The sequence below is a fragment of the Manihot esculenta genome, chromosome 12 (assembly GCF_001659605.2).
Source record: "Manihot esculenta cultivar AM560-2 chromosome 12, M.esculenta_v8, whole genome shotgun sequence".
Lineage (NCBI taxonomy): Eukaryota > Viridiplantae > Streptophyta > Magnoliopsida > Malpighiales > Euphorbiaceae > Manihot > Manihot esculenta.
The window spans coordinates 34766110-34905519 of record NC_035172.2 but is presented as its reverse complement, the minus strand read 5'-3'; the positions used below and the strand labels follow the sequence as shown (position 1 = coordinate 34905519).

Below are 139410 nucleotides of genomic sequence, written 5' to 3'. Positions count from 1 at the left end.
AATCCATAACTACAAGGTTCAGGTGGTGGAAGATCATCCTGTGTCTCCAAATATCTCCATTATTCTTCAGATGAAACATGGATTGAAGGTCAGGATTAGCAGGAGATGGATTTGAATTATTGTTTATTAATTTTATTTTATGTTTTTACTACTGAGTTTTTGATATTGAATGATTCATGTCAAAAACATATTACTCCAACAAGCAAGTAATAATTTTTATAATTAAAAAAATAGCAAATTTAATTTTAAAGCTTATTTTGAGGAGGCACTTATTAAAAATCCTCATGAAAACAGATGAACAACAATGAATATATGAATATAATAAGGGGATTTAGTTGCATTTTGCAACTAAATTCAAACTAAACTCTAATCTTACCGTTGTATATTTTCTTTTTCTCACGTTATTTAGAAGGTGTTGATTTGGTTTATAAGTTGATGAAACTTACTTATCAGTAAAATATTATAATTAATTTGCTATTTGATTTGATTTGATTTATAAGTTAAACAACAACTTTAAAAAAAAGTAAAAACTGATAATTAAAATATTTATAAATTATCTACTTAATTTAAAATTACTCTATGACCAAGTAAAAAAAACTTTCTAATATATTTTGAAAATATTGATATTTTCCTATTTTAGTTAGTGGTATATCTTTTTAGCCCTTTTAATAGGTTAAATTACTTTTTTTTTTTTTAAATCTCCACTAAAACACTTAAACTATTTTCTTTTTTCAACAAGCATACTTGAACTACTTTTAAGTGTTTTTTTTTTTTTTTTTGAACTAAAGATAGAGATATAAGACCTTTCTCAGATTTCTTGCTTTTTCCAAGTGGCCACCGAATCGAGCTTAAAAAAGCTTTACAATAAAAAGAACCAGATCAGAGGGCACACAAAACTCCACGCTAAGAAAGGAGGAAGAACATATCTAAAGCCAACCTCCCATAAACTCCATTAGCAAGCATGAAACAACACGAAGAAATTAAAATAGAGGGTTTTGATGGGGTATGTCATGAGTCGGTTACAAAATGCAGAGAAAAAAAGAAAAACCTTCAAATGCAGTAGATAAAGGTCTTAAAGATACCCATTAAAAGATTCTAAAGGAACTCTTTACAACTCTCAGAGAGAGACTCGAAGGAGCGCTTGGAGATTTGATCATCAGAATAAGTAGATGTTGAAATCTTCAACTCAAAACCGGTGAAAAGTCCCTGGATGCAAGGATAAAAGAAGAACTAGCAACCCAACAAGATAGATCTACTGAGAGAGCTTTCCAACAAGCACAAATCTACCACAAAAAATTAGAAAAATTAAATTTTATTTATACATAACCCACAAAGAAGTGGAAAGGGCAAATTCACTCCCGGAACAGGGTAGCAAAACTCCCTCTGCCTTAAAGGGACAGAGAGTCAAGAAAACCAGCAGCAAACAGAAGACTGAGCCTTGGGAAAGAAGAATCAAAGAAAGGGAGAGCTTCTCTTACTTACAAGTAATTTAATCAACGATTTACTTACGTTTAAATTTAATTTATATATATATATATAGAAATTTTAATCCAACTTAATCCAGCTGTATAGATCGAAAATCTTAGACCAGAGAAATTGTAATTGATCTTTTTTTTTAACCAAAACCGATCGATTCAAATTGACAATTAAATTTGATTTTTTATTTTTTAAATAAATTATTTTAAAAAATCATATCATCTAAAATTAATGTATGACAAGTTAAATTGTCAAATAATTAAATTTAAATTTATTTTTAACTAATAAAAATATTATTTACATTGAAATGTAATATTATTTTATTTTTATATTATAAATATATTATTATTTTTTTATATTTTATAATTTAATTATTTAATAAATATATATAAATAATATTTAAGATTTTATATTTATTTTTTTTATTTAAAATTTATTTTTAAATTAAATCAAATTAATCATTTATAATTTAAATTTAATTGAAATCAAAATAAAAAACTATGAAAAATTAAAATCATAACTATTTTAAAATTTAATTGAAATTAAAATCATAACTATTTTAAAATCAAATCAAAATCATTAAAAAACTAAATATTTTAAACCATTTTAAATTAAATCGATTTTCATTGAGATTGAAAAATAAATCAAACGGCCAATTTTAAACTAAAACCAAACCAAAATCAAACCGCCAATTTTAAACTAAAACCAAACCAAAACCAGCCAATAGCCACATCTAAATCGAAACAATTATCTTATTTAGAATATAAGAATTTAATTTTTTTAACTTAAAAAAACATAAATAATTTTTTAAATAATTATTTAAATTATTTTTTTACAAAATCATTCCTACGAAACTTTAAAAAACATGGGATAAAGACGGGAAAGAAAGAGAGAAAACCTGAAAAAGACACACAACTTTCTATTTTTCATTAGCTTTTAAATAAGAAATTAAGCTGAAATTTGTCTTTACTTGCTTCCCAAAAATTAAGGAAGTTTGTCTTCAACTTTTGAGCTGAAATTAAGCTCCTCCACAAACTCCATTTACACTTTAAAGTTTCAGAATTGTTACAACAAAAAGAAACTAAATATCAAAGACAAAAATATTAATATAACAGCACTAAGTATCACAGCCATCACAAGCAAAACAACCGGCTGTCTTCATCAAATCAGCATTGAATATAGACTAGAAACCGTACGAGTTTTGCTGAGCTTCTGAGACCAAGTGCTTCTTTTTTTTTTTTTTAACCCTTGTCTAACAACCCAGAAAAATATGTATATTTAAAAAAAATAGCCAACAATAACTCACCAAATAATCAATGGTCATGAATGTTCTTGAAATACATCTCTGATTTCATTCTGGGAAGAAATGTTCCAGATCATGAGAAAAAACCAAGCTGAACCGACTCGTCCAGTGGTTTCTCAAATTGGACAACAACAGCCTCCTCTGCCACAATCCAGCAACCAGTTTTGGATTTTTCTTCAGCAGATGGGTTGGAACAGCTCTGAAATTAAAGTTTTAACATGAAAATCATGATCATGTAATAACTTGAGCATGGAAGTCATGAATATAAGAGGTGAGGTAATCTCAGAAATGCATTCTAATATCAATCAACTAAAGCATGGAAAATAGAAGAAGTTTCTACGAGTTCATTAAAAAACCAATTTTTTCATTCACGTTTATCTTTTAAGGGTTTTTATCATTATGCTTTTGAGAATAAGAACAGAACACTAGTTAACTCCTGCAGGCAATGGTCTTGACCACGAGACCCACCACCACCACCACCTGCAACTGCTCCTTGGCCAAAAGAAAGAATCCCCATTGGTTCTCTGTTTCCAGCAGCTTCTTTAACCAATATGGATAAGACCATTCGAGATGCAATGGTTAATAAACTTATCACTAAATTTCAGTGTGATAACCTTATTTCCATTTATCACATAAAAAATCACTTGGTTTGTGCTTTGATAAGATCATTACTATCAAATTCTAGAGAAATTTTTGCTAGAACTTTTACTCTTTGTTATGGTAGGCAAATATATGTGCACATGCATGCGCACACACACACACAAGATTGAAGTGGAGAGTAGGACTTTGCTGCTACATCAGAAAATCCAATCAAATAACAATTGAAACTCAATAAATGTGATCTCAGTGAAATACAAACTAAATGAGACAAATAAAATTATGTGACAACCCTGAAATTAGTGATAATGGGTTAATTACCCCAGATTCATCAGTGGCAGCTCATAGTCTAGCCATTCTAACTACAACAAAGCTTATATATCTATGTGACAAACAGTTATCAAAGCAAAAATGACTTGAAAACTGACCTTGGAGCAAGTGAAAACAACGAGTGTCATCCAGTCCCAATTCTCTAATGCAGTTTTTTGACAATCATCAGCAGCATCTTGTAGAAAATATATTAATGGGGGCATCAGCTGCATCTCATAATGCCTCGAAGCACCACAAAGCTTGCATGACCCAGGGTCTCCCACATCTGGTGTTGCAAGAAGAGGCTTCCCGCCATACAAGTACCTGAGTACATGGGACTGTTAAAGGAGCATTTATTTGAGCAATAGTAGTTTCCATATAATGGAGTAGGATAGAACAACTCATTTAGCTGGCACAGAGATGGTAAAGCAGTGGGCTTAATAAACCTCTGACTGCCCAAGACAAACAGCAATTGCAACATCTAAATGTTTCTGGAACAGAATACATGTGGACATACATAACATGAGTAGTTGGTCTGAAATTGCATTTGAATGGACAACAGATGAGCTCAGAACATAAACACTGTATGACTTCAAACTGGAAGCCGAATTCACAAATCTAAACCAGATTAACTATTTAGTTAGTTAGTTAGTTAGTGGTTGGAGAAGTCTCAAAAGATTCTCGGAAAATATATGAATGTCGTTAAGAAATCGGCCATAACTGTGAGTTAGACTTGCGCACCAGTATCTGATGTTTGTACATGGCTACATGCGCAACCAAAATCTATCTCCACAAAAATTTTTCCATTATTTTTGGCATTCATACTTATGTAGAAGCATTGGACACATAAAATTCAAGGTATGGTGAAGGCTAATCAGAATTATTGGGGAACCTTCCAACATCTAGTCTATCCCACCACAAAAAGTTTCTCAAGATAGAACTAGAAAAGCAAGTTCAAGATAAAATCTATGCAAGGTTTCTTAAGATAGAGCTCTTGCTGAGTTCTATAGCTTCTAATTTTTGCACCTTGTCCCAGTCACAGACAAGGTATCTCAACCATCCACTGAGTTTTGTTTGTTGAAGGAGCCCTCAAGTGGCACCAAAGCCACAATGTGAAACCATAATCTGTCCATGACTACGATTGTAAGCAAACAACATCATCAAATTTCTGCAACTCAATACCTTTTTCCAGGGACTCAACTCAATACCTGAAGCATTGCTCCGGGTCAGCATCCAACTTTTTCTTGAACTTGAGGTATGCCCTGTCGACATTTAAAGCTTTATCGTATTCATAACTTTCATCTCCCCAAGCTTCTTGTTGTTCTTGATCATTATTACTTTGTTTCTCCTTAATGGAAAGGGTGGAATAATAGTTCGAGCACATAGAAGAAACATCCTTTGAGAATGATTCTTCCTGAGTATAAACGTAAAAACAAGGAACCACTGCAATTACCAGATAATATGAAGCAAATAATCAATTACCAACATAATAACAATTAATGAATCATTTGACAAAAACATAAGGAAATTCAGAAATATCAAAAGGTTCAAAACAATTTTGGAAGAATTCAAAAATTTCAGAAATATCAAAAAGTTCAATACATGAAAAGCACTTATCTACAACACATTCTTACAATAAATTAGTAGAATTAACAGGAAAATTTTACCTGGTAACTCCATGTCCACAATTCTCATCCTGGGAACTGAAGGGGAAGCATTGACAACACTCTCAGATAGCTCGTTCTTATGTAGTTTCTTGGAATGAGAAGCCAAACTTCCAGCTTCAGAAAGTGCTTTACCCAAAGCCTCAAGATCGATATCCTCATCACTTTCATCACCCAAATCCTCCAGCCAGTTGGTTTTTGGAACTGAATCAGGAGGAGGAGTAACAGGAACCACATCATCAGAATTTGTACATGGGAATCTCCCATCATCCAGTTTCTGCAGGCGAAGTGCACGCCAGCTGCAAGTCCCCAGAAATTTATTTCCTTTTCAAAAAACAATCAATCAAAAGAAGAAACTTTAAACAGAAATTGAAGACCTAAGAGAAGTACTCCCACATTCTGCCGTCACACAACCAAAGACCATAACAAGACGATCTCCAATTTTCAACCTTCCACTAGAGACTGGAGCATAAACCTTTGAAAAAACAAAAATGAACACCCAAATCATATTCACCAAAACAAAATATCCAAGAATGAGAATCAGCGAAAACCTGTGCAACAAGACAGAGCTTTTTTCCACAGGCACCACAATTGAGCAAATTGTGAGGCACTGCCTCTAGAGGAAAAGGCAAGTCCTGTAAAAGAGAGCTTTAAAAAACTGAGATAAAGAAAATTTTAGCAAGGAATGAAATCAACAGGTAGTTAATACTCACAGGAAGTCCGCCAATTTTTGTAGTGTAATGGTCAGATGGCTCACGATTATCATCGGCCCATGGTCCAGGCATACCAAGTAGAGCTCGAGCCATCATCGTTTACTCGACCGTGACAACAGAGAAACACCAAAAAAGAGTATCTGCGACCTGAGAAAATAATCAAACAGTGGAGAGAGACCACAGAGTACACTACTGTTTCGGTGAGAGTTCCAGAACAAGTTTTGGTTCCAGAGGAGGGCGGAGACGGGATACTTGAACCCCCAGTGCCAGTGGCAATGGACAGGGGTAATCCGGTGGGAGTGCGTGTGCTTGTGCGCACCGTTTTATGTAAATCCTACGGAACCGATTGAATGAATGGAATGGAATTAAAATTTTCAAAAAAAAAAAGAATGGAACTAAAATTTGTTTTCTTATTCAAAAAAATTGTTTTTTTTTTTAATGCAGAAAGATCAAATAAATAGGGGCTTTTTTTTTAATTTGAGAAATTAAATTTAATCGTTTAACTTAGCTTTTTACATTACTTTTTCAATAATTGAATTGAATTGATATTTAATTTTTTTATAGCGGTCCAGCAATTTCGACTCGGGCGGTGAGTGTCGCTGAGATAGTTTCCTTGTATAATTTTGTTTAGATCTTGGATGCCCTTTGTGAGGTAAATTTGCATATCTAGTGTTTGTTGTTTTAGGTATTTATCTTCGTCTCCTAATGGTAGCTGATGACTCGCTAGAATAGAAGTTTCGCTTAATTCTTACTAGTTTGAGATGAGATTTTTGAATGTGTGTATAGTGGGCCGCATTATTTTACATCCGTCGAAGATAGCACCATTACGTATAATGAATAATACTGCTGTAATAGTTCTGCCACATCCTTTCTTTGATGGATTTATCTCGATTTTTTACTGTGTTATTGGTATTTGCTTATAATATTTGTTGCATATTTATTTTATTTTTTAATATTTTTATTATTTTCTCTATTTACCATAAATGTACTATTTTAGTGATTTTTGTGAACGATACTAATTTTCTACTTGAATCGGGCTTTGATTATAATTCTACTATACTTTAATTCTATTATTATTATTGCTTTTTCGTATTTGCATGTTTGTGTCTTTTTATTGTTTTTTATGGTTGCTTGTTATTGTTGTTGCCGGTTGACTCTGCTTGCTCTTGGAGGTGTTGAAAAATCGATGCTGAGGTAGATGGATGTTTGGTTTGAATTTTTCTATGTTGAATTTTAGTCTGTTTCGTAATTGGTTTGATTTGATTTTTTTTTTTCCTTTTTAGTAGTTTAATTCGGGTTTGTGTGCTTTTTTTTTTTTTTTCTCTTTGTTGGACCTTAGTTTTTTTTTTTTCTAATAAAGAAAAACTTTATTTATCTTGTAGAATAATAATCTAAGAGTCAATTAGGAATGTCAATCCAAATTTTGAATCTACCATAATGAATAGACTCTCTAGCTAATAAATGGGCGGCTCTATTTTCTGAACGCTGTACCCAACTAATATGAATGTTACCATGAGACAGCATAGCATCCTTACAATCAGTTCTCTTTTTTTTTTTTGAAATAGGGGGATGCACTTTCCACTAGGCTAAGCCATGGAGTGCCAATCAGTTCTCTTTATTCTTACCTTTATTGGATTTTGAAAATACAATATCATATTTGCATGGTAAAAAAACGGTATTTAATTTTATCAAAATAATAATAATATTGCTGACTCCTTTTACCAGATGACATCAAAACGTATAAACACATAATAATTTAATAAATAGTAAGTGTTCATATATTTTTATAAGTGAAATTTATAGTTTTAAATACATAACATGTTTTGATTAGTTAAATGTATACATTCAATCCTTGAATCATAACTGAGCTCAACTAATTCTTTCAATTCTTATTCAAAAAAAACATATATTTCTTTCAATTCTACAAATTTAATGAATCCGCTTAGACTTTTAACAAACATCACAATGCTTGGTGTATTCAATGAAAACTTTTAAAAAACACCATGTCGACAATCACATAACCGCCCTCCAAAAACAACATATACAATCCAATCTGCAATGGCTTCATGCAACCTTTTCTCTTTGTGAAATTCGCCTCCTCCCCTTTCTTGGTTGCTTGGAGATAAATTTGAGAAAACAATAAGATAATTGTAATAACAGTTGGCGTAAACCGTAGGCAAATGGGTGAAAATAGCAGGAATGTTAAAAGCCACTTGGCTAAGCAACACCTGCCCCCAGATAGATTGTAACATAAATTAAAAACAAAAGCTCAAACGTCATAGCAATATTCATATGGCACCTTTTTAAATGAGACCTGCATTTCTATCAAATATTATTTACAATGGTGGAGTACCTTGGTGAAAATGGACTATATCACCTCCTACCCTCTTTACATGGCAAAATTAGTTCAACCAAGTATGAAATTGAATCAATTTTGTGTACCCCTCTTCAGTTCCATCTTTTGGAGTTCTTCAGTCCTTTAGATTTTTGTTTTGCAGCCTGAAAGGCCTGCATTTTTTGTTTCTTCCGAGCTTCCTTCTCAGCCTGTTAAAGAATAAAATGATGAGCTTCTTTAAATTAAAAGAAAAAAGGGAAGAAAGCAAATCAAAAGATGAGACTACTCCAAGAACAATTTGCCTATTTATTGCTTAACTTATGATGCTAGCAATAAAATAGATACCATTTACCTTTGACATCTTTGATTTGGCCTTCACTTTGGGAGCCCTTTCCTCAAGCTCTGCCTCGCGTTCAAGTTCTCTAGCCCTTGCATCCAGGTTTTTCTCCAGATAATACTATGAATCAAGAAATCTCGTGTCAAAAACCTAAAGCTGCCTAAGACTAGAAACTCACACCACCACTCATGCCATCCATGCAGGACGAATAAGAATGTTTCATTTATCATTTCTTGATACATCACTAAAGTTATCGCTGCAGATAGAAATGTGATCTCATACCTCCAAAGACATACCCTTCTACTATGGATATGAAAACTTTACTTTGAATGCTCAAGATGAATAAATGAGGCAGAGGATGCATCATATCAAAAAACAGGTACAGAATAAATAAAATAAAATGAAAGAAGGGCAAGCTTACATTGTAATCGCCTGCATAATCTTGTAGCTGGCCATCTTTAACTTCAATTACTCGATTAACTATTTGCTTTATGAAGTATCGATCATGAGAAACTGTGATGACTGTACCCTGGTATTCTGTTATTGCCTCCTGATGTGACAATTGGACACAGAATTTAAAAACAAATAAAATGTAAAACAAGTAAAAGCAAATACCCAAAAGAAACTATCCAAACCTCAAGCATCTCTTTTGAAGGTATATCCAAATGATTAGTAGGTTCATCCAGAACTAGCAAAGTTGAAGGTTTCACCATGAATTTGCAAAATGCTAGTCGCGCCTGAATAAAACAGGAAGACAAAACATTCAAAGTCCATGCCTTATTATAAGGGGAAAATAATAATAGAAAAAAAAAATCATAGACAGCAATATAGGCCAAGATTTTATTTAAAGGAAGAAGACATGGCAGGTATTATTCCTGAGGTATTGTATAATGAATTGAACCTATGCAATCAAAAGCGACAAGGTAGCCATTAATCTATTCAGTCACATAATCAAGAATCTCATGCTTTGAGCCTCGATTAAAGATACATCAGTAAGAGCAACTATAACCAAACTCCACCTTGTAGTAGTGCGAGTAATAGCAGATAACATTAAGATATTCAATATTCCAGCTGATAGACAAGGATTCAAGAAAAAATAAAACTAAATAGCAATTGAAGGTAATATTTCAGTTTTATATGTGATTTTCAGCAGTAAATGACTGCAAAATCATCACAATCTGGTCCTTAAGTTTCAAAAGTTTATCCCCTAGATAATGCAAGTTTTACTAGTCTACTTTTACATAAGCTACAAACAGATCCAAAAGTGTATAGATAAAAGAAAGCTTCAACAACCGATTCAAAAAGGAAACAAATTCATTTATTTTAAAACCAGAATTTCTAAGAGTATGCAACTGAACATAGAGATATGAAATTGAGGGGCCAGTTGATTTTACCTTCTCACCACCACTCAAAAGGGAAACCTTTCTATCAAGCATATCAGCTTTGAAATTACAACGGCCTAGCAGTCCCTTTATATCATCAATTCTCCAGTCCTCTGCAACTTCTTCCACAGTTTGAATCACTGTTTTGTCTAAATCAAGTGCCTCCGCCTTACAGAGGAAGATCAAACTCAGTTGTCAAAAACAATTTATATGCATAACAACGGAATTGACAACAAAAAGTGAATGAAGTATAAGTTTTAATTAAATGAAAGTACCACACCTGGTTCTGCTCAAAATAGTTGGGCAGTACATTATGCTCCCCAAGTATAATATCGCCAGCTTTCGGCTTCTCTAAGCCCATGATCAGCTTCAGTAAAGTACTCTTCCCACATCCATTTGGGCCAATAATGGCAATTTTCTCACCTCTTTCTATTGTAAGATTCGTCCTATTAAACAGCACCTGGTAAGAAAAAGCACAACAAAATTGTCAATGTTGTGTATAAGATCATTAGAGAACTCATTATTCAAATTTCAAAGCAGCCTCTCCCGTGATGCGCCTCACCTTATCCTCATAACTGAATTCCAAATTCTTAATGGATACAACATTTCTTCCACTTCTTCCACGCTCCGGGAACCTGATCTTCATTTGTTTGCGTTGAAATGGCTTCTCTACTTGATCCTCTTCTTGAAGTCTCTCCAATTTCTGTTAATTGTGAAACAAAGAGAGTTTAAGAATTGAAGCAGCTAGGAAAAAAATTGCAACTTCCACATCATAGAGATTAAAGAATCATTCTCAATTGTAAACACAAAGCCCCATGAATACAGTTGATAAGGGATAAAAGAGAAATAGAGAAAGCATTATGTTCTATTCACTGACTAGCAACTCATTAATATTCTGTCAAATGATTTTCCCTAGAAAAAGTAATAATATGACCTATTTAGGGGATGGTCACAAAGACAGAAGAATTTCATTTGAAAAATCGACGCTAAGCTGACCTGCTAGAAGGCTAAAAATAGGGTGGGGAGGGAGAAGGAAGAGCCAAAAGCACCTATAGAATCACCTTTTGTATGTTATGCAAGAGCATTTATAAGCAAAACCTATATTTGTTCAGAAAAAAATTCTACAAGTACAAAATCAGTAGCCACAACTGAAACCTCATCCCTCATCATATTTGATTTTCTGGACTATTTTTTGCTATCCTGAAGGGTGCGGTGCAAATTCAGAAGTATATCACATGAAGAATTTCCAGATTCAGCAAAGAACCTATCACAAATTTCATTAAGTGTAATGATGCAAGATATGTAGAAGCTACCATTTCACAAATACATTCCAATATTAATTCAAGAAAGTTCAAAAAAAAAATCCATCAGATTCAGTGTATCAAAGTAGGAAACAGTCCAAAACAGCGAAGAGTAAACTGATCCTTCTATATACTAGTTACGTTTGAATAATATCCAAGAAAGAAATATTTCCTGTTCTTTGACAAAATGAAACCAAATAGTTCCACACATCTATCTGTTACCTTCTCAGCAGAAGAAGCGCGGCCAGAATTTGCTCCTGCACCCAACCGGCTTATTAAGTCCTTGGTGTGCTCAATTTCTTTCTGCTGCTTCTCCCAGGCAGCATGCTGAGCTTCAATCCATGCTGCCTTGGACAAAAGGAACTGAGAATAATTCCCCTCGTACGTCCTAGCAACGCCCATTTCAGTCTCAACAATTTTGGTACAAAGTTGATCAAGAAATGCTCTGTCATGAGATATGATGACCATAGGCACATCTTGCTTCTGGAGATAACCTTCGAGCCACTCAATTGTGTCAAGGTCAAGGTGATTTGTGGGTTCATCCAAAAGCAATAAATCTGGGTCCTGCAAATGAATAGTTGCACATTTAAGTCAAACATCAATAATCAACCAAGAGCTATCCTTTCTTCAGCCAATCAGTCATAACTGCTTCATCCATAAAGCTAACAATTCCTCCAAAATGAAAGGACTTAAAAAATTTCCCAAAATAACAATGTCAGCATATCATCTAAAGTTACCATAAAAAGGCATCAAGGTTACAATATACCTGCAGCAAAATCTTCCCAAGCGACATCCTCATCTGCCACCCACTGCTGAAGGAGGCCACCAACCTATCCGAATCCTCAGGGGCAAACCCAAGTTCGGGCATCAACTTACTGATCTTGGCATCAACTTCATCCAAGTCCACAGCCTGTGCTCTCCTCTGCAACAAATCAAACTCATCCAATAATCTCCCCATCAGCTCTAAGTCGTCCACAGACCCCTCTATCGCCTTTTGTACCTTCTCCAATCTCCCAGAAATCTCCATTTCTTCTTCAAACGCACTCATGAACTCCTCTTTAACAGTCCTACTCAAAGAAACCTCGAATTCTTGACTCAAAAACGCGATTTTCATATTGGGCTTCGCTTTGATTACGTTCCCAGAATCAGGTTCCTCCTGTCCAGTAATAATTCTCAACTGGGTCGTTTTCCCTGCCCCATTCACACCTACAAGTCCTACTTTCTCACCTTTTTTCACTTCCCAAGTCACGTCTTTCAACACTGTGACTCCTTTGTAACTCTTGCTTATGTTTTCTAGCTTGATACCCGATGAAATTCCCGAAGCCCCTGAATTCGATTGCTTATGTGCACCTTTCCTGCCGAATTCATCAGAGGAATTGCTTGAAAACAAGGACTCAATATCTGTCTCGGGTTCAGCAACCGATGTCTCGACAGTGGCGGTGGATAACTGAGCAGTGATTTTAGAAGTCCCTCTTCTGGAGACAGAAGAAGCAACAACTTTAATCGAACTGGGATTGTTTTTAATGGGTTTTGAGCTATGCTTAAAACGGGGAAGCCTAAGAGGAGATTTACGGGTCCCAAACAGAGGCGAACTAGTGAAGAAAGAAGAGTGGAGGTCTAGGCGGTGGAACTTGGTGGATAAATCCATGTTTGGCAAATGGGAAATTGCGCAAAGGGGTTGAGATTCTCTCAAGCGAAGTGAACAAAGTGAGCACAGAGAGGAACCTCAGCCCATCGACGAGATAATTGTTGAAGCTCTGAGCTTTTGATGCATTGACAAAACGACATCAATAGCGACCCTCAATTTTTATTTTTTTTTCCTTTTTTTAACATGTTTTTGGAGCTAAATATTTTTCACGTTTCTTTCAACTTGTGACCTCGAAATTATCAGTATTATCATTCTTGCCATTATTGAGATCTTAAGTTTGAGCCTGTGATTTACATTATAATGGCATTTTTGTTATTTAGATTACGTTAAAGCCTTATAATGTAAGATTTTATTATTTTGTGGAAAAATTCTGTGGCCAGGAAAACAGATAACGCCCGTGGGAAAATTCAACCTGGTGTGTGGTGCAGATTCTGGTGATCGAATTTCTGTAACTCCACTCTACCCTGTTATCTCCTGCCACGTGTTATCAAAAGCATGACTGTGGGTCGACCACGTTTCCAAAAATAATAATTAATAAAATATACAAAATTTGTCCAACCAAGAAAAAAAATTAAAAAGTTTAAACCATTTTGGTTATTAGTATCAATTTAATTTAAAAAATAAATTAAGCTTTTTTGAATTTTAAGCTAAATTCTTGTGAAATTTTAAGGTTTGAACTTTTACTTTTTGAGATAATTAAAAAAATTAAGAAAAAAATATCTGAAATATTTTAATCTTTTGGTTAAATTTTGGTATTTATAAATTAATTTAAATAAAAAATATAATAAATTCAACATTTCAAAATAAATATAAGGAACAAGGACTTGTTGAAATCTTGAGAGATAAAAAGGCAATAACTACTAATGGGCTGTCGTTTTGACATATTGCAAGAAGCCCAAACTGCAAAGTCCACTGTAGGACAACGGTTGTGAAAGAGCAGCCTCTGTAAGCCACTAGGCCCATTAATCATTGAGACTTTGAATTTCCTTTTTAAAAAGTATCATTTTAATACTATTAACAATAATATAAGCCTTTTTATTACTTTAAATTTTATAATTAAAAAACACATTAATTTTGATTGTAAATTAATATATAATATCATTTAATTAAACTAACTTTTTATTAAAAATAAAATATATGTTATTTATACAATTTTTCATATATAATTTTATTTAAGATAAATAGTTAAATATATATAAAAAAATTTTAGAAAATCCTTGAGACATCCATGATGTTAGCTTTTTTCTAATTTATCTGTTTTTTTTACAAAATTTCCTCTAAGATTATTATTAGACTTATTATTATGTGATACAAGCTACTCGTAACATTTGATATTTCAGCAATATTTTCATTCATATTTCACACCATCAATGCAATATAAACTTTCTTAGATTGATAGTTTGAAAATTTTCCGATATGACATTCATCACACTCGCATGATAATCGCTGACTATTGGCATTCGGACTGCAATCGAATCCTTACAGAAGAACTCTAAATTTGACCCGTTAGCACACAACCCAATTTACGGTTGAAGCAGATCGGACTGATCGAGACCCGAACCCATCCGAAAGGAGCCCAACTTTTTTGACGTGATGGGAAATAGGAGAGCAAGCCCAATTATATCATAATTCTATCAGCACGAGTACCGAAAAGGAATTAAATGGTCGTCTAATGAGGGTGGACAGACAAATACGACCTTAAGTACGGTTATGTGTGATAGCGACAAGTGCATTATAGCAAAGTGATGGTTATGCGTCACTAAAAATTAAGTAAAAAAGAATAAAAGAGAAAGGCGTGAACAATTCCAACCAAACTTATTCACATATACTTAAATCCTACGTTTTTCTGAATCTCACGTTCCATATTTAAAATTATATTAAAACTTGAAATATTTCTAAAAGATCCAATATCACATTAAAAATTAGATTAAAGAGAAATAGTATATAAAACTTTTATAAGTACGTATTATTTCTCATCCAAATCGATAAAAAATTCAATAGTATTAGTCCCGAAATGATTTTTTTGGATGAAAAATTCAATAGTATTAGTCCTGAAATGATAATAACAAATGAATTCACAGCTTGTATTACTAGTTATGAATAAACTCAAATCATGATTGTTAGATGAGATAAAATCATGATAACACTTGAATAAATGAATATAATAATATATGTAACATATAATAATAATAATATAAATTTAATTATTAATTTAAAGATTAGTTATTGATAAAATTTAATATAAAAACTGTCATTGGTTGTGTATAGATAGAGAATTCCAGCTGGATTAGCTATTGATTAGTACTTTTTTTCTTTTTCAATAATAAGTTGTTATAGACTAGTTGTTAATTTAGTTGGATGTGGATGGAATGAGTAATGGTCAAATTTGTAGTTTTCTCAAATGACAGCCACCAAGTTAGCCACTTAACATATAAATTATTGATTCTTTAGCCTCTTTTTATATCTTATTTTGGTATTTTCTTCTGATTTTTTAAAATTAAATTGGATGAAAATAATGTCAACAGCTTACCAGTTAAAATAATAATTATAATAATAATAATTTTACTAAAGGAAGCTGAATAATATAATATTTTAAAAAATTAAAAAATTATTATTAATTTTTTTTATTAAAAGAGACGTCGTATGAGATCCAACTCTCATAATCAATTTTTATGAGATCATACAACCATAAAAATTTAGCTCTTAGTTATACCATTGATTGGCCTCCTACAATGAGAAAGTGCCTTATTATTTAGGCTATTAGTATAGCGACAAGTCAGTATTATTTAATTTAAATTAAAAAAAATTAATCGAACTAAATTAATTTAAAATTTTAGTTTTTTTTTATTTATTTTAATTCGATTTAAATTTTAATTTTAAAAATTTTAATTATTTTGATTTGATTTAATTTTAATAAAAAAATTAAATTAAATCGATTAGTGATAATAGTATATTATTTTCAATAATATAGAGAGATTATAATATATTAAAGTTAAAATATTCTAATTAAATTTTAAAATTAAAAGTGTAAAAAATAAAAAATTTATTAAAAATTTAAACTAATTAAATCAAATTGAATTGAATCAAATCAAATTTGATTTGATTTTTAATTAAAACTAATTTAATTTAATTTTTATAAAAATTAAATTTTTAATTTCTGATTTACTCAATTCAGTTTAATTTTAAATCGAATCAACTAAATAATAATTCTGAAATCATTAAACTGGCCACTTTATTTATTCACCAAACTTATGCCACCGGAGATTTAGCTGGACTATGCGGTTAGACTATGAGGAAGTTGCTTTTTTGTTTGGTCGAGCTTTTTAGCTATTGAAAAAACAGTAACGCGATGCTTGGATGCCTAATGTCCTCGATTGAATCTTTTCCCTCCTAGCCTACTTGGTTGCTAGGATTAGTGCGGAAAAATAAATCGAATCGAATTAATTTAAAATTTTAGTTCGATTTTTTATATATTTTAGTTCGATTCGGTTTTTAATTTTAGAAATTTCAGTTATTTCGGTTCAGTTCGATTTTAATTAGAAAAAAACTAAAAAAACCGAACCGAATCGATTAGTGATAATAATATATTTTTTCAATAATATAGAAAAATTAAATTATATTAAGATTAAAATATTTTAATTAAATTTTAAAATATTAAAAATAAAGTGTAAAAAATAAAAAAATTATTAAAAATCAAAACCGATCAAACCGAATCGAACCGAATCAAACCGGTTCGGTTCGATTCGGTTTCTGATCAAAATCAGTTCGATTCGGTTTTTATAAATACTAAAAATTTTAATTTTTAATTTATTCGATTCGGTTCAATTTTAAACCGAACCGACCGAATGCTCGCCCCTATGTGCAATGGAGTCTTATGCAAAGCTGTGTTTTCTCAATAATCTATAATCCATTTTTATTAATGGCCTCATTGTTCCTGTTCCTCAATCAATCAAATCCATACATAAATTTATGTAAAATTTAAAAATAAATTTAAAAAAAAAGTGAAGAATGATGTGACCAATTGAGGGAAATAATAGGCCTTGAAACAAACAAGTGGTTATAAATCAAAAACCATTAGGGTGTTGATATTTTGTAAAATTTTGCAATAAATCAAATGAAAAAGGACAGCAAAAGAATGGTCTACCACATGTAATTGGGACCCTTATAATATCAATAAATCAACTTTAATTTTTTTTATATTTTTTGAATTATTTCTCAAACTTTGACAATATCGCCTTAATTATATTAGACTAGAGCTGCCAGGACTGTCTTCAAAAATATATTTTCATAACTTATCTGTGATCAGATGCATACGCAAACTATAATAATAATAATAATAAAAAATAAATAATAATAATAAGTTCACCTACTAAATTAAAATAATAATTATTGGCTAGAAACGTAATTAATTAGTTAGTTAATTAATTATATATATAATTAAATAAATAAATATTATATTGTCTAAATAATTATAGTCACACCATACAAAAATTAGTAAGACAATGGAAAATATTAAAATTATGCCTATAATCAATTCTTCTTTTTTTTTTTTACCAATTCTCATTATATTAAATTTAAAAACATTATCTAAAAATTAACAAATCCCTTCTCTTCTTTCTGGAATATGAAAAAAAATGTACCTATGTTCAGAGAGAAAAATATTTCTTAAATACACTAAATAAATAGGATTGTAATTGATTTAAAACTTTAATTTAAATATATTTTAACAATAAAAAAATAATAATTTTTTTTCTAAAATATTTTTAAGAGATATTTTTATTTATAAAAGTAAAAATAAGGGGCAGGCAAAAGAGCATAAACAAAAACAAAGAATACAACCGCGGCCAGTAAATAATGATGCATTCAATAAACAAACAGCAAGAAGCATGACTTAAAACCCTAAATTTTATTAGAAAAAAGTATAAAAAAATATGTCATGATTTTATCGATTTTTCATTCAAATTTTGTAATTTAATTTAAGATATATAATTTAATTTTGTGTCTAAATAGTAACTTATGGTATTGTACCATTTACAAATGTAGTTACTTTGATACCACTCGTAGTTACTTGAGATTTAAACTCTAATTTCTAGTAAGCAACATAACAGAAACAAAATAAAATAAAATAAAAAGAAATAACGATAGAAAGAACATAAAAGAAGAAGATACAGAGAGATTTATGAGTTTTGATTGATTTTTGATGATCATCCTATATTTCAGAAGAAAAAATCATTTATTCACGATAAGTTACAGAGAGAGAATAACTATACGAGCACAAGTTCGATTACAAATCAACATAATAGTAGAAAAACAATCTTCACGTTTTGTTACTTCGCACTCTTTTCACACACCTCTAAAACAGAGGAATGTCTATTTTTTAAATAACATACTTGATGACCTTAGCTCCATGAAAAAGGTTGAAAAACTCCTCAGTTATTTTAATGAGACCATGATAAAAAAAAACATCATCGTTCATTTCCTCCTAATCCTCTCAGACATTCCGAGCACTTTAAAGAATCTGTGCATTTTAAGCTTTCGAGCACTCCAGCCCTTCTTTCATCAAACCTGCCTTACTCGGCCCTATTTCCATCAGGCAAGTCAGCTCTTCCTTCTAGCAGGTTGGCCCTTCAGCAAATCACTCCATCAATAGGTCGTCTAGACTAATCGTCTAATCTCTCTCTTTTTTTCAGAAGTTTCGAGCACTTTTGAATAACTCGAGCATCAGTCCTTCAATTCTCCATCTTGCTTGAACTTCTTCAACACATGTGAATCCTCGCTCCTTCTTCAACACATACCCTTCCTTCTTCGACCTGACCCTCGTCATTCTTTGGTCAGCCTCAACAAGCTCAGTGTCCTTTTAAACTTATTGACATGTAAAGTCATAGTAAATGCATTAGCAGGGTTTTCTTCTATGTGGATTTTCAAAACCTTGGCAACGCTTTAAGAATCACAAAATACCTCTACTGTTTCTTGTTTGAATCCAAGCTCCTCCATAAGACCCTTTAATCATATTCTCTCTGTAATGGCTTCTGTTAATGCCATATATTCTGTCTATGTAGTCGAAAGAGCTGCGACATGCTACAGACCGGACTTCCAGCTTACAACATTTCTATCAATAGTGAATACATACCTTTACATCGACCTCTTTTTATCCAAATCAACTGCATAATCAGAATCACAAACATCTGACTTTCAGACTTGATTCCCTAACATAATTGAGTTTCAGATTGTGTTCCTCTAATATATCTGAGTACCATTTTACAGCATTCCAGTGATCTCTTTTTGGTTTGCTCATGAACTTACTGATGACTCCAACTGGATAAGCCAAATCAGACCTTATTCCAATCACTCCAAAATATCTTAGATCACTGCCTCTGTGAGTGATGCTTTAGGAAGTCTCTAGAAAAAAAGAATCCATCTAGAATCTTCACGGAGAAACAGAACACTATACGAATCCACCCCATGTTGCAGAGTGATCTTCGCGCTAGGCGCGCTTTAGGGCTTCCGAGCTTCACTAGACTTGTGCAAGTCTTCAGCCTTCTGGGCAACTCTCGCCCTCCAGCCTCCAGGCTCCGAGCTCTCAAGCCTTAGCAAGTCTTCGAGCCTCCGGGCTTTCCTTCTTGCCTTACAAACTTTCGAGCATCCGAGCTCTCCTTCCTGCCTTGATGAGCATTCAGGCTCTACCAGCCCTACGAGCATCCTGGGCACTTCAATCCTTTTGAGCTTCTAGGCACTCTCTGACCCTCCAATAACTCTTACCTGCTTCGCAACTCATGCTGCTTGGCTTGGCAGGTCATCCCAGCCAGTCCGACTTCAGGAGTCTCGCCTGCTCTCTTCACTAGCTCATTCGCCAGACTCCAAAACCTTGCCCCACCTACAATTTGGCCATGACTTCCTGATTTGACTTTGGTTCTTCAATTTAATCTCTTATGCAGATGTGAAGGCAAAAGCCACAGTCTTAGCCTCATTATATCTTGAAGGGAGTTTGATTTCTCTTCTTCCTCTATCCCTTACAAGCATATAATCACTAAGATCTTCTTGCTTGGACTTAACCTCTTTCTTCCATCTTTGTCCTGATTCTGCATCTTTAATGTGCTCAGATTCATCATCTGAAGAGATGTCCTTCTCTTTAGATCCTGATGAGCACCCAATTATTCTCTGAGGAACTCTACCTTAATCTTTAGTCCTTTCGCTGTTCTTGTTCTGCAGTGTAGAAACCTGAAAAGTAACTGTCTCATTTCTTGATATTTGCTCCGTAACATCTTCCACTTTCTCTTCCTGCAGATCTTCGAACAATTATTCTTCATTGAACTTGACATCTCTGCTAATGACACACTTCTCCTCCTCCAACAACCAGATCCTATAACCTTTGACTCCTTGAAGATATCCAATAAATATCCCATTTCTTGCTCTTGGCAATAGTTTACCGTGATCTGTATGAATGTAAGCCACACAACCAAACCTGCTCAAGTGTGAATAAGAAGGCTCAGTCCCTAACCACATTTATTCTAGAACATTCAACTCTATAGTAGTAGATAGAGACTTATTGATCAGGTATACATATGTAGATGCAGCTTCAACCCATAAATTTTGTGACAAACTCAACTTGCTGAGCAAATTTCTGACCTTTTCCATTATTGTCCTATTCATTCTTTCTGCAACATCATTCTGTTGTGGTGTATAAGCATATATTCTGTACCTTCGGATTCCCTACTTCTTGAAAAATGAATTAAACCGTTGATTATAGAATTTAAGACCACTGTTTGTCCTCAATGTCTTGATCTTCTTTCCTATCTGATTTTCCACTAAGCATTTCCCTTCCACAAACTTCTCAAAAGCTTCATCCTTTGATTTTAGAAAAAGAATTCAAATCTTCCTCGAGTAATCATCAATAAAAGAGATGAAATACTGATATTTTGATAGAGAGAAAGGAATATTTGGTGATCCCTATAAATTTGAGTAAATGTAGTCAAGAATTCCCTTTGTTGTATGCTTACCAGTTTCAAAAGACAATCTATGAGATTTACCAAAGACACAGCTTTCAAAGAAACTTATAGATGATAGTTTGGTAACTTAAAGCAGTCTCTTTTTTACCAAAGTCTTCATTCTCTTTTGACTTATATGTCCAAGCCTGTTGTGCCAAAGACAAGTTTGATCATGAGTAGTCTCAGATGGATTTACTTCACCAGAAATAGTTTTGTCTTGCAAAACATATAGACCTTCTATCAACTCTCCTTTCATTATAACTCTGCAACCTTTGACAATATTCATTATGTCTTTCTTAGCCTTGTACCAACAATCCTGCAATTTTAATGTACCAAGAGAAATAAGGTTTCTCTTGAGTTAAGGAATATACCTCACTTGAGTTAACATCACAGTAGAGCCATCATGAATACTGATCCTCACTATTCCAATTCCTTTGATGCTGTAGGTTATGTTATTTTCCATCTTGACTCTGCCTCCATCTCTTTTTCTTCAAGTGTGGTAAACTATTCCTTTCTCGGGGTCATGTGGAATGTGCAGTCTGAATCCAATATCCACTGTTTTTTTAATCTTTGATTCAGTGATGGACAATACCTCTAAAGTTTCTGCAGTTAAAATTTCAGAATTGTGTATATTGTTGTTTGCAATTGCTGCTTCATCCTTCTCATTCTAAGAACTATTCTGATTGTCTTTTCTCGAGTAGCAATCCTTCTTAAAATGACATTTCTTGCCACAATACCAACATTCTGCTTTGTTCTTGGACTTTGATCTTGCCCTCGATTTGTTCTTGCCACTGTTCTTATTGTCTTTATACTTAGATCTTCCCCTTACTACCATACCTTCACCCTGATTTCTTATACCCTTTTGAGCATTGAGTTCTGCTTTTTTGGACTTTGTTACAGTCTTCACCTTTTTAGCTGTGATACTGATTCTTGAATACTTCAGAACCTCTCTCAATTGTTCATAAGGAGGAGGCAAAGAATTCAACAAATACACTGCTTGGAATTTTTCCTCCATCTTAACTTGTAAATTCTGCAAATAGGACAACATCTTTTGGAAAACGTCCAAGTTCTCCTCAATGGTCTTGATGCGGAACCCAGAACCAACTTGTGATCAAAAACCCCGTCACACATGTAACATCCTCAAACCCATAGGTAGAGTAGTGCCATCGTTAGGCTATTTCATTCCTAGAGTAAGGGGCATTAGGGGAGGTGCTAGCTTAACTCTAATCTGCTAATAACTGAATCATAGAAAACTTAAATAAAGAAACGGACATATCCAGAAATAAAGCAGACAGTGTGATTAGCGAGTCGGGAACGAGTCACTTTCGGGAGGTGCTTAGGGTTTCCCGACGTGCTTGCTTGAGGTGCTTGTTTATATCCGTCATGCTTGCTTAAGTGAAAAGGGCTTCTAAAGGCTATATGTATAGTTTAGTAGGTCAATCTATGATTATTGAAAGTTTAAAAACTAAATTGAAACATTGGAAAGAGTTTAGTAGGTCAAAGTATAAATATGGAAAGTTAAAACATAAAAATTTAGATTTACTTTCCATGTGTCACCTAACTAAGGAAAGGAGAAATGATAAAGCAAAGTGAAAAAGGGATTTTCATCTTCTCCATCACACAATTGCCGTAGCTTACACCATAGAAGACCAAAGCTTTGTTTTGTCTTCCTTCCACCAAAGCCAAGCCAAAACCTTACCAAAACAACTTCTTCCTTTAACCAAAATTCATTCTAAGATTAAGAGCTAAAGGAACAGCCATATAGTGAAAGAATTGAAGAAGAAAAGTTTAGGGTTCCATATGCACCAAGCTTGAAAATCAAAGGTGAGCTTAGAAATGAGTAGGAAATAGCATCATCTCATTTCTTCATGCATGAATTTGAATTATAAAGCTTTAATTTACAATTTATTCAATCCTTCCCTAAGATATAAATTGGCATAGGTGAAGGAAAATCAAAGGGAAAGGAGATAGCTAGAGATTAGAAGAGGAAAAGAAAATATAATTTGTGACATTCCTTGCTCTGTCTACTCTTTGATAGGGTAAGGGGTGTTACAACACAACTTGATAAAGAACAAGACAAATATATTTTCCAGAAGGTTGCTCTACCACACCCCTAACCAACGAATGTGATTAGAAACATGGATAATCAAGCGAAAGTTGCTCTACCACACCCCTAACCAACCATGTGATTAGAAACATAGATAATCAAGCGATTCCAGCTTCGAGAACGCCACAAGAAATTCTTGATAAGTTAACTAAGCATGGAGGAAATCCATATCAGAACGCCACAAGGTTAAACCTTGATAAGTTACCAAATAATGGAGAAGAACCAAATATTGTTCAAAAAAATCATTTTTATTCACTGTCTTCTCGTGGCTGCCACCTTAAGGGTGTTTTTATAGCCTTCAAACCCTAATTCTATTGTAGGAAGGTGTAATTACAATATAGGAAGGGTATTTAGTCAAATAGTCAAATCTGGATTACATTAAAGATCATTTTCCTAAATTATCTTGGAGAAATCTCCTTCCTAAATGGGCTGCACGAATTTGGCTTCTAATATAGGCCAAATTAATTTAAAACAAATCCCACAAAATACTAAAATACCAAAATAATAAAACTGGCCTAAATGCAATTTGGCCATACATGCATTACGCGATCTGAAATTGTGTTGTGCGTCCACATGTGTTGAAGAGAGTCTGATTTGTTTCCTTATTCTCCCATGCTTCCCAAATATAGTTCTCATCTCGTAAGCCTTGAATTAAGCAATGGTAACTTGATTTGTCATGATTTGGAGTTTCCCTTTTTAAATCTTTGAAGTATCGTATTATTTCCTTATCCGTATCAGGTCTTGCTCTCATCCATCTTGAAGTCTGAAACTCTCTGCATCAGATACATTCTGTTAAGTAAAGATTGTTCTAGATAGAGTTTCTCTAGAAGTCTCCGGATTCCAAAAGCAGTCTTCTCATGGATCACTTTTCTGAGATTCTAATCCGAGAGACACAGAACTATCAAGTTCCTAACTCTTCTACTCCTTTCTCTTTTTGACCATTTGACCGATTGCTCAATCTTTTTCTCTTTTGATCTTACTTCTTGATCTGAGGTGAGGATTGAAGTAACTCCAGAAGATTTCAAAGTTTCAAGAGTTGAAGAAAGAATTTTTTTTCTAGACTGGAGTTATGGGTTCCTTTGGTTCACTTTCTTTCTCAAGATTCCATGTGATCAGGGCTAAGTAACAGGCTTGACGACCTTGACCTTATGAAAAAGACTGAAAAGCCCCTCAGTTCTTTTAATGAGACCGGGATAAAAAAAAATGTCGTCATTCCTTTCCTCCTAATCCTCTCAGACGTTCCGAGCATTTTAAAAAATCTGTACATTTTGAGTTTCGGGCACTCCAGCCCTTCTTTTATTAGGTCTGCCTTACTCAGCTCTGCTTCCATCAAGCAGGTTGACCCTTCAGTAAGTCACTTTGTTCACTAGATCATCTGATTTCTCTTTTTTTATCCAGAAATTATGAGCATTTTTTAAGAATTTGAGTATCAATTCTTTAATAAACAATAACAATTTTTAAATCTCATTAGCAGCAACTCATATCATAATGTATTATTTTGACATAAAATTAAATCACACACCTCAAAATAAAGCACGTATTCTGAATTGAAAAACTGATGAAGCCACATAATATTTTTTTCGAAATTTTTTCCATTTTATTAAAGCAATCTTATTAAAATTTATAGGTGAAATCATAAATTTTATTTGAAATTTGAATTTATTTAAATTTTAATAAAAAATTAGAGCATTGCCATCTTAAAACAAAGGTAAATAATTTTCGTAGTCCATGAATAATAATAAATTTAACATATATGCCCTCTATTTTTACATTCAGCACTTTAATATTTATATTTTGACTTTATTAAAATGAATATTCATCAGTTTAATTTTTCATTAATTATTTCAACTAAAATACCTTTCAATATACACTATTTTTTCAACATTATATTATGTAAAAGTGAATATTTATTTCTCTCAAATTTTTCACAAATAATTTAATTTTCATATTTTAATTTTATCGAATTAAAAAATATATCATTTTAAAATATGAAAAAAAACATTTAATTTAATGAAATTAAATTTTAACAATAAAGTGATGTTTATTTTAATTTTAAATACTTTAAAAAATAATTTATCCTAGAGCTAGTAACTCTGTTCTATAATAACTTTAAAATTAATGTTTAGTGTTTTGATTGATTAAAAACACTAATATTTAATGGATAAAAAATATGTTATGAAAAATTATTTTCTTTCTTATAATATTTAATTAAGTACTACTTCAATAGCTATTTATTACTAAAATATTTAATGGCTACTACAACATTAATATTATTGAAACTGAACAGATATGACGTCAAACGAGTTCCATTGCAATAATTTTTTAGTGCACTTGAAAATCAGGTATATTTATGAATATTTTTATTTTTTAATTTATTAAAAAAATATTAAAAAAATCCTAATTTTATAAGAAAATTAGCCTTAATCTTGGTCGATATTGCAACGATATTTCAATAAATATGAGTATAAATTAATTTTAATATGAAGCAAAAGAAGTACATTGTTTTACAAATAAAATGATATTTTTAAACAACATTGTATGTAATTAAATTTTAATTATATAGACTTTAAAACAATACTAAGCAAGCGCAATCGAGTTATTTTAAAATATCAAAATCATCAATATTGTAGACTGGAAGATGAGTTTTAATTCACTTTTTCCAAAATTGCTGCCGCGTCCCTCTATTTTAGATATTAGACTCTTCATAACTTTTTCAAAATTCGGGCTCTTTCTTTACACACCTAGTCCAGTCTTATATTTATCGAGCGCCACTCTGGACGATATTTATTTTGGTTGGCTTTCGAGCTCCTCCAGCCCTAACATGCTTTCGGACTCTCGAGCTTCTAGATGTCTAGGTGCTCACCAGCCCTATGCGCATTCGAGCATTATATAACCCCGTGAGCATCCGAGCATTCGAATACTCCATTGCTCCATGCAGGCCTAATGAGTGTCCGGGTGTCTTGTCCAGACTTCTCTTACATGTGGTCCTCGTAATATTCAGTGACAAGTCGTCCTATTAAAGTCTAACAGGGCAACAATAAGGAAATTTAAAGGAGAAGCAAACAACGAAAACGAAATTTTTTGGATAAACACTTTCACAAACGATATTATCTCATGGGAGCAACACTAATGTGGCCAATGCAGCAATGAACGATAGCGCATAGGAAGAAGAGAAAAATAGAGAACTGACTGAAATATGTGGACATGATCTCTTTTAAAAAACGGCGTCATCTTGCGAAGAATGGAAAAGGGATAAAAAGTCAATGGTAGCAAGTGGAGAAAAAAACGTTTATATCAGATAAAAAGATAGCATATATGACCACATAACGGACAATTTAAAAATTTTAAAGATATATGTAAAAGATAATAAATACTTTCACTAAAAAATTTTAAATTAACATAAAAATTATATAGCGACATTAAATAATGGTAATTGAGTCATTTTAAAATCTCAAAATCATCGCTATTTATAAACTGTTCATTAGGGAGTTGAGTTTCAGTGTATATATATATAACAATCCCAACAGAAATGTACATTAAGTTAGCAATTAAGGTTGAACAATGAAATTCTAAACATTGATAAAAAAAAATTAAATTCTAAAGTAATTAATTTAAATAAAAGATACATAAAATTTAAAATAATTTTCCGAATCTCCACGAGACCGATGACGGGTTCCCAACAGTCACAGGTCGAAGAAGACGTTCTCTGAATGTCCGCGGAGGATGGTGGCATTTTCGTAATAAAACTAAAAGTTGAAACCCATTATCGTAAACGAAATAAAAAGTACGTGTCAGATGTCTATTGAATAATAAATTAAATTGGGAAAAAAGAATAAAACGACGGTCTGTCATCGCGCTGTAGAGCTCTATAAACCAGTTGTATTACGTAAACGGACACGGACAGCGCTGCACAAGAAATTTTCACAAAAGAAGCAGAAGAAAGCTTCTCTTTCGAGGTTGAATCACTCTCACACTCCAAGCGTCCTCCGATTCCTTTGCTAGATCTTCTGCAGTTCTCATGGAGGATCGTAAGGAGGTACTCTCTTTCTCTTCTTTGTTCCTTTGTGTGCTCTGTTTCGCTGTTTGTTTCTCGGGAAACTCAGGGAATGGAATTTGGAAAGGAGCGGAAAGTGAAAGTTTTTTGGTTGTGTTTTTTTCTTATTGGATGTTTAACCGAGTACATGATTTGAATTCGGTTGCTTATTGTGCAGGGTTGGTCTATATCTTCATGTCTGTCTCTGCTTGCTTGAGGATTTACTTGCGTTTTCTCAATAAACACTAGATTTCATCACTCTGTTTCCTAAAAGATGGAATATGATTATCGATTGAGATCTAGTAGGATGATTTTAATTTGTTTGGTTATTTTGTTCGCTCAAAAAGTTACTTTTTGAAACATTCAAACAGAGTAATGATTTGCTTTTTTTTTTTTTTTCAAACCTCAGAAGTAGTCAAAGCTTTTTCCCTTAAAAAAAAAAAAGATAAAGAAGAATTATGTAAAATCTTTGAAGTTGGAAATACGATGGTTGTCGCAATTATTTTGTTTCCTTTTCCATGTTTCTTTCTTGTACCCACTTTCAATCTTTTTTTTTCTTTTGTTTTCTGGCTTGGCTTTACTTAAGACTGATTCCGAGGATTAAAATTTAGATTCAAGTTTAACTTACACGATTGTTGTGGTTTTCCTAATTAATTTGTTAGTTCACATGTTTGTTAATGTCATATGCTGACATGAAGGACTTAGTTTCTTGTAAGCTCAAAGCAGCACTAATCCCTTCTGCTTTAGTCAATTATCAATCTTTTCTGTGTTTGTCCATTTGGGGAGTTTGAACATTAGTTAATGTGTTTCTTCTTCTTCTTCTCTTTCTCTTTTTTTTTTTTCCTTTTCTGTGAAGAAAACTGCACCATGGCTTTCAGTACCACAATTTGGGGATTGGGATCAGAAGGGTGAATTGCCAGATTACTCAATGGATTTCTCGAAAATCAGGGAAATGAGGAAGCAGAATAAGAGGGATGTATCAAGAGCCAGTCTTGGCAATGAAGAAGACTTTATTAACCCAACAGCTACCAATGCAAAAGCTGCCCGTAGTGAGGATCGCCACAATGATCATTACCATCAAAGCCATCATCACTCCCCTAATGTAAGATTCTTTGTCCATCTTTATTTGGAAAGCTTTATTGAAGATTATACATATAATAGTACAGGCCGCAATTATGCTAATGAATTAGAGAGAATAATGTCATAAACAACATAAATAGCAGTGGCATTCATGTGATATGATGGTGGGGAAATTGCTTGGTTGTGTTTATTAAGGTGGGTCAATATTTATAAGCCAGTAGGTAGCATGTATTTAAAAGCATATCAATATGGCCTGTTGAGCTGTGAGCTCCTGACTTTATTTCACAAAAAAAGGCTTTAATAATGCTTGGCTTCGAAAGATAAAAAATAAAAGCACAGACCACTTGGAATAGGACCACCTCAAAGAAGGGGATAAAAAACTTGGGACGGCCTTCCAGCTTGATGCACTGGGGCGATTTTAGCAGAGAAGATCACTTATTATTTGTTTCATCTAATTGAATCTATTGCATTAACATCCACAAACAAATACTTCTTTGTGGTGTCCAAAAAACTGTACGAAATGGGAAGGCGCAATAGATTATGAACTTAATAATATCTGATTGTTGATGGCTAACTAATAAATACCTTTACCTTTTTTATATACTTACCTTGTACTATGTGTATACAATTGACACTTTAAAATTTTTAGGGTGGATCAAAGAGAAATTAAGATTTAGAAGTTGGAGAATAGCAACTATATTATTTATTTCTTGTTGCAAGTGCAAACAAGTTGCAATTTACATTTTTTTATAGGACATCAATCATATGGGGATTTGAAAGGGAATATGGGAAATATAAAAATCAAATAAAATCTCTTGGTTGCTGAACAGCTGAGCGATCTGACAATTGTCTCATGTGAGTTTAGATGCTTAATGTCCGATAAGATTTGAGCTCTATGATCAGTACCTAGCATTTAAGAAAATCAAAATGTTACTAAGGTACTTTTCAGTTACTTGCCCTTATAGAGATGTGTGCCCACAGAGGGAAGTTGAGGATCATCTTCTACGTAACTAGGTGGCACTTAATTGCACATACAACAGAAGCTTTGGGCCACTCGATTTGTTTTTTTGTCAAAATTTTGTATAAGAATTAAGATACTTCCTATAGAAGATTAATTAACTAGTTAACTGATCACTTATAGATTTAATATTTCCTGAGTTGCTAAAATATGCGGACGAATTGTTAAAAACTACATGAAGTATGCAAAATAATCAGAAAAAAAAATTCTGAAATTATATTTGGTAATTTATTTCTTGAAGCTCCTCTTAATCCACTATCTGTTTGATACCAGAGGGTCCATCTTAAATAACGTGGGATAAAATGAATTCGTACTGTTGGTAGCTTTGAATGAATGCCTGGGACTTGCTTTATGTCGCTAATTCTTAAATAATTTTGTAATTGATTTTGTTTATGCAGTTTCTAATCATATCCTTTATGTCTATTTAAACAGACAAGGCGGAGCATTTTTAGCTACTTCAACTGCTGTGTTAAAGCCTGATGTTCAAGGATATTTTATCGTCCTCTAGGTCGCCTGTAATGATAATGTATTTTAGATAATTTCTTTAGTCTCTTCCACTGTATTTTTTTTTTTTTTTTCCTTTTTTCCTTTCAAAGTTGTTTTTGTTTTCTTCACCGCCCTGAAGTTTCAACGAAAAGGACGATATATTTGTAACTTGGTGATGATTAAGATTGATCTGCACTTTGATTCACTGATTGATAATGAGCAAGAAGTGGCAATTGATTACTAGTGGACCTCATGAATAAAGACATAGGGTGTCATGGTCTGTGGGTGCAGTGGAGCACAAGACAAGAGCCAGCGGTTGGATTTTGAAATTGGACTGGCAATTGTGTTGTTTCAGTCTGCTTTTGAGTGAAAACATACATGGGGCCAGAGGAAATTGTTTCTGAGATTGGGACCAGAGGAAGGGGCAAAGTAGATGAGATCCAATTGTGGGCAATAATAGCCTCTCCTTTTGGTTGCTTCAGTTCCATAAGTTCTCTATTCTGTTCCTGCCACTGAGAGCTGCCTAATCAATTTGGTCGAACTGCCAAAGTGATAGGCGAAAGTTGATTTTTCAGGTTAATTTTAGCCATCGGCCACTCATTGAGGGATCTTAAGCTTTGTGCACATCAATTTGGCAGGGTTAGGTTGTATCTTTTACGTCTAGAAGAAATTTCTGAATTTGTGTTGCCTTCGAAATGACAAAAAAGCTAACTAAAACAACACAAACTTCCCAAGATGACAAAAAGAAAAAGAAAAAGAAAAAAACAAGAGGATATTCTCTGATTGAAACTGAAGCCAAACAGACATTTAAATAATCATGACAAACAGCCATAGATCGGATATTCTGGTTAGTTTTCCATCTTATTATACAAGTAAGATGCACATCATGACAAACAGACGTTTAAATCATCAAAGAAGTGCTTGATCAGAAAGTAGGTTTAATTACATATCAAGCTGTCTCATGTTCCAAGTGAGAGGCTTTTCTTCCACTCTATTTGGTAACGTGAAAATTTTAGTAATCTCTCAGGAATGCGGTATTCGGTATTTGCTTTCGTAGTGTTGAGAATTCGACAAACTCTTGAGAATTCGAGTGAAATTTATCATCCTCAAGTTCATGATCCTGAGACAAAAATGCACAGCAAACATCAAGTCAAACAAAAAACTAATTTTGAAAAGAAAAATAAAAGGTAAAAAACACTGGTTGAGGAGACTACCTTGCCAACTCTCTGGGGCTTGTGATTCACGCTTGATCCCCATAACAGAGCAGTGTATCATATGCCAAAAGTTATTCAAGACGGCTCATAATGCTAATATGACACCTAAAAAGATGAAGTTGTGCAGATAATATGCAAGCCAGCATGATGAACAGAATAAGAAATGTAACCCTCTCAGGAACATGCTATCTGCATAAGCTAAATGACACTGCTAAAGATATCCTTGAAACCCAACTGCTTGATATGTGAGTTAACATCTACTTTCTTCAAGTACTACATGAAGACTTAGAACTGATCACATGCATGCTAAATCTGCAATTCGCAAAGGTGCTTACTACTAACGTTTTTGGATTTCTGATGAACATACACTTGGAAAAATAACAGTAGTTTAAGAGATGCTTACTACTTAAATTGTTTAATCATATCTTTATGGATTCGGTTGCAAAAATCCTCAACTGTCTGCTTTTTAGATGATAGAATCACAGGATCTTCATAGTCTGGATCCGTTCCTTTCGGTTTTGTAAATATGTGCAACAAATCTAGATATTCCCATATCTTCTCCAGCAAACCATCAAGATTCCAATCCAAGTAACCACATAAATTAGCACACATTCTAGATCTTACAGCAAAAAAAAAAAAGTCTGAAATTAATTTAATTTGTACACTAGCAGAAAATATGCAGTTAGTAGTGTTGCTAGCCAGTTCACTGTTCCAGGAAACAATCAGAGCGACCGTTGGAAATGCAGGAAACAATGTGAAAGAGACAGATAACAAACGCATTATATAACATATGGGATGGGAGTCCCTTCCACTTGACCAGCATTACTTTCCATATCGAATTAATTAATCATGCTGAAGAGAAGAGGCCCTGCAATTTATTTCTGATCTTTCAGTTAGAGTTTAGGTATGAAAATCAATCATTTCCAAAACCTAGATCAGTTGCACGACTGAAATGCTCCCAATACTTGTCATCTTGCTGGATACAGCCCTTTTTTTCTACTCTAAAGATTTAACATCCCAGCACATAATTGTAACAGATCCTAATGTGAACAATGAACTTTCAGGATTATACAACACTGACAAGTGTTTTTATTTATTTATTTTTCCTCTCCCTGAGTTCTCAATAAGGAAAACAATAACAGCAAGTACCTTGAGCAAGCCCAAATGATGGGCTGTTGCCTTGTTCTTTTGAGTCCTTGCCATCTGCACAACAAAAATATATATATATATATATTACACTCGCAGTCCAATTCAAACATAACCAACAGAATAAACACACAATCATCTCCATCAACAAAATATTTTAAAAAGAGTATTCTCTTTAAACGTTTCCCTTTACCTTGAACAATGAACAATATTTTCTTAGCATGAAAAATTCATTATCGCCACAAAATTAATTTCTTTCTAGAACAAAAATCAAAGCAGAACAATGTTTTCCCCAGAAAAAATCGATATTATTTTCGGTTTCCCTAGCCTATTGAAAACTAGATAGTTGATGGATTACTGGGTATTTTTGCCCACCCAATATTTTAATAAAGCACTTGACGGATTTCAAGGAAAAAGGAAAAATAAATACCTCATCTTCTATATCCTTGATCTTTTGCATCACAGTCGCCATTGTTGCAGATTGGAAGCTTCAAACAAGTAAGAAATTTGTGATAAACCAAAGTTCAGTACGAGTTTCTGTGAAGAAGTTCGAAGAAGAGGAAAAAGCTGAAGCTACCAGAACAAAAATGGAGGATTTTTCTGGTAAAGGTATGCCCATATCAGCTTCGAGTTGGGTTTGACCAACTTTGGGCCCATTCTGATTTGGGCTCAGTCTGATCGTTCTGTTTATCATTTCTTCTTTCTCCAGGATTTTTTTTTAATCATTTAATTGGGCTCCAGATCACGTCACATGAGCTCAATATATAAATTCTTTTTTGGGCAAGTTTTACAGGGAAGAAATTGTTTATAATGGGTCAAGAGCTCAGGAAGGTTAGCTTTGTGTGATTTCATTATTCACTTGTATCCAACTATGTCCTGGTTCTTTCACTAACCCAACAAGATCCATTCTTCCCCTCACCTGCTTCACATCCTCCCACTTTCCTTCAGATGCAAACATATACGAGAGTAAAGTATATGAACCACTATCATTTGGATCAACTGAAATAGCCTTCTCTGCTGTATATTTTGCCAATTCAATGTCACCAGCAATTCTACATGCACTCAGCAAGCTTCTCCACATTGCTGCTGTTGGCTTTATCGGCATTTTGTCAATAAACTCCTTTGCTTCATATAGTAAACCAGCACGACACAAAAGAGAAACCACACAGGCATAATGTTCTATCCCAGGATCACCACCAAACATGGGCATTAATTTGAAGTAACGAAGTGCATCGTCAACGAGACCTGCGTGACTACAAGCTGAAAGCAGAGACACAAATGTCACATAGTTTGGCTTTATTCCGTCTTCTATCATACCTTTAAACATCTGAAGAGCTTCTTTTGCTTCTCCATAAAGTGCATATGTTGAGATTAGGGAATTCCAACAAACAACATCTCTCCAAATTGCTGAACCAAATGCCTTGCGGGCATCTTCAAAGCTTCCACATTTAGCATACATGTCTATAAGGGAATTTGTGATATATGGATCACAATCTAGACCCATCTTTATGGCATGGTTGTGGAATTGTTGGCCAAGTTGGAGACTTGCTAGGTTACTGGCTAAAGTAATAAAGGTAGCAAAAGTGAAATCACTGGGCTTTAGTTCCGATACCTGTAGTTCAGAGTAGAGTTTGAGAGCCTCGTCAATTTCTGATTGTTGGGTATAACCAGAAAACATTGCATTCCAGACTACAATATCTTTCTCGTTCATCTCATCAAATACAAGTCTGGAATCCACAAGACATAAACATTTCGAATAAGCATCTATTAAGGCACTGCCAGCAAATATCTGCAAACAGACGCCAAATTTAATGGTGAGTGCATGAATTTGCTTGCTTAATTCCAGGGCTGATAACGCTGCTGATACACTGAGAAGACTAACAAATGTCAAAAGGCTTGGGAGGATCGTCCTATGCCTCATTTCATGGAAAAGAATCATAACTTCGGATAGTTGCTCACTTCTTGAGTATCCTTCAATTAACGCATTGTAGGATACCACATTATGATTAGTCATAAAATCAAAAACTCTTCTTGCATCATTCAAGGAATCACATTTTGCATACATATCAATCAAACCATTTTTCAGAAAAAGATCAAACTCAAGATTAACCTTGATACTATAGGCATGGATTTGTTTCCCCAGCATTAGATCCTCAAGTGAACCACATGATGTGAGTATGCTAGTGCATGCAAATCCATCTGGCTTTCTACCCAATCTGGTCATCTCAACAAATAGCTTGACAGCTTCCCCATCAAAAGAATTCTGCATATACCCAGCAATCATTGTAGTCCACGAAATTACATCTCTATCCACCATTTGATCAAATAATTTCCTAGCATTTTGAATTTTACCGCTTTTGGCATAAAAATTAATAAGCACATTAACTAATGAAACATCCATTTGTATTCCCACCCTCAACACATAACTATGAATTTGCTTGCCGCCTTGAACAAACTTAAGTGTTGAACAAGCACTTAAAACGCTAGAGAGTACATATCTATCCGGAACAATATCAGCTTCTCTCATTTGGTTAAACAATTGCAATGCCACCTCACTCCACCCACTTCTAACATAACCCCTGATAATTGTCGTCCAAGTAACTGCACTTTTCTCCAACAACCCATCAAAGACCATTCTCGCTTCAATTAGGTCATCACTCTCCGCATAGAAATCAACCAAAGAGGTACCCACAAAAACGTCTCGATCAAAACCAAGCTTAACGATAAAACCATGCATCAGTTTACCTACTGAACCACAGCCTCTGTCAAGTTGCCCAGTAGCACGAATAACACTAGCTAAAATATACTCATTTGGACTATCATTGCAACACCTTGTGAAATCCAAAAACATCAACCAAGCTTCTTCACTAAAACCACGTCTGGAATACATAGAAATCATTGAAGACCAAGAAATTAAGTTTTTCTCTGGCATTTTGTCAAATAGTTCACGTGCATGACAAAAAAAGTCAGACTTCGCAAACAGATTGATAAGTAAATTAGTTAAAAAAGTATCAGATTCAAGACCAGAGACAATAATTTGGGCACAGATTTGGTTGTAGTGTGATATGGGTTTGTTGTAAGGGAGTGATCGTAAGAGATTGGCTAATTGGAGACTTTTAGTGGTGGGTTTAAGAAATGAAAGATGTGGGTTTGGTACCCGAATGAATGGCGACACTAATTTGAAGAGATTGAAAGCTTTTTTGCTGGGAAATTTTTGATAATGTTTAAGGTGGTGTGTTAATGGATAGTGATTTCTCATTTTACAGAGAATGCATGCGTTACAAGTTATGCATCCCAGCTATTCCGTCATTGTCAAAGGCAGCCAATGGCGCCGCGGAGTTTCCACAAGAGATTAAAAAAAAAGCAAAAGTATAGGATGAGTCTATTATCAACTCCACTTGCCTACGCCGCCGCTGGCTTAGTTGGTCAATCAGTATAGCGCTTCAACTCGGTGACATTTTGTATCCAAAACAAACGCACTACTAAATTGGGCTGCATCCTTTTCAACTCAGGGACTGAGTGGGCTTTTCATTTGGACTCTATAAATATTTTATGATTTTTTTTTTTGAAACGGAAACACTTTATGATCTTGTAATTCTGTCCATTATTGAGTTTTTATGAAAATAATATTTTTTAAATTACTATTTTATCCTTTATTTCAAAATGAAGTTAAGAAATTAAAGGCTACAAATGTAATTTTAATTTGAAATGATGGTTTACTTTTATTTTCCCTCCATTGTGGTGAGAAAATAAACAAGGCAAAGAAAATTTTATTCTCTCTTTCTTATTTTTCCTCACTTCCTAAAGAAAGGAAAATGTTAGCTGATCGAATTCTGTTCTATAAGACAAATTATTAAATATTTCAGATATTTTTATTTTATTTTTATTTTTATTTAAAATAGAATTAAAAATTAAAAAGGTAAAATATGAGATCTCTTAAATTTATTCAGATGTACTTATCATAAAATTATATCTGTGAGTGCTATTTTATCAAATTTAATAAATTAAAATTAAAATTTTATTTATAACTAAAACACATTTAAAATTAAATTACTTTTATCAACTTACTTTCGATACAAGGTTTCCTATCATCCTTTGTGACTTGATGATCTCACCTTTTTCTTTTTCTTAAACCTAACTTCTTTTTTCCCTTTTCCATTGAAGACGACTTGCGTCAATTGACTATCGATAAAAAAGAAGATGTTGTTGTCCCTATTAAGAGTTATAAATATATTCCGATCGTCACTTATGATTTCTGTATGGTGAAAATGTTTCTCACATACAATCCAATTAATTTTTAGAATATGCAGCTCTCTTTACCATATTTATATCATCCTTTAGAGAGGTATCTATTATAGAATTAGAGACAAAAAAATATCTATTTTGATTTTTTAATAATGTTGATTTTGAAAATATAGTGAATGGGGTCCTTAGTTGTACAATCGATTCCTGCTTGTTTGGAATGAGATACAAGATCATGTGGAGGTTTTCTGTGACTTGCGGCTGAAGTTGAAGAAAAAAGATATCAAGTTTTATTGAGGTTATTTCCTCAGAGCACCTGTTCGTCAGAACCAGAGATCGACAAGCCTGTGCCTGTGTAATTTCGGCAATTATGCTCCCGGGTGAGGAGATTACAGCCCGAATAATTGATGATGCTAGAAAAAGGTCAAGAAACACTAAACATAACGTTGTTACAAGTTTTCCTTCCTCTCAACAGGATGCCTCTAACAACACTCCTGCAAATGTTAATTTGACAAGTAACAGTGAAGCGACTCATCCCGTCAAAAGTCAGGATAGTCAAAAGCAATGATCATTATATATTGGAACTGCTGAGAACTCGGCAATTCTCGAACAGTTAATGCACACTGAAGGATTTGGTTACTAGTTACAAGCCGAACATTTTATTTTTGATGGAAATAAAAACTCTTAGTTCTCGTATGAATTTTTTTTGTAATTTTTTACATTTTGATTGTTGCTTCTCAGTCAATAGACAAGGATTAGGAGGAGTCCTTTCATTAATGTGGAAGAGTATGTGTTTGTTTCTGTGGTTGACTTATTTTTAAATTTTATTGATTCAGTTGTTTCGGAAGATAATGTTCAATGAAAGTTTATTAGTTATTATGGGTTTCCGGAATCGCAACGACGATATCAGTCCTGAAATCTTATTCGAGTTTTATCTCGTAAAAGTTCTGTTTCGTAATTTTATTCGAGATATTTTAATGATTTATACTCGAGAGATTAAAAAAAAGAATGAGCATTTTTATCAAATTATCTTATGCAGGGGTTTAGACAGACACTTAAAAAATATTTTTGTCAAATTATCTTAAGTAAGATTTGATTTTAAATTATTATAAATTTTTTTTAGATTTTATAATTGATATTTTTATTATATAGTTTCATCGTAATACTATTCTAACGGCTCATATTTTTGCTAGAAAATCTATTAAGTATAATCGTCTGTCTGTTTAAAATGATATCTCTATTTGCTTGATGAAATTTTATTAATACGATAAGTAGTTTTATTTTTTAAAAAAAATTAAAATTTTATTTTTATATATGTATAAATTTTTTAATAGTAATATAAATTTAATAATTAATATTTATTTTTTATTATATATTTTAATATCATTAATTTAATGCACTGCCTACCACCGTAATACAGTATATACTTGCAGCACTGTGAATGGCGTTTGGTAGATAGGTGTTAACTAAGTTGGGTAGTTGGGAATTTTTTTTTATTATTTCTAAAAAGAAAAAGTACGCACTTCATTCATTACTCAAGTAACATGAAAACGACCAATCCAAGTCGGCATCCGATGGTACGTAAACCAACCACTTGGTCATTTATATTGAAATCGTCCTTACTGTGCCTTGTTTTATTTTAAATCTTAATATTTATTTAAGACAATCTATATATTATATAAAAATTAATTTTATATTTAATAAAAAAATATTCATATGGGGACTTGCAAATAATTAATTAAATTATATAATATTAAACATAAATTTTTATATAAATATTTAACCCAATAGACATTAATTTATTATATACAGTGGATCTCAACGGGAGAGTTGAGAATAGGGGTGTGTAGTATTCGGTTTAAATCGAAAAAATTAATTTAATTGAATCGATTTGAAAATTTGATTCAATTTTTTTATACATTTTAGTTTGATTCGATTTTTAATTTTAAAAATTTCAGTTATTTTGAGTCGGTTTGATTTTAATCAGAAAAAAACTAAAAAAACCGAATCGAATTGATTAGTGATAATAATATGTTTTTTCAATAATATAGAGAAATTAAATCATATTAAAATAAAAATATTTTAATTAAATTTTAAAATATTAAAAATAAAGTGTAAAAAATAAAAAAAATTATTAAAAATCGAAATCGATCAAATCGAACCGAATCGAACAGAATCAGATCGATTTGATTTGATTCGATTCGGTTTCTGATCAAAATCAGTTCGGTTTGATTTTTATAAATACTAAAATTTTAATTTTAATTTATTTAGTTCGATTCGATTTTAAATCGAACCGATCGAATGCTGACCTGAATCGCGAGAAAGACAGAAAGTTGAGAGTTTCGTTGACGATGCATTGACCTTAGTATCTTTTTTCTTGTTGGTGGTTTTGTCTAATTTTGCGCATCTATTTTTGTGGTTGAGGGTTGGTTAGATCTAGTTGTAGGTGGGTCTTTTTTTGCTGCTGATTTGTAGGAAAGGGCCTTGTCATCTCTTTTCTATTCCTTTTATTCTATTATACAAATTGATATCATTATCTATAAAAAAAAAATCAAATTACATCTTAATTTTACATATATTAGCTTTTAATAGACGGCTATTATAAAAATATAATTATTTAATTTTAATGTGCGAATATAATTTACAATCATTCTAAATTTTTAAATATTAAATGGTTATTTATATATATTTTATGAAATTTAAAAATTTAATATTATATTCTATAAAATTTATAAATTAAATAATTATATTTTTTATAAATAGCATACGCTTAAAAATTAATAATAAAAATATTAAATTGTGAATTTATTTTTTATTCTGTTGGAAATTTGTAGCTATTTTCTAAAGTCTTTACTTTCCTTTAAAATTTATTTCATTAATTTTTCTTCATTCAACTACTTGAACAAAGACTAGTTAGATGTGCTTAAACATTAATATTGCCTAAGCCTACCCATTTAAACACATTAGTCAATGTGTTAGGTATGGTCTATCATTCAATTTATTTTTATTATTATTTTTATTATTTTTAAATAGCTTTTATTTCTTTTAAAATTTATTTAAAAATCAGTGGTCAACATTCGATCGATTTAATTTAAAACTGAATCGAATTGAATTAACTAAAATTTAAAATTTTTTGTATTTATAAAAATTAAACCGAATTGATTTTAGTCAGAAATTGAATTGAATCAAACTGATCTAATACAGTTTGATTCGGTTCAGTTTAATCGGTTTGAATTTTTAATAAATTTTTTATTTTTTACACTTTATTTTTAATATTTTAAAATTTAATTGGAATATTTTGATCTTAATATAATATAATCTCTTTATATTATTAAAAATAATATACTATTAGTACTAATTGGTTCAATCCAATTTTTTTTTATTTTTATCAAAATCAAATCGAAATAATTAAAATTTTTAAAATTAAAAATGAATCGAATCGAAATAAATAAAAAATCGAATGAAATTTTTAAATTAATTTGATTCGATCGATTATTTTGATTTTAATCGAATACTGCTAACCTAATTTAAACTAATTAAAATAACATATTATGTAAGATCTTGTAATTTATCAACCATATTATGTATAATTAAAATAGAAAATTTATTACTTAATATTTTTATTTTAATAAAATTAACTACTCAATTTTTTTTGTTAAAAATTTTAATTCATTAATATTATAATTGATTTTAAAGTTGAGAAATCTTAAATTCGAAGAATCTCAGATTTTTAATATAAAAATACTATATATTTTTATTTTTTTAGTCTAATTTTAATTGTCCGTTTGAAATTATATGAGTATTTAATAAAAAAATTGAAATACAATAAATAAGAAAATGTTAAGTTGAATATAAATTTTTAATAATGTAATTACTATTATGATTATTTTAATTTTTTAATTTTTATGTATTTATATTTCTTTTGAATATAAAATTTTTAATTTATTTTTTTATAAGTTTTCGAGTATAAAGTTTGAGTATAATTTAAATTTATAAATCAAACTACAACCTACAAAAATTTAAAATTTTCTCTAAAAATAACCCATCTTTTTTTGAACATCTAATCATATTAGACAGTGTTATAATAAATAATTAATAAATTTAATTTTAATTTAATTTTCATATAAGGGTGATTTATGATTTAGTCCCTAGGTATTACCATTATTAACAAGTCAGTCCCTGTATTTTTAGAAATCTATTAAAACGTCCTTATATTTTATTTCCGTCAACGAAATAGTCTTTCCGTCCTATTTTCCGTTAAAATTAGATAAAAGAGAATTGAGAAAATTTTTAAAATTCAATTTTATCCTCAAATAAAATCATTTATTTAGTTCTTGTATATTGCAATTATTAACAAGTTAGTCCTTACATTTTCTAAAATCTATTAAAATATTTTTATCTTTTTTCATATCTATTAAAAAGTCCTTATCGTTTTTTTCGTCAATGAAATAGTCCCTATCTTTTCTCATATCTATTAAAACATCCTTATCGTTTTTTTATGTCAACGAAATAGTCCCTATTCATCGTTTCTTTCTATCAACGAAATCATCCCTCCCTATATTTTTAGAAATCTATTAAAACGTCCTTATTGTTTCTTTTTGTCAACAAAATAGTCAATATCTTTTTTCAGATCTATTAAAACGTCCTTATCGTTTTTTTTTGTCAACGAAATAGTCTCCGTCTTTTCTTTCGTCGTCGTCGTCGTCGTTGTCCTCCTCCTCCTCCTCCTCCTCCTCCTCCTCCTCCTCCGAAGAAGAAGAAGAAGAAGAAGAAGAAGAAGAAGAAGAAGAAGAAAAAGAAGAGAAAGAAGAAAAAGAAGCAAAAGAAGAAAAAAGAGAAGAAGTAGAAGCAGAAGAAGAAGCAGAAGGAAGAAGAATTGATGAAGAAGAAAAGGAAGAAGGAGGAGAAGGAGAAAAATAATGGGGGATAATATAGTCTTTTACTATATTTTTAACGGCAAAAATAGACAAAAGGACTATTTCGTTGACGGAGAGAAAACATAAGGACGTTTTAATAGATTTCTAAAAATACAGGGACTGACTTGTTAATAATGGTAATATCTAGGGACTAAATCGTAAATCACCATTCATATAATTACTAACTTAATAATATTGCAATAAATAATAAATAAATTTAGTTAACTGATAAGGCTTAGAGGGATAGTTGTTTTTTCAATTTAAAATGAAAATGATGATTTTTTTTTTAGAAAAATTGAGAAAAATGTGTTTAATTTAAAAAACAAAAATGTTTTCTTCGCTTTTTTTAGATATATTTTATTTAAAATAAAAAGAAAGTATTTCAAGGATACGTCAAACTACAACCGCAAGGTGTCCCCCAGCAGAACTCAACGGCTGCTTTATAAACGAAGCATCGGAGGTGAAGGAGCTTCGATATGAGTTCTTTGCTTCAGGGCTCATTGAAAATTTTCGGTGTTGGAAGACTCACATTCTGGTTTATCTGGTGAGATAATCACTTGCTTTACATTAGTTTTTTTGCTGAATTCAATCATTTTCACTGTTCTATTTATTGTGTAACGATTTTTCAGCTATCGCCTTTTGTTTCTGCGGATTGGGTATTGAATGATTTGTCTCTACGAATTAAGAAATTGGTTAAAATAGAAATCTTTGATTGAGCTGCAGTGAAGTTTTTGAGAAATGGATGTGAAACTTGCGCAACGATTGCAAATTTCTACTGCATGGACCGATTCTGAAAAGTTCGTCAGGGAGCATCCCACCAGTTCATTGAGGTTTGCCTGGAGATTGAAGGGAAAACAGAAATTTCCAGCGTTTGTTTCGGCTTATTTTCTGCCCGCGAGAAATAAAAATAGGCACAGATCAGTTTCCTTGGAGGTTTTATGTTCTTACAAGAACTCCCCAGGTGGTCGCATTTACAATTTTTAAGCTCTTTATGATTATGTTTATATTTAATTGTTTTGAAAGGTTTTTGAGTGATGTTTTCTTTGTAAATTGCTTTCTGATGTTGTTAGAGAGAACTAAGCTGGTTCTTGTAGAACTAGTAACTGTTCTTAAATTCAAGTTGATCCAATGTTGGTTTTGGATTGCATTGCTAATTATCTATGAGGGTTTTGGAATGATGACATGATCAATGTAGCCATGCATGTGTAATTTTGTGTGGAGGATTATTAGTTTCTGCAATTTTTGTGTTGGTGGCGGGAAAAAAGTTTTCTAGATTGGTTTCATAGCTCCTGATTAGGCTTACAATATATCAGGTTGTCCATAATTGTTTACTTAATCTTTATGGTTTAATTGGATGTATGAGAATAGATATCTCGTGTTTGAAGAAAAAGAATGGATGAGTGAGTTCCTTGATGTTATACTTGATCTGTATCACTCTCTTCCTCTCTGCTTTTTGGATTTTAACTATTTGTTTTGATTTTTGCTTTTGTAGCTTCAGTTATGGAATCTGGAAGTTCCCATGCTTCTTGTGATGAATATCTGATTTTGAAGGTCCGATTTCATGTCTTTTGATATTTAGTCATTGGGACTTAAGAAATTTAAGGAGGAATGCCTTTTTTTAAACATGTTTCAGCATCTTTTTCGCCATCCTTTTAAATTTGCAGAATAAGTCACAAGAGGTTGAGCCTTACATAAATGGACGCTGTATATATCTTGTTGGTTAGTATCTTTGTCTTACTCTTCATTTATCTGTTAGCAATTATATGATTACTCTAGGCGTAACTAAGTGTTTGTGAAATGCAGGAATGATGGGCTCTGGGAAAACCACTGTGGGCAAGATTCTCTCACAAGTACTTGGTTATTCGTTTTGTGACTGGTTGGTACCTGTCATTGTCTATAGCTTATTGTTTTTTCTTAAAGGAGAAAAGTTCATAAACAAAATTTGACAGCTGGAAGCTGTCTTGACATTTAATTTGTATCTCTTATGATGCAGATAGTCCACTTGACAACTACTATATCTGCTAAATAATATGTACATTGTGTTGTGTTTTGTGGTTGGTCCAGTGACACATTGGTGGAGGAGGAGGTAGATGGAACACCTGTAGCTGAAATCTTTAAGCTCTACGGAGAGGGCTTCTTCAGAAATAAAGAGGTAATTTGGCATAACATATGCATATCAATTAGCCACCAACCATAAATTGGTTTGTCCAACTGCATTATCTACTGCTAATCTAATTCTGCATGCATAGATACTAATGCAATACTCAGAGACATGCATGATTATCTGCTTAATGATTGTAATCTTGCCTTGCAGACTGAGGCCTTACAGAAGTTATCTATGATGCATCGGCTTGTTGTTTCTACTGGTGGAGGTGCAGTTGTACGGCCCATTAACTGGTATAATATTGAACACAATGAATGGTTAAAATTTGTATGGTCTACTTATTCAGTTGGCTTCTTTATGTTAGTTTGTTGGGATAATTTCCTTTTGTATGCTATACCAGGAAATACATGCAAAATGGGGTTAGTGTTTGGTTGGATGTGCCTTTAGAAGCCTTAGCACAGAGGATTGCAGCAGTGGGAACTAATTCTCGTCCACTTTTGCATAATGACTCAGGCAATGAATACACAAAGGTAGCTTCTCTATTCACCATCCTGTTTTTTATATATGCTATGGTGAGTAATCAAGCAAGAAAGGGCATCCACATTGTCTTTCGGCACTTCAACTTCTCCACAGGTTTTCAGGCGTTTGTCTACTTTGCTTGAAGAGAGAGGTGAATGTTATGCGAATGCCAATGTTAGGATTTCTCTGGAAAGTACGTGGGCCTGCACCTATTCAAATTTGTGTCCATTGCATTATTTTTTGTTATGTTTGCATGCTTTTGAGAATTTTTATTATGTAAAAAGGTGTGATAGCAAGTGTTCTTGTTGCACAGATATTGCGATGAAACAAGGATATAGAGATGTTTCCAGTATCACACCGACTGCAATTGTGATTGAGGTATATTCTGTGCGTGTGTTTTCATAAACTCAATACTCAGTTCATGCATAACTAAGACAACAGTTCTGGAATCATAATATCACCATGTGTTCATGCCCTGCTGAAATCTGTTTTCTTACTACAAGCCCATGGTGTCTTTACTGATTGGATTTGGACAATTTGCCAGGCTTTAGAACAAATTGAGGATTTCCTAGCAAGAGGAGGGCATTGACTTTAATGGGAATGTTGCTTAACTGACCCTGGTTCTGAATTTTGATGCCCTGTGTGTGATTTTGCTTCCTATTCGAGCTGTAGCTTATGCCATGTTTCTTTTTTATTCGCAGAACATGGCGTGTTACTTGTACATATTCGTTCTATGTGATCTGAGGTGGAAAGTTGTGTTTTGTGATGTTGAAAGTGCAAGTTTTGTGTATTGTGAAATCACTCTCCATCTATATCACATGCCAACAAATAGAAAGGGTTGCATTAACCATTCCTTGTACAAGTTCACATCGAATCAAGTCGAGCTGAGTCGAATTTTGTGGGTTTTTGTGGGTTTGAGCATCCAACCTTTGCACGTATAAAGGAGATCATTTTGAGTTTGATCCTGGAAGGAACAAGTTTAGCAAAATATTTGTGTTATCATAACCTTCCAACTTCTATGTACATATTTGAATTTGTACATTTCCAAAACAGAGTGAAGGAGTAACTCCAAGGTGCAATACTATGCTTTTTCCATTTCTGCTGGTGGGTTTTTGATTACTTGCTTCTAATCTCCCCTTGATAAAAGAATTCCTTGGTTAATTTATTAAACCTTACATCTGTTTAATAAATTAAATATTCAAATTTATTCTAAATCTAATTAAAATTTATATTAAATTATTTAAATTTATTTCAAATTTTATTATTATTATCTGAAAAGTATTGAAATTCGTGTAATATTATAATTTTTAATTTAATAAGTTATATAAAATATAAAATGAAAGATTAGTTTATGTTTTAAATTTTAATAATTAAATAAAATATTTAAAATTTTATTTATTCTATATTATATATTATAAAAATATATATGATATATCTAATTATTTATTTATATATACATATTCCGATAATAGATTCAAATTTAATATAAATATTATTTACAAAATTAAAAAAAAAATTTTAACCTGCAATTTAGGCCGAAAACACATACATTCACGTGTCAACAAACAAACATAAACCCATAGGCCTAAGAGCCCAATCCAACTGTTAGTAAAGCTAGCGTCTCTTTCTGCTCCACTGCCAAACCCACAGCACTGATTGTAGAGAGCAGCAAGGCAATCACCACTGTCAAAACTCAAAAGAAACAAAAAATCACAAGGCCAAACCCGAAAAACACTGGAACTGATTTGCTTTTCTATTCTCTCTCTTTCGTACAAGTGAAATGAGAAATTATTTTATATTTTTTTAAAATTTTGATTTAAAATATATTTAATATATACACCGACCAAAGGTACTGTTGGGTTAGGGTTGAACCAAGTCTTGACTTTGATGAGACTTATTATTTATTATTTAAAAAAAAAATAGAAAAAAGAATGCAAAAATGAAGAGGAAAGAGAAAAGCAAGTGGTGAACAGATTTATTTTGGGTCAGTAAATGATTGAAAAAATCACATGGTATTGTTCTCTTTCTGACACCAACAACACACGTCACTCTCCTTCTTCTCTTTCCTCCGCCGCTGCTCTGCTTTTGCTGCCTGCTTCTCTGCTAATTTCTTTCTTTCTTTCTTTTTTTCAAAGTAATTCATAAAAAATAAATTTAAAAAAAAAAAGGAGAAGAAGGCAACGTTTGCAATTCCCAGCAATGGATAGAGCTGACAAAAACTGTGGGTTTTATTGTACGTCCTGACGAAGAAGTGACAAAAACTATAAATGGACATTTCATTACATCCTGGGAGTGGGAGATGTTTTGTTTTTGCTTCCAAACCCTAACTATTACACTCTGCTAGCTGTGCTCCCTCCTTAATTTCGTTCTATTTCAACTAGTCTCGTTCCTTTGTTTCTTTTCCAGTTGTCCTCCCTCATTTATCTCTCATAAAACGACACCCTCTCCATTATTGACAATAATTTAACTTCTTAATTATTACAGAAGATCAAATTAATTAAAATTACAATAATTAATTTTATATTATTATAATATAAAAAATAAATAATAATTTTAAAATAATAAAAACTGCAAAAGAAGTATTTTTTAGTGATTAATTCAGTAAATTAAACTAAGGTGAAATTATAATTGATAGATCAAAAAACCGTTTTTCAAAAACTATTTTAAATATTAGAAATAAAAAATAATTTAAATTTTATTATATTTTCATAAGTGCTATTATTAAAATATATTGAATTAAATATTAAAATTTTAAATATCTAATCTAATTAATATATTTAAAATATATATATAAATTTCACTTCATATATAAGCAATTTGAGTGTCAATTTGGTGTGGAATCAGTTTCAATTTAAAATTTTAAAATTATAATAATATTAATATTTTATAAATTGTAATATATAATATACGGGATATAGATTTCATTTATTTATTTTTTATATTAAAAGAAAAATTAAATTAAATTTCAATTTGAACCGATTATGATTAAGGGCGAGTAATATTTGATTTAAATCGAAAAAATTGATTGAATTAAATTAATTTAAAAATTTGATTTGATTTTTTATTTATTTTAATTTAGTTTAATTTTTAATTTTAAAAATTTTAATTATTTTAATTTGATTTAATTTTAATTAAAAAAATTAAAAAATTTAATTGAATTGATTAATAATAATGGTATATTATTTTTAATAATATAAAAAAATTAAATTATATTAAATTAAAATATTTTAATTAAATTTTAAAATATTAAAAATAAAATAAAAAATAAAAAATATATATTAAAAATTTAAATTAATTAAATTAACCTAATCAATTTAATTTAATTTTTATAAATAAAAAAATTTTAATTTTTAATTTATTTAATTTTAAATCCAACCGAATAATCACTTTAATTAGCATGCTTGGCTCCGGAGTGTGGCTAATACTAGGAACAATGAGTTGATGGAAGCAACTCTTTTTATTTGTTGCCTTGTACATAATGATTTTGCAGCATTGCTTGCCGCTTTCACCCAAAAATACTTAGAAATGAGGTTTTTTGTCTTACCTTGATAAAGTTTTTTTTTTTTTTTTAATAATTTAGCCTTCGTCTCATTTTGTAAATTCAAATGAATTTCTATTAAAATTATGTAAAATTTAATTATTAATTAATTTTATTGATTTTGGTGAGTAAAATATATTGTGAAACAGAGATGATAAATTAAAACCTAAAATTGAAAGGGCACCGATCATTAAAAAAGAAAAAAGGAAAAAACCTGAAGTGGTAGTTAATTATATCTCAAAATTAGAAAAGATATATATATGATCAAGCAACTCCTTACAAAAACTACAACTTACCTACACGTAAATTAAATTAAAAACTAACATCAAAATTCAAAAAGAGAAATTAAGACATAACCCAAGTCTTGATAATTATATAATCAACCTTATATTATATAGTTTACCCACAACACCTAGAAACCCTAAGAGGAAACATCCATCCTTTGCAAAGCCACAGCTCGCAAAGGCTTCTTCATTTCACAAGACAGCTTCAACACCTCACTCAGGTCCACTGGATTAGCCACATCCTCAACCCACTGGAACTGGTGCACCAGCCTTGCCACCCAAAGAGTCACCGTCACCAGCCCTAGGTTCTTCCCTGGGCACATTCTCCGCCCTGCCCCAAATGGTGCGAGCCTTAAATCTCCATCCTTCACGTCTACATCACCATTTAAGAATCTCTCTGGCTTGAACTCCAGTGGATCTACCCAGATGACTGGGTCATGCGTGATCGCCCACATGTTGACCATTGCAGTTGTGTTCCAGGGTATCAGCATTCCATTGCTGAGTTGGACGTCTGATGTGGACAACCTGGCCCATGACAGGAGTGGGCCAGGAGGGTGGACCCGCAGGGCTTCTTTCACAACAGCTTTTAAATAAGGTGAATTTGCCACGTCGGAGTCTGTCAAGTTCCCATCTTTGGCTGCTCCGTCTAGTTCTCTCCGAAGCTTTTCTTGAATCTCCGGGTGCAATACTAACTCGGCCATGATCCACTCGGTTAACAAAGCTGTTGTATCGGTTCCTCTAAAAATCATCTCCTGCAAAAGAACCAAATCAAACCAACCGGCTCAAAATCAAATATACAGAAAATGGAAAAACAAGAATGATTATTGCGTACCCATAACACAGCAACCATGTCATCTTCTTGCAGCTTCTCGTCACCATCCAAAGAGAGCAAAACATCAACAAAATCACAACTATCAAGCTCCTTTCTTGACTCAGCACTGAGCCGATGGTCTTCAATAATGCCTACAACGAGTTTCCTAACTCGGGGAACGAGATTCAAGCAACGTTCATGTATACGAAATGGGTCGTATAAGTAATTCAGCCATGGCAAATAATCACACCAGTTAAATGCACCCAAAAGTTCAAACCCTTCAGCAACCATGTCTCTAAGCTCCTCGAGCTCCTCACTATCATGTGCAGGATCGTATCTCTTGCCAAACACACTGCCCATGATGTTGTTTAAGGATGCCAACTGAAGGTGTTTCCTTAAAGAGACGCAACCTTTTTGTTTTTGCTCTACAGCTATGTTGCGAAGCATAGATTCACATTCTAGGCGACGAAGAGTTTCATGGGCAGCGATGCGCCGTGGTGCAAAAAGGTGTGAGGAAGCAATTTTTCTTAACAGCCTCCAGTAAGTACCGTTGGGAGCAAAACCGATAGCTCGGCTAAACATGAGACTCTTAGCTGACTGTTTAATCGGACGGTCAGCGAAGTGGGGACAAGTTAATATTTCTCTGGCAGTATGAGGGTCAGAAGCTACAACAACAGGAGTTGAGCCAAGGCTAAAAGCCATGAGCGAAGTATTAGCCCGCTTCCATGCAATGGAAGCCAAAGAACGATGAGCCAAGCCCCGGCTCAAAGTGACAAGGCTACCAAAGATGGGGAAACCTCTTGGTCCAGGGATAGGAACAGGGCCTCGTTGGTTTCTTCCATTTTTCCATGCAACACCACCAACAGCAAAGGCCCAAGAAAGAAGAGAAAGAGAGACAAACGCCATAAAAAGTGAAAACAAGACAAAGGAATCTAAAACGTTCCTATAGCCAAGAAAGGCTGGGAGAGTAAACACACACCAGGTGGTGTCCTTGGCAGCCAAACCCAAGTCCATTTCTAAAGAAAGAAAGTTCAAGAAAGAAAAGTGAACTTGTTTGACACACGAGAGAAGGAAAGCAAGGGAGACTTTGAGGAGAAGACGAGAGTTGTATGGGGTTATATAGAAGAAGCTCTGCAACTAGCTGCCAGCTAGGGCACAAGATATTATTAGATACGACCCAAGTTAATGATTCATTGTATTTTGTTGTAATTTAACAGAGAAGCTGTTCCATAATTTTTTGTTGGAATATGCAAGTCGGAGAAATATGGCTTCTAAAAATATTTTATCTTTTTAGTAAATTGATATAGAATGAATAAGATTTAACTTTAATTTATTGAGTTAGAATACGTGTGATTGTCAAAAAAAAAAAGTAAAGAGAAATGAGAGGAGGGGGATGGATTCACGTGGAGAGAGAGAGAAATATAAGAAATGCATGCAATGTGAAGAGTATGTGGTGGGGGTGAAGGGGCCATTACAATCTTGAAGAGCGTAGAAAGAAAGACAGCATTCAATGAGACGACCATAGAATTGGAGGCTAAAAACGGCGAAGTAATTGAAAAGGCTACTGCAGATCAGCAGTAACAACGCATTGAGAGCTGTGACGCTATGAATTTATTGTCACAGTCGGAGACAAACACTCAAAGAAACTAAGAAAGAAAGCTAATGATAGATTTTGGTGGTTCCTTCGAACATTGCAAGAAAAAACCTATGAATTTTTTTAGTGGATTTTGTTTTCTTCTGATGGAATTATTAATATTATTGAAAATATTTTTATTGAAAGGCTAAACAGTTAAAAAAGTCAAAATTTTGATTTATTTATTACTTTTATTTTAATTATAATCAATTAATTAATTTTTTACTTAAATCAATAAAAAATTATTTTTTAATGTAATATAAAATTTAACATGTATTTTACTTAACATGACAGTAATTACATTTACTCTTCTATATGTGCTATAAAATGTATTGAAATTAATCGAGAATTGATAAAATTTTATTTTTAAAAATAAAAATAGTTTATATTACAAAAAATATAAAAAATAAAAACCATTATCATTTTATTAGATTATAATATATATATAAGAGAAGGGAGGATGGAAGGAGAATGAGAAAGAGGGAAAAGGCCTCTCTATTCATCTCTCTTTCTTTCTCCCTTCCTCCCTTTATCCACTTCTCTATTTCAAACACTTAAATTTTTTTAAAAAAACATTTAAATATAAATTTAAAATTATAAATTTGACTAATTATATTTAAAAATATTTTTTTAAAAAATATGTATTAAATTATAATTAAAATTAAAATATTTAATAAATAAAAATATTAAAATATATAAAAAATAAATAATACTCTTTATATATTAATATTATTTACTATGTACAAAAAGAATTATTTATATTTATTTATATATTTAATCCACGTATATAATACAGAATAAAAAAATTTAAAAATAAAAAATTTAAACTAAATTAAATTGTGATTTTTATATAAATAATATAAGTCTAAATAATACGGTGTAGTTTAATCATATTATTATATCTATCATAAGGTTATACATTGTACACAAAGTGTTTCGACCATTTGATTATTGTTTGGTCCATTTACTTATCAGGTCGTCCAATTAATTGTTTGGTCGTTGATTCGATTATTTGTTTATCAAATCGTCTCGCTAATTACTTAGTTATTGGTTTGATCATTTACTTATCAAATCATCCCATCGACTGTTTAATCGTTGGTCCAACTATTGGTCTGACCATTTACTTGTCAGATCGTTCCATCAATTCCATTTGTTTATCAGGTCGTCCAATCAACTTGTCGTCGTTAATTCATCCACTAAGTCACCAGATCGTTTAGGTTTACACCTTGACTCAAGTTGTTTTATCTAATCGTCTGGGTCAAGTCGTATATTTTTCTTTGAATGGCCTTTTTATCATCTTGTCTGATCACCTAGTCGTCATGATTAGGTCGGTCATGTGGTTGTCTTGCTGAATAAATACTCAGCCTTATTTCAAGTGGTCGTCTTGCTGAACAAATAGTTGGCCTGGCAGTCACTTGACTGGATGATCATATCCTTTTACATCCCTGCAAGATGGAGCTGGAAGAGATACCAGAAACAACTTGGAGTAAAATTGTTGATGTAATGCAGCCGATAAAGGCTTAATAAACAAATGCTATCTGGTATTGACTTAACACATGTGAAGTAATTAGAAAACCTTTATGAAATTATTTTCACATAATATGTCAGTTCATATCGATATATTTAGCATTCTTATAAAAAATTGAATTAGTTGCAATTTGTATAATTGTCTTGTTGTCACAATAAAATTAAATTGAATAACTAACCGAAATCTATAAATCTCATAAAACAGAAATAATCCAAAATAATCCACAAACTATTACATTCATGTCCTATACCCTGGGTCTTTGGAAACAATAATTTGTTTTTGTATTTTCCAATAAATCATTAAAAAATTAAGAAAAATACTAAATCCACTTAAAGAATTTTGAGAAAAACAATAAAATGGCCGATCCGAGTCATAATAAGCACTAATTAAAAAGGAAACGTTATCATTTAGCCTTTAATAAAATTAGCTATGCATTTGTTTTTTTTCTTATTTTTAAAGATTTATTAAATTAATTTTATTTCTAAAATTATTAAGTATTTAATTTATCCATTTATTAAGCTATTAATAATATACATAAAGTGATTATAATGTTGTTATTACTATTTATTAATTTAAAGGAATTTGATAGTAAATTTTACATTCACATTAAAAAAAAAATTCAACAATCTTTCAAAACTCTCAACTTTTAATATCAGTTTATTTGTAGAATTTCTCTTAATATTGCAGCAATAAACATAAAAAACAATCGGATCTCAAATACTTAATGACTATATTATTAATTATTTTTATTTTATACTTATAAAGAAATTATTATGATAAGATAAATTTGCTTCTATTTAAATTTATTTTTTATTTAAATTTATCTATAAAATATTATTATAAGCCAAATAATATTATTATTTATTAAAATATGAAAGTTTGAGTTATATTTTATTTAATTTATTTAAATGTATTTAATTTTTTTAATGGTATTTCAAGTGTATTTTTAAATAAAAAATAATATTATTATTATTTTAGAGTAGATGTAGCCATGGTTTGATTCGGACTGTGAATTAGATTAGAATTTTAAATCAGAGGCGGTTACAGTCCTCCTCTTGTGAATCAAAATCATATCAAAATCGACCAGTTGGAATTGAAAGTATGATTTGATTTTAATTTAATTTTTTATTTATAAAATAAATTATTTTATAAAATTGTGATTTAAAATAAATGAAATCATCAAATAATTAAATTTTATTTTTTTTACTCGTAAAAAACATTATTTTATTTTTTATATTATGTAAATAGATACATTTTATATAGTTTAATTATTTAATAAATCATGTATTTAATAATATTCAAAACTCTTATTTATCTTTTATATTTTATTTAATTTTATTTAAATTTTAAATTTTAAAATTTTTTCAAATTAAAATATCAACTTTATAATTTAAATTTAATTAAAATCAGATTTTAAATAGTAAAAATTTATAATCGTAACTGTTATAAAATTAGACTAAAATGATTAAAAGCTTAAAATTATTTTTATACTGTTGTAAATCAAATCAGTTTTGATTTGACTCGTAATTCAAATTAAATTACCAATTCTAAACCGAAACCGGCGATGCGTTTTGGAGGGAGCGAGGGTGAAGACACAGAAGAAAGGAATAAAAAGGTACACTGATGTTTTGAAAGCTTAAGAAATGAAAATCTGAAAGTAAGATTCTATGGTCGTGAACTGTTCCCACCACCGCCCTAAAAGTATAAGTAAAACTATGGCCCACCTCCTCCAGGCTTTTTCCCCACCCACCCTAACAACCAACTCTTGTTGCTTATGCTCCGAACAGTCTTATAATGCAATTTTATTTTACAATTAAAAAAAAAATATTAATTAAAAAATTTTAAATTTTCAAAAAATATTAAAATTTTATTTATTTAATTTTTTTTTTTTTTTTTTTTAGTTTTGTTCATTGAATGTGCAAATCTAGTCTTTTAAATCAGAGTTTCTTTAAAGATCCATAGTGGTTGAAGGCAATTGATATTGTAGAGCCGAGTTTTTCGGTACAACCCCTCCCTTTCTCCTCATTGTTGTTCAAAATTTAAAGGCAGTTCCCATGCTTTGGAGGAGATGATTGGGCTTGATTATGGCAGATCAATCTTTCATTCCTCAGGCATCTGACTCATTAGCTCCTTCTATTCCGGTCATGCTTGTGCTCATCATCCATCCGATCGCGACATCCTCCTTGGTTTAAAAGGTTTTTGACCTTATTCAAGCTTTTGTTTAACTTCACTCTTCATCTTGTTTGTTTTAACTTATGCCTTCTATTGGAAAAGTGATGCTAGCAACAAAGAAAATCTCCATACTTCCTTTCCTCCCTCCTCCAGCACATTCACTTATATCCCTATTGTTACGGTCATAAGTGAGAAGGTATACACTCGATTAAATCTCTGCCGAGAAGTTTCGGTAAAGGAATTGCGGATGCCAGATTGAGAATGAAACCAAAGGAGGCAGAAAAAAAAAAAAAAAAAAAAGAGAGGCCAAGGCACTAACATTGAAATTGGAATTTTATTATTTTATAGGCCATGTTTGGATAATACCATTTCAAAAATTTGTGAACTTCAATTAAATTTTATTTTTTATATCTAACTTAGACAAATGATAAAAACTAAATACATTTATTTTATTATTACAATTAGATGTATAATTTTAAAATAATTTAATTATACTAGATATAAAAATTTTAAAAAATCTGTGTACACATTTTTTTGTCATTTAAAAAAGAACATTATAATTGTTTTAATTATTATTTAATAATGTCTCATATTTATCTATTATTTTTATAATTATAAACAATTTATTAGTGTAATTTTTTTTTTCAATTGCAATTTTCATAAAAAATTTCCATTTTTCTTTTTTATAATTTAATTTAGTTGGCTACGTGTATGAAACTGATCCGCGCGCCAAACCGGAAGCTTATCCGTTGCGTGAGCTTCATAAAATAATATCAAAACCAATACCTAACTAACGGTCTCTGTGAATCTGAAAATGGTGAGTTTGATTTTGATGGCTTCTTCTCTCTCTAATCCTTCATGTTATCATCATCATCATCATCATCATTCCTTCAGAGTCAGAGCATCTTCTGCTGCGCCTCGTGTTGATCTCAATACCCTTCAATCTGCTATTGCTAAGGTTTCTGTTTCTTCCCTTCTCTTCTCTTGTATTTTAATTTCTTCATATGCCTATCAAAATTCAACCATGGCGGACACAACTTTCTATTCATCCTGTTGTGGCATTCATACATCGCATAAGTATTTGGTTAGAGATGAAAAATGTGAGTGTGAGGGGATTTGAATTGATTGATTTCAATTAGGGCAGTAGAACTATTTGAAGATGCGGGCAAATGCGCAATCGTTGAAGCTAATTAAGTTAGTATTAAAATTCTTTGGAGTGCTTATGGTCATTATATGCACCTAAGGAAGGCCGCAAGACCATCACTCCCTCGAATTTTAATTTTTAATTTAGAGTAGGTTGAATTTGAGTTTATTTTTATCATAATGCATTTATTTTTAATATAATACTATGAAAGTTTTTGCGACGGAAGCTGTTATGCAGAAATCGAGTGTTGATGGTAGACTTACACTTTTTACAATGAAAGCGGTTTTTTTCAAAATCGGGCACCAATGGTAGCATTAGTGATAGACTTATCAGTTTTTCGACGGAAACTGTTATACCGAAATCGAACACTAGTGTTAGTATGGGTGATACGCATGGCAGTTTTTGTGACGGAAGCTGTCGAAATCAGATATCGATTATGACATGGGTGATAGGCTTGGCAATTTCTATGGCGGAAGCTATTATGTCGAAATCAGGCACCGGTAATAGTATGAGCAATAGACTTAACAATTTTTGCGGTGGAAACTGTTATACCAAAATCGGACACCGGTTGGGTGATAGTTGACAGTTTAAATTAAGATAGAAGCTATTATGCCGAAATCGGGCACCGGTGATAGCATAGGTGATAGACTTAACAGTTTTTGCGACAGAAATTGTTATGCCGAAATCGGACACTAGTTATAGCATGTAATTATAGTTAAGTTATGATTAGTTTAAAATAATATATCGACTTTAAACTTATTAAATGAATATTTTACTTGGGTTAGTAAATACTTTAATTTTTTAAATATAAATATTGTATTGGCTCTATTGCGTCCGTCACTGGTTATTGTTGATTACTTATAAGAACTTGGTATTAATGCCTAATTAAGGAGTGTAAGCTTACATGAATATGTGTCCATGAAATTTTGATGAACAAAGATTATGAATTATTATAGATTTCAAAGTCCTGTTAATGAATACATTTATGCTGCAGAAAGACAGTGATGCTGTTAAGGAGGCACTTGATCAGCTAAGGGAAGATGGTTGGGCTCAGAAATGGAGTTCTCAGCCCTATGTCTCTCGTCGTACGGTCAGTACGTCTCCATTACAAGCAACAAGTTGTGGGATAGTGCAACAGTTACAAATCCTTTAGCACACATGTACATGAATTGTGAATGGTTTTCTTTTTAACGAGTTATTTTTATTTACTTGTTTATTGAACATATTGTTTGATTCTATGTATCTTTTGTGCCAGACATCCGTCCGGGAACTAACAACTCTTGGAATAAAAAATGCAGAGAACCTGGCAATTCCAAGTGTTAGAAATGATGTAAGTGTTCCTGGCAATTCCAAGTGCTAGAAATGGTGTAAGTGTTAGCTGGGATAATCACAGCTTCTTGGATCAGAACTCTGATCCAAATGCTGTTTTTTATTTTGAATTAATTTGTTTTCCTCCTTTAAGCGGGTAGCTTTGGCTGGTTGGAGTAAGTAATTAAGGAAGTAGAACTTCTCAGGAATTGAAAAGTTTATCTTATTTGATTTGCACTGTTAAATTAACTTCTTGGGAAATAAAATATTTTACTTTCCTAATTTACCTAAATGATACTTGATAAGTTGTACTTTTTTAGTTAAGTTCAATAGAATTTAACAATTTATTCTTTAATTTGCTACATTTAAAATTATATTATGGATATGATTGTCTTTTATATCTGAAAGACAATCTAATTTTTTGAGAAATTGATTTGTATATCAAACATATTTATATCATACTTTATAGTAATTGAATTCTCATAAATGTACTTTCTGAAAAATATACTTATAAAAAATAGAGTAATTTGAACAAAACAAGACCTTATTCTGTTGGGGTCGCTGGTTCGGCTATCAAAAATCAATCCTTCTCAGAGCCCACAAGTGTGCAATGCCTTTTTTGGTTTCCCTTCTTTCTTTTCCTTGCTTTATGGTGAATTGGATAGAGGCTTCTGAAAGTTATAATCCAAAATGAATTAAATACTTGTTTAAAAAATGCCATTTCTATGGTTAATATCTTTGAGTAATACAGGCGGCTTTTCTTTTCACAGTGGTGGGAACAACAGGATTTTTGGGAGTCCTTGCTGGCCAGCTTCCAGGAGTAAGTCACTAGCATTTCTCTTTTCTTTCTTCTGTGTTTGTATTATAGACATAGAAGAGATCAATCCTGAGTTCCTAACAATTCTAGTTCAACACTTAGGATTGGGGCTTCTTTGTACCATATTTGATTGGGAGCATTTCTCTAATAGTCTTGGCAGTGGGAAGCATTTCTCCAGGGTAAGAGCTATAGTTATACAGAACTCACGAATCTTTTCAAGGCATTGATATTACGATAAATCTGTTTCCTTTTTATTAAGTTGGAGATCAGAAATACAAAACTCATGTATGCTTCTGCTATTTATTGCAGGCTTCTTCAAGCTGCTATTAGTGGCTTTTCATCATTTTTTCCTGATTATCAAGACCGGATAGCTAGACACGAAGGAGCTCATTTTTTGAGTACTCTATTGTTAATAACTTAATTTACTATCACAATGATTGATATATTCCTCATTCATTCATTCATCAATTGATTCTATAAATCGCCTGTGTTTCAGTTGCCTATTTGCTTGGAATTCCTATACTGGATTACTCGCTAGATATTGGGAAAGAGCATGTCAATCTCATTGATAAAAGCCTGGAAAAACTGATATATAGTGGGCAGCTTGATACCAAAGATCTAGATAGGTGCAACTTTGCTAAGCTACAGTGCTTCTTTATAATTCATATTTGCTTAAATTGTTCAAAATTTATATGGTACACAGAAGAGATTAAGCTAATATAACCCATTTTTTCCCCTCAGGTTGGCTGTGGTAGCAATGGCTGGACTTGCTGCAGAGGGTCTGCAGTATGACAAAGTGGTTGGTCAATCCGCTGATCTTTTCACTCTCCAGGTGCGTAAAATTATGTGAAATTCTTAGGTAAACTCGGTCCATGACGTCATCTGTAAACTAAGCCAATCAAATCATTTTATGATAATGTATTATGAGTGAGGTGTAGTGATTTAATTGGCTTGGTATACCTTAGCAGAAGTTTAAGCGTTTTAGAGAGATCAATGTTGAATGTAGAGCAGCAGCAAGTTAATGCAGGTTTTACCTTTTTCTGCAGAGATTTATAAATAGGAGCAAACCACAACTTAGCAAAGATCAGCAACTAAATCTTACTAGATGGGCTGTAAGTGAATTTTTTGTATGATGAAAATGGTAGGCGCACATCAAGAAAACATTTAGAATGCTAATGGTTGAGAAACTAATGCAGGTTCTGTTTGCCGGATCTCTCCTGAAAAATAACAAAGTCCTTCATGAAGCTCTAATGAAAGCAATGTCAAACAAGATGACTGTATTAGAATGCATTGAAGCGATTGAGAAAGCTGCATAATTCAACAGCCAAAAGAGTTTTGCCTTTTTACCCCCTTTTGTACTTGCCCATCACTCTCATCTTAATTTATAAATATAGAAATTAGATGATTTTGTTGCAAGCTAAGTTCATTATGCAAAGGGCAAGAATTCAGAGGATAAAATTGTGTATGTATCTCATTCATGATTCATAGGCACTGCACAAAAGATTGTGAAAAGTCATTTATTAAATGCAAATAAGAAATCTGCAAGCCATGTTGAATGCAAGTTGGAAAACAGAATAGACAGCAATGGGGAGGAGTGAGATGACAAAATGAAAATGAAACTATTTTATATCTTCTCTGAAAGGTCTCCACCCTGCCTTTCTTTTAGGCCAGCCAGAGAAAAAGCATGTCGGTTTTAGATTGTGGCCTGGCCCTACTTATAAGTTGTAACCCCTTGCTTGGAAGCAAAAGAGTGTTGTTGTTAAGCATTGTAAAGTATCTTCTAAAGAACATTTTATTAGAAAACTTAAAAATTTTAAGTTCTAGTTTAAATTTACCACGACATATTTGGATTATATAAATTCCAAAATAGTAAAAAAACTTTTTTAAATGACTTTTGTCAATACCATCTAAAAGGAAATTTTATGTATTTCCATAAAAGCAAAAGCTCACAAAAGCAGGCAAAACAAATTATGAAAATCACGTTTTTTTCCTTCGACTGACCCATGGTGGAGAGAGAGAGAGGAATGCATATACACTAAAAGTAGGGAAAAACTGAACCCTTTATTCATTTGAAATCAAACTTCGGCATCTCAACTCAAGTAAGCCGATATTTTCATTCTACAGACAATCGTGCAAGGATTTTATTCGTGCAGGAATAGAAGTAATTCTACAACTCTACAGACCACCGTGCAACGATTTTATTCGTGCAGGAACAAAAGTAATTCTACAGCAAGATGACTTGTCTATAATTAAGCGTAGCCTCTGAGGTGCTCTCAGCTAAACAATTAAAAGATTCATTGAAACCTGTGGAAGCGATTTCAAGGTGTAGTCTCTATGAAGGTATTAGCTCTCTTCATCTACACCCGCCCATACATTGAAAGCAAATCCCTTAGTCTTGTTGCTTCTTTCTCCATCTGATTGAAACTTAAGGAACTAGGTACCCTCCAGCCCCAGTTTCCAAACTGCATCCAAATCATTAAAATAGGTACGTCAATGGTCCGAATTATGTGGAAATCTTTCATACTTGCACATTAAAGTTATGATTCAATAGTAAAATTCTTCAAACTATTCAAGTTGATATCTTATATAACCTCAGGTAATCTTAATTCTACAGGAATTGGTGTAATAAAGATGGCCTCAACACCCAGATTCGACTTCCAGCTTCAGCTGCATGGTAGCTCTAGAATTGGACTAACCAGGGACCAAGCTCAAATTTTCCATGTCAATCTTATGACCAGGATAGGGAGGAAAAGGGTCAAATGTATATGATAGAGGCATAGAAAGATGGTGACATTTTGAATAAGCTGAATCAGATTGGCCAAAACCCCAATGTATGGTGAGGATTTTTTTTTCAGACATGTAAAAGATTCATACAAATTTTAAAATAGGTGCATGTAGCTAAAGCACAATAGAATATAGAATATCTAAATCTAGCAGTGGCAAAGTACATGAGTGAAAAACTGGAAGCATAGATCCTAGAGACTTTCCAGTGGGATCTCTGCAAGCAATATTTAACAATGAACAACAATCATGCAGCCGATGGAACCCTAGTGCATCTAACCATCTATCAAGCTATTTCTTTACCTGAGTAGCAGGGACGTTCATCCTGGCAGAATTCCCCAGTCCAAGAATATCTTGCAGGGGTATAACTGCAGTTTGGGCCACTGATGAACACACAGCTTGGATGAGCGCCCATGGCATATCATCCTCTTCAGTAATTGAAAGATACTTCAGGACCTGAATTAACAATATCAGTGCGATAAATAGACAACCATAATAGTGGACCATAAACCCTTCTGTTATATGTATAAATGAGAGATTTCACATGGTAACAAGTGAGCCATACTACCAAAACCACTTACATTTGATTTCTCCTCTTGCTTCAAAATGTCCCACCAACCTCGGGTCTGTTACAATTACATAAGTAAAAACCGTTAGCTGACCAGAGTTTAAAATTAGGAGTTTTGGAGTCAAGTGAAAGAATTAGATATACTATTTCAACAGTTAAGCATCACTTCCTAGGTATCATTAAGGTCTAAAATTAACCTGTCAATAAAACTTGGAAACACATTTACATGATTGCGTAGTCAGTAGAAGGGGAAGTCACAGGAATAGAGAATTCCAAGGGCATAGGCAAATTATTACCGTGTCATTATCATGAGTTCCGGTGTATACAACTTGATTGGCTTCATGGTTATGAGGTAAATGAGGGTTATCAGCGTCACCTCCAAATCCTAAACCAACAAAATACAGAAGATAATTACAAGACCACAGGACACAAACATCAAGGTAACACACATTTATGATGACTAATTGCACTAAAAATCAGAAGCAACTTTACCAAACTGAAGGACAGCCATTCCAGGAGCACCAATATCTTTCCTAAGCTGCACTACATCCTCAGTAATGACTCCCTGTAATGTCACAATAAAGAGATCATTGCATATCACTATGAACTCAAGAGAAAAGTAAAAGGATATGTAAACAAAATGTTTTGTTCCAAAAATTCATCCTTCATAAAATTGTTTTTCTTGTATATAACCAATTATATTCAACAATTAATATAGCATGCATTCATATTTCTCAAAGCATTTTAACTTGTGTACAAGGAGATAGTTATATACATAATCGACCCAAAATTTGATGAATGAGTAATGACAATCAGGTCAATTATATTCCAATGATCTGATACTTTCATATATGATATATGTTGAAGTGGTACATTCATGGTAATGATATAGATAAGAATGAATAAATAAATAAATCACGCTCTGTTATGTGAAGTGCTATTTTCTTCAATATCAAACATGGATCATGAAGGAAAATTTTACTGCAAACAGGTAGCAACAATTTAGTATGTCAAACAAACGTCATCTCCATTACTAGTAAACTTAAATTAAATGTGCATCCACAGGGGTAGCGCTGTAGTAAGTTTAGCAACTAGCGAGAGATATAATTCCACCTTAACTATCCCATAAGACATGTGAAAGAGAAATTTCTTTGCGTTCTATAAGACGACACATACCAAATCTTCTGCTATGATGCTGATCTTTCCAACAGCTCTAGAGATGGCATCAAATAAGGATTTCCCAGGTCCAGCCTACTGTCATCAAAATATATCTACATTGTATAACAGGAACTTTATAAAATTTACACTTCAATTCAAATTACAGAAACCAGACCTTCCAGTTTCCCATCATCGCAGTTTTTGCATCTGCACAGTAATTCAACTAGGTATAAATGACACCAAGCTTTAAAACAACAAGTAGTCAAACTAATCCAATTGAACATTAACTCACCAGAAGGAACAGCCCAAAAGCCAGCAAAACCTCTAAAATGGTCAATTCTAAATTCATCATACAGATCTTGAGCTCGTTGTAAGCGGCGTACCCACCATGAATATCCATCTTTCTCCATGCTTTTCCAATCATAGAGAGGGCTTCATGTCAGATAAAATTTATTGGTTAGTTGGCCCATATATTCACTAAAATATTGATTGAACAGTGTGTGTGCAAGAAAGAGCATTATGACAGGAAGAAACATAGAAAAATTTATATATCAGAAACCTATTTGCATTGCCTAACAGTTGAAATAATAGGAGATTATATACATGTGCATAAGAACCCCCTAAATTCAATTTCAGGCATAGTGATTATTGGACAAGTTAACAACCACCCTATCATTTGTGGGTCTCAGAGTTATCACTCAGAGGTTTTGGTGCAAATATATTGATACCATAAAGAACCACCATCATGGAACCTATTAATAGCACTCCAGTAAATATTATAGGAGCCTAGAAAAAGATGAGAACATATAGAATAGTGTACTAGGCAGACAATTTGTTAACATATAAGCAAATGCAATTGCACTAACAAAGTCATATCTGGTATGAGTCTACAGATTTTTCAAATAAAAGATAAACATTTGCAGTTGAAGAATGATGAGAATCATGCACACTACATTATTTAAACATAAAATCAAATGATTTCCCTTGCTAATATTTTGTTTAGCACAAACCTTCCCCACAATTGACCAGTAGCACTGAAGGCATCAGGAGGAACACCACTGACTAGAAGAGGAAAGCCTTTCCTATTCTGGCAGATAAATAAAAATATTAGTAAACATCTCACTGCATTTCGTGCATGATTAATGAGAAGGAATAGAAAAGTAAACACATGTAACATGAACAACAATTTACAAAATCTGCAAAGGAATCCCTTACCAACAAAAAATATTTCTTATTTGCCCAAACGTCAGCACTGTGATAACCTACATAAATAGGCATGTCTCCCATTATACTGATTCCCTTCTCCTGTGCATAGTTGCGCACTTTCTGCCATTGCCTCTGGAACAAGAACTGTTGGGCGATGAAAATGTCTATCTGCGCAGCACAAGTGGGTAATTTTAAGGAAACAGGTATAGCTATTGTGAGTGAACAAGGGGTTGCATGAGAGAGAGAAAAGTTGTATCCAGATCTTACAAAATCCTTTTTGCTTTGATAAATTTCCTCCAAGGCTGAAAGATGGCGGTTTTTTAAAGGTTCGGGCCAAGCATACCAATTCAAGGTATTTAATGTATCATCAATAGCAGCAAAATAAGCTGCATCTTCAAGCCAACCTGCAAGATCACAAATATAAGTAAAAAATTATAGAAGCATTAAACAGGCAGTATACAGCAGGCACATAAAACAAAGAGAGGTGAACATAAAATTAGATATGTTCAATTTATTGCCTATTCTATTACAAAATAATTCAAGTAACTAGCACCAAGAGAGTGCAAACCAATTATAAAGCAGACCTATATGCTTTATAACAAATCAAGAAATTAGTAGATGGAGTTTTTCCCAAAGCCTAAAAAAGGATAGATAGAGAGAAAGGGAGAAGAGGGTGCGAGTTATCTAGAATTGTAAAGTTTGTACGCTTGTGCAATTTCTTAATTTTTGAACCATGAATCCAAAACTAAAGTAAGTATATTAACTACCACAAGTAGAAACACACCATTAATGAGTAACTAGGATTCCACGAGCATGAACAAAAGTCAATTGTAGACAATAAGAATCTTACCTGATATTTGAGGGTCCTTGCAGAAATCTTCAAGCTGGTTTTTAAGCTCACTGCCACTCCGAATAAGCCTCTCTGCAGCCTAAAAAAGGACTGATGTAAGATATTTTTAGCCTAAGAATGCAAGAAATAGATACTAAAATTGAGACCAACTAGTAAAAACAAAACCAATTGGGAAAAATGTTCAATATCATTTTCCCTGCATAATTTTGGTGATAGCTGATATATTGACAACCAGCCTCCCTCGGGCCCCCAAAATGAAGAAACAAAATCCTCAAAGAAAGGAGTAATAGAGTGCACATAGTAGCTTCAGAAGGCTAGAAAGATAATCCTAATTAAACATAGGATTGCAAGCATTTATACCAATCATAGCATTCTTTCTCTGGTTATCCTTTAGCTTAGCAGGACATATGCAACTGTCCTTTAACTAAGCTGCAGACCTCTTTGAATATATAAGATAATACCAGAAAACTTGCCACAATTTAATTTACCTTAACCACCAAGGGATCCTTTAGCTTAGCAACAGCATCAAAGTTCACTCGATCAGAAATTCTGCATGAATATCACATCAGTAACTTGATTGGTAAATAAGGAAATAAGAAACACCATGTGATGGAAGTCAAATAAATAATACTCAAGAGACATATAAATCAATTTTCCTCACACAGGTTCTGGAAGCTCATCCTTCATCAACAAGCCGTCCTTTACAAGCTCCTCCAGAGAAATTAAGAGCGTATTACCACAATTTGCATCCTGAAAACAACTTACCATTAAAGATAAGCACCAACATGTGACAAGCATTCAAAGAACTAACCAACTAGTTAAAATAATGATGCATTTAGTGGTTGCATTCTGGAATAATGTTTTAAATCCCAAAACGACACAAGTAACTGTTGAATAGGCGCTGTTCAGAACCATCAGTGGCAGTGTTTTCTTTCCCTTTTTTAATCGCATTTAGCACAGTCTTGCTTCTATAAATATGAAAATAAAAGGATTACAACAAGCTGAAGACATCGTAGGCAAATATATGAAGCGTTTCAGATACGGAACTATCCAAGTAATTAAATATTTGGCTCCTTTATTTTCATCCAATCCATCCATGATTGCCTAACAGATAAAAGCTCAAAAATCAGCACTTAAAGCTATACTGATGGTGTTCAAGCATGCTAAGAATAACAGTTTGCTTAATCAATATTTGTACTCTTCTTAGAAGCTGATATTGACCCACTAATAGAGCTCTAAATTGCAGATTTCAATATCGTACATCAAAATGCTAAAAAAGCCACAGTAATTTACTTGCTGAAAAGAAATGTCACCTGGCCTGAGTATGGTGATCCTTCTTCATTAGCCTTTCTTCCTGGAGGCACAAGGGGAAGGACCTACATAATACAAGTAATAGTAAGTATTTAAAAAAACTACAAAAGCTGATTATTTTTTTAAAAAATATATATGTAATTTTTCCACCAACGACCTGCCAAACAGAGCAACCAGCGTCATGAAGCCAATCAATGAAGCGAAAAGCTTCCTCTCCGAGATCTCCAATACCGTAAGGCCCTCGGAACGACGTCGGATGCAGCAAAATGCCAGCTCTCCTCCGATGGATAGGATCAAGTTTTGGTAACCATTCGTCGTAATCAGCAGGCAAGTCCTCGCCGACGCCGATGGTAGAGGATAAAGAAACTGCGTCGGTTCTGAAAATGAGTTTAGAGGCGTGGAGTTTGGGTTGGGAATTGAAGAGAGGCAAGGAAATTGAAGAAGGTGGATAAGAGGAGAGATCGAGCTTTTTGGAACAGAAAAGAGAAGAAGAAGAAGAAGAAGAAGAAAGGACGAAGTGAGAGCTATGTAGCGCCATGGATTGACATGTAGGGAAATGGAAGAGAGAGATATATATAGAGAGAGAGCGCGCAGAAGTTGCAACGGATGGATGAGGGAGGTGAGTTAGCTAAAAAAAACCGAGAGAGAGTTGGAGAATAGAGACTCAGCTGTTTTTGCTGAGAAGCGAAGTGAAAAAGGAAGCACCAGATCCACGAGATAAGGACCTTTTTGAAATTATATATTGAAATTAAATAATTTATTTAAAAAATGAAAATGTTGAAGCTAACTAGCCAAGTATATCTGTAGTATAATTTTAAAATAAATATCAAATTAATATTTAATAAACATTTTCATTTAAAATCAAATTTATATTAATATATACCATTTTAAAAAAATTTACAAACATAGTTTTAATCTAATATAATTTTTTAAGTCAATTATTAATTTTATATATATAATCAATAGAGAGAAAAAAAAATCCTCTCTGGTTGTTTCCCATTTCCTTTCTTTTTTCTCAGAGAAATTGAGAGGTGCACTGTTCACCTCCCTTGCCTTAAGGAGGTTTGTTTTGGTTTTTTGAGTTTGTTGTCGTGTCTGGCTCCATTGGTGTTTGGTCTCCCTTGCATTGGCTAATCAGACTATATCTTGCTTCGTTACTTTTTATCTTTTTTATTCTGTTTTTATATCCGGGTACCCTTTAGATTATTTTTCGTAAATGTTGAAAAATTTAAAAAATATTTTTTAAAAAAATAATTTTTTAAAATAAATAGAGCCTTAAATAATAATTTAATTAACTAATATGAGATAAGTTCATAACAAATACATCGTATACAAGCATCATCTATGTTATAAAATAAAAGAGAATTATAACAACAAAAATAGGAACAGAAATTTGATAGAATTTTTAATCACTCCATGCAAGAATTTTTTTTCAAATCATTCGCTGTTTAAAGTTTATTAACTTCATTAATTGAAAATTCATGCCTAACTAAATTTGACACAAAAAAAGAAAATTCTTTCAAGTTATAAGATTGCCCTACTCTCAAAATTCAAAACTCCAGGCCACTAATATATTTAATAAAACTTGATATATTTAATCAAATGAATACAAAGCGCATTTTAGCATGAAATCAAATTTACTTTAATCTACCGAATAACATAAAATTAATTAAGTACATTTGATGTAAATTTATCTCGAATGAGAATAAAATCAATACGTACTAGATTAATATTAAGATTTATTTAAAATTAATTAAAATATGTACAACAAATATATAAATATTAACAAAAATATTTAATATAATAATTATTAAAGAAAAAAACAGAACTAGTATTTGGAAAAAATGGGAAAAAAGGTTAAACTCTAATCTCAATTTTATTTACGCATATAGGGCAGTTTATTTTACAAAACATTGGAGCAGGATTATTTCGATAATACCTGCATATAACATGGGGCAACAACTAATTTCTTGAAAAAGGGAACCTGAATCCTTGGATGGATGGCCCTGGTTTCTCTGGCTTTTATGTATAATTAGTACAATTAGGGTTTATATTTCAGAGAAATTTAGATATCATCAGACCAATCATTAATCTCACCATCATAGAACAGGCCATCCACAACCTCATCAATTAGTAAATCAATGAATGTATTGCAACTTGTTGTGAAGATACGGCCTACTCTATTGCGAGCACTGGAGAACCAAGCGAAAATTGCAGCGCAGGTCACTGCTCCTAAGCACACACCGCCTGCTTCAGCAATCCCTTGTATGTCCATCTTTCTGAAAACTGAGTTTCCAGTCACCAACTCTGTCCCCACAGTTACAGCAAACACAATCTGCAGGAAAATAACCCATCTTGATTACAAATTGATCAGAATTTTCATTATAAAACAATCATGGGTTTATATCCTTGATTCTTAATTATTGCTGTGTTTGTCTTCAAATTCAGTGTGCTATAGTTTATATTCTCATCAATCTCATAGGTGCATAAGGCAAGGAAGAAATACAAGGGAAAAGTAAGCCAATCATATAGTTCCGGTTACTCTCAGCACACCACTCATGTTCATAACTTGCTGTGAGTGAGCTAACAAAGAATAGATGAAGAGATTCTCACCATGGCCAGTCGTCCTGAAATGATCTCGAAATCGTGACTCTTCTTGGAGCTCTCGATGTACTCTGATAAAGTCTCAAAAAACGGCGACACCTCATCTACACCGTCCTTTTTGGTCTTCACCACCGCAAAACGATCCTCACCGTACGATCTCAGTGTACACAGCCTTGGCTGCAACATAAGCTTCGCGTTTGGATCTGTTTCACTCAACTTTAACTTTGGAGCCGGAACCTGAACAGAAACGGGATTTTCTCTCTTCAAAATAGCAGGTTTCTGCGCACCGAGCTCGCAGTGAATTGCACGCGCCACAGTGGCCATTCACAGGAAGAGGAAGAAACTGTTACTAGCCTACTAGGTATTGTTTGGCTGATTCCTTTAGAATCTCTGAGGTTATGTCAGAAGTTAGAACTGTTTGTCGTGGTGGCTTATGAATCCACGTCTGGGCTTGTTTGTGAGATGGTAGAGTTCGCGGGTGTAGGGTCCAGAGATTACGTGGCAACTCTTTCGTTCGTTGACGTCGTTTTCAGAAGATGGAATAGCGTGTCAATAATTGAGTGGATTTGTCGTTCAACGACCTGTCACTTTATTATGAAAAGCTGATTGAATCTATGAATTCGTCGTTAGGCCAAAAGGCCCAAAACAAAAGGAAAAGAGCGAAAAGAGGCAGTGGGCCTTTAGGAATGTTGAAGATTGCGAGTCGCCCATCAGATGAGCTCGTCCCATATTAATGCTAGCTTATTTCCCTTTAATTAAATTTAAATTAATTTAATTTGACGTTAAAATCAAATTCTAAAATTGTCAAAGATTATAAAGAATTAATCGCACTGATTATAATTTTAATTTAAATACCAATTTGATAAATTTTAAATAAATTTAAATGCTATTTAAATAAATATATTTTAATCTGAAATTAAATGTTATCGAAACATTTTACTTTAACTAATTCAATTTAATTTTAAGTTATAATTAAATTAATAATTTAACCTATATACTTAGAATCTCTTTGTTTTAGAGAAAATATTTTTATAAAAATATTTTTTATATTTTTTGCATTTAAACATTAATTAATAAAAATAGTTTTTTGATAAAAAAAATATTTAAAAAAGCTCTCTCTTTTAATAAGTAAAATCATTTTTTACACTTTAAAAAACTTATTAAATTCCTATATATTAATTTATTAATATATTTTATTTTTAAATTAAAATTAAATTATAAAAAATAATTTTTTTTATTTGTCATATAAATACAAGCTATTCTTTTTATATAAACAAATGTATGTTTATAAAAAAAATTTGTGACAAGATTTCTTAGGACGTAAAAAAATTCTATTTATTCAGATTTTTATTCCTTCCTACACATTTCTTTAATTTTTTTTTACCATACAAACAGCTTTGTCTTGAAACAATTTAAATAAGCTAATTTAGGATCAGACTCAATAGCTCTATGAACATTCAAATCCCACCCTGTCCAAACTAAAAGTTTACAAGTATAGCCCAACCCAATCAACACCTGCATGCCCTTCCACTGCCAATCCACCGTAACGCACCAGAATCCACCGCTTATTTGCCACACAAGAGAAGCAACACAGATCCACCAGTAATCGATAATTCCGATAATCAATCCACCGCAAGCCATCATCAACTCACAGTCAATCTCTCCCTCTTTTTCTCTTCTTTCTCTCTTATTTCTTCTTCAATTTATTATTTTCCTTTATTACAATTTACTCTCAACTTCTTTAGAAGGCCATCAAGGATTTCTCATTGATGGATCCTTTTTTCAAATTTTACTCTTCCTTTTTTCAAAATTATAATAATAATTTACATTTTTTCCCTCGAAAAATACTCGATGCATCCATTCAATTAATAGAAATAAGGATTACTGTTACTCTGTTATAAAGCAGACGGTGAATAACTTAATTTATATTTATGATATTTATTAATTGGATAAAATTAGAGTAAGAAATCCGAAAACTCTATTCATTTCATTGAAATAAATCTAAACGCAATAAATAATTTTCTAAAAATTTTTACAAAAGGGAAATAAAATTGTTCAATCTGTCTGCGGAGGGGGACCTTTGGGTGGAGTAGGGCGTGTCGGACCTTTGACGTCCTTGAGAGCTCTCTCTTCTACAATTACTTCCTGCAAATCAACCACAGATAGATCTGTACTTCAACACCGATTCCTACTTCAATTGAATAAAAAAAAAGAAGCACATCCATTACAAAACCTCCATAGATTCAGACTCCGCTTCTTCTTCATCTTCATTTCCTGGAATCAATGAATTGCAAGTAGATGATTGGCATCGATTCAGAAAAATACAGATAAATAATGAGGTTTACCTGCAGATGATAATTTGCTTCCTTTGATAGCTTCAAGTATGCTGAGAAACAGATCCTTCATATCTTGAGCAAATTTCTCCATCGAAATGTTCTTTTTGTGTTGCTGCAGAAGATGACATCAGCTCTTATATAGCTCGTTTGGTGTGAGAGTGGTCAGTCGGTGACCACCGCCCTGTGATGAGCTGTAAAAAATTGTACACTAATCCATTTGTTCAATTTAAAATAGAAATTAAATCAAAATTATTTAAAATTAGTATTAATTTCTTATTTAAAATAAAATTAGCTTTTGAAAAAATAAAATAGTAAACTCTTTTTAATTAAGAAATCATGCGATTCAATTGAAACACCTGAGTAGGAGTACTCTATTGCCAGTTAGCCAAGCTTGGTTGATTGACCCATGCATTTTTAGCCTTTGTTTACTAATTAGAAAATTATTATAAAAATCAATGACATTTAGCTTATAATAATATTAAAAAACTGTATTCAGAGGCATTCACTATAAACTTAAACTATTATTCACAAAAAATATATATAAACTTAAACTATAATCTAAGTGATAATCTTGATTAACACAATTTAGATGAGAAAAATGTGAATCTTAAAATTGAATTGGATAAAAAATATATCAATAAATATTTGCAATAATACAACTCAATTATTTTCTTTTTTTAAATCTATGTTAATTTTTAAAGATAATATTATTGAAAATGACAGTCATAAACTCGATAGAAAGGATTAATTTTTCGTGAATTATAAAATCTAAAATTTAGATAACCGGTTTAAAAAATATTATATTAATCGTAACTTTTCTAAATAATTTTTAAGCTCATGATCCAGCCAACCCAATAAAAAAGAAAGAAAGAAAATAAAGGAGTGAAGAGGAAGCAAAATGCCCATTGTAAAGAAAAGAGCATCATGCGGATAATTTTATCTATAGTCATTATTTATTATGGTTATTAAATTTTAATTTATTATAAAAAAATTATTAATATTTAAATATTTTTTAAAAATAGTCATTCACATGAAGTGTGATGAATTTTCTGATAAAAAGTATATATAAATTATTTTATATAATTTAAAATAATAATAATAATAATAATTTTTTTAGCTACTATAATTTATATATCTCTAAATTTTTGAATTTTATTAATTGAAATACTATTTAAAATTTAAATATATTTTTATTTTGTAGTTTATATATAATAATATAAAATATTAATAATATATATTTATTATTTTTAATTATATAATTATTTTATTAAAAATAATCATTATAGATTAATTATTAAATTATATTTTCTATAATTTTATTCATATAATTTAATTAAAAAATTAATTTTATAAAAAATATTCGTAGTATACTCACTTAAATATATAAAAAAGATATAAAAAAGATATATATAAAATATGAGAGTGGGTAGCAAGTATCATATAAAAATAATTTATATTAATGTATTTTTTTTAATTTGATATGATTAAAAAATTAAAAAGATATAAACCTATAAATTTTTAGAAAAATAAAAAAAATTATTGAAATTGAGGAGATTTAATGACAATAGTTATAGCAACTTCTTTTTACTATGTAATTTTTATAATTGAAGATAATATTAAAGTATATTTTTAAAATAGGTAATTTTATAGTATTTATAATAAATTAAATTTTAATTAATAAAAAATAAATATATTTTTTATAAAAAAATTATATTTAAAAAAATAAATAAATAAATTATAAAAAAATAAAAAGACTCATTCTTCATGTTTTTTATGCTTCATCAACTAAATAAATTTTATTTCAGTGGACAATTTTCTATAATTTTTAGTGAAGAAATATGAGAAAATTTTGTATTAGTTTATTTAAGTAGTTAAAAAGATATATATATATATATATATATATATATATATATATATATATATCTTACATGATAAATATTTTTTTATTATTTTATACTAAATAAAATACATATATTTCACCGAAAAATCTATCAAAATCTAATTTAGTAATTATTTTATGTATATTTAAATATTAATAGTTTTTTAAAATAAATTAAAATTTAATAACAATAATAAATCAATAATTAAAGTTCAGTGACATGGATGAAATTTACTCAAACCAGGGTTTAAACAACAAAAATCAATCATTACAAGAATGGATGGTCAACAATGCCTCTGATCACTTTTGATCAGTTTCTAGCTTAAACCATCAAATGGTGAGAAAAAATTCATCCCACAACTATTAGTTAGAATCGGCACTACCTAATAACCCCTCCCCTCATCATCATCATCATCTATATCTACACTCACTAACAACATCCCAGTGTCACGGTAGAATGCTTTCCCCCGATCAGGAGAAATTGGGAGTATCACCTTCGGTACCTGACTCCATAAACCCATGACGTGGCCACAGAGGATCAGACCCTGATGAAAAATATACTGAGCTCAGGCCCACTGTTCCCATCTGGGCTGATCATGTATAGAGTTTCTGAATCCTTGGAACCAACCACACGATCAAAATGGGCCCTGATGTAGGCAAGGTCCCCATCAGGACCCTCAATCTCAGAATTCCCTGGCAAAACTCCAGCTCCCATGGACACAGCCCTTAGGAGCTCCATCACTCGGAGATCATCTTCTGTGGGATCTCTTTTCACACCATACCCATTCTTTTTTCCATTGCAAAACATGTTCCATACTGGTTCTTCTAATAACTTAACCTTCTCTTTATCTGTTCTCTTTTCGCATTCCAGGGCAATTCTCACCATCCCTGAACCTAACTTCTTCTGTAACGCATTGGTCTGTACGGCTAGTTCAACAACTAAAGAAGGATAGCACATGGGACTTTCTTGTATGGACAAGCTTACTCTACCTTTACGATGTCCGAATAAAGTTCCGGTGACTCGATTTCCTGAAAAGTAGGTATGATGATTGTCCGGTGAGCTACCTTGGAGGACTGGAATCTTGCATACCGGATTTATAATAGGAAAAGATCGAAAAACTGAGCGAACAACTCGAAAAAGCTTAACTTTTTTCTTTTTCTCAGATGGATGGATAAGGTGTAAGGTTCCTTGTGACTTAGGTGGTGGTGATGATGGTGGTTTTGGAGATTCGGGTGAGTCGGCTGGGGAAGCGGGGTTGCTTCGAGCCATTGGCTCCCTCATTAATGAACTTTGATGAACCAGGGAGGGGAGACTGCCATGAGAGAGAGCAAGTGTTGGTTTGGATAGGTGATGGTATTGGAAAAGCGATGGTTAAGGTGGCCATTCAATTTTTGGTAAATGATCCTATGATTTAGGGTTATTAACCATTTTTTGTGCTGTAACACTTAATATGGCTAAATATAGCTACCTTATATAATTAATTACAAATTTAATATATTAATCATAAAAAATTAATTGAAAATATTCGGACATTATTTTAACATAAGCTAAAAAGTGCGAGTGATTTAAGTTGGCTAAAAGGTGAAGAATTTATTATTATTTAAAGTAATATTAGTTTGTTATTTCAATTCAAATTCTATTAATATTTAGGAATAGAATTCAATATAAAAACTTTGATTTTAATTAAAAATAATCAATATTTATTATATACAATACGAATATTATATAAAATTTATTTTTAAAAAAATTAAAAATTAAGAGGTAAAAACAGAAATCTCAATTTATTCAATTATATTTACCATTAAACTAAATCTATGAATATTATATAAATATTATTATAATTAATATATTACATATACAATATTGTTAATACTATTTATAAAAGTAAATGCCAATAATAAAAAAAAAAAATTAGTCCTGAATTATATATAAAAAATTAAAATATGAATATGTACAATAAATTAAAAAAGTATTTTATAAATACAAGTAAATGTTAAAAATAATTTGGGATATCTGTATTACGAGCATTATCATATCCAGCCATAATATAATATCATTTAATCGAAAAATATATTCTTTAATAATAAATATAAATGAAAAATGGCCGCCTGACATGGAGAGGGGTCTGACACATTCGTACGTACGAGTCTGAGTGATATAGACTGTTAGCATAATAGCAGAAAGGCCGAAAGACGTCATTGGCAGGTAAAAAAAGAGAGAATCTTCTTTTGAGGAGGTCTTTTTCTTCCTTCAGCTTGGGGGCTCCATGATTTTTTTTTCTCTGCAACTCTTGTCTATCCATGCTACTATAATTCATGAATCTGACTTGAACGTCAGAGGCTCTCTACCGGAGATGACCATGTTTTTTTTTGCATGTCCTTTTATCAAATCGAATATTGAGAGACCTATATGATGGAATAAGAAGAAAACCAAATATATTATGGAATAAGAGGAAAATATGATTCATTAACTTTATCATACGATATTGTTAATACTATTTATAAAAATAAATGCTAATAATAATAAAGAAATAATTAGTCCTGAATTACATATGAAAAGTTAAAATATGAATATATATAATAAGTTTGAAAAATAGAGTATTTTATAAATACAAGTAAATCTTAAAAATAAATTGGGATATGTGTATTACGAGTATGATGCCATAATATAATATCATTAAATATCATTTAATTATGGAAAAATATCATTTAATAATAAATATAAAAGGAAAATGAAAAATAATAAAAATAGAACATGAAAGAAAAATAATATTCATGAAAGGAACGAGTGGTGCCAAACCTCCAAGTTTCCTTTGCAAGGAAAACCTATTTCATTCTTCTTGCTAATATATATATATATATATATATATAATTTTTTAATATAAAAAATTATTATTTAATTTTTATAATAGAGATAAATTTATTACTTAATTATAATTATTTGATTATTCATTTAATAAAAATAAGGAGAAATTTTCCTTTTATACAGTATTAAAAATCATAATAGTAGTTTAAAAATCCAGGCAGCCATTAATTATCAAAATTTAAAATTTTAAAAATATTTAATAAATTTTTTAAAATAATTATTAATGAATAAAATTTTTAAATATTGTAGCATTAACAAACTTAATTGGATCATAAATATATTTGAATAAATTTAAGAATTCTCATATTCTATTCTATCAATTTTATTTTAAAAAAATTTTAATATTTTAAACTAAATAATTATTTTTTCTAAAAGAAACTTAATAATAAATCATGTAAAAAAAATTCGGTCCATCATGCTGAAAGCAAAAATTATAAAAAAAAAAAAAAGCAAGCTAACATATTTACAATTGGAACCTTAAAATTATAATTTTTGAATTTTTAATTTTTTTTATTTTTTTTACCAACTTCTAACTAAATAATCTAATCTTATATGCCTAGGATAATTAAAATCTCACTTTCAAATGAAATGATTACAAATTGCTCTTTTGGTTAACACAATTTGACTTTTCATCCACTTAAAAGAGAGGAATTAGAGAGAGTAAGGAGAGAGAAAGGGAGGGGAAGAGTCATGGTTTGGAGGGTCGTCGCTGCTATTGGCCTAGTTTTTTTCGCCTTTGATGTACCATCTCTGGCTCGATTGCTGGTTTTCTTTTCATTTAGTTAAAAAGTAAAGAAATAAATAAGCCAATAATCTCTAATATTATTATTAGAGCAATTATTTAAATAATTATTTTAAATATACAAATTGAAATATACATATATATTTTAATTACGGACAGCACGTCCGCACGCAATGTTGAGAAAGAGTAAAGCAACTAGAAAAAAAATTAAATATTAAAAAAAAGGTTTTCTTAAGCTTTGTTTATGAGAGAATCCGAAGACGCGCATCAGCAAGCGCGTGGTAATTCGCATTATAAAAATGTCAATTCTCATGTGAATTTCCCCAGTCAGTCCAACAGAAAATCCTCTCTTTTGTATCGCTTCTTCCCTTTCACAATCTCCATTTCGTCATCAACCATTTCTTTCTTCTTCTTCTTCTTCTCTGGTAAAAAGGATCCCATGTTTGAGTTTGGGGATGAATTTACAATAGAAAGCTATAGAATCCCATGGCTAATTTGGATCCAAATCATAATCCTCTTCCTTCTCATCTTTCTTTTCTTTTCTTTCAGTGTTTTTACTTCAGATCCTTCGCAATCGCACTACAACACCAAAACTCCTTCCTCCGCTACTTCTCCTTCTCCTTCGTCCTTAGCTTCAGTATCCGCTGTTTCTAATTCAAACAAGCCTCTGCTCAACCACAGTACTACCACGACTGTCGCAAACCGCTTGCAGCATAACCAGGTACCATATCCTTGGCCTAATTTTCTCCTATGCTTCTCTTTCTTTTCTTCATCTCTATTACCTCAACCTAGTTTGGCTTGTATTTGACTATTTAAGCATACTATCAACCGCAATCTCTTCCTGGTTTTCTGGGTTTTTGTACCTTTATCTTCTATATATATTTTTTGGGAAGTGATGAATTTGATGGTAATTGCTTGACAAATATTGATTGAACTCACAACTTTTCTTAATTTCAGCAAAAAGTGATTGGGATTTGGAGTCGCTTTTTTCATTGGATTGGTGGAATGGTTTCAACGATGTGTTCATTGTTCAGGGCTAAATTTTAACCCTACTGGTGAATCCTTCCTTTGAAATTTGAAAAAAAAGAAAAAGAACTTCAAAAATTTTAAAAGATGGTTGTCAAATTCTTGAGCATATTCTAGCTCTGGAAAGCAATTTGCCTGAGTCCTTTTCCTTTTCATTCAATGGATGAATTTATTTCATTTGGCCTTTCGTTGAAGCAAACGGCAAGTTATATCTTATATATGAACTCCAAAATTATCAATTTTAATTATTTTATTTTAATTAATATGTAAATTTGAATTTATTATTTTTATTAAAGCCGACCCCTAACCATATTAATTCTCTTATTTTTAAAATTTGGTTCAAGTAATTTATACTCTTTCTCATAATTGCTAAACATTTCCCCATCATAAGCAATTAATTGTTTTTTTTTTCAGTAAAAAATTTTGCACTGTAAATCAATCTCTCTTATCATGTAACAACTTTAGAAAGCTTTTATAAGTGAATTTTAGAATTATCATGCTTACTTTTTTTTTTTCCTACAGAGAAGTAGAGTGAAAAGGAAATTTATAATCTCTGGTCATGATTGATGGGAAAGAAAAAGTTCTCATGTCTCGACCCATTTGCATAATTTTATGATAATTTTAATCAGATGCCAACCCATTGTGTATTTGTATTTTGTTGTCTTCCCGTAGGCTTATATTTAATTATTTATTAGTAGAAGAGTTGGTGCATTGTTTTTTAAATTAAAGATGCTGCTGCATCATTTCTCAATTGAAATATTTCACGAATAATTATTATTATTGCATCTGAACTTTTTTGAAATGATAGGCTGTCTGAATTTAAATTACTAATATGCAATTTATGGAAGAAGGATTTATTAAATTAACATTTTTATTTTTTTTTTAATTTATACTACTTTAAATATTGGTAAAAACAGAGAAGAAGTATGGGTGTTTCCATACTAGAAAACGGGTAGAAGTGAGCATCAAGCAATTTCAATTTAGTTTGATTTTATTTGTTTTTTATTTTAGAATTAGTTTTAGATTTATTTTTTATGGTTAATTACAGTTACATTTCATATTCTTAATTCTAATTGGAGGGTCTAATAATAATTAGTTAAAATAAATAAATCATTAGATTCTTTTCTTAAAAATAAAAATTGAATCAAATCAAGTACTAAAAAATTGAATTGAATTGGTTTGATAAATTTTCTTTTGATTTGGATGGATTTTGCCACACTTTTAGAAAAGGGTGATAGGAGTGGTGGTTCAGCCTTTCCTTCTAATGCAAAAAATATACTTTTGCACTCAAAGAGTCGTGTAAGAAAGAAACTGAAGATGATTTTTGCAGGTAGGAGAGAGTCAAAGTATAAAAGGAGAGATAGCAACAGGCACAAGTAGAAGAATAGTGACAGAAGTGAACACAGAGAGCCAATGCATTTCAGCAAGCTCCATCCCTCACCTCCATCTCTGCAACTATTTTAGGCTTGCCAAGCTTGCATTTCTCAAGTGTTTGGGGTTAGACACATCCTCTGATAATTCCACAAGCTGTGACAGGAAAAAGGAAAGATAGGGTTACCTCACGAGAAATTTTTAGCGCTAGTCTGCAGACGCAAAGATCAGCTATCAGCCATTATAATCTAAAGCCAAAGGGGACTGATGGAATAGAAATCAGGTCAGAGATTGTGACTCAATCCAAGGTAAATGTAGCCAACATTAAAAGTTTATTAAAGCCGATAACTATTCATGATCCTTGGAGTCATCAGTTTTAAATTAGGAATCCAGTTTTGCTCACTGAAACAGCAAAAAATTGATTGGAGGAAAGCTGATTCCAAGAATTTTATGTGTATTTATTGTACAGATGAAAAGCTTTTGCAATTAAAGAAAATTAATAAATTATCCACGATTTGAATATACTGATTATAATATATGTTAAAACTATCATTTGTATTACTAGTTTCTAACGTAATCACTAGTTTTTAATGTAATTCCATGCATTGAACATAAATTGTATTAAAAATATTACAATCTAAATATGTACTTTGTTTGCAAAAATAAAATGTTTCACACATTTATTTAACGAGAATTATATTAATTTTGTTTTACTTTCTTTATAAATTATTTTAAATAAATGATTTTTAAACTTTACAACATATATATAAAGTTTAATAGTTACATCGAAAGATGTGATTCATCATATTTGACCTAATATCATTGTCCCATCCTAAAAACATATATATTTGATGAAATTGAATTTATCTACATGGGTGACCCATTTCAATAAATTTAATTGACTTTCTAACTTTTTTTTTTTTTTTGGAAATTATAGACGAATAGCGATATAATTTACTTTTTTAACTTTTTAATTATTCTATTTACCCACTATAAAATTTTAATTCTTATAGGTTTGACACTAAAGGTTGTCATATAAATGCACTGTGAAAATCAATTTTGTAGCTATTTTCTACTAAAATTTAAATCCCTAAAATAGAGATTAAGAAAAAATAGAAATAATTTGGGTAAATATTTTGCTCTTTTTTTTTCAGGTCAACATAATTAATGAACTTCATTTGTGAAGTAGTGTTAAACCAGCATGTAGCTAATTTGAAATTTAGAGATTAAGTTATTTTCTAGTTTATAAGTTAAACATGTAAATACAATAACTATAAAATTAATGAATAAATTGAATTTTTTTTTAAAAGATCAGTATATTTAGTCTAAATTCCTTTTTTGTTTCTATTTTGTAAATTTTTTTATTCTAGAATTCCATAACAAGCAAATTGTTCCATTTCCATGCATAGTTTCAAATGATAGGAAAAGGATTTTTTTTTTTTTTCCAAAAGAAAAAGATAACATCTTGATTTGATTTTAACGAAAAATTGCCTTTACATGCATGGGTGTAATATATATGGTTTGCTATTCAACTTGCAGAATGCTAAGCTATTTTTTGTGTAAATTATTATATAAATATTCTGGTATTGCTGAGATTAGACGTGAAATATAGCCGGAATGGAACTGTATTGTAGTTGACTAGAACAAAAAAAACGTGAGGTAATTGTCGGTGTTCACAACAATTACTCCAATACTCAAGTCAATATGGACGAGTAGAGAATGCAAAAAAATATTTAGAATTTTAGTGTTAGAGAATAACGTATCTTTGTTTGCAATTCTTCTCCTTTTATACTGTAGTAGATTAGGATGATGTATGGTATTTCTCTAATAATCCCGCGTTAATATGGCTGTCTGCTATATGAGACATCACCAGTTATTTACTTGAAAATCCTACGATCATAGATATAATAGAAATATATCATGCCGTGCTTGATAAAAGCAATTTCGTGCCAAGACTCATCTTGTTGAACGAAAAACAAGTGTTTTTGTGATAATTCGGATATTAAAGTATCAGAATTTTCCTTATATCAGGATAGACCACATTTTCGACTCATCGAATCATTGCCACACAAACTTATTTCACTATGATAATTCACATTTTAAGAGAATTGGTGTTTTCTTCTCTTCTTTTCAATATTTTCTTTTCACAAAAATAAATTTATCGAAACTAACCGGATAAAAAATAATTACAAAATTACACCACATTAAAAGATTAAAAAAAACTCTCCAAGGTAGGTTTACAATTTACAATCTCACGTGGAGTTAAACAGAAAGATTTGTGAAATTTATATAATACTCAACAAAAATTATTAAATAGTTTATAATTAATTATTTTAAATTAACTGATAAATAAATTAAAAAATTATTGCTCTTACACTACTCCACTTAGCTAGACAGTGAGCACATCTTGCACACTGCTTGGATTATCAAAATTGAATCTTCTTCTGGATTGTTCTTTGGAAGCCTCTTTAACGCATCAAGAATAAGGGGATTTGAGTTGCTAATATTTTTGCAAATCCATCCGATGGATCTGCTGGCCTCTAGCAATAGCTGCAACCTACATTTGTTTTTAGCGGATCAATCCCCTTACACCGGTGAAGGATCTAGGGGAGACCGGTAGAGAATATCGATCCTCTAAAATTTTAATGTTTACATGTAAACAAGTTAAATATTAACATATTTAGCTTTCCTTTATTTTTAATAAAAGTTTTTTTATTAAAGTTTAACTTTAAATATTAAATATATAATATTTTACATATAAATTTTAATTTTAAAATCTCAGAAATTAAACTGCTTAATTATTTTATTAATTTTTATAAAAATATAATTTATTTATTATAATTAATTAAACATTAAAATTATAGAAATTTTGTTTTAAAAAATATTTTCTTTCAAAAAAAAAAAACTAGGGAGTTCAGTCAAATATATATAAAAGAAACTTTAAATATTAGTAATTATTTTGTGAGGCCCAGATTTCAATGGATTAGATCGGGCAGAGGCAGGTGTCTCTTGAGAGGCAATTGAAGAACAAAGTGGCATCAACATACAGTTACTTAACCGCCAGCTTCGACAGCAACCAACCAAACAAACAAAGATGGCTGCGGAAACTTCAACAATGGAGGAGCAGAGAAGAAGAGAAGAAAGATGTAATCAGTACAGTTCCTGCTATTTCTGTGAGAAGCTTGTAATCTCCATCCTCAAGTGCTTCGGCCGCGACTCGGAATCTTCATCAGATGAAGAAGCTGCTCATCTAATTCCTTCTGATGAGCCACCGAGAGGAAGGAAAAAGCCATCACAGCCGCCTGTAAGCTCTGGCGGAGGTGGTAAAATCAACTAAATCTCCGGCGTCATTCATATTGAACTCGTTTTCATGCGTGTGTTTTTGTGTGTATATATAACCTTTCAATGCTACTATGTACTTTTCACACCGAGGGATTTGGTTGGTGTTTTACAAGCTAAAAGTTATGAATTTATTTGAGATAATTCTAAATATTTTTTTAAGAAATATTTAAATACCTTTAAAAATAATTTTCTCCTAATTAATCGAAGTTAGTAGATATTTTAATAATTTGGGTTGCTTTTTTTTTTATTTGATTATTATGGCATGCGAAGTTAAATTGTTCCATGATTTTTACTTCATTTTACCAAAAAGTTGTTCTTATGAATATTTACCAGCTCATTCGAGAACAATCTCAATTATTCTTGTATTACTAAACAAGATTTTTTTTTTTGCCAAAGTTATAAATGGAAAATAGTATCTGAAACCTCAAATTGAGTCTAATTCAACTACCTGCGAATTGCAGATTTAAAAAAAAAAAAAAATTGTAGAACCACCGCTCGATTGCCCTTGGATCATATTGTACTTGGTCTCTCACTGGATAATAGTAATATTTATCAAGGTAAATTTATTGGAGTTCACGGTCAAGGGTGCAACATTTGACGCGGGAAATGAACCAGACTCTGGCTTAGTGGGGCGGTGGCAAGTTTAAAGTATGTGATAGCTTGTCATCTTTCTCTTGGCACTAGAATTGGGCAACTCCCCTATTTCCAAAAATCTTCGTGAAGATTGTAGTAATTTTCTCCTTGGATGGACTTTGAATCCCTGAGCAGAACACGAGGATAGAAAACCAAATCTTCATCACCTCCAAGTTCATTTGACTCGGAAGGGAAGTGGGATGTGGGAAGGTGGGAGATTTTCATGTCTGAGATTGACTACTCCAACAGTGGCATCATTCCCAGCCATTAATCCAATCTCGGTTTCAATGCCAAATAATGGAAGTCGATTCCTGGGGCACTGCCAAGATGCGCCCTAGCATGCAACATATCTCTGACCCGTTCTGAGTTTCATTCAAGGACTCTTGTTATCATTCTATCCCATTTTTGCACATGTTGATGCTCATTATTGTTTCCCATCTCATCATTAAACCTGGACTTCTCATTCCCACTTCTATTGTCCCCTACACAACCCCTCTCAGTACCAACAGAGGTCCAGAGCCAAGAAGACTAAGCTTTTTACCCTATGTCATCAGCAAATTATAATTCAAATCACAAGAGGGTCCTTTATTTGTTCAATTTTGCTCATAATCATCATCCTTTCCAATTTCCACTGCGATTCCATGCGACTATACATAAGATTCAAGACTTTGATACAATCAACAATGCAACTATACTACATATAACAAAACTAAGTCACTGTTCTTTTGTGTCCCTTTCCAACATTCAATGAGGACATTTATTTGCATTACACAATGGAGCAAGTTTCCGTCATTCAAGACTTGCATGCCTTTTCAGCTTTCAATTGTTTCAGACAAGATTTTGTAACTGCATTTGGTTCTAATAGCAAGGGTCTTGCTTTTCTATGCCCCACTAATCAATCTAGCAAAGCACACTTGAGTTAAGACTATGAGCATCCAAAAGTTTCACAGCCATCTCTTAAAGTACAAATAGCTTTCATTAAACTGAATGTTATTTCACAAAACACCCGAAGGAAAAATTCTCAAAAACGACCCGAGTTCTGTGGGTACATCTAGGACAAAGATAATGTCAATCACATGCAAACACAACATAAGAGGAAATAAAGAAGCCTAATTTATCAATTTCTCCTTCATCTTGCAGGTTCATAGTGTCTCATTGCCTTACACGCCAAAATAGTAAAATTCAACAGCAACCCTACTGAAATATCAAATTGTAGATGCAGAAAGGATATGTACAGAGAGCATATTTGAAATTCTCACCAATAAGGGTCATGCCCGTGGGCTTCGGCTCTTTTGCTTAGCTCGTTTTGCAAAATAGTTGAAGGCTATCCTAGAAAACTGAGTGAGGGTGAAAAACATTTGCCAGATTGCTCGACCTTTTACAATGCCTTCTTTGATGCCCCTTGCAGTCCTAGCCAAGGCTGGTCCTGTGTCAGTTTTCGGACTGGCGACCCTCTGCAATGAAGCTAAACAAGTAAAGATAGGGTAAAATTCAAGGCATGGGATCCATTTAGAAATGGCAACAAAGAGTGGTAACTAAAGAGAGATATATAACCTGGTGGCGCCATGTTCGTCAAACGGCGAAGTCTCTCTTCAGCTAAGCGAACAGCTTTAGTGGAGCTTCTAACGCCTTGAGTTATCTCTTGCCTATGCAAATTGCAAACAGAAGATAAAGATGAAATGAAATTTCCATTTAATCTACAAAGATTTTTTGGTTGAAACAACATGAATAAGAGTGCCTGGCGAAAATATACTGACCCAAGATCACTTAGCTCCATTGTTAGGTCACTGATCTCCATGCCAGATAAACGAATGGCAGCCATTGTATCAGGAAGCTCTTCCCTTGTGGCATCCATCAGCTTCTCAAGGGATTCTGCTGCTCTCTTGAAAGCCTACAAATGGTAACCGCATGAAATTCGAAATGAAAACGAAAAATTCAAAGGAAAAGCATATGAAATAAGTATCGCAGAAGAAGGAATTGCATACAAAAAGTGTTGGAATTGCAGAGAAAAAAAGCCAAGTTGCTGAGACTGCCACCTGCAAGACAATCATAATTCATCTCAAATTAGCCAAAAAACCAAAAAAAAAAAAAAAAAAAAACAATTTCTTTAACTTGAAAAAGAGAAATTATACCGCGCAAGCAATGACTTGGAGCATGAGGATGTGGCGTTGGGTAAAATTCCACTGAGAGAGCTGAAGCGTAGAATGAGAAAGCGGTGAAGTTCCGACGGAAGCAATGTATTCTGATGAAATTGAGGGTTCTGATTCCGGTGGTGGCGGGGTAGAACCATAGTGAGAGAGAACGGGAAGGGATGAGTGGCGTCGAATTGGAAGGCGAAGATCGTAGAGGCGGCGACGGGAGACAGATTGGAGAAAGGAAGAGTAGGAAGTGCAATGGGGATAAGAGATATGCAATTTCAGAGCAGTAAACATATTGGTATTGAAATCTCCGAGCTCTCCGCCACTGCCAGAACCCAGAAGTAGGAGGAGAGAAGTGCGGACAGATATGGCTTTGGGCCCTGCTCCAACAAACGGGATATTATCGTACATTCACGTATACAAGAATGCAGTGTTCTCGCATTCATCTGAATTCTCCAAAGAAATCTCTTTAAGTTTTTTTGTTTTTCCTTTATTTTAAAATAATAACTTGATGCTAAATTTAATAATAAATTATAGATAAAATTTATTTTTATTTAATGAATTTTTTTATAGAAAAAGTTAATATAATTAAAATAATAATTGTAATATACCCTTCATCTACATATTAAATATTTGGGTAATTCTTGTATAAATCAGGATTAAAGACTCAAAATGCAAATATAAAATATTTAATAATTTTATATAAACATATATACTAAAATTAATGAATTTTACTCTTTATCATTTATTAAATTTACATATACTAGTAATTAATAACTAAATTATGAAAAGTAAGCTTTTCTTTAAGATGGATAGAGTAACGAATTAATGACTAAAGAGAAAATCAAAATAAACAGATGAAACTGAGATAGGGAGAGAGAGAGAGAGAGAGAGAGAGCACATATTTTCATTGCCATTTACATCTCATATTTACAGAAATAATTCCCTCAAATTTCCCTACAAAATTCTTAATCAACCTATGAGAATTTTCTTCCCAACTCCCATCCACCTTTTCACCTTGAGAAGTGAAAACCCACATATAAAGCAAATACATATATGTATGTATATTCCTAAGTATATATAGTATATATTCATTTTTCATATTCCAGCATCGTTCATCAATTTATCGCCTTTTTCCTTCCTTTTTTCCAGCTTCTGTGCCACTGGTTCACAAACCTATGGGCTGCCACGGAAGCACTGAGAAGCAAACAGGTCGGATGCCACATCAGTCCAAGACACCAGAAAATAGGGATTCAAAAGCAGTCACTGACAAATCCATGACCAGCTAAGATCTCAGGCCATGCCAGCGGGACATTCCAGGCAACCAGAAAATACAAGAAGCAGAGACTTAACATTCTCTATACACCAATCTTAATAACCTCCAACACTGTTGCATTGCAAAAGAAACATCTATGGCAATTCAAGAGATGTCTTGTTATGCAGCCATAGCAAGACTTATGGGAACAAGGGACAAACTTTGCATCTGCTTCACTTGTATAACAAATGCAGCAGATGCCATCATCAGCACCTGTTTCACCTCCACTTCTCATCCGTTCCATTTGTTGCACCTCAATTCGGCTCATAAGAAGGCTCAAGAAATTCTCGAGCTGCCCTAGTTTCCCTAGATAAGGATCTCCTCTGCATGAACCAGCCTGGTAAAATGACGAGGGAACATAAATACGCTGAAGAATATTTAGAAAACAAAGGAGAAAAGCAGCTAAATTCAAAGAGAATATCTACTCGTGTACGGTGTTTGTTCTAGAACATTAAAGCCAGAACCATGTAAAACAAACATGAGTTATGCCACCACCAACATGCAAGTGCACGCACATGCAGTCTTAATTGCCAGGAATACAAGGAAGGGCCACCAATGAATGTATAACAAACAATATGATGAACAATTTCACGTAAACAAAAACAGTCTTTCCCATTAAACAGGCACAAAAAGCCCACACTTAAAAACTGAAATAATAAATCATTATTCTCAAGCACATGAGCAAACACCAAGGGTTATAACTTATAGTTCTGGTTTCTTGGAAAAAGCCTTCAGAAGTTGGAAGATGAATTTCAATAGAAGAACTTCTATATATTACTCTCTTTTTGCCCACTTCTGCCCGATACCAAGAAAAGTTTGTACCTCATCATCCTCGATTCTCCAAAATTGGATTTTGAAGTAGACTGTAGACATGCAATTTCAATTGCAAATTCAGGGGATAAAAAAGCAAAAGCCCCAGCCCTACTGGAGGAACTATAACTTGTGATAATGCGCTAGAATAGACTTTGACTGCGACTATATAATGGGTCTCACAGGACAGTATCCAATACTTTCACCAAGATCGTCCACCTCTACTCTTAAAAACAAGATTTTCTTGCCTTCTCCCAGTAAGATGAAATACCACTCACAGGAGCCAAAAAGGGGGAACCTCCTGCATACCAGTGCTGTACAAAAGAAGGCAACAAAATATACTTCTATTTACAGTTCATTTCCTCTAACAACATTTTCTCTCAACACAACAAGTTCTCAATAAAACCTCTCTTAAACTACAGACAATATTGTCTACCACATTAAAAATTCATCTATCACACTTCCTGAAGTAATCAGGAAACCAAAACATTAGGAACATTCTCCACAGTTTTTTTCTTCACCTCTGGAATGGCTATGCTGCCATTCTTCATGAAACTCCACTACAGGACACAACCACCCAATTGAATCCAAACTAACCAAAATCCAAGAACCCCCAATCCCATTCACTGCACAACTAAGAAGATTTACATTCTCCTTATTTTTGCACAAGGCACGTCTATGGGGGAAAAATAAATATCTGTCAATTGTTCAAAAAGTCAAAGCAAGAAGAATATAATACACATAACATAATATATCCCGCATGCATCTTCTTAACCTCATAATTTCTACATCGAATAATCTAAAAGATATGAATTAATTAATTGCATTACCCTCATTTATAGATAAAATGGAAATGTTAAAATCAGGTCTCCTAAGCAGAAGAAAGATTGAATTAAATGACTCGACTTCAAGCTTCTTATCAACATGCAAAAATTACACAAAAATTCTGTTTTTCATGGGATATGCAAAAGTGGAACAACAATAAGTCTGTTATCTATAACAGACAGTTTATGCATGAGCAAGTACATGGAAATAAATAAAATCAAAGAAAAAACTTACCCAGTTATACTCCAAGAGATACTGAAACCCACAGTGCATAATACTAGGGCACTCCATGCTAGCAAAAACATCTACAAGATCATTCTTCCCTCCACATTCCATCTCCACACTTGCATCCATCAAACTCAAAATGATCCCCACAAGAGGTGCTAATATCGTGCCTCGATTTCCTTTGTCTGACGATTGACCATGGCGTCTAAGCGACCTGCACTTACAGTGGCAGACAATGAGGATAAGACCATAATATATGACCATGATAATTCAACTCTCTTTTTCTAATAAATTTATAGTAAGGTGATGTTTTAGTTAATACTTTCTCCGTCCCATAGTTTTTATCTATTTTTTCTTTTTTAGTTATCCCAAAATTACTGTCCATTTTTCTTTTATACAGTACAGTAACATATATATTGACAATTATAACTCTGTTTAATTTTATCTTATTTCTAGGAAACCTCTCAAAATCTCTCTTAATATTTAATAAAATTTAATTTCTTTTAAGATGGGTATAATTAAAAAAATATCTTTGTGTGAAAAAATAAAGTGGAAAAAAATTATAGGGCAGAGAGAGTAATTCTTTTCTAGTACTGAGCTACAAGAACCAAGAAGCAACCTTCAGAACATATACCCACAAAGAAGAGTATGATATTTTCCCAACTACAGGACTGCTGCAAAAACAATAATTTTCCCATGAAGCAAATTTTTTGAAAGATATAATCAATATCCACATGATTCTGTCACTACGAAGGATCTCCTGGATATCTGACAATCATCTATACTGATTTCCTTAATGTAACTTCTCTACTGCAAATGAAAGCCTAAAGTGGCATCTCTAATGTTACAATTCCGTTTTATCATAAAAAGAATAGTTAATAAAACTGGACAGAAGAAAAAAGAGAAAAGAAATAAGAGTTCAACTCACTAGTAAGTATTATCAGAACTTACAAGTCAAAAAACTCGGTATCTGCAGCTGAAGTTATGTGGTTGAGAATAAAGACAATTAATTCAGTTAACCTCCGGAGGTTTGTATCAGTTCCTGATAAGAACGCTTGAGGAATCTCACGGGTACAGAACTCCAAAAGTCTTGCAAGGTTGCATGAGAGATCAAATATTACACAGCATTTTCTTTGCTGAAACTCCAATAGCTGCAAAACAATGTCCAAAGGAATAAGATTAAAATTAAGTAAACAGGAAAATCAAAACTTGGAAAAATTGAGACCAGGTAAGACAATTATTAGCTGCTTCACAGTCTACACTAAGACCAGAACTAGAAGTCAACCACAAGTAACCTACAAATGTGAAAGAATCAATTTCTTATAGGCATGAACACTTACGTACGTGAGCGCACATAAAATAGGGAAGGAATCTGTGTACACCAAGATGAACTTAGATTCAAATTTAAATTACATATATGTGTGAGTAGATATATTTCTGATGAAACTTTACTTATCTTCCTCCTCTCCCCCCCCCAATCCAAATAGGGACACCTTTCTCACCCCCAAGTAATTTCAGTTTTCCAAATACACTAATAATAATTCTCTCCTCCCCTCCCTCTAAAACAACTTCCCTTCTCTTTCCTTCTCAGGAACATTGTATAATGTAAAAGAAAAGTATTTCAGACAAACTGAGCAGGAAGCCTCGAGCTGTTCAACTCATGGAAGTGATACTATACAGTCAATTATAACTAAAGATTAAAGAATGCTTAGCATTGCAACTCTTATTCCATTTTTCCCAAAACTCTATTATTGGTTGATGCTGAAATAAGCAAGATTCACCAACTGAGAACAGACAAGATCATTTTGTACCTGGTATTTTTCTTGCATTTCCCGAATAGAAACAGAGAACTCTGTCATTGTCCAGCTAAGAGTATTAAATAGGCGATTCAGAAAGGCTGAGAACAATGCTTCATCATTGATGCAAGCTTCTCGCAACAAATTCTATGCAAATTAAGAGTCCCATACAAGTTAAAATTTACAGCCACTAGTTATCCATGGAGAATAAAGTTACAAAATGAAGCCAAATAAATGCTGTGTGTTCAATTTCAGCCTTACTGGGGATGTTCAATTTAGCCAACTTTAAACTTCTTGTTCAAATTAACCAAGAAGTTCCAATTTACCCAAAAATTAAAAAAAATGGAATAAATTTCTTGATTTAGATAAAAAAACTCCATTTCTTGCTTTTCTTTATCTTTTTGGGCTAAATTGAACTTAAATTGGAACTTTTGGGCTAATTTGAACAAAAAGTAAAAAATAGTCTAAATTCATCTTCTCGGATAAGTACAGGAATCAAATTGAGCATTAATCCTCAAATAAATTAATCAATTCACCTGAAAAACAACTGATGAAGATGATGATGATGATTCTCCTTGCTTTGAAGAAGCAATGCGGGAACCCTTGCACAAACGCAGAAGAATGTTGGTGACTGGAATCCAGGATCTGTTATCAAAGGCTGACAGTAATTCTTTTGGCATTCTCTGCGTGGCTGCTTCATTGCCCTCAAAAACTGCCAAATATTCCTTATACTGCACCAACACTGATATAGATTGGAGAAGAAGATCCTTTAGATCTGCGCTCACTATCCTTGGATCGTTGAAGTGGGAAGCTATGAAAGTAACCTAATAAACAAGTAAAAACAATCAATACTATAGGTACATTGGATAAATACCACTCTGATCAAAGCATAATTAGGACTAAAAAATTCAATAGAAAATAGGCATGTCAGAAATAAAACTTCTCAAAAATAACAGAATGCATATGCCAGTCCTCCACCAGTAACAGTCATGTGGCATAAACCACCAATGGTAGATATTGATCACATAAAAAAACCTGATCTAGTACTAGACATAAGTCAAGGCTTCACAATATTACAGTATACAAGATTCAATAATATGTGTAGAAGAAATGTTTGAATAACCCACTGCTTTCTACATTAAGACTGAAGAATAATAATTTCAAAGAAGGTTGGAACTCCTAAAACCAAAATCCAAATCCATGGAATCACTTAAGGGTTAATCCATTCTTACCACCCACCACTTTGATTTGCTAACACCTTATATTATGAAGTTTATCATGATATTTTCATGTTCCAAAACCCAAATTATTGGATTGCAAAAATCTTCAAAATATTATGCAATAACCCAATTTTAAACACCTTCCCACCAACAAATAAATAAATAAATAAGAAGGGTATAAATAAAAGATTTTACACATAATAAAAAATAAAAGATCTATAATTTTAGTTATCTATCCCTCTAGTTGATAATGGATTAGGCATGGAAAGTACAATTAAGAAAATAAATAATCACTCACTCCCAGAGCTTTATCTATGTTCTTTAGAACGATGTAATGCCTAGATGCAATCATCTCATATCATCCACAGTTACTTTTCTAAACTTATTCAAGATTTCGGGCATATTACAAACTAATTCATTTTAATATGGGAGTATAAAAATGATTGAGTCACTTCACACATTAAAATAACTAGCCAGTATGATGTTGCAACCCACACTCTTAGATTTGCCCTTTCATTTCATAGACTTCCAATGTCAGATTATCAATAACAATTACAACAACAATAATAATAATAGTTAACCAAGTTTTCATAAGCATTTAGATCAAAGTCAAAAACCCCAAAAAGGCAGCAAAAAAATCTATAAAATAAAAAAAAATACCAAAGCAAATAATAAAAAACTATTTGAAGAAAAAGAAAGAGCAATGGAAAGAACTTTTACAGGTGTCAGACTTACAAATGAGGCAAGTCCTTGCTTAACAAATATTGCAGAAGGAACAAATGGAGGATCACTCTTGCGCAACACATGAAAACAGTCAACCTGTGACAACATTAAATTGAATTCAACAACTAGGATTGTTAATTGGAGATACAATAAAACTTCCCTGAAGGAACAAATGGAGGATCACTCTTGTGCAACACATGAAACTATCAACCTCTGACAACATTAAATTTAATTCAACAACTAGGATTGTTAATTGGTGATACAATAAAACTTCGCTGAAAGCATTCTACACACAGAGTTCTTGAATTAAAAATCATGGCTACATGTTGCAAGTCTAAAAACTCTAATGCCTAGTAAATTGAAAGAGCATCAATTATACATACACCAATATCTACAAGGAAAGAGAATCAGCAATCCATTTCATAACAAGACGAAATAAACTCCTTAACACAAGGAACCAGTTATCCACATAATTCACTAGAATACTAAGAATAGCATGTCAAATAGCAGAAACATTTGAAGGACAGATTTTTATTTGAAAAGCTCGAGATTTCATGCCAGAAATGGATAAAATCCAGCTTCAGTGAGCGACACCATGATCCCGTAAGAAATCCAGAACACAAATGGAAAACACTTCACAACACTAAGAGGCAGCAGATATTTACACAATGGGCAAGCGATTTAATAATTTTTGCAGAAACTCAAGAGATGTGAACAAGATTGGAAACTACCAAAGAGATATAGAAAACTAAGCCTTTATCCCAAACTAGTTGGGATCAGCTACATAGATCTTTTGTCACCATTCAACTCTGTTACATACCAAGCCACCATTAATAATCATAAATTTTAAATAATGTAATATTACTTCCCATCACCTCATCTAGTTAGGTTCCCTCCCCCCCCCCCCCACCGCCCTCTTTCCCTTCTCACTCCTTTCTCCCTTAACTTAGCTTAATATGCCTTCATATAACAAATATTGGAATAAAACAAAAACTAAAAATGGAGACTACAACACAAGCAACTTATGTTTATCTATGATTAGAATAGATCACTTGTGTTCTGATGTTCAACAATGCTCTATAATTATCGCCAATGGTTTTGAGAAAGAATTCATTTACCATGGTTTCAAGATAGAATTCAGGTACATATACGAATAAAGAATCCACTTTGCCAAGAACCAAAAGCAGGTGGACTATCCACATGCATGTTGCATACATTCCTCTCTGCTTCCAGCGAGAGAAAAGAGAGATGCGATACCTGCAGTGAATAACAGAAAGACCCAATAAAAATTCAGAATATATAAGGAAGCAACCTACTAAAATAAAGTTTTCCAATGCACAACAATTTTAAAAAAAATGCGACAAGGGTCATCTGTAAAGAAGTTGCAAACTCAGAAATAGAAAAGAATGGACTAGAAAATTTCATACTAATGCAAACATCATAATCAAAATTCATAGACAACAGAATAATTTTTACATGTGAATAATTTGCCAGAAATAACCAAATTTAGTAAATATGCTTTCAATTACATATCAAGATACATGTCAAATGGAATATCAATTGCTCATCTGAACTAAACGAGTAAAAAGGATGAAGAAGGATGCACATTGCTTTATTTTGGACGACATCATTAGTAGAAATAGAATATGACAAGAAAAATCAAAGTAAAAGATAGCTGCAAAAGCTATCATTCATCATCAGCATACCATGCACAATGTCTGACACAATCAATAACTTCTTCTCGATAATCATTACGAACTTCCTTCAAACGCCGTAATTGTTCACTACAACCTCTTTCTCTTATTTGCTTATCAGTTTCTTCCAGAAGTGATATTGACTGTGACTGATGAGACATGTAGTATGATGCCTACAATCAATGAAACATTTTAGGTACAACATCCACTAAAAATACTGTGACACAAGGAAAAAGAGAGAGATGAACACTAAATGGCTAAACTCATAAGGCAGTGTTGAAACTCAAAACACAAATTAACTCAAAGTAGAACGCTAATTCCAAACTAGTTAGTTAAGGCTACTTATATGAATCCTCCTCCTACATACTATCCTCTGACAAGCTCTACAAGCAGCAAGCTTTCAGAAAACTAATCTTGCTTTCACTATGTCAACAAGCATCAGTCGAGGTCTACCTAGCTGGTAGGCACTCAAAAATATGCATCACTTTGGAACAAGAGAGCCTATCAGTGTTAAAAAGAAACAATAGTTGAGCAGCAAGGCACGAACAACACTACTAACAAAGCAGGCACAAACAATATAACATGAAGAACTAAAGTGTGCTTGACAATTCACCTCTAGTTTAATTTTCTATAATTTAGCAGGGAAGATCAGAAAAGCAAAATATATCAAGCAGCTATTAAAACCTCAATTTAGGCACACTTCTACAAGGACATAAAACATTTCCCATTATTAGCATAGTGCAGGACAGCAGGCAGTTCCAGTCACCATGAACATTAAAGGGGACAAACATATTACAATTTTAGCACCACTGCTTTACCATTTTTCCTGCAACATTGCATTTCTTTTAAAAATTTTAAAGACAATAAAATAATTAATAATTTTCAGACAACAAGAAGAGATCATAACAAACAAGATCAAGACAGATATTGGGCAGTGGGTAAACCAACATCTAATTAAAAGAAAATAAAAGATAAATGCATCAGGGCTTTCTTGTGAGAGAGAGTGACACTTTTAAGAAAAAGTTTCAGCCCAAAATATTTCTTTACCCGTTTAAAGTTTGGCGCAAGACCTATGTGATACAACAAAAGCAAAGTATCTAGAAGTTCTTCTTCTCTCAGTGTAGCTGAAGAGATGTCACTCTCCCTTGGCAAAATCCTCATATCTCGCATTGGGCAATAACCAAACTCTGACTCAGAATGATCACCGGTGCTAGGCTTGTCTGCAATCTCATCATTCAAACTTCCTGCACTGCATTCAGCAGGAACATGCACAGACCTCTCGGGAAGAGGGGTACAATGAACACGAGAAGCTTTTGCTGTATACATAATTGGATGCTTTGACGTTTTTGACAGTTCAACATCGTAACTTGAACAACAACATGGTTTCTGTGTGGTTTTGTGTGTTACTCTGGTTTCTTCATCATCCATACAGCCTTCTTCCCACCGTATTACTTCCATTTCCTGATCATATGCAGGATGAGATTTTGATAGATGACTAAATGATCCCCCAAGCCTTGAAATGTCAGTTTGATAAGAATCATTTTTAAGAAATAAATCTACAGGGAAACTATGTTCACCACCTCTATGAAGAAACCCAACATTGTGATTGTTTGATTCACAGCTCCTCAACCAACCACATATGTCCCCCATGGCAAATCCTTCGGATAGAAAATGAAGTATGACCGTATACAAAGAAACAAGAACAGAGTTGCTTGAAACTCCAGGAGGTGGCACATTGCGATCTGCGCCCCTATTCTTCAACAAAAAATTCTGTAAAAATGTCCTAAACACCGAACCAGGTAACTGGGGAGGTTTTGTAGGTGGTATAAACTGCATGACCAAAAGACAGAGGTCCCTGTGCTTCTCCTCAATCTACAAAGAAAAAGATACAAGTATTTACAAAGCTATTGATCAGTATAAAAATCATCAAAGTGGCACCAATGCAAAAGATAAAATTTATTCTCCCCCACAGCAACAACAATACAGAAAGAAAACAACAGAAAATTCCAGTGATAATCTCAGCAAGATAGAAATCTCTGGAATTGCACAGCTGGATAACCATTAGAGGGAATCTCAGATGATCTTTCACATGGAAGCACTGTAGTTAGAATTCTGTGATTCTTGATTTAATCTGATTTTCCATCCTAGACTATTGGCAAATAGATGAGGATCCCTTTTCCCTATATATTCAACATAAATGAACTATCCTCTTTCTCCCTCAATCCCCTCCTATCCCACCCCAATAATCAAACATTTGGTAAATGGAAAAAAATAAATTTTACTATGTAAAACAGTAATAATTAGCATAAATAGAATAATGAAACAGTTTAGTACTTCTAAAATAAAAATATAAATTACAAAAAGCTTAAGCACATCTACCTAGCTAGATAGCCCAAGCAAAATAATTGGAAAAGAAGAAGAAACAAGCGCAGCAAATTAGCATTGCTCCAAGAATAAGAGACTTGCTCATCAACTTTAGGATATAATAGAATTGATTTAAAAATTTAAACACCAGCAAGATAAAATGCAGATAACAACATCAAAGTTGAAATATTTTGATTGGCTAAAAGAATTCCTTTATACATTGCCTATACCCAACACAAATCTCAATTTATTGTTCTTAAATTCATAACAAAAAAGGCTTATGGTAAAGAATTTTCACCCATACAAGTCCATTTAGACATTTAACTTTGACAAACTTCCAAATTTTTATTTCACTCTGAATATTTGCAGTGTCTGAAAATTTATTTGAAACCTTTAATTCTTTTTCACCCCCTATTATTACAAACTTCTAATCTAAATTGAATTCTTTTTGGTTAAAGAATTTATTTCTAGTTGCTTTTGAACAATTAGAAGATTTTCTAGGAGAAATGTGAGGTTCAGATATTGATCATAGTTATTACAGTGTCTTGACACTCCCTAGGCGAGAGATGATTCAAAGGCGCACCCAGGCGAGCTAAGCCACACTCAAGAGCGCCTTGCGTCTAGGCTCGCCTCGACAATCCAAGCACCCTATTCAGAGATGGCTTGCCTTTTCCCCACTCTTAACACAAATACAACCACTCTCAGTAAAGAAATGAAAAAGAAAGAGCAGATGTGAAGAATAAAGGAGGAGGAGGAGGAGAAAGAACATGTACTTACCTTTGTGTGCTATAAATCAATTGCTTTTCATTCTTCTTCTTCGGCTTTTCCTTCTACTCTTCCTTTATTTTTTTCTTTTGGATTCTCCTCCTCCTCCTCCTTATCTCTTTCTTATTTTAGATTCTACTTCTGGATTCTCTAGTCTCTCTTTTCTATATTGTTATGCTTCCCAATTTCACTTTGATTGTCGACATTGGTTATCTCAAATCCTCATGCATGTTTTTATTTCATGCTTTTCTTTAATATTAAAAATTAAGTATAATTTATTTTTAATGTGATAAAAAAATTTTAGGTATTTTGAACTACGTTTATAACAAAAATTCCTTTGTTGACGCCATTATATTATCAAAGAAAATTACATATTAGTGTACAATATTAAATTTATACAATTTCTTGCTGCCATTAAATTAATTATTATATTATTTGTAAATATTAAAGGTAAATCACAAGTAAATAAATATAATTTGTAATTATAAATTTTAACATATCATCAAAGTTGAAAATTCTATAATTATGAAAGTAGATAAACTTAAATAATCATCTTATATTTCTTTAATTTTAATAATTATTCATATTTTTATTTATTTATTACTTTTGCATCTTGCTTTGCTTAGGCACGCGCCTGCTTCTTGCGCCTGCTTCTTGCGCCTAGGTTTAGGACCCTTGGGCGCCTTGGTGCACCTTGACCTTTAACAACTATGATATTGATACAATCCACCTCGTTATTTTTTGCAGTATACTAGTTTAGTATCTACTAGATTTTGCTTAGTTTGTCATATTTATCCCTTACTTTAACTTTAATTTAGCTCAATCTTAATTTAGGCTTCTAAAAATTACAATAGCAATAAAATATATTAAGGAGTTGAGTTACTATGTCACGTCACTGAGGACCTCGTTAAAGAAAATATGTCCCCTGGGGCTTTGCCATGATTATGTACAACAATAACAAAGCACTCAAATAAAGATATGTAATTGAAAGAATCATTGATCCACAATGGGGCATACCTTGCTGACTGCCTCAGATAAAGCTACAGTTGTCAACAACATGCTAGATTCACAGGAAATATCATCACATGCACCAGGCCACCAAACTGAAGGCATCAAGGTATGAAGATCCTGCTTGCTTGGACTCTTTTGCGTTAGAAAACCTTCAAACAAGAATTCAAAATCTGGTGACTTCCACCAGAGAACCATTAATTCTTCCCTTCTTAAAATATGACATACCATTGCAAGATAAGAATAAGATCCTGAGTATGGGCATTCGGTTAACACCAGTGATGCTGTTTTGCAGCAACTTGAAAGGGCGCTGAAGATACACTCAAACATTAGACGTGATTCCTGAAACTCTAGGAGCATATCTATAAGTCTATCCAAACTCGAATAGTCATGTGCTGGCTGCAATCTGAAGACCTCCATCATGAATGAAAGGAGTGGACCCCATGCTACATACTCTGTGTTCCCTGCATCTTCCTCAAGTATACAGAACAATTCCTCACATATCCCATGACAAACAGGATAAAATAGTTCATCAAGTGACACAAACCTCTTTAATCTTCTTAATTTCCCAACTGATGAACTATCAACTCCCTCCATACGCTGCAGATCAAAAAACTTGGATAAGCATCGAAGCAACCGAGTAGCAAAAAGATTTATCGAGGGAGGTTCCTGAAGGGGAAGGAAGCCCTGAATAGGGTATTTGAAGGGCCGAGCCCCAAAATTTAATTCACAGCATTCACCTTGAGAAAGAGACAATGCAGGGTAATATCCAAATCCAGGTCCCTTTTTGCGAATACCATGAAAGGCCACCCCAAGAGATACACCATTTCTGTAAAACAATATCTCATCATGATCCAAATCAATGCAACAACCAATGACATCACCAGCAACCCATGATTGGCCATATGGCTCATCCTCCTTATTCCACTTCCTAACCCTTTTCCCATCAAATGCATAAGAATCATCCACATCACCTACACCCTTATGCTCAGTGAAAGGGCAAGATAGTGTTGCCCATCCAAGCTGTTGTATGCCAGAAGTTTCTAGTGTAACTTCATACATCCATTTTCCTTTCCAAACACAAACGTTAGCCCTGGCGCTACTGAAGATTGCTAAACTCTCCAAAAGCAAAGGGGGCTTCACAATTCTAATATCACCATAAATGCTTAATTCTTCAAGCCCAACTTTGTAAGGCTGGCAGCCATTGTCCAAAACAACAAGTCCTTCCCTATTGCTAGCCAAAGAGTCAGAATTCGAATGAAATTTCAAAAAATTACCCTTGATAATAGAGCGGATTACATCACTGTCAACTGGACCAGTCAATGGACCAATAGATTTGCTGGGAAGACCAAAAATGTATTCAAGAGCTCGCTCCACAGGCTGATTACCAAAATCATCACAATATGAAACCAGATGAGTTTTTGACGAATTCTCCTTCCCATCCTCACCATTCAATATTACAGCCAATCCAGATGAAAGCCCACCTACCCTTATGCCATCATCTGCCATTTGCAATAACGAAAAGCAAAATCTGTCCAGTTAACAACGCCCGCTAAAAACTTTTCAAATTAAAATCCTTGATTACCCCTCCAAATGCTAATCCTTGCCGAATAAAATCACCACCCTAGCCATCCGCCATCCTTCTGAATCTGGAAATTCAAAATTTTGCAAAACTCACAATTCGAATTAAAAAACAATCTACACAAAACCACATATTGATTAAAGAAATGCAGACAATGATTAAAAAAAAATCCAAACTTCCACTGAATAAATTCACAACAAAAATCTGAAAAACAAAATCTCAATCAATTCCACCTCACTTCCTCAAGCTAAAACTCAAAATTCTTCTATAATATATACGTCTACGAACACATACTAATCCACAAATTAGGAACTAGTTGGGGTCAAACTTACAGGTGAATACGCTGTTACTCCTTTTTACTTGAAACAGCAAAGGCGGCGAGCCCATGTTAGGGTTTTCAATGCCATTTAGAGAGAAATTTAGAGAGAATCAATAATTTATAAAAGGAAAACTTTTGTAAGAGAGAAAGAGCCAAAGGGGGAAGCAGGCGTGTGGACTAAATGAGAGAATTCCTAGTTCGTTTAATTTCCTATTTTTTTCCTGTGATATATATATTTCCAAAAGCCGAGGAACGGAGGTCCACCGTGGCCGAACCACGTGGTGCAACCCTGGCGGAAGGCTTGGCTCGAGGCCCGAAGAGAGGAACCGACACGTGTCGAGAATGTGGTGTTTTACCGGTTAAAGAGCTGGCGGGCCATGCTATCATGCGCCACCGGGGTACAGAATGTTTGAGAGAACCGCCCTTTTGGATTGCACCGTTGTATGTTGCTGGACGACTTCTTTCGATTTCGTCATGCTGGTTCCAACTTGGTCAATGTGTAGATTTACTGCGTTTTGTGTTGCACTCAAATATTTTTATAAAATTCGAAAAAAAATTAATAATAGGAAAAATCCATCTTCACTTATCTGAACAGGGTATTGGAATAATTAATATTAAATCTCTATTTTTTAAAAATATTTATTGAGTTTGTTTCTGTTTTAAAAACTCTTAATTAAAATATTTTTATATTTTATGTTTTACAAAAATTAAATTTTTTATACATTTTTAATAAATAACTAAATAAATAATCTATTTAGTCTTCATAGAAACTCATTATTATGTTTTTTAATTTTAAAAAAATATATTAAAATATTATTAATATTAAGAATTAATATTAAATCTCTATTTTTTAAAAAATTTATTGAGTTTGTTTCTGTTTTAAAAACCCTTAATTAAAATATTTTTATATTTTATGTTTTACAAAATTAATTTTTTAGACATTTTTAATAAATAACTAAATAAATAAATAAAAAATTTTATTTAATTTTCGTAGAAACTCACTATTATATCTTTTAATTTTAAAAAATATATTAAAATATTATTAATATTTTAAAAATATTACTGATTAATTCTTTTATTAATTTTAATTATTAATAACTTTACTATTTAATTTTTATAATTTTAAAAAAATTATTAATTGATATTTTAAACTTTTAAAAGGTTTAATAATTAACTCTCCATATTAAAAATATTTTAGACTTTTTAAAAATATTTAATAATTAAAATTAATGAATAAGTTAATTAGTATATTTTTAAAAATATTAAAGATTTTTTTTAAATTGATAAATCAAATAATAAATTTTTTTATATTATAAAAATTAAATAATAATTTTTTAATAAATAATATATTTTATAATATAAAATATTAAATAAACTAAATAATATGTATAATTACCAATTAAGATAATTTGTTTACATTTCTTCATTTTTAAAATATCTACCTTCATGGTGAGATCTTGTTATATAATCTGAGTTGTACTTATCTTATATACCTCTTTTCATATGAAAAATAATATATATAATCAAAATTATATAATCTAGGCAATATAAAATTCACAACAGTTTATCAATTTTAATAATTTTTAAAATATAATAATTAAATATTTCAATTTTATAAAATATATAACTATTTTAATTGAGTGATTTTAAAATATTAACAAATTAATAAAATTTATAAAAATTTAAAAATTTCATAATAATTATTATAAGCATGTAAAGCAAAATCAGTTGACAGGAGAGTTAAAATTTAAATTATACAACAATAATAGTTAATGAAATTATTTTTTACCTAACAGTTGAAACTATGTAATAATATCATAAAAATTATTATTTATGATGATCGATGAATTATTGGCAGCATCAAAATTTATTATGCAATTAGTTTATTAGCGTGCAATCTAGTCAATAATCGAGCAGGTCGGCTAATTAGGACCCACATTGATTAAATAAGACTCAACTCATATGATGTAATGGAAAAATAAAATAATAGACTTTATTATACTATGACTCTATCAACATCAGCGCCGGAAAAAAATTAAATGGGACGCAATCTAGTCAACAATCGAGCAGGTCGGCTAATTAGAGCCCACATTGATTAAATGCGTCTCAACTCATATCATGTTATGGAAAAGTAAAATAATAGACTCAACTATACTACGACTCTATTAGCACCAGTGCCGGAGAAAAATTAAATGACTGTACAATAGTGATGGTGAAAAAGTAGATATGTCCATACGTACGATTTTATATAATAACAGCAAAAAATAAATATGTTTATACGTATGATTGTGTATATCAAAAGCAGGTGGTAATAACGATAGGTTAAACTCGATGTATAATTTTATTTTAGTTTTTAATTAATTTTGTATAATATTTCATTTTTAATATTGTATTGTTGAACATCATTCGAGTGTCGTAATGGTAAATAGTTGCTTTTGAATAATATATAATAACATGAGAGATATGTTGGATTGTGAAAAGGAAGTGCAGCACATGCAATGGATCCAAGTTTAGCTCGTGATTTTTATTTTTATTTTTATTTTTTTATATTCTTTTAGGAGTTTTCATAATTCATGGACTTTTCATCATTGTTTATAATAGAAATTATATGTAATTTATAAAAAAGTTAAATAATAAATTACTTAAAAAATGAAAACAAAAAAACAAAAAGTAATCCTCACAACCTCAATTCACATGGAGATATTTTGATGAGGTGGCATATCACTCGGGAAATGCTACAGTGCAGTGCGCATTTTGAGCTTTAAAATGATTCCCTTTGGAACTGGGATGCTATTCTGGTAATCAATCACCCAAAGTGCGCACTGCGCATAGTGCGTCCACTAGCGGTGGCTACTGTCTAACTTCCCGGTATCGTCACTTTATAAGTCTCATCTTCTCGTGTCTGTCTGCTACGCTTTTTTCATGCCACTTGTTTGTTTTTTTTTTTTTTCCTTGCCACTTGGGAGTCAAACGTCAACTGTACATCACCCACGGGATCATTGCACTCGCGCATTTCTTTAATTCTTACTCGCATTAATATTTCAACACGTGGCCTCTTGATTTTAGAATTTATTTCACAAGGGATATACGTGGAAATTTAAGACGTGGTTACGAATTAGGCAACATTGGCTCTCACAGTATTTTTTAAAAATATTACTTTTTAATTTCTAAAATTTAATGTAATTAATATTTTTATTTATTTATTTTAACTATTAAACACTTAAATTTTTTATTTTTATTTCTATTCAAATTTATAATTTTTGGTTAAAAATAATTGTTTGATCAAAAAATTTAAAATGAGAAGTAAAATTTAATTAAATTAATTATATATAAACCGGTTGAATAATTAGAATATTAAATAATATATAAATTCTCAAAGACGAGCCTCATCTAATATTCTATTGCAATAGATACTTAATGCTTATAATTTCTGCCTACTGCCTTTATCATTCTAGAGAAAGTCAAGCAATAATTGAAAAGTTGAAAATGACAAAGATTATAAAAAATGTTCAATTTATTCCAATAAATAAAAAAAAACTCGGATAAGTATTAGATTAATTAAAAATATAAATATTATGAGATTTATTTTCTCAAAATAACTCGGATAAGTATTTTTTGAGTGTTACTAACATTTTAAATATATATTTTTTAGAAGGAATATTTTTTTAAATTGTGAAGATCAATACCAACTGGGCCGAATACTTCGTAAAACAACTCTACGCGGCCCATGCCACCCGACTCAGTGCTTGGGAAGAAAATTTGATAATTTTGCGGAAAGTAATGTAATTTCTCACTTTTCAGCTGATCCAACGGTGTCGTTTTTGTACATGCTTCCTGATCTTCTTTCTTCTTGGTGCGCCTGTGTTGGAAGTTGCAACACAAACTCGCAAAAGCTTGGCGCATCTTTCCACTGCGTAAGTTTAATATCATATCATATGTCTATGATTTTCTTTCATCTCTCGATTTCATGAGTGTTGTAATTGAAGGATGATTTTCCTGTTTAAGTATGGCAGGTGTCAAGTGAATTTGCTTAATTCCATAGAATGTTTTCATATGGTAATTCGGTTTCTCACTTTAGCAGATGGTCCATATTCTACTTCAATTCAAAATTTATTTAGAATTTATTTTGTTTTCCTGCTGTTTGGTATGTGAGGTATGTTTTATTTGAAGGATCAGTGGATTGAGGCAGTGCCACAATATGAGCATATTCAACAAAACGATTTTTCATATCGAAAGTAAGAAACCCTTTCCTTAATTTTTTTTTTTTAAAGATTCTTTATCAATGTAGTTCACAAGTTTGTTTATTTCTTTTTATTTGATCAGTGATGAAAACAATTCATCTCTGGATGCGTTTTCTATTGTAACTTACAGTTGCTGATTTTGTTTTTCAGTTATATCTATAACCTGTTGATTTAGAAGAAATAAGTCTATCCTTAGGAATAAGAGCTGCCAAAATTTAACTTTCTGTAAATTTTTCTCCCTCAAGAAGCTGTTCAAAGTATTGGTGAATATGCATGTTAAGCAAAAAGTCATCATTTAGTGATTTTCAAGGTTTAGGATAGGCCTATTCCACCAATTTAGCAATTTTGTCGGTGTGGGAAGTCTTTTTCAGTGCCACATTAGCAGCGCATAATACATCTTACCATATGTATAAAATTGAAACAAAATCAATAACTTTTGTACAAATTAGACTCATTAGGCTTTTTTTTTTTGGGAAATTGTAGCTCTTGCCTGTAGTGTGACTTTGAATTTTCAGTAAGATCTCTTTAAGATGCATTTATTTGTTTCTTTTGGTATTCTAGACATAGAAAGCAAAAGGAAGAGGACATTGCCATCTGCGAATGCAAATTTGATGCCAGTGATCCTGAGAGTGCATGTGGGGAAGGATGCCTGAATGTTCTAACTAGCACAGAGTGCAGCCCTGGTTATTGCCCTTCTGGTGTTTTTTGCAAGAATCAGGTTAATATAATCTCTGACATCTTTGACTGTTTTCGTGTACTTTTATTCATATGAACTAGGGCTTATGATGATTACTTTTAATTTGAATTACTCTTTCTGAGCATGCGAGTTAAAATACTTTTATCATATTGTTCCTCCTTGTTATGGATCCTTTTTGTGTTTTACGAAGTTGTAGGCCAAATAATGCATATTGTTGGTGGGCTTTCTTACTGTTTCATATGATTTTTGTGTGGCTCAGTACTGTCTTTTTGAATTTTTGTGTTCAAAATTTTTTACACCAATTTCTTTATGCAAATCTTAAAAAAGGAAACTATTTGTGTTTTGCATATACAAACCACTTCATTCTTTTTTTGGTGCACTTCTTCTCATGCAAAAACATTTTTAGCTTTTGTTTGACAAGTTTTTGTTGTCTTTTCCTTACATGCTATATCAGCATAACTTTAGGAGTTCAAAGTTGTATGAACCTTTGAGGTTTCTTGTTGAAGTGCTGCTGAACCATGTCTGTTATGTTCAATGTCTTCTGTTAACAGAAATTTCAGAAATGTGACTATGCTAAAACAAAGTTATTTAAAACTGAAGGCCGAGGGTGGGGCCTTCTTGCTGATGAGGACATAAAGGTAACAGTAGTCCCTTCACATTATCTTTTGCAATCATACATAGAACATTCACTAGTTGAGTGGAATCTCTAGTAGCACTAATCAATTTTTAGATGATTGGTGATTAGCTTTCTCAAGGATAAGACAAGTAACATTGTGCTCCATATCTTGCAGATGCAATGTTGATTATAATTTAGGATGTTTGAAGTATCTCATGGTGCCTTTTGCTTTGGGAGAATATGCTGCTTTTGCTTACCTGCTTTCTTTCTTTTATTTCTTTTCCCTTCCATTTTTTCCCAACCGTAGTTGGCACACAGTGGAAAGCTGAATTTTCTAGCCTTCCTCAAACCATGGTTTTGGAGAGCAATGGTGATAAATACTTTTCTCTTTATGTTTATTAATCAAAGAGCAATTTGGAATAAAATTGGTAATTATTTTTAGAAGAATATTTTTGGAAAGTTTCTCAATAAAGAAAGATATATTGCTAATGTTTGTAATTATTTGTGTTGAATCCCACATCAGTTTGGGATAGTTAATATGCTCTTATAAGAGCCTTAAACATTCCTCCCCTGAGCTAGTTTTTGGGTGAGTTAGATATAGTTCAAATTTAACATTGTTGGGTGAGTTAGGTCTAATCCAAATTTAACATGTTTTAGGCCTCCTGTAAACGTATCACGCTCTTGTGCAGTGGGTGAGTTGAATCCCACATCGATTTTAGTTGAATCCCACATCGATTTAGGAGCCTACATTCCTCCCCTTAGCTAGTTTTTGGGTGAATTAGATATAGTTCAAATTTAATATGGTTGGGTGAGTTAGGTCTAGTCTAAATTTAACATGTGTTGGGCCTCCTGTAAACGTGTCACGCTCCAGTGCAGTGTTGAATCCCACATCGATTTGGATTAGGGACAACGTGAGGGCCTTGCCCCTTACGAAGGCCTTAGACACTACTCCACTCCTCCCCTTTGAGCTAACTTTTGGGGTGACTTAGCTCAAATTTAACAATACAATTTGATTATGAATTGGTCCTTCAGCATAGTGGTAGAGGTGAGGCTTACTAGGAGTGGAGGCCAAAAGTTTAAAATCCCAACAATGTGGTACTTAAAAAATAATAATAATTGCTTATTATTTTTATGATATGAAAAATTGTCAAGAATAGTTGCAATTTTGAATGTTAAAACAAAATTTTCTTTATATTAGTTTTTTTTTATTTGTTTTTGTTTAATTTATATTATATGCTCCAGTTTGAAAATTTTCTGGATGACTGGATCTGCCACCGTCAGAGAGGCAGCTTGGAAAATAAACACAAAATAGAAAAGAAATAGAACAACCAAGAGCATATGGTGAAAGCAGTGCCAAATTGGGCCTAAATGACTTCTTGACATCTTCCTTGCCTTTTATTTTATCACCAAATATGGAGTTGTTATTCTTATGGTTTATCTAACCAAGCATTTTTTGTTCTAAATATGCAGGCTGGACGGTTTATTATAGAGTACTGTGGAGAAGTAATATCATGGAAAGAAGCAAAGAGAAGATCTCAAGCCTATGAAAAGCAAGGTAACATATAAATTGATGATTTATATTCACACATTCCCTTTTAATGGAGACAAGTTTTATCTTATCATGTGGCTTGATACAGGTCTAAAAGATGCATTTATCATTTCACTCAACTCCTCTGAGTCCATTGATGCCACTAAAAAGGGCAGCTTAGCTAGATTTATTAATCATTCTTGGTGAGACTCTCTAATCATAAGTTATGGCAGGCCTTTACTTTCTCATATACTTGTATTTGTCGAGTTCCTTACACTTTTTCATAAATTAAAAATTGTAGCCAACCTAATTGTGAGACAAGAAAGTGGAATGTTTTCGGGGAAATAAGAGTTGGAATATTTGCAAAGCAGGATATTTCGATTGGAACTGAACTGGCATATGATTATAATTTTGAATGGTATGGTGGTGCTAAGGTTCGCTGCCTCTGCGGTGCAACCAGCTGTTCTGGGTTTCTAGGGGCAAAATCTCGTGGTTTCCAGGTAAAATTTGGACAGTTACATTAGTTATACATCTAAATATGAAGGAGCAAAAAAATATATTTGACTTTGTTTTTCATTAGGAAAATGTAGTTCAGAAAAATTCAGTTTGCAAACTATAGTGACTGATGCATATGCTACTGTCACAATGAATTGGCCTTCTCTCTCTCTCTCTCTCTCTATATATATATATATATATATATATATATATATATATATGCATGTATTCATTATTTCATTTATCTTTTTTTTCCCCGACTTTTATCTTTTTTCTTGTTCATGAGTATTTGTATCGATGTATTCATATTTTTGTCTGGTTTCCCCATGTGTTCCAACAGGAGGATACTTATCTGTGGGAAGATGATGATGAGAGGTAAAGTTTATCCCTTTCCTTGTGCATTTTTTATGTTAGTTTTTCCATTTCTAAATGTTCAATATGGTAAATACTTTTAAGCATTGTCAATGATACAAATAACCACTCTTAATAAAGAAATGATTGGACATGAACACAACGGCTCAATGACTCTAGCTTACAGCTTCACTGTAAGAATATCTCTTGCACTCATATGCCCATGACACTTAGCAAATAATATGCGGTGAGATTTATTCCCCTTTGATTCTTTCTTACCGACTTAGATCAGAAAAATATATTGCTATTCTAGTCAGATTGATGACCTCAATCAATCTAATCCTGTGTGTTGGAGAGGAGGGAAGTGGAGAGGAGAGAAAATAGAGCTGTGAGGTCGACATGTAAAAAAGGCTGAAAACTGTGGATCCACATCCCATTTTCTCTCCCCTTCTGCAGTTTTGCTTCCCCTTCCCCATTTTCACAAGCACAGCACAAGAGAATAAAATTACATAATGAACAATCAGTTACTGTTTGTTCCTAGCAAAGTTTATTGCTTGTGATGTTATTGTATGCTAGGGTTCCTCCTTTATTGGATGCTGCACTTAGAATGTATTCTTTGTTCCTTGTCTTGAAATGTTGAAAAAGGAGTTAAAGCTATATGATATGGCTGTCTGATTTGCTTATCACTAACTGGATCTTTCAATCCCTTAAAAAGGGAAGATGCCATTTAAAGGTAATAGCTATCTGTGTCTCTAATTGCTGATAATTCTGTATCAAGCTTTTTCTTTGGAAGCATGCATTCAGGTTGTTGCTAGAAAATGCCAACAGAAAATAGGATTCTGGATCCAGAAATGTCAATGTAAAGAATTGATGAAAATTGGATGAACTGAAACCATGCTATGTATGGGATCCAAAACCATGCACTTACTGTTGTGTTGTTTTGTATGCTGCAGTGTCAACTGTACCTTTGAGATAGTATATTCCTATTGTTACATATTTGTCTCAAACAACATTTTCTAATACAGGTATTCTGTTGAAAAAATTCCACTATATGATTCTGCAGAAGATGAGCCTTCCACCAAGCTCCTAAAAATTACAAACTCCAATTCTGAGTATGATAGCGGCATGAATATTGAGTACTCTGTAATGACAAATTTTAATGTGGGATCTGAACACCATGTGGAGTCTGCTGCTCTTATGTTAAACCCACAGGATTCTGTTTCAACTGAAGGTGCAATTATGAATCCAGTAAAACTAGAAGCCAGTGAGGAGATAAATTTGTACTCCCAAGATGCTCAACAGGCCTTTGCACAAAAGAATACAATGATACCTTTCATCGGAAGTAAAAGTACATGTGGGAATTATCACACGGGGCGAGGCCCTATGCCAAAGAAACGTTCAAAGCATTATTCTAATGGAAAGTTGAAACAAATGCCACAAAAGCAAGTTGATGCAAAACATGTTGCTAAACTCTTAGAGAAAGAGGCACAAGAAGAAGTGCTCATTTATGAGGTAATCACTGCCTCTTTGCATTTGTGTACACTTTTGTAGCTAGACTAGTTCATCCAAGCTTAGCTGGACATTGTATTTAGTTTTGCACTTATCTTCATTGTTTCAAATTTATTGAAGCAAAAAAATTTTCCACTCCTTATTGAAGTGAACATTTTAAAAACTGAAACCATTCAATATTTACAACAGTAAGATAATCTTTCTAGGTGGTTATGTCTTGATAAAGGGTAGATTTTATTGGATATGCAGATGTGCTTTTTATATCTGTTGTGGAATGTCATGACTTTAAAAGCTGATTCTAAAGGATTGTGAAATGAAAAATATGTTTGCATATATACAAATCCACAGGATTAAAGCAAGCTAAATATCATCGCATACAATTTAGCTTCAGCTTTGCAAACTGTGGCAGCTCATGGATGTTTTTTAATACTAATAATAATAATGATGATGCTGTTGATGATGATGATGATATCCCATATGTTGTCATTCTATGCGTTGGTTAGACGACCCAAACTGACAATAATCACTTTTAAGATAGCTATCCAACATTCCGACTGTGCTGAAGAAATCAATCCCTGGCTTATTTGTCCTATGTTATCTACATATTTCATCACTGCAGCTATCTCTCTCTTCCTATAAGGATGACAATAATATCCCATATGTTTCATTTCATGTGTCGCTTGGATGACTTGGTCTGACTCTAACCCATCATAAAGATGGCTATCCAACTATGGTGAAGAAATCAATTTCTGGCTTACTTATCTTCATTTTTGGTGGAATATCATCCACATGTTTCAATACCATAGCTCTCTCTCTCTCAAAACATACTTTTGTAACTTATATTGAGTTTGAATTACTTTGCAGGAAGTGAGGAATGATGCAGCCTCCCAGCTTTCTTCCTTATACAATGAAATAAGACCTGCAATTGAGGAACATGAGAGGGATAATCAGGATAGTGTAGCTACCAGTGTAGCAGAGAAGTGGATTGAAGTATGCTGCCTAAAATTAAAGGCAGAATTTGATCTTTATTCCTCCATTATAAAAAATGTTGTCTGTGCACCTCGACGGGCTATTGAACAAGCCCAACCTTCTGAGGTAGGAGATCATGATAACGATGTGAAGTACCTGAGATTTTGAACGAGCTGAGATTCAATTCCTTAAATCCATATAAACATTGATTGGTTGAAGACAGACGATTCTTTTCCTCTCAGCAGGTTCTTGCTCTCCAAAAACTCTTGATGCACCGACATTCAAATTTTTGTCAACCTTGTTTGTATTTGTTTGTGCTAAAATACTTGAGATTTTCATCAATTCAGCTAATCTACGGAAGAACAAGGGTGCAGCAAAATTCGAGAGTATTTTTCCCACCGAAGAAAGACAAAGACGTCCTATTTACTTCCGCTTTCATTTCCATTTTCCAGTTTTTATTGTCTTTCAGACCAGGACACTCATTTATTTTTATTTCTACTCACAATTTAGGTTGTATTTAATAGACAGTCAACAAAAGTCATAGTCTTCAAGCTCAATGGATGTAATATTGATGGGGGAAAACGTTGTGAAATGACATTTGTTGTTTTAGATTTACTACTTCCACCTTCTGGATTTTATTTGTTATCATGATAGGGATAATGATTTACTTGACTGTTTGTTATTCAAACATTTGACATGAAGCTCAGTTTTAATACATAATTAATGCAGAAGCTGTGTTGAATGGTCAAGGTTATTGTTTCTTTTGAACATTTTAAGCACAGATGGGATAAAAGTTAACAAATTGCTTTAGTGATATGAGCTAGAAGCCGCAACAACTAAATCAAATTTATAAAATGGTCTAGGACCACCTTCTCATTATGCTGAAAAATCTTTGTTGAAATGTGAATAATAAACTCAAGACACCATTTGTTTGAAAACAATAATCTTGAAGAAACAAGCATAATTTTGAGCTCGCTAATCGGTAATTCTGACAACTACCCTTGTACCTACATTCTTATGCAAATAGCTATTTACATTACTTGGTGGCAATTAGCAATAGCATAGCAACATCTTCCAGCCTTATGTGGCGAGCCGATCCAACAAATGAACAACCTCACTCATCACTGGCCTATCCATCATTATTTCCCTTGTACACATTGAAGCAATTCCAAAGTATTCCTCCACTTTTTCTTCCCTTAAACCTTCCTTTGCCATTTTTGAATCTAACATTTCCATATGCTTATTTTGCTCCAACATTTTCCTTGCCCATACTATCAATCCCATCTCCTTCCCCTCTAAAACCATGGGCAAATTAGGCCTCTCCGCCGTGGCAATTTCGATCATCAGTATCCCAAAACTATAAACATCTGCCTTTGCCGTGGCGGCTGTCACTCCCTCTTTGTACTCCGGTGGCATATATCCCATGGTTCCGGCCACCTGTGTCGACACATGAGAATGTGACCCGTCGATCGCACGTGCCAGCCCAAAATCGGCAATATGGGCTTCAAAGTCCGAGTCCAATAAGACATTGCTAGCCTTTATATCCCTATGTATAATTGGAGTGTCCAGCTGATGCAGATATGCAAGTCCATTTGCAATGCCTCTCACTGCCTTAATCCTCGTCTCCCAAGACAACGGTAAATTTCCCAACTGTTCGCTTCCCGGCGACGTGTCGTGCAACCATTGGTCCAGGTTGCCTTTCTCAATGAACTCGTAAATTAACACCCGTTCGATACCGGACACGCAGTACCCAAGAATTCTCACAATATTTGGGTGTTGGAGCTTACCTAAGGTTTCCATCTCTGCTCGGAACTCCCGAAAACCTTGAAAGGCGTCGGGGTCGAGCTTCTTGATGGCCACGGTGACGCCGTCGGAAAGCGTGGCTTTGTATACAAACCCAAAACTGCCATCGCCGATGATCAAATCAGCGGAGAAATTCTTGGTAGCGATTTTTAGCTCCTCCATGGAGATCCGGTTCAGAGTAGGGTCAAAAGTGGCGCTTTCATCAATTGTTATGGAGGAGAGGTGAGAATTGGGTACGGTTCGGTGGCCGTTCAAGCCGCGTGTTTGGCGTTGGGGTAGAGGTTGGTGGTTGTGGCTGCGGGAGCGAGCTTTGGATGATTTACAGACGAGACAGATGAAAGCAAATAGAGCAGAGATTAAGAAGAAAGTAGCAGTGGCGGCAAGTACAGCTTGAACGGTGCTATTCATTTTGGAAGGAAATGAGAGAGAGAGAGTGAAGGGGAAATTAGGTATTGATTAGGAAGCCGCCATTAAAGGGTTGTGTTGAAGGATTTTTCAAGGAAGATGAAGAGAGTCGTTGTAGAAGAAGTCGTACTCGAGACGAGTCAACGGTTACTCGGTTAGGAGGGTGGGCAAGTATCGTGTGGAGTGCGGTGCACGCTGAGTTTGAATCATGGCCATTCCTGTCCGATACATACAGGTCCATCATCCTTATTTATTTATTTTATTAGGTCCATGACCATTCACTGGTAGATGCTCGGTGCCTAATTTGTTTCAATTTTGAAACTAGGAAAAAAAAAATGAAACACAGTTGAAATTTTTGAAGGCCGTATTAAAATATATTATTAAATTTTATTGCAAGTATAAAATGTTTATTAACAATGTAATAATAAATAAAATAAATAAATTAAAATGTTTATTAAATATATGGACAGTTGTTTTTTTTTTTAAAAAAATAAAAATTGAACGTGTATATTAAAAAGCTTTAATTGTAAGTTTTCTTAGATAAGGACCATCTGATTGATAATTATTAATCATTAAAAATTTATGAACCAATAATCTCTTAACAACAATTGTTAATAATTAATTAAGAATTAATCACTAATCCTAAACATCCGTGATTCGTAATCATACTAAGCACATGGAGGTTTCAATTCATCACAGCTAAATAGACCAACACAGGATTATTTTTATGTGGCTGTTAATCGCCTGAGCATGTGAATCGAATCATTTTATAAAAATAAAATGTTTCAATTTTATTTAGTTATTGGGTTAATTATTCGAAACTATATTAGATAAAGGAGGGTTAGTTATTGGATTATTTTTATTCTAATATTCATTTAAAATTCCTTTTAATTGCCATCATACATCATAATTAATGAAGTTCACAATTAATATAGACCACGTGCATTAAATTATTCGTATTTTCTAAAATATACGTGTCATTACTTATTTATTTCTTTATAAAGATGGTCCAATTTAGTTTACACTTCATGAAATTGAGATGTTATTCGTGTTATAGCTGATTCATCTAGAAATCGATATTTGATTATTTCCTCAATTAGTATTCACTGTGTCCTAAAATACGCCAGACTAACACTTTGTCTAGGCCAGCATAAAGCCCATAGCCAGTGTTAAGCTTGTTATTGATCGAACCCATAAAAGAAAAATACTCTTGCAACTTGGAAAAATAATATTGTAACAAAGGTGAGAATTTAATTCGATAAGTTTATGTATTAAATATTAACATATTTCTATAAATATATTTTTAATTGATGAAAATTAATATGAAAATACATACATAATACATAACATAAATAATACATTAAATTTGTACGAGACTACAATTTGAATTTGTAGTAATTTACACTCATCATAGCAGATATATGAATATGAAAGTTATCGAATTTAACGATCGATGTGCCGTCGATAGACGAATGTATCGGGGAGGCATTGGTGCAAGAACAGTGTTAGAGGGGTATACTGAGAATCGGTGCATCTAAACAATTATAGTGGTGCTGGATTGGGCTTTGTGTGTGGACCGCGATTGCTTTCTTCTAATTTGGATTCTTGTGAATTTCTGAGCTTGGACTTGGGACTTCGTTTTTTTTATAAGTGAAGCCTGTTTTCCTAAACTATTTCAGCGCAAACTTTTTATACGGTAAAAGAAAAATAAAATAATAAACATATAAATTTTGAAGAAAAATATCAAACGAAGTCTTATAAGATTGAATTTATAAGAAATATATATATTTTAATTGAAATACAATTATATGTGATTTTTCTAATAAAAAGTTTAAAATTTTAGGACAATTTATTTGTTGAAAAATAATTTTATATGTAAAAAATATCTCTAAGTAAATTACTTCGGAAAAAAATAATTAGTTTTCATTGTTTAAATACAGCATAAAGAAATCAAGAGTATTAACGAGAATTATATATATTAAAGTTGTATTAATAAAACATTCTTTATTTTAGTTATCAAAGAGTATTTTTAATATATTCTTCAATTTTTATTTCATAGTTACTATTTTCAAATTAGAATTGAGTTAAAATCATCGATATTTTAATATGGGTCGGTGTTAATCAGCATCAAAGTAATGAGTTTACTTTTTTAAAAAACTTTTTAGCTAAAATAAACTAAAAATATCAAAAACCATCTCTCCACAGTAATGTCACATTTAAACTCTAAGTCTCTATCTCACATATTTTGTTGCTATTTGATTCATGGTTTGAATGAAGCAATGGTTGCATGTTTCAGGATTTAGCATTTCGGCTTGATCTAGTGTTGATTTTGCTTGCATGCATTCTGTTGGAGTTTATGTGGTGGGTTGATTTGCTCCTGCTTGTACTGTAGGTATTGATATTGTATGACCGATTTTAGTGACGATGGATGATGGCAAGAATCGTACTTGCTGTTGTTTCGAGTGAGTATAGTTTTCGGCTTATGGACCAGATTTTTTGTGGGTTGAGTTTCTAATTTATAAATCAAATATTTAATTTTTCATGCGTGATATTATTGAAACTAAATGATTTAAATAAATATTAAAAAATAAACTTTAAACATTAAATTAATAATATAAAAAATTGATCTATTTATTCAACTAAGTTATTACAAATAATTTACCTATATTTTTCAAAACAATACTAAATTAAATGTACTTTAATTTAAGCAAAAAATAAATGGATCTTTCAAAATAATTATTAATGCTTATAATAGGAGACAAGGAGCGCCCACACAGAAACCCAGCCCAATAGCTGTGATTATAATTTTTTTTTTTTTTTTGCTGTTGTCTGTATGCCACGTGCTTTTCAAAACCGTCAAATTTCAAATATGTGCGCCTCTCTCCTCGACAATTAAATACTCTCTCTAAAAACCCTATCACCCCGCGTCCGATCAACGCTTCAAAAAATCCTTCTCTCTCTAACCTCAATTTTCCTTCAATTTCTCTTTCTAGAAAAATTCGAATCCGGATCCACCGCCTTCGATCCGAACCTCAAACCCTATTCCCTTTCTCTGTAGATTTTTCTTCTTCTCTACACAAACTATGCCAATGAGGAAGGGAGCCAAGAGGAAGAGAGTCCAGAAAGACAAAGAAGAAGAAGTAGTAAAAGCTTCTTCTTCTTCTCAAGATAATCACAAGCAGGAATCCACCAAAGCTCCTACTCGAGCTAAGCGCGTTAAGGCCTCTAAACCCCAACCCGAACCTGAATACTTCGAGGATAAGCGAAACTTGGTAATTTTTCGCTTTGCATAACTTTTTCTTTGATTTTTTTTGCCGAGTTTTTGTTTGATTATTTTGCGTTTTGTTTAGGTTTGTGTTTTATGTATTCTGAGAAGATTGAGGACAAGCTTATGGCGTGTTATTCTTTTGGGTTTCTGTTTGGTTGCGGAGAAAAAATATGATTCTAGTAGCATTCTTTTTTATTCTGTTTAATTGCATTGGTAGTATTATATGGAAAGTTTTCCTAGTTTAAGGAAAATAGCTGGAGTTGCTTGAGTTCAATAGGCGGTTTTTGCTCGATAAGGTCTTCAAGTAAGTTTTGAATTCGATGATCGTGAATCATTGTGGTGTAAAGCTCTAAGCAAGTTTTGTTTGTAATTTGATGTCTTGCTTTGCAGTTTTAGTGAAAAAATGTTTGTTTAAGGATTCGTGGTAGTATTCATTTATTTTTGGACTGGGACTACCTGTCTAGTAAGGCCATTATTTTTTTATGGTTCTATAATTTAAGTGGCTGTTGTTGTAATTTGGAAAAAAAAAACGTGTTGTTGTTCTGTGACTGTGACTAACAGAAGTTCTCAAATTGTGTTTTGCAGGAAGATCTATGGAAGGAAGCATTTCCTGTTGGGACAGAGGTTTTATTGGAATTTTTATTTTTTCATGTTCAATTACATTGCTATTTTTTCATTTTCTATTTGTAATGCCGCTTATGTGCTGTCATATGTTTGTACAGTGGGATCAATTGGATGCAGTATATCAATTCAACTGGAATTTTTCCAACTTAGAAGTGAGTCAGATGATCTACTGTTTTGTGGCGTAACCTTTACTCCCATCCACTATGATTTGGTAAATAGTTTTTTAGATTGACTGATAAAATACAATTTTTCTGATTGGTCAGGATGCATTTGAAGAGGGAGGTGTTCTACATGGAAAGAAAGTTTATTTATTTGGTTGTACAGAGCGTAAGTTATTGCTAACTTGAATTCTGCCATTCATATGTCCTAAAGATTTTTCTTCTGCCACCAGCCGCCTATTCAATTTTTTGTTTCCTCCATATTTGCCAGACTACTAAATGGATGCACATCTCCTGTTTAAATTGCTTGCACATATTTCTTCCTGTGCCCCTCCCTACCCCACCAACTATTAACCCACTAATGGCCTTCAGTACTATCTTTCTCGACTTGTCCTTTTTCATTCTCCACTTAAATTAATTTACTTTTTACAGCGCAATTGGTCCCTTACAAGGATGAGCAGAAAGTTATTTGCGTACCTGCAGTTGTGGCGGTAAGTTCATTGAGCATTTTCTTTTGCCTGTAAACCTACAACCAAATGTAAATCTGAATTTACTGATCTTTCTTTCAGTGAAGTTTGTATAGGTTGGACTGTGTTAAATACTTACTGATGCTATATGGCTGTTTTTTCTATAGTTCTTTTTATTGTCTAAAGGGACTAAAGGAGTTTGTGTTTCCAAATTTGTTGTTTCTGTCGGTTCTTTCTAAACTTTTTCTGTTTTGTTTCCAGATTGTATCTCCCTTCCCTCCTTCAGATAAAATTGGAATTAACTCAGTTCAAAGGGAGTCTGAAGAAATAATTCCCATGAAACAAATGAAAATGGATTGGGTTCCATATATTCCTCTAGAGAATAGGTATCTAATATCTTATGTATTTCATAGAATGTTACAAGTTTTTATTTTTTTGTACAGACTTTTGATATTTCTTTATGTTATCAATCCCTCTTCAGAGAGAGCCAAGTTGACAGATTGAAGTCTCAAATTTTTATTTTGAGCTGCACTCAAAGAAGGTGCTGCCACTTTCTATCCCCCCTCTTATGCCCTCTTATGAATGTTGAGATATTGGCAATCAGTTCACTATTTTTTAAAATTAATTTATATTCTTGTTTGATTGTTGTATTCACTAAACTTACTTCTACTTATGTAAGCTCATTAAGCTTTATATGTGGAGCACATTTTAACAGTTCAGTTAGTAAGTCAGTGTTTAGTTTTCATTTTTAATCCTGTTGTCCTACGAAAAGGGCAAACTTACTATTCTATTTCTTCATATCTGGCTCCACCTATTTTGGGATTAAGACTTAGTTTTTGTTGTTGTGATAGCTTCTGTTAGTTTTTGTTGTTGTGATAGCTTCTGTGCACCATACTTTTATCCTAAGTGGCATTTGGATAAATCTCTTAACGAATTTTTTAATGTGGGGGATTGGTTTGAATTTTAAATATGGTTTGAATAGAAACTTAAATAAGAAATTTGAATGTTACTCTATTAAGGGAACGTAAAAAGTAATAAGAAAAAAGAAGTTTCACAATTAGAACTTGTTAAGCTTCACTTTCAAGGTTGCAATGATAACCTCATATCTGGGGCGGTATAAGGGCATCACAGTTGTAAGAGACCTGGAGTCTTTAAGTGTTATTTGTACCTGCTGCTGATGGTCATTTCCCATGGGCAATGATGCTATGATGTGCATGTGTATTTGGAGTATGAGTATGCTCTTTTTATGGCTGCTTATGCGCATGATTTACTTGCAGGTCTGCTTTGAGACATTTGAAGATAGACCGTGTTAAGAAATATGAGTACTGTTTACCTTGTGAGTTTTAAGCAATTTTCAACTGTTTACATTGCTGTGTTTCAGAGAGTGCTTTTCTTTAGATTAATAAAATGTCCAGTAAAGGAAGAATGGAAAAAACTCCTTTAAATTCTCATGTGCTATGATGTGTTGGCCACAAAATATATTTGTTTGAACCAAGTTTGACAGTTGAGGCAAAGAATGATGCAAGCCTACTCTTAGCACATTTTTTAAGTAATATGTTGCTGCCTTTCAAGTTGAGTCATGTAAGTTAAATGTCATATCTTCTTTGGGTAGATTTCTACCACCCTTTCAAGGAAGATGAGCTTGAGCAGAGCACTGAAGTTCAGATAATTTTTCCAGCAGAACCAAAGCCGGTATGCAAAAGAGAGTTGGAAACCTAAACTTTTGAGTTCTATTGTTGCTTTTGATCAAGTCTGGTTACTTCACACCTCCTTAAGTTGATTTTTTATTTTCTTGCCCCATGCAGGTTTTCTGTGAATTTGATTGGGAGTTAGATGAGCTCGAGGTACAAGATTAATTTTCTTTGTCTAGTTTAATTTAAATAGATTGTGTTGAGTCAACTGCAATGTTGCTTGATGTTATGGAAGAGTTGGCTTAAGTAAATGACTTTGCTATGCCTTGAACTGTAACAACCATTCAGTTTTGCGGAATACCTGGTCATTGTATAATCTTACATTTGTGAAGGGAATGCTGTAAAATATTGTACTTCTATGGAAACTCTGCTGATTTTTTCTAATTTGTTGTATGAATTAGTTGAACAAATGAGGAATTTTGAGGATTTATTGGGAAATATTTTCTACCTTCTATTTCTCAATTCTGATAAAGTTGCTTTCTAGTTGCTTTAAAGCCTATTGGATAAAAGGATAAAAGTAAAAAGGCATTAGTTTGTGCTAAATTATTTATCAATCTGCAGGAGTTCGCTGATAATCTAATCAAGGAGGAGGAATTATCTGAAGATCAAAAGGATGCATTTAAGGTAAATTTCACTGGATATATTCTAATAACGTGCAAGATTACTCGTATTTCTTCTCAAATCATTAATATTTGAGCCTACCATTTCTTTTCCTTCTCAGGAGTTTGTCAAAGAGAAAGTTCGAGAAGCAAAGAAAGCTAACCGGGAGGTATTAAGAAACGATGGATATATGTGGTTTCCTTGTTTTGTTCAGGAAATTGTCATATGGCAACAAGCTTTGTAGTGATTCTCTTTTTATGCAGGCAAGGGAATCAAGGAAAAAAGTCTTGGCGGAAATGAGTGAGGAAACCAAAAAGGCATATGAAAATATGAGGTTTTACAAGTTCTATCCTGTGGAAACCCCGGATACACCTGACATATCAAAAGTAAAGGTGAGAGTTTGGAAATTACTGCATAATGTGCTTCAAGGTGTCACAGTTGTAATTGGAAGTGTTTTTGAGTAAGCATGTTCATCAATTGGTTTGTCTTTTGGAAACTGGATTTTTCTTTTAAATTGGTTTGTCGTTTAGAAATTGGATTTTTTTTTGGTAACCAATGTGTTGCATCCTGAGAGATCCTGTCAAATGTCTTGAGTATTTATTTGTCATTATATCTCCCAATGGTGAAAATAACCTAGATATCACTTTGATGACTTCCTAAGTTTCAAATTGTGAAAATAAGACAGGTATACAATGGTTGTTGATGTTGTATTATTATTATTATGAATTTATGATGATTATGAAAAACATTTACTAAATACAAATATATGATCTCTAATCCCTTAATGATATGGAAGCGATTTTCTTTCTTGATGAAATTTCATGGTTCTTTCCTATCTATGTATTGGTATTATGTTGTATTTCTTTCTATCGAAATGCCATAATTTTCATTTTTCCATTAGCCATGATCTCACTTTGGTGCATGATGTGATTGGATTCATGGAAAATTCAAAGGAAGGCATATGCTTTTAGAATGTTGAAAATACTAGGCCATAAGATGCTTCGATATGAACAAGTAGTAAAATTTTGTGGTTGAAACATTTTTTTAATTGTTCTGTTCTCTTTTACCCTATAAATTATGCACTCTAGTTTTACTACCTTACGAAATGAACTCATGTTAATTTCAAAATGTTTAAATCATGCTCTCTCTGCAAAAATGGGTTGTTAATTGGCTAGAGAAATTCCATAACGACAAGTTGGACTACAAATGGAGCTGAGGGTATATAGTCATTTTCCAGAATGTATAGGAGTATATTATACTAATGGAATTCAATAGTCAATCTGGGCATGCTTGCTATATTTCTCAGAAAGTGATTATTTACTAATTTCATCGTCTTGCAGGCTCCATTCATAAACAGGTATTATGGCAAGGCGCATGAGGTTTTCTGATTAGATTTAAGTAGGAGAAACATGGACGTGGACTGCGAGAGAGCCATAGTAGCTTGCTTTAGCTGCCAAATGGTTGAATTTGAAGATTTTTTTCACCTCAAAAAAGTTAGGAGGCATGCCCCTGTGCCCCATTAATTATTTCTTTCATGAAAGCTTTAGGTATCTGTAGTAGAAAGATGTAAACTCATAGTATCAGAATTTTTAGATATAGACAATTGGAGGTTGCCATAACTAGAGGCGGCATTTTGTAAGATACATTGTTGAGGCTTTTGAAAATTTCAATGTCTGGTTGAGCTGCAAGAGGTGAAATTTCTCTGTGCTGCTCGAGTTTACTCTTGATTTCCCCTGTATCTCTATCAACTCTTTTGTCCTGATACCATGTTATTAGTTCTTGTATGACCAAAACTATTAAGAGAAAAGGTGAATAATGCATTTAGTTCAATTTTTCAGAATCTTTGTTTGCTTGGGTTCTTCCATTTTGAACAAGAGTCATCTACTCTGGTGGTTTTCGAATTGCAAGTCAGAATTTTCGGACAAATATGATTAGGATCTTCTAATTAGTGAAGGCTATCTCCCTCTCCATTTCTTTTTACCTTTCATATATGCCTGGGAGCAAGTCTCACCGTTTGCTGTTGTTAATCAGGTATAGGGGGCTCTCCCTCCTAACCGGAGAGCGAGTCCTTCACTCTGCCTTTGAGTGGTTTTTCCTTTTTTCTTTTTTTTTCTTTTTTTTTTTTTTTGCACATTAGATTTAGTGGAGAGTTTGAGGTTATTTTCAGATTAACTGCTTTGCTTGTTGTTTGTCCTGTTTTTTTTTTATTTTTTGATTGCACGCAATGGTGAAGAGTCTCAGTGACTAATATTGTTTTCTAGGAGCCATTGCCAGGCGACGGAGAGAGATGGTGCTCCCTTTATGGAAGGCTTCTGTTCCTCTTTAAATTGATATAGATATCATCTATCAGCGCTTCAGATACGTAGTTTTTGTTGTGAGAAGGTTGTATATTTTACTTATTGCTGATCAACTGTGTGGGTTCATATAGAGAGATCTATGGCTGCTGGACGGTTGATTCTTAAGACACTGAATCGCTAATGAGTGCCAGTTAGCATCCTCGCTTGCTGTCTAAATGATTTCCTTTTCTGAGATTATTGGTTTCAAGCCACTGACTTTAAAGTGCGGATGTTTATTCACCTGGCCTTCATTGACAATTTGGCAACTTGAAGCTTCCCTCTTTCGACGTATGTGCAACGCGGCGTTGGGCTTCCTTTGGAGCTTTTCCTATTGGACCAGTTGCTTAATTTTTAAGCCTGTTAGATGTTTTGGGCTTAAGAGCCCATTTTTGTGTTAATGGAAATTGTCTTTGATTTTTTTTTTTCAAAAAAGAAGCATCATTCAATAATGAGCTTTTATTTTGCTCGATTTTGCATAAAAACAAAAAAATTGCATTTTAATTAATCTTCAGAAAGAAAATAACTTACCTCCGCGATACAAAGGATAATTGGCTGCAGTCATCCATCATGTATTAAAGATCTAAACTTTTGCAATGACTAAAAATGGAAAAAATTAAACAGACTCCAAAAAATAGATTGTTTGTTACGGACTGAATAAATAAAAGCAGCTGCCTACATAATTACCAAGGAGAAAGCTCGGCAAATGTAGAGAAAATTACACATAAAGGTCATAATCAACCAGTTGGTAGGATGAGAGAAAATTTGAGGCACACGTCAAGAAGTGATTTCTCCATTCACCAAGTTGGTAGGATGAGAGAAAATTTGAGGCACACGTCAAGAAGTGATTTCTCCATTCACCAGGACCAGCAAAAGGCAGAAGACCACAGCACAATGGCAGAAACAAGAGCACAAGACCATAGAAAACAAATCTCCGGAACCAGTATGGACATATTGCATTGGATTTCATCCCTTGGGAGACGGTGACAGGTCCATGAAGTACATAGAACAACTTTGATGTAAAGACATTTGAGAAGAAGTGCAGCAAGCACATTGACTCCCAATATAGTAGCCAATGCAATCCACTTCCTCCCAATGTGTCTACACAAAATTTACCAGCAAAGCCACAGACGGCTCCCAAAAGCAATAAGATGAAGGTTACTGGCATTGTCTGTCGTGAGGTTGCTGATCGTTGGAGAAGCAAATACGCAACTGCCAGGATCAGTAACATGCCAAATAGCATTCGGCTCACAACTTGAACATGGCACCGGAGAGTATGCAGCCCTGAGTTGAAAGTCGAAAATTGCTTTGGGTACCACCATGATTTAGACTCCTGAATCAGATTAAAGAAACATGAATTCCTTATGCATCTTTTAGGACTAAAGAAATGGCTGGAGAAATATACAGGTGAAGGATTGACATGAAAATTATTTGAAATCACAAAAATTGACTAGACGTTGGAGATAGCGAATCCTATTTGAGCCATTAAAGAAACTCAAAACAATATTTCATTACGCTCTTGGTTATAACACAAAATACATTTTGAAGTAGCAAGAGAATAAAAACCCGTTAAAAATCATGCTTCAACCTTAATTCAAGGTGCCCTCAAAATTTACAAGGTGGGGATTTACCCTACATATCTAATTGATTTATCGAACATTTAAAGTAAGATTTGTTATCTTTTACCCCAAAGGCCAATATACTGTCCTCTCGACAGTTTCTGCGTAGAATCTCTAAAGTTCCAGAGAAAATAGTCTCATTAGAAATCAATAAACTCACATAACTAGACCAAAAATACTATTGATCACACAAATTAAAAAACAACCAACTGAAGCTACCAAGACGATATGACCCTTACCTGAACTGAAGGATTACAGGATGCAGTAGCATCAGTGATCCTTTGGTATGAAAAAATATATGCACCATATAAAAGGCAGGCAGACATGATGAACAACCCAGCAACAAGGCAGTCTATGCAGTTCTTAAGCAGTTCAGCATACTTTGTCTCTTCTACTTGGCTCTTGAATTTTTCGGCTTTAAAGGATGCCTTTGACATACCCATTGCTATTTTTGATCTTTCAAGATGATTCGAATCAAAGCTAAGAGCCAGCTGTGCCTCTTTTAATTTTAATTTTTTCATTGTAAGACCAATCTCCAATGTCTTCAGGTCATTAGAACGTGCTTCCTCCATGATGTATTTCTCAATAGTGCTGCTCTGGTTGATTACAGAATCTAATGAGCTTCGAACACAAATCTGTCGGTTTAATAGCCCATTCAAGGCAAGTTCCTGGTTCGAGCAAGGAATAATCTCTTCTACATCTGCAGCACAAATCTGTTGGTTTAATTGCCCATTCAAGGCAAGTTCCTGGTTCGAGCAAGGAATAATATCTTCTACATCTGCAGCCACATGCATTTTATTCTGTGCTGAGAAAGATCGCAAATCAGTTTCTGAAGTTTCTGAGAGAGAATCCTTGATGCCAGAGCAACTAATACAATCAACCCCATTTTTAAGAGTCGAGTGTGAAGCCAAGCTTTCTACATTCAGAGGGCTTAAGTGATACGCTTCCTTATTGATGGATGCCTCATTAATCAATCTAAGGGTTCTTAATGTACTCCCAAATGATTTCTCAAAGTTCCTTGCAAAAAAATCAAATTTATCACCAAAGACCTGTAGTGACGTAAGGAATAAAAAAGGCCATAAACATCATATTAGCATTTTGGGTTTGTCTGATGCTGATAGAACAAATGATGGAACTTAACTTGAAAAACCAGTCAGTTCATGGATGAGTCGGTGGTTAAAGTATGGCTTACATTGACTAAAGATTCTCTGACAGCTGAAGCACAAATCTGCAGATGAACAGACAAATAAAAAATTTTTAATGCCCAATATTTCAAGATTCATTCAAATGAAACCCAATCCACAAAATTTCCCAGACAAAGCACGAAGCTATGGCCCTTCTGGGGGCTTTGCTTCTCTTTTTGTCAGACTTAAATGCTTTGCTATAAAAATTTTGCAATACAAAGGATTTCATTTTTCTCATATCAACGTCCTTTAAATAAGAGCTAAATGAGAAAAAACCCAACAGAGTTTTTAGCAGTGATTTTTTTCCCGACATTCCAAATAAAGAAATGTGAATCGATAAGAAACCACGGCCATAACTTCATAGGTACATTTCACAAAGCATCATATCTCTTGTAAAGGGACAAAAAGGATGTACCTTTGAAAGATGATCAACAGACATCTGTTCACCTTCCACATCTTTCCTCTCAAGAACCTGAAAATGAAGCAACCATGCACAATATTCAGCTATTGAATGCTAAACAGAATCCAAGTAAAGCATGAAACATTTATATTGTATCTAGAAAGATTAAAGAAAAAAAAATTCATTGGCTAGTCTCTGGTGGACACAGTTTCACTAAATGTAAAAAGGACAGCCAGAGCATCTGTCCTAACCAATATTTCAGTCAATTATAAGATATCTACACCTTTCACAAGACTGCGTATATTTTTCAAGAACTAGGTTCGTACCCAACTCGTTTCACTTCCAAAAGCTTCAGGACCATTTACTAACTATTTATTAGTCCTGGCGCAATCCCAATTTCAGAAAGCAGCAGTTGATCACCAAATTCATTGCATAACAGATATGAAGTTATCACCAAGTTTGCAGTTTTGCTACTCCATTTCAGTTACCAAGTAAACTTGAGGAAAATAAAATGAACAAGCAATCATTATGAAATATTTCACTGCAAATACCCAAACCAATACCAATTTCAACAAATCACTTAAGATAGGAATTTAGCACAACAAAGGAAGAACCATCAACGACCTTTCATCAAAAACCAAAACTTTCATCCCCAACAAAGACCGTCGTGAGAAAAGATCAAATTTTTTAACGAATACCAAATAGAGAATCATTGCAAATAATTAATTTCATATTATAGATCAATTAAAAAAAGGCCCAGACTGTTAAGCCTCAAGCAAGAACTGAAACGACCACAAAAATCCAGAGCAAGGCTCCGAAAAGCTAGCTACAGCAAACATCAAGATACGAAATTTACCAAAATAAACACTTATAAAGCATAACATAACCTGAGTATATTATATCAAGAATGGAAGTTTCAACCGACCAGGGCAACAACAGCAGCAAATGACATTCCAAGAGGGAGAGAAACGGCCTCCAAATCGCCATCCCAAAAGCGGTCACCATGCCGAACTGGACCGATCACCACCTTAGGCTTCCTGCGTTTATAAGTGATACGCGTTCTTCGCTGCATAGAAGGAAGAGCCGCCGAAGAAGAAGATGAGGGCGTCATAACAACGTCATCATAGGCTTTCTTCTTCTTCTTCTTCTTCTTCTTCTTTTTCCTCTCCTTCTCGTTGTAATGGGCCATAATTAGCTTTCCATTGTCAATCGGTTTTTGGAACGGAGGGCCTTCCATCATCCGATATGAATCCGCGGTGGCGCTGGATTCTTGCGCAGGGGGAGAAGAAGAAGAAAGGCTCTCCACAGGAGAGAGGAGACCGGGAGGCATAATTTTGTAAATATTTTTTTCCGAAGAAGTTGATGTTATACTTTTTCGTTAGTTTTGACAAGATAAAATAATCAATCCACCAAATTTTTTTAAATTATTAAACTTACTAAGTTTGACATTTATTTTGATGATTGATATATTTTGAAGCTATTAAATCAAGTTAGGGTATGTGAAAATTTGAAATTGTTAAAAATAAAATATTTGAATAAAATTATAAAAATTAATAAATAAAATTGTAAGATTTTACAATTTATATACACTGGTAAATCTAATAGTAAAATTATGTATTATTTTTTAATTCAATTTTCTATTTAAAATTGTGATTTTTTTAAAAAAATTTTACTTAATTCCAATTTTAAATATTCACTCGTTTTAGTGATTTTAACTCGTAAGAATACGAGTCAACTCGCGACTTTAACAGCTACACATGAGCCCAAATTTACATAGAATGGAAGCCCATAGCAAGAAATTGGGTTGGGTAATAATTGGCCCGGCCCGGATGAGATCCGTGTTATAAAAGGAGGGAGCCTAATTTGATATCGACCCGGCTGGTGGCTGATGAGTGATGATTTGGAACTGTAGACAATCATGCGTGGTTGGACTAACGACTAACCAGAAGCTGAAAATTGTTTGACCCGTATCCAAGCTGGCACCTCTGGGGTCCACATGAAAGCTCTCATACATATAAAATTGGAAAAATCGATACATGTAATGATAAATTTCAAAATAAAAAATTACTATTTTCATATTAATTATGTAAAAATTAAAAAAAAATTTTCAGACACATTTATATTTATATATATACTTTTTACATATTTTATAAACTTAAAAATTTTTTTATATACATTATTTGCATAACACTTACCGTATTAATTTAATGATAAATATATTTAAATAAATTTAAAAAATTTTATAAATTTAATTTAATAATAAATATCTCTATTTTTTTTTAAAAAAAAAACTATTAACATAGACTCATTTCTTTATTGTATAGTAACTCTCCAAGCTCTACTCCACTGTTAAGAGTTCAAAACGTTTGCGTGCTTTGACTGGGGCCCAGGGCTGCACAACTCTCTCTCACTGCACCACTGCACGCCAGCCAGCTTCTCTCATCACTCGCAACTCGCAATAAAGCTAAAGGCTAAAGCTAAAAACCCAAATCCAAAAGCAAAGCCAAAGCACACAAGCTATAATCAATCCCCAAGTCCATTTTCAAAGGAAAAAAAAAAAAAAAAAGTACACAAAAGTTAGGCATTTTGCGAGGATTTTCAAGATTCTTCTCTCTCCCTCTATCGTTCTCTTCTTATAATCTTATCCGCTTTCACTTTTTTTGACATTATAGGATTAGACCAGCTTTTTCATTTTGAAAGTGAAACCACCCATTTGATTTTTTTCCCCTTCTGTTAATTATGGCTTTTACTAGTGTAGCTTAAATGAGTTACCAAGCTTGGGCTGTTTTTGGTGATGTGGATTTGTATGGGTGATAGATTTGTCAAGATTGATGGACACAAATACTGGCTTTTGGGTTCTGGTGTGGATGATCCTGGTGGTGCCTCCCTTTTCAAGGATCTCTGCAAATATGGAAGGTTCTTACTGGTTTCTTCTTATTTTATGTAGTAATTTCTGGGTTTTTCTTTTGTCTTCGAAATTTTTGTCATTTGATTGGGTTGAAGTGCTTGGAATCATTCAAATTAGTTTTTAATCTCTGTGATGTTGACTGATATATATGGTTATGCTTGATGTAATGGCTGTGGTTCACTGCAATGTTATATTAGCCTGTATTTTATGAGCTGAATTAGACTAGTCGTGAAAATTTTGTAGCAATTTGTTGTCGTGATGTGCAATTGAGGAATCTGTATCTATATATATATTTATATGTGATAATGACTGGTATACATGATTAGATTAGTTTAACGAATTGATATTTTAATTTGTTATTGATAGGACTGTCATTTTCCAGCGATGTAAAAGAGTCAATGTTCATTACTTTGGTTAAAATGAATTCTTTTAACATCCTCAGAGAAGGTATTCTCAAGGGTAAATGCTTACTATGAAATGTTCTGGAAAGATGGTAACTTATTTTCTCTGCATGGTTCTGGTGCTGCAATTATGCATTGCCATAGTTAAGAATTTTGATTTGAGATGTTCTACTTTCTCTTGTATTTCACCCTCATATGTTGAGAGTTTTATTGCAGTGAGCTATTTGTTTTACTTGAAATTGGATATTCAAGTGAGATTAGACTGTATTAGGATTGGGCAAATGATTTGTTTTCATCATTTGGTCATTTTTCCAGGACCTGATTCTGTTTAAAGAAACATCTGTGTATTTTCTTTGGGGCATAACCATCTCTGGCATTGTTTTTTTAGTCTGGAGAATGAAAATAACTGTAAAACTACAGTTCATTAATCCTTCAAAAGTAAAGTTGGATGAAAGTTTTTCTACAGAGCTTATTGCTCCATAAAACTGATGTAGTCTTAAGGAATTATCTGACTTGAGCATCATTATCAGAAAGGTTTGAAACTTTTTCTTTGTTGCAATTTTCTGAATTAAAGTTACAGCTTTTATTTTATTCCTGCAGCTAATCTGCACTTTGTAACTTTATCCCTTTTTGTTATTCATCTACACGTTTCCATTTGTCTGAAAGCAGGTGATGCTTTGCATAGCCTCCGGACAAACTTAGAAGATCCTAATAATGTCCTGCAGAGCTGGGATCCTACCCTTGTTAATCCCTGTACATGGTTTCATGTTACATGTAACTATGAAAACAGCGTTATTAGAGTGTAAGCAACTTAGTTTATTAAAAAATTTGTTCAGATATTGTTTTGCAAGGTTTAAAATGCTTCATGAAATATATTGAAGTATTTTTTCTTTATTATATCGTGCAGTGACCTTGGAAATGCAGCACTATCTGGCCAATTGGTCCCACAACTTGGCCAGCTTAAGAATTTGCAGTACTTGTTAGTCATCTTTAACACTGTCTATTACCTGTTCATGTTGAATATTTCGTCTGTTAATGTTGCCAGTCTCCTCTTTCTATATTCTTTTTGCATCACTCAGTAGCATTCTGTGTATTCTTTGATTATCTGATTTCTAGTTTTGTGATTATCTGATTTCTGAATTGTATTATTTTGTGAATCATGTGAATGATAACTATCGATGAAACTTTTTGAAATTGTGAGTTGGCACTGTATGGCAGTAGTAGACTAGTTTTATTCCTGTTAATGAAGAATGCCTTCTGTTTCCCTATAGAAGGGGAGAAAAGCGAAAAAAGAAAATGATAGACAGCTAAGAATAGCTCGAGGTTTTCATTCAAGGGAATTGTAGTGTCAGCCAAATTTATTATCTTAGTTATATCTGATGTAAAGTTGCTAAATGGAGGATCTTGCAGTCTTTTCAACCTAATTTCAATTAATAACAAATCTATTGCTGATTAGTGGTAAGTTCACTATGAATTTTAACTATTAAAGTATGCTATGCTTTCAAAGAAACTAATCATTGTGTTAAAAAAGGGTAAAATTAATCATTGTGTTATGGCAGGGAACTTTATGGCAACAACATAAGTGGACCAATTCCTAGTGATCTTGGGAATCTAACAAACTTGGTGAGCTTGGACCTTTACATGAATAGTTTCACCGGTCCTATTCCAGACACGTTGGGCAAACTGACGAAACTGCGTTTCCTGTATGAATATACATCCTTATCAGTTTATCTTATGCAGTGCAATTATTTTCTTTTGGAACTTTTTTATATTTATTTATATGCAGAAACTTCATTTTTCAATAGAAGCAACTAACCACAAGGTTTAATTTTGTTTATGAATGCCTAGCAGTAGCACCATAATTATGTAGGACTTTACCCATAAACAACATTTTGAAGCAAACCCCAAACTTGATAGACATTGAAGGTGGGGGGTTGGTGTTAAAGTTCAAGTGCTATCCTTTCTCTGCATAGATGGTGATATTCTTTCCATATGGTACTTCTAAGAATGAACATCAAGCAGCTAGGGATTCACTAGTTGCAGTTTCAAATAACTTTGAGAATAGTAAAGCTGAATAATGTCTTGTTAATAAGACTAGTTGCTAGTTGATTTGGAATATCCACATGCTAGGCTAGCTCATCCAGTAAGGTTGCGATTCATGTGTTGCATCTGCATTAGATTTCTTTATTTGCCCAGCATTATAAAAATAAATGTCAGTTTGAGCTTGATAATGTTTAAGGCAGTAAAGTATTCTGTTATCAAAGTTCAATGGGAATTTATTGCAGGCTTCATTTGCTTGCAAGTTCTAAGCAAGGTAGCACATATATAGTTGTGTAATGTCTTTGAACCTGACCAGTATACTTTCTGAATTGTCTTCCAGATGATTTGAGTTGTATTATTATCTAGATAATGGAGATTCTTTTAGTAGTTGCTACCAATCTCACATTCAGCCATCTGCTTTCTTAATCTTGATTGCATATATCTTAGTTTATTATCTGTATGTATGTGTCTGTATTATGTCTTCTAATTCTAGCAGGTTCTACAATTATATATAAAAACGACGATTGAAACTTAACATTGCTTTCTTTGTATGTGTATGTAAGGATAGTCGACTCAACAACAATAGCCTGTCAGGTTCAATACCTTTGTCCTTGATTAATATTACTGCCCTTCAAGTCTTGTAAGTGCCTAGTAAATGCAACTTTCTTCTTCATTCTCTTGAGCAATCAATTTTATCTTAGTAATATTGATGTGATCTTCATTTTTTATAATTTTGTTGTCAGGGACTTGTCAAACAATCGTCTGTCAGGACCTGTACCAGACAATGGGTCCTTTTCACTTTTTACACCCATCAGGTTTTCTTGCTTACAGTTTAACTATATTTATCTTATTTGACTAGCTTGGACCAATTAGTTTTTTGTTGATTAACCTTTTACAGCTTTGCAAATAACTTGGATCTATGTGGGCCAGTTACTGGAAAGCCTTGCCCTGGATCTCCGCCATTTTCTCCGCCACCTCCATTTGTTCCAACTTCTACAGCTCCTTATCCTGGTAGTCGCTAATACCAATAAATTTAAAGGAAAAAAACCTAGTTAAAAAACCTTGTCCTATTTTCTACTAATAGCAGTAACCAGACAACAAAATGCCGCCCTCCCCAAAAGAAAAAAAAAGAGAGTTAATATTACGTAATGAAGTTCAATTTAATTTTCCTAGTAAAATTAGTTGCAAGAGTGGTAAATGTAATTTCCTCTTAAAGTAGTGGTTTTGCTTTGATGTTTGTTGAAAAATTAAATGATAGGATGAGTTCTGTTACAGCAGATATGCATGAGAGGACTCAATTATATTATCATTTCAGGAGAAAGTAGCCCCACTGGAGCAATTGCTGGGGGAGTGGCTGTTGGTGCTGCTTTGTTGTTTGCTGCTCCTGCTATTTGGTTTGCATATTGGAAACGAAGGAAGCTACCAGAGATTTTCTTTGATGTACCTGGTTGGTATTTTGAATCCATAAACTGATTAGCTCAGATTTTTTAAGCTATAATGTGCTGTTAACTTGTTACTCTCATTTCAGGTGAGGAGGATCCTGATGTTCACTTGGGACAGCTTAAAAGGTTTTCTTTGCGAGAACTGCAAGTAGCAACTGATAGTTTTAGCAACAAGAACATTCTGGGCAGGGGTGGATTTGGTAAGGTGTACAAGGGGCGCTTGGCTGATGGCACTTTGGTGGCTGTAAAAAGACTTAAAGAGGAGCGGACTCCAGGTGGGGAATTGCAGTTTCAAACAGAAGTGGAAATGATCAGCATGGCTGTGCATCGGAATCTCCTTCGATTGCGAGGTTTTTGCATGACTCCTACTGAACGGCTGCTTGTTTACCCATACATGGCCAATGGCAGTGTTGCATCATGTCTAAGAGGTATTGCTTGCTTTTCCATTGCTTTTAGCTTGACTTGCGATCTCATAAACTGGTTATTTATTTATTTTATTTTTCAAAATAAGAAATCCACTCATGTTGGAGAGAACATTTTTTTTTGGCCCCAGGGGCTGGGGGTGTACTTATCTTTGCCCAAACAAATACTTTATCCAAAAGTGTAAAGAATATAAATAAAAACACAAATTTGCGAATTTGGCCAATAACAATATCTTTTTGTCAAAATTGATGCTTTGTGTTTCAGAAAAGGTTTTAAATTGCAGCTGCGGTGCTGAATCTCTTTCTAAAAACGCCTTCTAACACAATGGCAGATAAAAAAATACTAACACATTATGGCTGTTATTGAAATCCTGGTTTCAAAATGGATTTCCGGGGAGTATTTGTTGTGAAAGCTTCATGCACATTTGCATTTTTAATAGTAAAATATATTATAATAAACATTACCCTTTAAGCCTTGTGCAACAGCGGTAATTCACCTTTTTACATGACTTTTATATTAAGATTGAGCTAAGATATTACTTGCAGTTTTTGCTGGTTTTAACCTATATTTCATTAATTCAGTTATGTTAATCTGGGATGGGGATCTTGTAAAAAAAATATTTCTTTGCTCTCTGAAACTGGAGGATGTATGATCTTTTTTGTTCATTCATATAGAACGCCCGCCATCAGAAGCTCCTCTTGATTGGCCAACAAGGAAAAGAATTGCGTTGGGGTCTGCAAGGGGCCTTTCTTATTTACATGATCATTGTGATCCAAAGATTATTCATCGTGATGTAAAAGCTGCAAATATATTGTTGGATGAGGAGTTTGAGGCTGTTGTTGGTGATTTTGGATTAGCTAAACTAATGGACTACAAAGATACCCATGTTACAACTGCTGTACGTGGGACCATTGGGCATATTGCTCCAGAGTATCTCTCTACAGGAAAGTCATCAGAGAAGACAGATGTTTTTGGTTATGGGATCATGCTTTTAGAGCTGATCACAGGGCAGAGAGCTTTTGATCTTGCAAGGCTTGCAAATGATGATGACGTGATGCTGCTTGATTGGGTAATGCAGTGATCACCTTCCTATATGTTATTTCTTTGATGCTTTTTACTACATTAAACTAGTGAAGTTCTTTAATTTATTTTTTTAATCTAAAGTATCATTTGAGGGTTCCATTTTAGACAATGATAATATTCTCGGTTAATTCATAGATTCTGTACACAAATGGATTTATGATGGCTTTGGTCAGTTATAAACAGTGATCTTTCCTCTTTCTCTATGGTTTCTATTTACTTCTCTTGCTTCAGCCAAACACTGACTCGTTGTTGCAGCTGCAGTTTTACCAACTTCTATGATTTTTCCTAAATAAAATTTAAATATTGAAAAATGATCATGTCAATAATACATGATTTGTTGTTTTTTCTTTTGACTTTAAGCTCTATTTTGCTTCTTTATGTGCTTTAACTTGGCCAATATCCTTTTGAGTTTAGATCTGACCAGGAATTGTAACTTTCAGTGAGGTCTAAAGGAAAACCTAAATGCATGACTCCACTTGCGTTGTGTAACTGTGTTTCTTGTTTTTGTTTTTTTATTTTTTTTTATATCCCTGTGATTCTGGCCTGTAGTAGCACTGTAGCCTATGCTATTTGGCTGGCAAGGAGCAGAACTTTAGTTATTGGCTATGCCACTCTCATTTAGTAGTGCCTCAGAGATTTCCATGTTATTAACTATTCTGCAATTTTTGCAGGTGAAAGCCCTTCTAAAAGAGAAGAAGTTGGAAATGCTGGTTGATCCAGACTTGCAGAAAAATTATGTTGACACTGAGGTAGAGCAGCTAATACAAGTAGCATTGCTATGCACCCAAAGCTCTCCCATGGAGCGGCCTAAGATGTCGGAGGTTGTGAGAATGCTTGAAGGTGATGGACTTGTAGAAAAATGGGAGGAGTGGCAAAAGGTAGAAATGGTCCGCCAACAGATCGATTTAGCCCCATCCCGGAGCTCTGAATGGATCCTTGACTCCACCGAGAACCTGCATGCTGTAGAATTATCCGGTCCAAGATGATGCTACCTCTTTATTAGATATGAAAGTCAAAAAAAGAAAAGAAAAGAAAAAGCTCTTTTTCATCTTTGGATATCACTAAGTTCTCAACTAAAGCCAATTGTAGTTTCTGTTGGAACGTAAATTACAATTTTTGTATATCAGTGTACCTAATAGGTGTTGTCCTATGCTCTTTCTTAGTATTAACAATCTTCTTCATATTTCAATAGCAAAAATTTGTATGATGAACAATGAAAATTTGCCCTCTACGTTGGGGTTCATGTTACTTGTTTTTTGTATTTAAGATGACTGTTGTTGGATTGCAGAAAGGAGAAGTTTATATTCCTCTGCTTTTTTATTTTTTTGAATATATCTGATGATCTGAGATCCAGAAAATAGGGTTTTACAAGGGTTCTGTGAACTTAGAAAAAACTTTTTCGAGAGGAGAGTGTTTCTCCCCTTTTTATCCGTTTCTTTTGTCTGCTAGTGACGTATAACCAATTTTTCGCCATTTGGCCACCTGTCTCTGCCCTACTGATACGGACGTACGAGAGTATCAGGTCTCTGCTCTATGAGTAACGGCCATTTAATTCTCCTCTGGCATGTCTGCGGATGGACCCACCTGACGAAGGGGCTGGCCACCTTTCTCCTTCTGGATCGGGCTGGAAGATGAGATTAAGGCTGAGCCCAGAGGAGATCTGGACATTGGGCCGAAAAGGCCGGGCTGGCCTAACTGAGAAATCTAGGTGGAGTTTGGTCCTAAGGCTGAGCGGGCTGGACTTGATTCATGCGGAAGACTTAAGGGCCTCCAAGTAATGGGCTGTCGTCATGGGCCTGACCCCAGACCGGGATAGAGAAATCCAGCGGTTATCAATTGCCCCTTTACCTTCTCATCAGTTATTGCCCGACTGATGAGGGGGTAAATACCGAGAATCATTATGACCGCGCAGTCTAAGTACAGTCTGCCTCAAAATATCTCTTCACCTTCTTCACCTTATTACCGTTTCAAATTTCGAATTTCCTCTGTCTTCTCGAAATTCTTATTCTCCTTTGTTCTCTGTGCGATTTGCTTGTTCTGTCCCTCTGCTCTCTTCACTTTCCTCTGCTCATTTGCTCTAACCGCTTTTCAGGTACGTCTCTTCTCCCACCATGGATAGCTCTAGTCTTCCCGATGTCGTCCACCTAGAGTCTAGCATCACCTCGTCCAACATCAGAAACTTCATTTACAGGGAGTATCTGGATACCCCCCTTTTTCACATCTGGGCCCCTTACCGAAATGAGAGAATCGTTCTTCCCGATCCTCCTCCCTCTGGTCTGGTCGACCCTCAGAAGGACGTCAGCTTGGTCTTCTTCGTTAAGCAGAGGGAATACGATTTATCGTTTCCCTTCTCTCCCTTCTTTATCGAGGTCTTCCGATATTTCGAGATTACCCCTCGAATGCTGACTCCTAATTCCATTCTCTTCATGTCCTCTTTTGAATCTGTTTGTCTGAGCTGGGGGTTCACACCCACGGTGCGTCTGTTCGTCACCTTCTTCAGGCTAGTCAAGGCAAGCCAAAGGTTTTACTACTTTGTCCCTCGCGGAGGGTTGTCAATTTTTACGGGTTATAAGGACTTTATCAAAGGCTGGGTAGAGGGGTTTGTGGTGGTGGAGTTGAAGAAGGAAACTGGGTTGGCTTGGGAGCTCGATCTCCCCTGGGAGGATGTATCTCTGGATTGCAACGACCTGCCCCAGTTGAACCTTACCGATCAGGTTGGGTTCATTCGACTGACTTCTGTAGAAAAGAAGTATGACGTTGAAAAGTGCTTGTATGCGTCCAACCTTCGGGATATCAAGGACGCGGGTACTTTATTCCATTTGCCTGCTTTGTCTTGTTTTTGTGATTTTTATTGAGCGCTGTTCTGACTTGCCCTGATTTTGGATTTTTGCAGCTTCCGGAGTGAAAATGGACCAGATCAAGCCTCCCAAGAACTTTACATTGTCCCGGGAGAGCATGAACGCTGCTCTGGACGCCCTTCTGGCTGCGTGATCCGTGAGAGAAACTGCTCAAGAGGTGGCCGAAGTTATTTCTTCCAGGTCGGCTAGCCGACCTCCTCCTCCTCCTCCTCCTCCTCCAGTCACTTCTCAGGCTCCCAGACCGAGCTCTCGAGGCATCAGGTCTACCAGGCCCTCCAGCCGCAGCAGGTCGAGCTCGGCTTCCCAATCTGCTCAGGCCCCCAGGTCCCCATGGGCTTCTACCGAAGGGGCGAAAAAGTCTCCTAGGATCGCTCCTAGGCCGGTTGAAGACACCAAGCTGGGGAGGACGAAGCCTGTTTTGCCTTCTGAGGGTGTTTCCTAAGAGAAGCTCAAGGCCTCCACAATTGAGGAGAGGGTCCCTGAAGGGGGGGATGGAGATTATCCCCTCTGGCGAAGGTGTTCAGGGGGCTCCTGCCGAGGCCGCCCCAGTTACAGAGAAGAGGGAGCCCGGACCAGTCAATGAGGTTGTCTCCCAGGGCGTTGTGGAAGGGGCTGAGTCCGGGTCGATCGAGGTCGTTCCTTCTCAAGAGAAGTCGTCGGCTGCCTCTAAGGGCCCTGCAGAAGGGGCTGGGTGTAACAGCCCGGAAATCCGGACCGCTACCGGCGCTAGGATCCAGATCGGCATAAGGCCGCCGGGAACCGTAGCAAGCCTGACATAACCTGTAATCCTGTTTAATCCCATACATGATCAACAATACTCATAAACCTGTAAACATTCTCATATAACAACCAAGCTCAACCTGTACATAAACATAAACATAACATAAACCTCCACTGGAGCCCTCATCAAATGCTCCAATGGGATATCTCATCATACATAAGCTTGGTTGAAACATAGCCTCATATCTCATATCATAAAGACCATGTACATACAAGTGGGATTAACAATCTGTATTGGTCAAGCACAACTCTATCCTCAATATTCAAATTACATAACATAACTTAAAACACTTTTACATTACATCATAACACAATTGTCATGTCCACAATCTAACTATTACATAAACATAGCTTCCATACTCTGGCTAACCTCCTGATCTACCCTGTACCTGCACATCTGGGGTTAGGGGAGAGGGGTGAGCTACAAAGCCCAGTGAGCAGAATAGAGAAAACATATATTAAAATATTTCATGCCTCCATGAAATGCAACACATCACAAACATATCACATAAGGATGGCATTGTCACCTATAGTCCTCAACATAGTCCAATCGTGCCAGGGGCGTAGAATGGGCCTCACTGGTCTTTCTCTTACATACATAACATAACATAACATTCCAATATGCCAGGGGCGTAGAATGGGCCTCACTGGTCTTTCTCTTAACATAGTCCAGGGGCGTAGAATGGGCCTCACTGGCAATCCATACTGTATCCTCATCATATCATATCATAGGAGGACTAGAGGATCATCCAATAGCCAATCCGCATCCACATCATATTATGCAATGCAACATATTCGTGATTACTAATGCAAACACCCTATAATATCACATGGCATATATGATGCATGAACATGCTCAAAAAGTTATATTTCATTTATTTAAAAACTTAAGGTTTATTCCACTCACCTCTGGCTGAAGCTCTACAGACTCTGAAGTAGCTATCTCACTGCTGGGGTCCTCGGTTCCTCGGGTCCGAACCTACACAGGTGGACACCAATGAGGGACCAAACATACATAAACATAACTCTAATCTACTCCCCAAAAACCCCCTAAAACATCATGAAATAATCATGGAAACACATGCATGAAATGGCTGGACAGGGCACTTTCGGCGGCAGGTTCGGCGGCCGAAAGTCCCTCCAGAGCCGAAAGTCAGGCACTTTCGGCGGCACCTTCGGCGGCCGAAAGTCCCAGACAGAGACGAAAGTCTCTTTTCGGGGGCAACTTCGGCAGCCGAATGCTGCCTCCACAAAGGGGGTTCGGCGGCCGAAACTCCCTTCGGCTGCCGAACCTGGTTTCTGCCAAAGGGCAGAAACTTGGTTCAAACGAACCTCCTGCCTCCCAAAACCTCTATCATGCATAATCTTGCTCTATAACATGCATACTTCACATACATTACACCTAGGGGTCTCAAACTATCATATACCCCATCTACAACACTTCCAACAACACATAAACAAGCTACATTGTTCATCAAAGCATCAAAACCCATAAACTCATCAATAAGCCTAAACATGCATCTTTACCCATAAATCAACTTAAAACTCACTTAAAACATACATTGAGCTTAAGATCGGCTCTTACCTCTTGAAGATCGAGAGAGAGACGACCTAGACTCGGAGATCCAAGCAAATGGGCTCCTGAGTTTCCAAAGCTCCAAAACTTGGTTTAAATGCTCAAAACTTGCAATGTGAGTTTAAAACTCAAGAAAAATGGAAGAGATTTGGAGGAAGAACACAAGATTTGCAAAAGGGAAGGTCGGAAGCTTGCTGTGGCCGAAAATGGGAGAAAACTCACCCATTTCGGCTAAGTCCCCTTTTTATAGGTGGCTGACCAGGCCACGTTCGGGGGCCGAATGTGCCTCCGAATCCATGCAATGTTCGGCGGCCGAACTTGACTTTCGGCGGCCGAAACTGGACTTCCCTAACTCATGCTTTCGGGGGCCTAACGTGCCTCCAAAACGCATGCATGTTCGGCGGCCGAACTTGACTTTCAGCGGCCGAACCTGGGTTTTCCTCCAAGGACTTTTCATGCAAAAACTCATTTAATTTCATACTTAAAATCATAAAACACATTAAAACATTTTTATAAAACATGATTCTACCCTTCTAGAGGTCTCCGGCATCCGAGATTCCACCGGACGGTAGGAATTCCGATACCTGAGTCTAGCCGGGTATTACACTGGGAGTAAGCGTCCCCCTCCCTCCAAAGCTCTGGCCCCAGCTCCCGTTTCAAAGAAGGCTCGGGCCTCTAGGCGCACTGCCCCAGCTCTGCCTCCACTAGAGAAGAAGAAGACTCCGGTGCCGCCTCTGTTGTCTGCTCCAGATAACGATATTCTGAACGCAGAGGACATCACCCATCAGTCCCCTGCGAGCGTGGTCACAGAAATAATCCGGGAGCAGATTTTTGGAGGGGTAGCGGAGGCTTCGGATCCTCGCCTGCTAGCCTGTAACGACCCGAAAATCGGACCGCTACCGGCGCTAGGATCCGGGTCGACTTAAGGCCGCCGGGACCCGTAGCAAGCTTGACATGCATCCTGAAAACCTGCTTAATCCCATACATGATCAACAACATACATAAAACTTAAAACTTTTCTTTCCATATACATCAACCATACTCAACCTGTGCATGCACTGTATATAACATAACTTATAAACATTAATCCCTCTGTGGGATCTCATCAGTGCCCCAAATGGGTGACATAACATATGTTGAGTTGGTTTGCATAAACATCATAAAAATCTCTAAGATCATGTATTAAAAGGGATACAACAATCTATGGTCAAGCACACCTCTATCATCCATATACATCATCTCATTACATAACTATACTGATTAAGGCATTACATTACAATTCGATCATGTCCATTGCTAGCTATTACATAAACATGACTTCTTTACTCTATCCGGACTCCCGCACTATACTGTACCTGCAAGCCTGGGGGTAAAGGGAGAGGGGTGAGCTAAAAGCCCAGTGAGTAGAACTATAAAACATATTAACACTATGCTCCAATGAAATGCATCATAACACAGACAATTCACATAAGGGTTGGGTGAACTTGTCACCAATTAGTCCAAGCTAACATTGTGCCAGGCCGTAGCATGGGGTCCTGGTCTTCCTGTCATAACATACATTACTTACCATTACCCCAGGGCCTCCTTTGGGCTCCTGGTCTTCGAGTCCCATAACCGTGCCAGGCCGTAGAATGGGGTCCTGGTCTTCCTGTCATGGACTAATTGGGTCATCCAATATTCACCCACATCAACAACCATCGATGCAATGCGGCATATTCGTGAACTAATGCAATCATCCTATTGCATAATCATGATGCATGAAACATGATAAAACATTTAATTTAAAAAGATTAAGTTTAGTTCCACTCACCTCTGGCTGACTCTGACAACACCGAAGCAGCTGAACTCACTGCTGGGGTCCTCGGTTCCTCGAGTCTGAACCTACACAAGTGGACTCAAATGAGGGACCAAACATGCCTGAACATAACTATAAACTACTCCCCAAAAACCCCCTAAAACATCATGAAACAACCATAGGAAAACATGCAAGGAAGGCCTGGACAGGGCACTTTCGGCGGCAGGTTCGGCGGCCGAAAGTCCCTCCAGAGCCGAAAGTCAGGCAAGTTCGGCGGCACCTTCGGCGGCCGAAACTCCCAGACAGAGATGAAACTCATGCATGTTCGGCGGCACCTTCGGCAGCCGAAATTGCCAGACAGAGACGAAAGTCTCCCTTTCGGGGGCAAGCTTCGGCAGCCGAAAGGCTGCCTCCCCAGCCATGTTCGGCGGCCGAAAGTCCTTCGGCTGCCGAACCTGGTTTCTGCCAAAGGGCAGAAACTTGGCTCCCCTTTGCACATTTCGCCTCCAAACTTATCAAACATGCATCAAACCTATTCT

At 33.5% G+C, this 139410-nt stretch overlaps 19 protein-coding genes and 1 long non-coding RNA gene across 40 annotated transcripts in view; 8 read left to right on the top strand and 12 right to left on the bottom strand.

Moving 5' to 3' along the window:
• Nucleotides 1-336, top strand: part of LOC110628638 (alkane hydroxylase MAH1) — a 1811-nt gene extending 1475 nt beyond the window's left edge. The window contains exon 1 of the mRNA XM_021775416.2: nt 1-336. This exon is cut by the window's left edge and continues 1475 nt beyond it. Coding sequence (XP_021631108.1) covers nt 1-115 — 115 coding nt within the window. The 3' untranslated portion in view covers nt 116-336.
• A 417-nt stretch (nt 337-753) lies between these two features.
• On the bottom strand, nt 754-6400 carry LOC110628639 (programmed cell death protein 2-like). 3 transcript variants are annotated; one of them, XR_002490088.2, is made up of 8 exons: nt 6063-6400; nt 5901-5984; nt 5727-5824; nt 5353-5648; nt 4894-5128; nt 3805-4009; nt 2783-2978; nt 754-1283 (listed from the first exon to the last, which is right to left on the bottom strand). XR_002490088.2 is itself a non-coding variant. In XM_043948679.1 (7 exons), the coding sequence occupies exons 1-7, from the start codon at nt 6113-6115 to the stop codon at nt 2853-2855; spliced, it is 1110 nt and encodes a 369-aa protein (XP_043804614.1). In that variant the 5' UTR covers nt 6116-6400; the 3' UTR covers nt 2470-2852. The 3 variants fall into 3 exon arrangements, 2 of the variants coding, with proteins under 2 accessions (XP_043804614.1, XP_021631110.1); XM_043948679.1 differs by lacking the exon at nt 754-1283 and having other exon boundaries at nt 2470-2978; nt 5901-5997; XM_021775418.2 differs by lacking the exon at nt 754-1283 and having other exon boundaries at nt 2470-2978; nt 6063-6399.
• A 1835-nt stretch (nt 6401-8235) lies between these two features.
• LOC110628637 (ABC transporter F family member 5) lies at nt 8236-13198 on the bottom strand. The gene is made up of 9 exons (XM_021775415.2): nt 12184-13198; nt 11640-11981; nt 10679-10819; nt 10397-10576; nt 10129-10284; nt 9370-9471; nt 9156-9284; nt 8750-8854; nt 8236-8606 (listed from the first exon to the last, which is right to left on the bottom strand). Exons 1-9 carry the CDS (start codon nt 13063-13065, stop codon nt 8511-8513), a joined length of 2133 nt encoding a protein of 710 aa, XP_021631107.1. The 5' UTR covers nt 13066-13198; the 3' UTR covers nt 8236-8510.
• A 13815-nt stretch (nt 13199-27013) lies between these two features.
• LOC110628100 lies at nt 27014-30014 on the top strand. The gene is made up of 3 exons (XM_021774593.2): nt 27014-27193; nt 28047-28292; nt 29721-30014. The coding sequence occupies exons 1-3, from the start codon at nt 27176-27178 to the stop codon at nt 29766-29768; spliced, it is 312 nt and encodes a 103-aa protein (XP_021630285.1). The 5' UTR covers nt 27014-27175; the 3' UTR covers nt 29769-30014.
• A 514-nt stretch (nt 30015-30528) lies between these two features.
• On the bottom strand, nt 30529-35723 carry LOC110628098 (pentatricopeptide repeat-containing protein At4g39530). Of its 6 annotated transcripts, XM_043948708.1 has the most exons (5): nt 32712-35723; nt 32565-32622; nt 32138-32191; nt 30989-31093; nt 30529-30894 (listed from the first exon to the last, which is right to left on the bottom strand). In XM_043948708.1, exon 1 carries the CDS (start codon nt 35391-35393, stop codon nt 32967-32969), a length of 2427 nt encoding a protein of 808 aa, XP_043804643.1. In that variant the 5' UTR covers nt 35394-35723; the 3' UTR covers nt 30529-30894; nt 30989-31093; nt 32138-32191; nt 32565-32622; nt 32712-32966. The 6 variants fall into 6 exon arrangements, with proteins under 6 accessions (XP_043804643.1, XP_021630281.1, XP_021630282.1 ...); XM_021774589.2 differs by having other exon boundaries at nt 31392-32191; nt 32565-35723; XM_021774590.2 differs by having other exon boundaries at nt 30989-31543; nt 32565-35723.
• A 5966-nt stretch (nt 35724-41689) lies between these two features.
• LOC110627786 (shikimate kinase, chloroplastic) lies at nt 41690-44681 on the top strand. Its single transcript, XM_021774149.2, is given in 12 exon segments — nt 41690-41836; nt 41922-42253; nt 42785-42843; nt 42957-43011; nt 43096-43168; nt 43357-43444; nt 43607-43689; nt 43797-43926; nt 44030-44108; nt 44229-44293; nt 44460-44485; nt 44487-44681. Coding segments are annotated over 11 exon segments (921 nt in total). The 5' UTR covers nt 41690-41836; nt 41922-42030; the 3' UTR covers nt 44527-44681.
• Nucleotides 44682-47673: 2992 nt separating this feature from the next.
• Nucleotides 47674-49734, bottom strand: LOC110628021 (cytochrome P450 78A7). The gene is made up of 2 exons (XM_021774458.2): nt 48570-49734; nt 47674-48489 (listed from the first exon to the last, which is right to left on the bottom strand). The coding sequence occupies exons 1-2, from the start codon at nt 49560-49562 to the stop codon at nt 47875-47877; spliced, it is 1608 nt and encodes a 535-aa protein (XP_021630150.1). The 5' UTR covers nt 49563-49734; the 3' UTR covers nt 47674-47874.
• Nucleotides 49735-54602: 4868 nt separating this feature from the next.
• On the top strand, nt 54603-58711 carry LOC110628197. The gene is made up of 10 exons (XM_021774732.2): nt 54603-54839; nt 56020-56115; nt 56281-56355; nt 57085-57153; nt 57253-57329; nt 57460-57548; nt 57647-57776; nt 57892-57982; nt 58197-58262; nt 58347-58711. Exons 1-10 carry the CDS (start codon nt 54696-54698, stop codon nt 58464-58466), a joined length of 957 nt encoding a protein of 318 aa, XP_021630424.1. The 5' UTR covers nt 54603-54695; the 3' UTR covers nt 58467-58711.
• A 481-nt stretch (nt 58712-59192) lies between these two features.
• Nucleotides 59193-65743, bottom strand: LOC110628196 (4-alpha-glucanotransferase DPE1, chloroplastic/amyloplastic). The gene is made up of 16 exons (XM_021774731.2): nt 65182-65743; nt 65027-65089; nt 64375-64463; nt 64202-64262; nt 63714-63792; nt 63131-63267; nt 62873-63031; nt 62668-62744; nt 61950-62089; nt 61833-61864; nt 61676-61750; nt 60992-61064; nt 60796-60884; nt 60513-60557; nt 60235-60387; nt 59193-59612 (listed from the first exon to the last, which is right to left on the bottom strand). The coding sequence occupies exons 1-16, from the start codon at nt 65560-65562 to the stop codon at nt 59508-59510; spliced, it is 1758 nt and encodes a 585-aa protein (XP_021630423.1). The 5' UTR covers nt 65563-65743; the 3' UTR covers nt 59193-59507.
• Nucleotides 65744-66881: 1138 nt separating this feature from the next.
• LOC110627478 (stress enhanced protein 2, chloroplastic) lies at nt 66882-68061 on the bottom strand. Its single transcript, XM_021773810.2, has 2 exons — nt 67638-68061; nt 66882-67359 (listed from the first exon to the last, which is right to left on the bottom strand). The coding sequence occupies exons 1-2, from the start codon at nt 67950-67952 to the stop codon at nt 67090-67092; spliced, it is 585 nt and encodes a 194-aa protein (XP_021629502.1). The 5' UTR covers nt 67953-68061; the 3' UTR covers nt 66882-67089.
• A 1522-nt stretch (nt 68062-69583) lies between these two features.
• On the bottom strand, nt 69584-70159 carry LOC110628814. The gene is made up of 3 exons (XR_002490122.2): nt 69974-70159; nt 69862-69902; nt 69584-69773 (listed from the first exon to the last, which is right to left on the bottom strand). It is a non-coding gene; the product is annotated as an uncharacterized LOC110628814 (long non-coding RNA).
• Nucleotides 70160-72381: 2222 nt separating this feature from the next.
• Nucleotides 72382-73113, bottom strand: LOC110627657 (protein MIZU-KUSSEI 1). The gene has a single exon (XM_021774002.1). It carries the CDS (start codon nt 73111-73113, stop codon nt 72382-72384), a length of 732 nt encoding a protein of 243 aa, XP_021629694.1.
• Nucleotides 73114-75680: 2567 nt separating this feature from the next.
• LOC110627656 lies at nt 75681-78370 on the top strand. 3 transcript variants are annotated; one of them, XM_021774001.2, is made up of 2 exons: nt 75681-76172; nt 77808-78370. In XM_021774001.2, exons 1-2 carry the CDS (start codon nt 75696-75698, stop codon nt 78027-78029), a joined length of 699 nt encoding a protein of 232 aa, XP_021629693.1. In that variant the 5' UTR covers nt 75681-75695; the 3' UTR covers nt 78030-78370. The 3 variants fall into 3 exon arrangements, with proteins under 3 accessions (XP_021629693.1, XP_043804927.1, XP_043804926.1); XM_043948992.1 differs by having other exon boundaries at nt 77000-78370; XM_043948991.1 differs by lacking the exon at nt 77808-78370 and adding an exon at nt 76409-76979.
• A 4410-nt stretch (nt 78371-82780) lies between these two features.
• Nucleotides 82781-84447, bottom strand: LOC110628296. 2 transcript variants are annotated; one of them, XM_021774902.2, is made up of 5 exons: nt 83956-84447; nt 83809-83859; nt 83581-83714; nt 83378-83469; nt 82781-83288 (listed from the first exon to the last, which is right to left on the bottom strand). In XM_021774902.2, exons 1-5 carry the CDS (start codon nt 84370-84372, stop codon nt 83092-83094), a joined length of 891 nt encoding a protein of 296 aa, XP_021630594.1. In that variant the 5' UTR covers nt 84373-84447; the 3' UTR covers nt 82781-83091. The 2 variants fall into 2 exon arrangements, with proteins under 2 accessions (XP_021630594.1, XP_021630595.1); XM_021774903.2 differs by having other exon boundaries at nt 82781-83277; nt 83956-84446.
• A 401-nt stretch (nt 84448-84848) lies between these two features.
• On the bottom strand, nt 84849-98821 carry LOC110628295 (E3 ubiquitin-protein ligase RKP). Of its 2 annotated transcripts, XM_021774899.2 has the most exons (11): nt 98621-98820; nt 96716-98355; nt 93617-94441; nt 92582-92742; nt 91994-92132; nt 90888-90971; nt 89469-89756; nt 88948-89079; nt 88088-88287; nt 87146-87350; nt 84849-85613 (listed from the first exon to the last, which is right to left on the bottom strand). In XM_021774899.2, the coding sequence occupies exons 2-11, from the start codon at nt 98213-98215 to the stop codon at nt 85320-85322; spliced, it is 3828 nt and encodes a 1275-aa protein (XP_021630591.1). In that variant the 5' UTR covers nt 98216-98355; nt 98621-98820; the 3' UTR covers nt 84849-85319. The 2 variants fall into 2 exon arrangements, with proteins under 2 accessions (XP_021630591.1, XP_021630592.1); XM_021774900.2 differs by lacking the exon at nt 88948-89079 and having other exon boundaries at nt 98621-98821.
• A 3586-nt stretch (nt 98822-102407) lies between these two features.
• LOC110627933 (histone-lysine N-methyltransferase ASHH1) lies at nt 102408-109710 on the top strand. 8 transcript variants are annotated; one of them, XM_043948739.1, is made up of 12 exons: nt 102408-102521; nt 102613-102663; nt 102761-102842; nt 103410-103566; nt 104097-104183; nt 105632-105716; nt 105799-105892; nt 105991-106189; nt 106525-106559; nt 107561-108047; nt 108909-109258; nt 109361-109628. In XM_043948739.1, the coding sequence occupies exons 2-11, from the start codon at nt 102651-102653 to the stop codon at nt 109179-109181; spliced, it is 1512 nt and encodes a 503-aa protein (XP_043804674.1). In that variant the 5' UTR covers nt 102408-102521; nt 102613-102650; the 3' UTR covers nt 109182-109258; nt 109361-109628. The 8 variants fall into 8 exon arrangements, with proteins under 8 accessions (XP_043804674.1, XP_043804675.1, XP_043804672.1 ...); XM_043948740.1 differs by having other exon boundaries at nt 102413-102521; nt 102621-102663; XM_043948737.1 differs by having other exon boundaries at nt 102420-102521; nt 102784-102842; nt 109361-109710.
• A 149-nt stretch (nt 109711-109859) lies between these two features.
• Nucleotides 109860-111427, bottom strand: LOC110627934 (putative serine/threonine-protein kinase). Its single transcript, XM_021774339.2, has one exon. The coding sequence runs from the start codon at nt 111222-111224 to the stop codon at nt 110094-110096; it is 1131 nt and encodes a 376-aa protein (XP_021630031.1). The 5' UTR covers nt 111225-111427; the 3' UTR covers nt 109860-110093.
• A 2683-nt stretch (nt 111428-114110) lies between these two features.
• LOC110628078 (protein HEAT INTOLERANT 4) lies at nt 114111-119859 on the top strand. The gene is made up of 14 exons (XM_021774541.2): nt 114111-114493; nt 115075-115113; nt 115212-115265; nt 115377-115440; nt 115704-115762; nt 116000-116124; nt 116220-116279; nt 117016-117074; nt 117351-117430; nt 117544-117582; nt 117991-118053; nt 118151-118198; nt 118293-118421; nt 119370-119859. The coding sequence occupies exons 1-14, from the start codon at nt 114305-114307 to the stop codon at nt 119415-119417; spliced, it is 1056 nt and encodes a 351-aa protein (XP_021630233.1). The 5' UTR covers nt 114111-114304; the 3' UTR covers nt 119418-119859.
• A 1100-nt stretch (nt 119860-120959) lies between these two features.
• On the bottom strand, nt 120960-124924 carry LOC110628075 (protein CPR-5). 2 transcript variants are annotated; one of them, XM_043948863.1, is made up of 6 exons: nt 124491-124924; nt 123581-123637; nt 123174-123209; nt 122221-123030; nt 121224-121695; nt 120960-121163 (listed from the first exon to the last, which is right to left on the bottom strand). In XM_043948863.1, exons 1-6 carry the CDS (start codon nt 124893-124895, stop codon nt 121081-121083), a joined length of 1863 nt encoding a protein of 620 aa, XP_043804798.1. In that variant the 5' UTR covers nt 124896-124924; the 3' UTR covers nt 120960-121080. The 2 variants fall into 2 exon arrangements, with proteins under 2 accessions (XP_043804798.1, XP_021630229.1); XM_021774537.2 differs by having other exon boundaries at nt 120960-121695; nt 124491-124923.
• Nucleotides 124925-126002: 1078 nt separating this feature from the next.
• On the top strand, nt 126003-133182 carry LOC110628076 (somatic embryogenesis receptor kinase 2). 2 transcript variants are annotated; one of them, XM_021774538.2, is made up of 11 exons: nt 126003-126481; nt 127544-127676; nt 127782-127853; nt 128434-128577; nt 129483-129554; nt 129658-129729; nt 129813-129925; nt 130230-130361; nt 130443-130784; nt 131454-131848; nt 132534-133182. In XM_021774538.2, exons 1-11 carry the CDS (start codon nt 126397-126399, stop codon nt 132846-132848), a joined length of 1875 nt encoding a protein of 624 aa, XP_021630230.1. In that variant the 5' UTR covers nt 126003-126396; the 3' UTR covers nt 132849-133182. The 2 variants fall into 2 exon arrangements, with proteins under 2 accessions (XP_021630230.1, XP_043804799.1); XM_043948864.1 differs by lacking the exons at nt 127544-127676; nt 127782-127853.
• Nucleotides 133183-139410: the final 6228 nt, after the last annotated feature.

Coding starts and splice junctions, on each gene's coding strand:
- LOC110628639 (XM_021775418.2), bottom strand. CDS start 6,158: ATGATGGCTCGAGCTCTACTTGGTATGCCTGGACCATGGGCCGATGAT. Junction 5,129..5,352: donor TGTGGACATGGAGTTACCAG/GTAAAATTTTCC, acceptor TGGTAATTGCAG/TGGTTCCTTGTTTTTACGTT. Junction 2,979..3,804: donor TTGTTTTCACTTGCTCCAAG/GTCAGTTTTCAA, acceptor CTTTAATTTCAG/AGCTGTTCCAACCCATCTGC.
- LOC110627657 (XM_021774002.1), bottom strand. CDS start 73,113: ATGGCTCGAAGCAACCCCGCTTCCCCAGCCGACTCACCCGAATCTCCA.
- LOC110627934 (XM_021774339.2), bottom strand. CDS start 111,224: ATGAATAGCACCGTTCAAGCTGTACTTGCCGCCACTGCTACTTTCTTC.
- LOC110628197 (XM_021774732.2), top strand. CDS start 54,696: ATGGTGAGTTTGATTTTGATGGCTTCTTCTCTCTCTAATCCTTCATGT. Junction 57,330..57,459: donor GTGGGAAGCATTTCTCCAGG/GTAAGAGCTATA, acceptor TATTTATTGCAG/GCTTCTTCAAGCTGCTATTA. Junction 57,777..57,891: donor GATACCAAAGATCTAGATAG/GTGCAACTTTGC, acceptor TTTTCCCCTCAG/GTTGGCTGTGGTAGCAATGG.
- LOC110628296 (XM_021774902.2), bottom strand. CDS start 84,372: ATGTACGATAATATCCCGTTTGTTGGAGCAGGGCCCAAAGCCATATCT. Junction 83,860..83,955: donor TCCAAGTCATTGCTTGCGCG/GTATAATTTCTC, acceptor ATTGTCTTGCAG/GTGGCAGTCTCAGCAACTTG. Junction 83,289..83,377: donor GACGAACATGGCGCCACCAG/GTTATATATCTC, acceptor TTACTTGTTTAG/CTTCATTGCAGAGGGTCGCC.
- LOC110628078 (XM_021774541.2), top strand. CDS start 114,305: ATGCCAATGAGGAAGGGAGCCAAGAGGAAGAGAGTCCAGAAAGACAAA. Junction 115,441..115,703: donor TTTATTTGGTTGTACAGAGC/GTAAGTTATTGC, acceptor TACTTTTTACAG/CGCAATTGGTCCCTTACAAG. Junction 117,075..117,350: donor ATATGAGTACTGTTTACCTT/GTGAGTTTTAAG, acceptor TTCTTTGGGTAG/ATTTCTACCACCCTTTCAAG.
- LOC110628295 (XM_021774899.2), bottom strand. CDS start 98,215: ATGGCAGATGATGGCATAAGGGTAGGTGGGCTTTCATCTGGATTGGCT. Junction 92,743..93,616: donor TTGCGCCAAACTTTAAACGG/GTAAAGAAATAT, acceptor CATTGATTGTAG/GCATCATACTACATGTCTCA. Junction 85,614..87,145: donor ATCTCTTGGAGTATAACTGG/GTAAGTTTTTTC, acceptor TCATTTTACCAG/GCTGGTTCATGCAGAGGAGA.
- LOC110628076 (XM_021774538.2), top strand. CDS start 126,397: ATGGACACAAATACTGGCTTTTGGGTTCTGGTGTGGATGATCCTGGTG. Junction 127,677..127,781: donor GAAAACAGCGTTATTAGAGT/GTAAGCAACTTA, acceptor TATATCGTGCAG/TGACCTTGGAAATGCAGCAC. Junction 129,926..130,229: donor TTCTACAGCTCCTTATCCTG/GTAGTCGCTAAT, acceptor TTATCATTTCAG/GAGAAAGTAGCCCCACTGGA.
- LOC110628100 (XM_021774593.2), top strand. Junction 28,293..29,720: donor GCCATCATCACTCCCCTAAT/GTAAGATTCTTT, acceptor CTATTTAAACAG/ACAAGGCGGAGCATTTTTAG.
- LOC110627656 (XM_021774001.2), top strand. CDS start 75,696: ATGAGAGAATCCGAAGACGCGCATCAGCAAGCGCGTGGTAATTCGCAT. Junction 76,173..77,807: donor ACCGCTTGCAGCATAACCAG/GTACCATATCCT, acceptor TGATTTTTGCAG/GTAGGAGAGAGTCAAAGTAT.
- LOC110628021 (XM_021774458.2), bottom strand. CDS start 49,562: ATGGACTTGGGTTTGGCTGCCAAGGACACCACCTGGTGTGTGTTTACT. Junction 48,490..48,569: donor ACATGGTTGCTGTGTTATGG/GTACGCAATAAT, acceptor GTTCTTTTGCAG/GAGATGATTTTTAGAGGAAC.
- LOC110628075 (XM_021774537.2), bottom strand. CDS start 124,895: ATGCCTCCCGGTCTCCTCTCTCCTGTGGAGAGCCTTTCTTCTTCTTCT. Junction 123,210..123,580: donor CTGTTGATCATCTTTCAAAG/GTACATCCTTTT, acceptor GTTCATCTGCAG/ATTTGTGCTTCAGCTGTCAG. Junction 121,696..122,220: donor CCTGTAATCCTTCAGTTCAG/GTAAGGGTCATA, acceptor AATCTGATTCAG/GAGTCTAAATCATGGTGGTA.
- LOC110628196 (XM_021774731.2), bottom strand. CDS start 65,562: ATGGCGCTACATAGCTCTCACTTCGTCCTTTCTTCTTCTTCTTCTTCT. Junction 61,751..61,832: donor CGATGATGGGAAACTGGAAG/GTCTGGTTTCTG, acceptor TGATGACAGTAG/GCTGGACCTGGGAAATCCTT. Junction 60,885..60,991: donor AATGGCTGTCCTTCAGTTTG/GTAAAGTTGCTT, acceptor TTGTTGGTTTAG/GATTTGGAGGTGACGCTGAT.
- LOC110628637 (XM_021775415.2), bottom strand. CDS start 13,065: ATGGATTTATCCACCAAGTTCCACCGCCTAGACCTCCACTCTTCTTTC. Junction 10,285..10,396: donor ACTATTTTGAGCAGAACCAG/GTGTGGTACTTT, acceptor TTCCTCTGTAAG/GCGGAGGCACTTGATTTAGA. Junction 9,472..10,128: donor TTTTGAGTGGTGGTGAGAAG/GTAAAATCAACT, acceptor TGTTTTATTCAG/GCGCGACTAGCATTTTGCAA.
- LOC110627933 (XM_043948736.1), top strand. CDS start 102,435: ATGCTTCCTGATCTTCTTTCTTCTTGGTGCGCCTGTGTTGGAAGTTGC. Junction 105,717..105,798: donor TCAAGCCTATGAAAAGCAAG/GTAACATATAAA, acceptor GGCTTGATACAG/GTCTAAAAGATGCATTTATC. Junction 108,048..108,908: donor AAGAAGTGCTCATTTATGAG/GTAATCACTGCC, acceptor ATTACTTTGCAG/GAAGTGAGGAATGATGCAGC.
- LOC110628098 (XM_021774588.2), bottom strand. CDS start 35,393: ATGAGAAATCACTATCCATTAACACACCACCTTAAACATTATCAAAAA.
- LOC110627478 (XM_021773810.2), bottom strand. CDS start 67,952: ATGGCCACTGTGGCGCGTGCAATTCACTGCGAGCTCGGTGCGCAGAAA. Junction 67,360..67,637: donor TTTCAGGACGACTGGCCATG/GTGAGAATCTCT, acceptor ATTTTCCTGCAG/ATTGTGTTTGCTGTAACTGT.